At 36.4% G+C, this 127,530-nt stretch overlaps 2 protein-coding genes across 10 annotated transcripts; one reads left to right on the top strand and one right to left on the bottom strand.

Annotated features, from left to right (window-relative positions):
• Positions 1-6,014: 6,014 nt before the first annotated feature.
• On the bottom strand, positions 6,015-75,971 carry SCAF11 (SR-related CTD associated factor 11). 9 transcript variants are annotated; one of them, XM_082422535.1, is made up of 17 exons: positions 75,752-75,970; positions 53,828-53,881; positions 53,147-53,183; positions 49,267-49,348; positions 46,976-47,133; positions 37,369-37,446; positions 34,061-34,161; positions 32,079-32,140; positions 16,594-16,652; positions 16,232-16,341; positions 15,152-15,253; positions 13,271-13,377; positions 9,916-12,618; positions 8,814-9,160; positions 7,571-7,789; positions 7,088-7,207; positions 6,015-6,802 (listed from the first exon to the last, which is right to left on the bottom strand). In XM_082422535.1, exons 4-17 carry the CDS (start codon positions 49,325-49,327, stop codon positions 6,656-6,658), a joined length of 4,374 nt encoding a protein of 1,457 aa, XP_082278661.1. In that variant the 5' UTR covers positions 49,328-49,348; positions 53,147-53,183; positions 53,828-53,881; positions 75,752-75,970; the 3' UTR covers positions 6,015-6,655. The 9 variants fall into 9 exon arrangements, with proteins under 9 accessions (XP_082278661.1, XP_082278662.1, XP_082278660.1 ...); XM_082422536.1 differs by lacking the exon at positions 53,147-53,183 and having other exon boundaries at positions 7,619-7,789; positions 75,752-75,971; XM_082422534.1 differs by lacking the exon at positions 53,147-53,183.
• Positions 75,753-92,265, top strand: LOC309641917 (uncharacterized protein). The gene is made up of 2 exons (XM_082422670.1): positions 75,753-76,487; positions 91,109-92,265. The coding sequence occupies exon 1, from the start codon at positions 75,841-75,843 to the stop codon at positions 76,405-76,407; it is 567 nt and encodes a 188-aa protein (XP_082278796.1). The 5' UTR covers positions 75,753-75,840; the 3' UTR covers positions 76,408-76,487; positions 91,109-92,265.
• The last annotated feature ends 35,265 nt before the right edge of the window (positions 92,266-127,530 follow it).

Here is a 127,530-nt window from a genome sequence, read left to right as displayed (position 1 = left end):
ATATAATGAAATAACATGGACTTGCTGGGTAATGGAATTAAGGTGCTCTTGCACAATTAGTTCTGCATAACCCTCATTCATGAAAAGGTGCTCCTTGCTAGACAGAAACTTGCTGATTTCCAGTATTGTTATTTTTGTCTAAAGTTCTGTAAATACATGCTTTAATGTTATCTTTGAGAAATCTATGTAAATAATATAGTCTACAACATAGAGACTGTAAATTCTGTGTTATATATGTGCCTAGTGCTCTGTTGGCACCCAATAAATTTTAAGTAACAAAATTGATAATCATATAACCAAGGCATATTTTTCTTCCAAGCTCAAGACAGGATGTGACTATATACTAATGAGACTCAGTAATAGAAGCCACACATGAAAACTCGTCTCATTACTTTATAGTCATGCCATGTATGTTTTTTTAACCATAAAATGACAATAAAAATGATTTTGAAAATGAGAATGTTTTGGATAAGTGACTTCTGTCCTGACCTTAATCACTGTGATTAAAGCATTAAACAACAGAGAAGCACAATGTTCTTTATCACCAAAACGAGCTGCTAAGAAGCAGGAGCACAGCTACAGGATTAACCACGTGGGTCATTTTGACCAAATAGTAATAAAGAAGAAAAGGTAGGACAAGGGCCATAAGAAAATTAGAAAGTGTTTTGGGAGTTCCATCATTTGACAGGCTTCATTGGATTGATGGGTGGGGGAAGGCAAAGTGGGAAGGGCTCTGTGGAGAAAAAATGTCTTTTAATTAGAGACTTTAAGGGGCTGTAGATATTTGACAGACTGTATAGTGGTAAGGAAGAGAGAGATTATAGATTAACTAGTGCAGGGCTTAAATAACTAGTAAGAGATCAAAGTTATAAACACTTTTCACACAAACAAAATGCGTAGAATAAAACTGTTGAAGAATTCCAGGGAGGAGCAAAGTGAGTTAGATGTTGCTAAGCAGAGAAATGGTTTGGCCACCAGGAGAACCTAATGGGCTCTACAAAGTGTAGTCTGGAATTAAAACACAAGGCTGAACCACATTTGGTTGAGAGGGTTCCAGAATCCCTTGACTATACGTTATAGCTTCCCTAAACTCATGAGGAAAATGTTTAGCCTTTGCTTTAGAGAGAATTATCAGATATTATGCCCTGTTTACAGCTAAACCGTGTGAAAGATAATGCTAGCCTAATTTTCAGGTTGACCCTTTAAACAGATCCACGCTTGCAGAGCAGTTGCCTGGGAACCGGCAACTTTTGAGTTAGTTATACTTTGGAAATTGGCATGATTTGTTTAAAAAAATAACTTCTTAGTGAAAAAAGGGAGCTGAGGGCTTCCCTGGTGGCACAGTGGTTGAGAATCCGCATGCCAACGCAGGGAACACGGGTTCGAGCCCTGGTCTGGGAAGATCCCACAAGCCGCGGACCAACTGAGCCCGTGCGCCACAACTGCTGAGCCTGCGCTCTAGGGGCTGCGAGCCACAACTACTGAGCCCGCGAGCTGCAACTACTGAAGCCTGCACACCTAGAGCCTGTGCTCCACAACAACAGAAACCGCAATGAGAAGCCCTCGGACAACTACGAAGAGTAGCCCCTGCTCGCCGCAACTAGAGAAAGCCCGCATGCAGCAACAAAGACCCAATGTAACCAAAAATAAAAAATAATAAGCAGAAGGAAAAATATTCAACCTCACTAATAAGCAAAAGCATAACATTTATTTGGGGAAAGGTCAGAGTCCACAAAAATGCTCATCATTGAAAAAGAAAAAGCTGAAAGCTGCCACCATCTAATAAATATAGAAAGCACACTTTTAAGTGTTGCACACAACTTCACTCTCCTGCACATTTCTTACAGAAGCATATTTTATGTGATGCATAATTATTCTTTCAGTGGGGAATTATTTTTTCCTCCCCAAATTCATGGATTTCTTTTTCCCACTGAGACTAGATTGAAAGAAGGGAAGGGATGAAGAATGGTAGATTTGTCTACCAAAAATCTAAACAATGGCTTTGAGTTAATTGCTGGCCTCTGGATTTTTTTTACAAATTTTTTTACTGTGAAATATAACACCACATATAACAAAGTGCATAAAGAGTAGAGTTTATTATGTAACAACTGCCCAGGTCAAGAAGTAGACCTTGGTAGTCCCCCTCCTTCCCAGGCCTTTGTCCCATCTCAGTCACAACCTCCTCCCTCCCCCATATCAGTGACCACTATCCTGATTTTAAAGGCAATCAATCACTCCCTTTAAAGGTTTTTTGGTTTTATCAATCAATCAATCAATCACCCTTCCTCGCACCTTATTCCCCCAAGCAAAGTCAGTTCTGTGCTCCCACTATACTTTTTTATTTCAGCCATTACTCCCACATGTGATATGTTGGTTGGTTTACATCTGTGAGCTCAACTTAACACCCCAAGTCAAGCAGACGTCGGCGTCTACCGATCCTAGGTCTGAATCCTGGCTCTATCACTAAGTAGCTGTATAACTAGGTAACTCAGTTAAAGCTTTATGCATCTCAATTTTCTCATCAGTAGAACAAAGATAATACTAGAATTAGTTTTATAGATAAAATAAGGTAAATATGTCTGAGAGAATGCCTATAACATAGTACAAGCTTAATATGCTATTATTGTACCATTCTTTTAGAAAACTGTGGTATGACTAAACCCGGTAATATGTGAAGAATCCAAGAATTCCGGACACACAGTAGGTGTGCACTGTTTGATAAAATGAATGTTCATTAAGACCCTAAAAACAAGAGCAATCTTACATGCTGTCACAATATCACAGTTGGAACTAAGTAAACTATAAGCTCAGACACTGTGGAGGGACTATAAATTAGGACACTTAGAGCAACTTGGCAACATCTATCCAAATGAAAAATGTGTATATCCTGAAATTCAATGTAACCTTGTACACAAAGATTCGCAGAGGTAAGTCACGCAGGGTGTTCGTTAAAACATTGTTTCTAGTAACCAAAACTTGTACATAACTTAAAATGTCCATCAACAGAGGAACACGATATAGCCCCTACAAAATAGAACATGGACATGACTATATCTTCAAGTTATTAAGGGGACTAGAAATGCACAAGTTTACAGGATATAATTCATGTGCTGGGGGAAAAGATCTGTGAAAACTATTTTCCGGGAGCCTTAAAAATCATCTTATAAATGCATTGAAGAGTTTGGAAAAAATAACTTTCTGATGGTACTCTTTGCAGAGACAAATCAGCTTAGGAAAACAATGGAGTTTTAAACTAAATATATTGTTTTAAACTGAATTTTAAAAATTACACTTCAAGTGTAAATGTATGTATATAATTACATCTTAAAAAATTTTAGGGGGAAATAAAAACTGATCAAGATATTCTACTTACAGGAATCAATTCCCAGAAAATAATCTGAAATGGGTACAATTTATGTATAAAGATGTTTACATCAGTCATTTATATTAGTACAATTTATATTTTGCTCATTTTATTATTTATATTAGTAAAAATAGCTTAATATCCAATAGTGGAGGATTGTTTTAAGTAATGGTATATCCGTGTAATAGAATTCTATTACAGCTATTACAAGTCGTCATGCTGCAGAATAATTTTTATTAAAATGGGAACTTCTCAATACATTAAGTGAAAAAGATGTTATTACAACATAGTTACGTGCAGTTTGATCTGTTAATAGTTGTTACCTTTAAGTGGTAGGATTACAGGCTATTTTTCTCCTTTTGTTTTTAGGTTTCTTCCCTCTTTACAGATTTTTAAATTTACTAAATAAGCTTTTCTAATTTCCTACAATGATATGTAATTAGGAAAAAATGCTATTAAAATACATGCTTATAGCTAACTCTGCTTGCTTTACAACTTGGACATTTACATGTTAACTATGATGCTAAGCCTAACTACTTTGGTACAAATCCAAGAAATACTGCAACACATGTTTGGAAAGAGTTTATGTGGTGAAAGTCACCACTTCCCAGGAATCTTAATAATAAAATGTTAAAGACACTACTTTGTTTATCAAAAGAATTTATTAGAAAATATTACATACTACATATCTGTTTAATAAGAGTATTGTTTCAGTAGACAGCACTCCATCCTCATACTACAAACAATGTCTCATGGACCATGGAGCAAGCACTGTGCTTGTGAAGCTACATCTTTTGGATGGAACATTCAAGCAGTACACACTGTGGCCATTTAAAGGAAAATAATGGAAAAAATGTAATTACCAGAGGAGAAAAATAAAAAATTTTGGAATGTTAAAATAACAACTAATTTTAGTCTCAAAATTCTAGGCGTCACTATAGCCTAAAACATCAGTCAATGTGACTAGAAAGTTAAAGAGACCAACGTTTCAAAGGTTAATACTGAATCTTCATAAATAACAAGAGGAATCTGTAACCTCACAAAATGTTTTTGATTAAGTTTGTGCACATGCAAAATTAATGTAAATTTCTGATAAAAGAATGGGAAATGTTAAAAAGCAATGTATTTTTTTTAACATAAAGCATGCACTTTCTAATACATTCTTAAATATTTCAAAGTTGATTCTAGTCCAGTAATATTCTTCATTAGCTATTTCAATTGCAGGCCAACCAGTACCCCAACCAGATACAGAGTACACTCTTGTTATTCAAGAAAGGTGGAATTAATTCTTGGCACTGCTACCAAAGATGCAAGACTTTTAACTCTTGACCACACCACCTATTTTTTCTTCAAAACTTTTAAACATGTTTGCACAAGCTAAACGGTATAAAGCAAATTTTAAACTGTCATCCAACTCCCAAATGTCACTGAAAGAAAATGTCGGAAAAGTATGTTGTGTGATTAATCAATTTAGGCAATTTGCTACAAAATTTTCTACATGTGAACCAGCTTTAACCCAAAACAGATTAAAAATTCACACAATTGTTTCTAGAGTTCAAAACTGAAACAAATGAGGTGTGCATTGATATTTAAAACACTGCCTTAATATTTTATTCAAGAAATATACTTCCAAAACTCTTTCCCCATCATAATCTAAACACAAACCTTAATTAAAAATATATATAAATCAGTAGAATACCATATTACAAATGCCCAGAAATGCAGAATAAAGATCAGAAACTGCTTGGAAATATTTCTACCACTTTTGGGATTATACTCATAATCTAATAAAGATTATGAACTAGCACAATCATTACTGGGGCCAATATTTCAAAATTCGCCTATCAAAGCTAGCACCAGGAAAGTATTATACACATAAAATTGAGAAACAGATAATCTTTACTTCAGAAAAGCACAGTCCTAAAGAGTATTGCTTTCACTATTTAGCTAGTACAAGGGTCAGTCTGTCTCACTGAGGCACAGATCCATCTTTGTGCCATTAACATCTTATCTGAAGTGCTTTCCAGTTATTTGGTATCTATTGAAAACTGTTACTGGAATGAAACAGTTTATCATGGAAATAATCCATTTTTTCTTCCAAGATGCCAAATAAAATAATAAGGCTAGAACATTTTAAACTTACCTTTAATAAAAATAGTACTAAAAAAAAACCAATCTCTAGTCCCTGAAAGCCTAACCAAGACTCCATTACTTAATTCCTCTCCTTTTTCCAAAACACCGGTTTTAATGTCTAGAATTTCGCAACATGATTAATGGCCACCATATGGTCACCAAATTAACACTTTATTCACTGTAAAGCATTTGGAGATTTCCCAAATGTGAAAAGAATTTCATTAGTGATTAGTCAGATGAGCAACAACCGGAAAGTCACTGAAGCAAGCAAGTGTCATGATTCTACCGTAGCCACAGGGAAGGGAGGGTCACTACTTAAAAGCAATTCTCCAATTGGCACAAACAATTTACCATCTCTGATAAGTAGAAGATATTATGGAAGAACATAATTTTTACAAAGTCAACACTTTCTCCAAACAGGTCTTCTAAATTCAACAGAGCTTAGACTGCCGAAGTTGTAAATCTAGCAAATCAAATTGCTTCATCTCAACTGGGGGAAAAAAAGGCACAAAAGAAAAACAAGCAGCATAACCTTTATTTGGTGATACAATAGGTGAACAGTGTTCTAAAGTTTTGAACACTGAATTTTACTCGTGTGATAATTTGTTTTCTATCTAAGCAATTTACTCAGATGTGTGCTTTAAAAATACACAGTAGGAACCCTGCAATTGGTATGTTATTAGAAATATTTTTCATGGTAATACATTATTTATCTTTGTATAATTAGAGAGAAAAATCATAAAGATCATACTTTATTTTTAGCCTGACAGAATAAATGTATTATATATATCTCTTCCAAAACCAGTGCACTCAGAAGTTCATTTATGCACTCCATTGCTCAAATCAAAAAGCTGTACATCTTCCAGTATCCACAATATAACACAGTCCTAGTAAAAATGCACATTCCTTTAACCCCTTTACTTTCCCTTGAATTTGTTTTTATTTTGGGGGGGAGGGGGGTAGAAGGGAGGAAAAGATATAGAAGTTGCGGTGCAGAACTATATTTATTTAGAGCAAAACATTATATCCTACATTAAAAAAAATAATTTTATCAAAACCAAATTTCAATCACAGTTATGTATGATTTTCCATTAAAGGTACATGTGGAAATTGCACTTTGCAGGTATCTTGATAGTGTCCTTTATAGTGCTCCCCACTTCAGCCTATGTTTTTATCAGTAGACACAGGTTCTTCCAGAGTTTTCTTTTGGCTTCCCTTCCGTGAATATTTGTATTTGTCTACATAGGCTTTAACCAGATTTGCCACTTTAGTAGAATTTACTTCTCCACTCTTACTATGACAAACCTATAAAAAAAAAGAAGGGGGAATATTTTTTTCATACCTTAAACAGATTAAAGGAAAATGGAAAGCTTTATGAAAAACAAATATGCCAAAGAGATAACCAGACATTTTTTAATGTTTCATTATCTCCTGTCGGGTACATGTTTAGTTATCTCAAAAGGTAAAAAAACAGACAAGAATGATAGAAGCTACCTCTTACTATTTTAATTAATTTAATTAAGCATTCCTTTATTAAAACAGGCATGTTCAGAATAATATGTACATAACTCCACTAAAGCTATAACTTACTTTATCTACTGCTTTCCGCACAATCTCTTTATATTCTTCCTTGGTGATATCTTTATTTTGATAAAATGGCTTAATGGCCAATTTTACCTCCTGTGCTGCTTTTTCTTGAATTTGCAATTTCTGATGAGAGGAAAATATATAATTATTATTTGCCCAATCACATACTTTCAAAAAAAATTCTTTAAAAATATAAAATTGAAAACACTGTACATTTACATTATTGCAAGGAACTATTCAAATATTAGTGTTATAAATACAAAATAGTTATTTACTAACACATACCAAACATTTCTAAAAATAAATATGAAATACTACCAGTAATTCAATTGGCACCAACATATTTAGACAGAACCCTTTAAATAATGTTGGAATTTAAGGCTATCAACAATAAATTCCCTTCACCACTTATACAACAGAAAGCTGTTATTTTTTCATCTTTATCATATACAGAATTATGTAGGTTGCTCTCAACTTTGAACTTGCCTTGTCTGTCTTCGAGCTATCTGCGCTGGCTTCCACTGTAACACTTACTTTGCTTTCTGCCAATTTTACAGCAGCATTAGAAGCTCTGCTGTGACTTGATGACGAAGTATTACCAGAACTTGGTCCCTGAACTGTTCCCATATTTCCTGGGGCTGCTGTCGGAGCAGGCAAGACTGGTGTACTCATGTTATTACTTACATGAGAAGCACTAGGAATACCCTGTTTTAAAGAGTTATCATCAGTTAATGAATTACTTGTACTCAATAAAAGTCTTTTAGTCACCTATTAGAAATAACATCAAAAAAAAAAAATCAAAGCAATCCAATACTTAAATACTTAAGGGAAATGCATATTTCAGGTCATTTATATCTAAAGGACTGAAGAAAAATGAGTAACATTCTTAAACAGAGCCCCATTTAAATATTTCATGATGACTTTAAAAAAATATATATGTATTGTAATGTTCTGACAGCAATACTAAAACCAACAAGAAGCAGAGCAGCATTAATAACAGTATCTTTCCTACAAGGCTCTTTAGAGTAGGTGCCCCCCCTTCAAAGATGGAGGAAAGTGAGACAGTGAAGTCAAATGACTTGCAGTGAGTTGACAGCAGAAAAAGATACAAGATCCCAAATTCCCACTCCCCTTGCTCTTCCAACTCTTGCTGTCAGGATTCTAGAATTTCTGAGATGTAGACATGAAACTATGATCAACACAGTGTTTACAGATTATTATTATTGAAATTTTTCTATATTTAAGAAGTGCCTCAGAGGCACTTTTTTCAGCATGGTAAATTCATGAAAATGAAACACAGACAGTAATGGACGATGAACAGCTTTATCTGGTGTTTGAACAAAACAGTACACGGTTTATCACAGTACCCAATCACAACAAGTTCCCACCCCCTAAAAGTCCAATAAATCAGGGAAAGTGTCCACCACTTGATTCTAGTTTGGCTCATAATTTGGTCTTTTTAATCTAACCAAAAAACCTGTTTGGGTATCAGCAATAGCCTATATGTAGCTCAGATTTGACACTATGCATTCAGTTCATTTGCTCATTGGGAGTGGGAGGTTTGGGAAAGGACGGTGAAAAAGGGGTTGGGAAGGTTTACCACAAACCCAACCAAATGCGTCACTGTGTATGGGTATCCAGCCAGGAAGCCCTTTCTTGAACATCTGTCCCTAACAGCTAAATGTGTACAATGGCTATGTTGATTAAACTTGAGTTGCTGAAAACATACCTGCAATTGCTTTCCATCTGGCTGTGAAGCAATGTAGCTGACTTGCTGGGATGGAGGGGGAGGGGGTGGTGGTGGTGGTAGTCCCTGAGATACACTGGTAGGAGCAGCTACCTGCATGAGAGGCACTCCTGTGTGCAGATGCAAGGGCAGCTGAGGATGAATGTTAAATGGACTGCGCTGGAGATTCATCAGAGGAGCGTGAACACCCACTGGATATGGGAAGATATTCATAGGCTGGTGTTGTGCATTCATTTGTTGCTGCATTACATTCATTTGTGGTTGCATCATATTTATAGGTAGCTGAGAACCATCACCTTGTTGGTTTGTTTGGTCTTTTAGGTTAGAATCTATCAAAAGAAAAAAGGCTTATGAAAAAAAAATCATGTTACAAATTTCTTTAGCCAGAGAAACAAAGAACCACTGGTTACAATTAAATAGCAATTAACAGAACACCTAAACCAATACCCAATTATTCAGTTTAATCCTGTCATTCCTAAATAATGTGGGCTGATTTTCTAACTGAAAGAAAACATTCAACTAAAATTATTTTAAAGCATAACTTCACACAATAACATTGGTCAGCACTCACAAAGAATCAGTAGCTCAAGAAACTTCCTAGTTAAAGAAATAATCACATAAAATTTAATTAGATTACTAAATTAGAAGGTTAATCACTTTTTAAAAATCTGCAACAGAGTTTTTCTTGCAATGTTCCCAAGAGAAGTCAAGAAAAGGTAAACCTTTTTTAGAAGAGTGACTTATTTATAGGAAAACAATGATCAAAAAAATTCAAGTGCACACATCTGATATAAATGAAACAGAATTTAAATCCTGCATAGTACTATCTCAAATTCTTCTACTGTAGCAAATTATACTTAAAATATTTATGTCTTTGGCAAGGTTTGGGGCAGGCATGGGGTGAAAAAAGAAAATAAATACTGAAGTGTATATCTATTATACAATACAAAGTGACTTGTAAATAACTGGGATTCATTTTAACATAAAACTATAAATAGGGATTATTTCAATTCATATAAATAAGGTATTAAATTTTTAATCTCTTTCTTCAAATAAAAGTGTTGATAAATAAACATAATGTTACCCTGTTCAGTTGTTTCCTCCTCTTGTCTCATCCATCCAGACTGTGGACCTGAAGAATTCCTCCCTCGTCGTGAATAATAGTTTTGTACATCTGCTGGCAGAGTCTTTCTCACAGCCCAACTTGATGCAGATGTCCACCCCGACCTATCTGCCGGTGTATCAAATGAGAACTCTTGCTCACTTTTCCGTTTATAGGGTTGCTGTTCCACAAACTTGAACGTCTCATTCCCTGAACTATTTGAATTCCCTGAGAGGGGTTTTCGGTTTTGCCACCTATTTTCATTTTGATCTGTGTAGGCAAAACCACCTCTGTAAGCGCCTCTGCCACGGTTACCTCTACCACGGTTAGACATCCAACCTGAACCAAAGTTTTTATTCCAAGAATTCCCTGAATTTTCATTTCTATTTTCTTCCCAATGAGAATCTTTTAACTTTTCTGGATTTCTGGTCCTCGGATCAGGCCCAGAATTTATTTTTTCTGTTACCCAACTGGGACAGTCATTTCTATGTTTGTCAGCAGAATTTGAATCATCAGCATCTGGACTGATGTCATTTTTTTCTTTTCTTGTATTTTCATTCTGTTTCTCTGAGTCATTCTTTCTGTATCGATCATTTCCTCGTGGACATCTCCAACCATCATTTGCCCATCTTTCCTTCCATCGAGGAGAATAACTGACTCTGTCATTTCTACCAAATGATGAACTCTTACTTTTTGTTCTAGATCTTGATGGTGACCTAGAACGAGATCTGGACCGAGACCACCTTCTGGTTCTCCTTTCTCTATCTCGATCTCTCTTTGGCCCATCTCTATCACTTTCTCTTTCTCTGCTCCGGGACCTGGATTTTTCTCTTGGGGAGGAATCTTTCAGTCTTGACTGAGATCTTCTGTTCTCTCTAGAAGTGTCTCTTTTTGGGGAGAGTGATTCAGATCTTTTGCCTTCCCTAGTGCTATCTCTTTTTGGAGATCGAGACTGAGATTTCCTCCTTTCTCGTGGGTCCTTTTTTGGGGACTGAGAACGAGATTTTCTCCGTCCTCTTGCAGATTCTTTCTTGGGAGATGGTGATCGAGACTTCCTGCTTTCTTTTCCAGTTTCTCTTTTGGGAGATGGAGACTGAGACCGCTTCTTTTCTCGTGCAGTGTCTTTGTTGGGAGACCAAGTTGTAGATGGAGAATGAAATCTAGATCTTCGAGTACGAGGCTTTTTGGCTTTATCTATCGTATCTATTGGGATTTCAGATGGTTGAGATACAGTTTCAACCTTTTCATTTGAAGGACCAGAAGATGACATATTCTTTTGGGAACTGTGCTCCACAGAATTTTCATTCAATTGTTTAGCATCAGCATTTACAGATGGTTCGAGTTCAGATTCATTCTGGTCACTGCAAAATGAATCACATTCCATAGGTATCATTTCATTATTGTCCTCACTAAAATGCTTCTGAATCAGTGCAACATGTGTTTTAGGCAATTCTGTAGATCTGGGATGTTCAACCAGAGATTCAGTCTTTTCTTCGAAAGATTTGTCCAATTTGGTGTTAAGATTTTTTTTTAATAAATTGTTTTCAGAGTCTTGAATACTATTGAAATTTTCATTCCCTGAAGTATCACATGTTGCAATTATTTCTGCATCTTCATTTTCAACATGCCCAAGCAAATGAACCTCTGAGCTCTCAATAGATTTTTTGTCCACTGTTTGTATAATTCCACCCTCAGAAGATTCTAATTTGGGGCTGTCAATAAGATGTTCTGTTTTTACTGTAGAATCTTTATGGTCAATAATTTTTACTATAGGACTCTCCATAACTTTTTCTTCATTAACCGCTGACTCTGCGTTCTCAGGGATCTCACCTAGGCTTGATATAGGTTGGTGTACTTCAATTTCAGATCCTGAACATGTAAGAAAATCATTTGGAAGATGATCTGTACATCCATCTGCTTTTACTTCTGATTCTGAAGGTAAAGCTATTTGGTCTTGATTTTCCAATGGGTCACCTCCTTTTTCAGAAGTATTCTTAGAAATCTCACTTTCCAGACATAAAATATTAGCCTCTATACCTGTATTCTCAACTTTTTGAATTTCCTCCTCCTCTCCAACTAGCACAGGAGGATCTTGGGTACCAGACTCAGAATACAAAGATTCTACTCTTTCCTCTGTATCATGGGTCTCACTATGTTCCTCACTTTCTTCTACTGGCTCACTGCAACTTCTCAAGCCATTAGCAGACTCATTTTCTACATTTATCTGCACAGTGTTACTACTTTCTACATCTGATTGATGTTCTTTCTCTAACACAGGTGGTATGTCAGATTCTACTATTTCTTCATCTACTGAATCACTGGAAGATGATTTTTCAGGGGGAGGTAAAGAGCTCCGAAGTTTCTTTTTCAGTAAAGGTAGTTTTCTTCCTCTTCTTACAGACTTCCGTTTTGGAGCCTGCCTTGTTTGCTTTTCTGACTCACCTGAAGAGGAAACACTTACAGATGGATTATTACTATCTGGGGCATCACACCCAGAATTATTTGATACTGGGGACCTCTGAGACTGACTGACTGGTTCAGCTCTCGTGTTACGTGTAGATCTCCTTGTAGGAGTTGTTGCTGCTGGTTTTCGTCTTGATCCTCTGGTGCTTGACGTACCAGAAGTTTGCTTCTTCTCTTCTCCTTCTTGAGTATGTGCTAATGCATATCCTTTGCAAGAAGTACCTAATAATACATGTTTTTTAAAAAAGTAAAAAGTAAGTGTATGTTTCAAAAATGATAATAGTTTGGCTTAAGCTTATTTTAGCATAAAATAGACATCTATAACAGAGTGAAACAAAATATACTTGCGAATCAAATTATAAATAAATGCATAGCTACTAACACCTGAGTAATACCAATTTTTTAATGCTACTGAAATGAGTTATCCCAAGATTTGAATCCATGTGGGCAATTTTATAGGGAAAAAAACAAAAGAAAATATGTTTCGTCTGATAACTGCCATTTGCTTACTGAATCACTAGGCAAAAGCAACAGACAACAGCTATCCACAAATAGTAAAGACTCAAATTATTTGTTCATAATTAATAGGAGATATTACTTTAAAGATCATGGTTTGAACATTGAAGCCCTAAATAGAAAGGAGACTTCTAATCAGTTCCTCAAAGACATGAAGTTGTAATTTCTTAAAAGGGATTTTCTAGTTGGGACAATTTTAAAGTCAAGTCACTGTACAAATATTTATAGAAATATCTAGGACTTACTATTATCTATACCTTATTTACACTTTTTCTAAGTCATCAACACTCATACTTTTTATGAGACTGAAAGAGGCTAATAACTTTTTTTAAACTAGAAAGAATTTCAAAAACTTTACCAAAATTTTCTAAAGATATGGTACTTGTTGGAAAAATAGTTCTTGGCAACACAGAGGAGATGAGAGGAAGGACTTCTGTTTCAATATTCCAGGGTATAAAACTAATTCTGAAAATTCAAAACAAAATAAAGACATTTTTGTTTAAATGGTTTAAAAATTAAACCAGCAATTTAAAGGTACTAATTTTCCAAATCAGGTTAGCAACATTAAAATACAGGGTGCTTAAATTATTTTTTGCCAAATAGCTAAAAATGTAAGCTCAAGGTTACTCATTGTTCAAAGATGGCTACCAACTGGCTGCAAAAAACAAAAACAAAACAAAAAACCTTTTAAAAGCATGTTTTTCGCTAAATTAATAGCAAAGGGAGATCAAAGGCAACTTAATACATAACAGTTGTTTCTTGTTTAAATAAATTAATGCAATACTTTGTCAAAAAATTTTTTAGCCTTTTTTCCCCACCACTCTAAAAAATAATACATTTGGATAATAAAATGCAGATAAATAAAATACACAAATGAAATGCACAGATTTTTAAGTGCACAGTGTGATGACTTTTGACCAATGTATATACCTGTATAACCTCCACACCAAACAAGAAATAGAACATTTCCGCCATCCCATAAAGCTCCTTCATGCCCCTTGCACCAGCCCCCCTCCACTTCCAGGCAACCAAAGAGATAATTTAGTCGAGTTAATCAAATCAGGTTTTAAAGAAATTATCAAGGTCAAAGGGGAATCAGTCCATAAATTTAAAAAAAGTAACAAAAACTGAAAGTAAAACTACATCACTTGAATTTTGAATGTGATAACCATCATGGATGTTTATCACATTTTTTATTAGACTTCTTTATGTTTTTACAGCATATATCAAGGCCAAAAACATCAAAATAAATACATTTTTAAAAAGGAAAAAAACACCTGATTTCTATTGCTATGTTATATTCTAAAATTCCTCAATCTGAGGATGATGGCTCTTCAAGGTTCCCAGGGTCTCTATGGACCTGCTAAGACCCCAAAGTTTCTTCATTTATAACCAATCCACCCTCAGCTTCTTCCTACTCTGATTCATATTTTGTTCAGTCAGGTCTCCTAACAAAAGACTATCTCACCCAGTCTAAGGTGAGATTCTGGAGTAGGAGGAAAGAAGCTTGAAAAACAATGTGCAACTTGCACATGTACAAAAAAAACAGCTCTAAGAAAAGGTTTCATATTATACATATCTGGACTAATTTTACTTATGTTCCATTGTTATTCCTAGAGGGTGAAGGCCCTTTGCAGAACTGTATTACAGTGATATATAAAAGTTACAGTATGTTACAGGAATGAATATAAAACTCTGGCAAGGAACTTGGTCTTTACATAGGAGCCTGATTTAAGTATACATCGTGTACCTACCGATGTGTTAATAGCTTCAGAATAAACTAAGAAAGAAAGGGCTAGATTATAGAAAGTCATGAATGCCAGGGCAAAGTAGGGACTTGATCAAGTAGTTACTTAGAATAACACTGTGGAGATGGTAAGTGTCATGGTAAAATCAGTGCTTTAGCTAATAGCACACAGGGAAGACTGGAAGGGAGGAAAGATAGAAGAAGGATGGAAGACCTGAATGCTATTACTAATAATGAATCTTATCATTTGGGTGCTCTCCCTGTTAAAGTAATCAAATATCTACATTTATTAAACAAATAAATAAAATATTCTTTACTTTTCAAGGAGTTCTTTAAAGAAGGGCTTTTCATTAGGCATCTGAAACACCAAAGTTGAATTAAACAAAACTTTCTTAGAAACATACCTATTGAATAAGATACCTCTATGCCTTATTAATGATATCTTATGCACATGTTACCATGTAGGCACTTTAGTAAACAATTTTTTTTTACCTTCCAATTCCAGGTAATGTATCAGGAAACCATGACAATTCCAGTTCCTGTCTCTTCTGCCTAATCAATGCACTGATTTCATTGACTTCTATAAATTCTGTACTAAAAGATAAATTTTAGACCCTCATCAGAATTCCAAATATTTAAGTTCAGAATAACAACTGGGTTATACCATAAATAGCAGAAGTTTTTATACCTAGCATTATAAATCACATTTTTTAAAAAAAGAACCTTTTTCTATTTAAACACTTTCAAAATGAACTCATTCCTAAACTAAAATTTTTATATTATAAATCTAAATTGTACTAATCTGATTCATAAAAATAACACTTGAATTTCTATCTTAAGTGACAGAATTAAAAAGTCAATTCAGACTAATATCCTTATTATTGAGAGAAAAGAGCAACACTACTTCTATCCCATGAACCAAAGTTGCAGCAAGCAGTTCCAGCCAAAATTCTAGGTGCAATAGTTTGCCATCTGAAACTAAGCGTAAGACAAAAGAAGAAAATAAAGGAAGGCATGGTTATTTTTGTAACCAAAAATGGGTACACTTCAGTTTTTCAAAAGGCTACTCGGATGTAATTGTTTTCTTTGGTACCTTGCCAGCCTCTAAAATTAAATCACAATCTTAATCTGTCTTGTTCATTCAACCAACTCCATGTGATTTTAAAACCCCAACTTAATCTTCAAATTCCACAAATATCTACTCAGTATCTATAATGCCAGTTACTAAGGATTCAAAGATGACTGAGTCTACTCTGAAAGTGTTCTGCTTTATTAGTTACTTCCCTCATCGTTTAACAACTAGCCTACTTCTCTATCACATAAAAACCTTGTGTAGAACAACTTAATTTATTATTAATGAAAAGGAAGACCACTAGCATAGGCAGTCACTGCATAATAGAGGGTCACAAAGTAACAGGTTTCCCTTTGTTTATTTGCCAAAAGAAACAAAAACATAAAACAAGGTGCTTTCATAATGTTTGTTGAGCCAAGTTTAAATTTCTACCAAAAGTTAACTATAATAATTAAAATATCAAATATAAAAAGCATAAATTAAAAGCAAAAAATACTAACCGGTAAGCTGTACAGGTAAAAGAAGATTCTCCAGTGTGACTACTAGAAGAGAAGATACTGGAGAAAAAATTTCTGAAGCACTGATTTGTACATGGATTTGATCTTTGAGGCTAGAAAAGTAAAGAGAGGTTGGTGTTACAGCAAACAAAATCTTTCCATAATAGGTAGGTAATATTGGGTTAGCCAAAAAGTTCATTTAGGTTTTTCTGTTAAGTCTTAACTGAAAAACTCGAACGAACTTCTTGGCCCACCCAATAGTTATATTTAAATATTTTGATATACCTGAGGCACTAGAGTTATGTACCAAAACAATAATAAACTATTATTATCTAAGAAAAATAGTTTTCTTTATTTCAACAAACCTTATTTGTCTTTATTATTGCATTTTCTTTTCCTCCCATTTCACTGTATTTAGAGTTTCCTGTACAAAGACACAAAAAGATCTTCCCTTAATTTTCATTTTAAAAGGTTTTAAACAAGTATTAATACTGGCATATTGACAAGAGAAGGTTGAAATGTGTAGAAAAGTTGTTGTATTCAAAATAACAGTACTTGCATTTATATAATTTTTTAAAATGCTAATTTTATCTTGTTAAGCCACAGACAAAAGGAAAATATAAGAGGCCACAATACAGAAAACCAGTGAAGCACGTAAAATTGCTATGCTCGGAGCATTAAGTATTAAAATTCTAGTCAATATTTTCCAGCACCATGTGCAAACTTAAACCATCTTATAATAAAAAGCATATAAAAGAAGTCAAATTATTTAATATAAATAATGAACTTAATATGTCCTTTCAAGTTATGACCTAAACAAGAGGTACTGTTAACTCACCTCAAGTAGAAGCTGACCAGGGGAACTGGGGCCATCAGCCCTTGTCAACCATAAATTACCATTTGGCCACAGTCACCAACTTCAATTAAGTACCCTCCCCCTTCCTCCTCAAACTTTATAGAATTAGGAAAAGTAGAAGTGTTGATTAAAACAGCTTTCTGCTATAGCAACGTTTTTGGTTGTACTGCTTACGACTTATTTTTTGGTTTTACCTGTCCCATCTGAAAATTTATTTCTATGGATACATACTTCCAGGTTAAGGAAGATAAAGGACGAATAGTTTCTGCTAACCACAAAAATTGTGTTAACATCTTTATAGATTACTGCTCTTGGTTTTTCTTTATCATCAAGCCTATGTTATTAGTCATCTCTGCCTATCAATACACTTTTCTGCAATAAACTGCTGCTGGTACTGCCACTGCTCTCTCCTCAGAACTCTGGGAAAAGTTTACAGTACAATCAACAACTGGTCTTTCAATCGCCAGCCAAGCTTGTCTCACAAAGGCCCTACTAACTTTGTTCAAAATAAATCAACCTGACTAACTGGGAGGCCTGTTTCCTGCCACTGCAAGATTGTAAGTATTTTGGGTTTCTTCTGTCAGTCCAGTTGGTAACAGCCTACTTTCTACATAATAACATACTAACTTCCTTTTAAGTTACTGTACAACAGCTGTATGGTTTCATGCTATTATCCATCCTCCACACATGTCCCACCCAGAACTGTTGTAACAAATGAAATTTCATGCTGGGGAGAGGGGTGCTGGCTGAGTTCCAGGAACTTATTTTCCTACCCTTTGATGTATATTTAAAAGATGATACTGATTTTTTCAAGTGGTTAAAGAAGCCAGGAATAAAAATGTGATAGGTACCCAGACACAGTCTTAGAAATAACAATTTCCTTCAACTAGACCGAGAATTGCTGTGTTGTAGCTACACAGTATTTTTTATGCCCAAAGGATGCTAAGTTTTTCTCATTCAGGTTTCATTCACTCAATACCGAATAAGTACGTACTGTTTACACAGCATTCCTTCACTTGGAAGCCTATGTCAAGAAGCCACCACAGATGAAATGCTCTCTGTGGGAAGAACTGTTAGTTATCTGGCCAATGCTAAGTATGAAAATCTTATCCAAAAGCTATTTCACATATTTCTGGGTAATTCTCAGGTGATTATGAGCAGCTCCAATGGTGGATTTGTCTAAACTGTGGTTTCCTAGAGACCATTTCACAAGTTCATTCTACTAATCTATCCTTTGGGCAGCAGTGATACATCTTTTTATTTAATTTTTATCAAAGTAATGCACGTACATACTTTAAGAAGTCAAACAGCATTTCTAGACTTATTTAAAAAAAAAAAAAAAACTACAGCAATCCCCACTCCTGATTTCAGCTCCACCAAAGCACTCATCAAATCCTTTAGCTGTTTCCTCTCATATTTACGTCTTTATTTCTAAATAATATGCTTATACTACTCTACCTTGATTTTTTTGGTTTCAGATATTTTCCAATTTTTTTTTCTATAGAAGATAAAGACTTTTGCTCCTCTACCTTAATGTTCTTTTGATATATCAACATTTGACATAAGCAATATTACATAATTATAACTATATAGACGTTCTCAGCTGAACCATGTACTGAATTATGATTACTTTTCTTGCACAACTTCTTGCTTCTCCTAGGGATAATGACTGCTTTGTTTTCTTTTTTCTTTAACATATTATCTATCATTAACTTGGCTAACTCTACAACAAAAGTATAAATCTCCTCTTAATACACTCAAATACATCAATTCATCCATCAAGTTTGCTCCCCACTCTCCTGGAAATAATCTTCTTTTGTCTTGCTCCAATCTGAACTGATTAACTCTCTAAAAGCTGCTGTTCAACCGTCATTCTGAGACTGTCCTCTATCATCGTCACGATCCCCTTTTTTCCTGGGTCGAAACTCATTTTCGTATTTTTTTTCTCCTGTTTCTTTTAGGAACTCATTTTCTGAATCTCACATTGCTCCTTTGTTTACTTTCTCATTAAGTGACACATACATATTCTCCAGTATAATTATGAGACAGGATGTGTGAGAATGAATTTTTGAGCTCTTATGTATTAGAGAATGTCTTTATTTTGCCCTAACACTTGACTGATGGTTTGGTAGTGTACAGAATTTTCTAGGTTAGTAATTGTTTTCCCCAGAATTTTCAAGGCAGTGCTCCACTGCTCCATCTATTGTTGTTGACAACATTCTTTTACACATTGTCTATTTTCTCTCTCTAGAAGCTCTTCAAATATTGTTATATGCAGAGTTCTAGGATTTTATAAAGCACTTAAGTGTAGTTCTTTCGTCATTTACTAGGTATTAGGTTAATTATCTGGATACTCATACGCTACTATTCTGGGAAAGTTTCTTTTGTTGTATTTTTCTTGATAAATTTCTCCCTTTTATTTTTCCTTTCTGGAATTTTAGTACTCAGTACTGAAACCTCATGAACTAATAATACCCTATCACCTCTTTGACTTTTGTCCCACTTTCTGAGGTTTCTAAGCTCACCTTCCACTTCTGTTCAATATTTTAACTTCTACTATAATATTCTTAATTTCCAAAAGTTTTCTTTTTTTAGTCTTTTTTTTTTAAGATTTTTAGAAATTTCATGTTACGTCTGAAACATTTATATTAACATATTTCCATACAAATAACCCAATGAAAGTTTAGTATTAGTTGTTTTTTTTTATACTGCAGGTTCTTGTTAGTCATCAATTTTATACACATCTGTGTATACATGTCAATCCCAATCGCCCAATTCAGCACACCACCATCCCCACCCCACCGCAGTTTTCCCCCCTTGGTGTCCATATGTCTCTCCTCTACATCTGTGTCTCAACTTCTGCCCTGCAAACTGGATCATCTGTACCATTTTTCTGGGTTCCACATACACGCGTTAATATACGATACTTATCTCTTTCTGAATTACTTCACTCTGGATGACAGTCTCTAGATCTATCCAAGTCTCAGCAAATGACTCAATTTCGTTCCTTTTTATGGCTGACTAATATTCCATTGTATATATGTACCACATCTTCTTTATCCATTCATCTGTCGATGGGCATTTAGGTTGCTTCCATGACCTGGCTATTGTAAATAGTGCTGCAATGAACATTCAGGTGCATGTATCTTTTTGAATTATGGTTTTCTCTGGGTATATGCCCAGTAGTGGGATTGCTGGATCATATGGTAAATCTATTTTTAGTTTTTTAAGGAACCTCCATACTGTTCTCCATAGTGGCTGTATCAATTTACATTCCCACCAACAGTGCAAGAGGGTTTCCTTTTCTCCACACCCTCTCCAGCATTTGTTGTTTGTAGATTTTCTGATGATGCCCATTCTAACTGGTGTGAGGTGATACCTCATTGTAGTTTTGATTTGCATTTCTCTAATAATTAGTGATGTTGAGCAGCTTTTCATGTGCTTCTGGGCCATCTGTATGTCTTCCTTGGAGAACTGTCTATTTAGGTCTAGTGCCCATTTTTGGATTGGGTTGTTTGTTTCTTTAATATTGAGCTGAATGAGCTGTTTATATATTTTGGAGATTAATCCTTTGTCCGCTGATTCATTTGCAAATATTTTCTCCCATTCTGAGGGTTGTCTTTTCGTCTTGTTTATGGTTTCCTTTGCTGTGCAAAAGCTTTGAAGTTTCATTAGGTCCCATTTGTTTGTTTTTCTTTTTATTTCCATTACTCTAGGAGGTAGATCAAAAAAGATCTTGCTGTGATTGATGTCAAAGAGTGTACTTCCTATGTTTTCCACTAAGAGTTTTACAGTGTCCGGTCTTACATTTAGGTCTCAAATCCATTTTGAGTTTATTTTTGTGTATGGTGTTAGGGAGTATTCTAATTTCATTGATTTACATGTAGCTGTCCAGTTTTCCCAGCACCACTTATTGAAGAGACTGTCGTTTCTCCATTGTATATCTTTGCCTCCTTTGTCATAGATTAGTTGACCATAGGTGCATGGGTTTATCTCTGGGCTTTCTATCTTGTTCCATTATGTATGTTTCTGTTTTTGTGCCAGTACCATATTGTCTTGTTTACTGTAGCTTTGTAGTATAGTCTGAAGTCAGGGAGTCTGATTCCTCCAGCTCCGTTTTTTCCCCTCAAGACTGCTTTGGCTATTCGGGGTCTTTTGTGTCTCCATACAAATTTTAAGATGATTTGTTTTAGCTCCGTAAAAAATGCCATTGGTAATTTGATAGGGATTGCATTGTATCTGTAGATTGCTTTGGGTAGTATAGTCATTTTCACAATGTTGATTCTTCCAATCCAAGAACATGGTATATCTCTCCATCTGTTGGTATCATCTTTAATTTCTTTCATCAGTGTCTTATAGTTTTCTGCATACAGGTCTTTTGTCTCCCTAGGTAGGTTTATTCCTAGGTATTTTATTCTTTTTGTTGCAATGGTAAATGGGAGTGTTTCCATAATTTCTCTTTCAGATTTTTCATCATTAGTGTCTAGGAATGCAAGAGATTTCTGTGCATTAATTTTGTATCCTGCAACTTTACCATATTCATTAATTAGCTCTAGCAGTTTTCTGGTGGCAGTTTTAGGATTCTCTATGTATAGTATCATGTCATCTTCAAACAGTGACAGTTTTACTTCTTCTTTTCCAATTGGTATTCCTTTTCTTTTTCTTCTCTGATTGCCGTGGCTAGGACTTCCAGAACTATGTTGAATAATAGTGGTGAGAGTGAACATCCTTGTCTCGTTCCTGATCTTAGAGGAAATGCTTTCAGTTTTTCACCATTGAGAATGATGTTTGCTATGGGTTTGTCGTATATGGCCTTTATTATGTTGAGGAAAGTTCCCTCTATGCCCACTTTCTGGAGAGTTTTTATCATAAATGGGTGTTGAATTTTGTCAAAAGCTTTTTCTGCATCTATTGAGATGATCATATGGTTTTCATTCTTCAATTTGTTAATATGGTGTATCACAATTGATTGATTTGCGTATATTGAAGAATCCTTGCATCCCTGGAATAAATCCCACTTGATCGTGGTCTATGATCCTTTTAATGTGTTGTTGGATTCTGTTTGCTAGTATTTTGTTGAGGATTTTTGCATCTATATTCATCAGTGATATTGGTCTGTAATTTTCTTTTTTTGTAGTGTCTTTGTCTGGTTTTGGTATCAGGGTGATGGTGGCCTCATAGAATGAGTTTGGGAGTGTTCCTTCCTCTGCAATTTTTTGGAAGAGTTTGAGAAGGATAGGTGTTAGCTCTTCTCTAAATGTTTGATAGAATTCACCTGTGAAGCCATCTGGTCCTGGACTTTTGTTTGTTGGAAGATTTTTAATCACAGTTTCAATTTCATTACTTGTGATTGGTCTGTTCATATTTTCTGTTTCTTCCTGGTTCAGTCTTGGAAGGTTATACCTTTCTAAAAATTTGTCCATTTCTTCCAAGTTGTCCATTTTATTGGCATAAAGTTGCTTGTAGTAGTCTCTTAGGATGCTTTGTATTTCTGCGGTGTCTGTTGTAACTTCTTTTTCATTTCTGATTTTATTGATTTGAGTCCTCTCCCTCTTTTTCTTGATGAGTCTGGCTAATGGCTTATCAAATTTGTTTATCTTCTCAAAGAACCAGCTTTTAGTTTTATTGATCTTTGCTATTGTTTTCTTTGTTTCTATTTCATTTATTTCTGCTCTGATCTTTATGATTTCTTTCCTTTTAATAACTTTGGGTTTTGTTTGTTCTTCTTTCTCTAGTTTCTTTAGTTGTAAGGTTGGATTGTTTACTTGAGATTTTTCTTGTTTCTTTAGGTAGGCTTGTATAGCTATAAACTTCCCTCTTAGAACTGCTTTTGCTGCATCCCATAGGTTTTGGGTCGTCGTGTTTTCATTGTCATTTGTCTCTAGGTATTTTTTGATTTCCTCTTTGATTTCTTCAGTGATCTCTTGGTTATTTAGTAACGTATTGTTCAGCCTCCATGTGTTTGTGTTTTTTACGTTTTTTTCCCTGTAATTCACTTCTAATCTCATAGCGTTGTGGTCAGAAAAGATGCTTGATATGATTTCAATTTTCTTAAATTTACTGAGGCTTGATTTGTGACCCAAGATGTGATCTATCCTGCAGAATGTTCCGTGCGCACTTGAGAAGAAAGTGTCATCTGCTGTTTTTGGATGGAATGTCCTATATATATCAATTAAATCTATCTGGTCTATTGTGTCATTTAAAGCTTCTGTTTCCTTATTTATTTTCATTTTGGATGATCTGTCCATTGGTGTAAGTGAGGTGTTAAAGTCCCCCACTATTATTGTGTTACTGTCGATTTCCTCTTTTATAGCTCTTAGCAGTTGCCTTATGTATTGAGGTGCTCCTATGTTGGGTGCATATATATTTATAATTGTTATATCTTCTTGGATTGATCCCTTGATCATTATGAAGTGTCCTTCCTTGTCTCTTGTAACATTCTTTATTTTAAAGTCTATTTTATCTGATATGAGTATAGCTACTCCAGCTTTCTTTTGATTTCCATTTGCATGGAATATCTTTTTCCATCCCCTCACTTTCAGTCTGTATGTGTCTCTAGGTCTAAAGTGGGTCTCTTGTAGACAGCACATATATGGGTCTTGTTTTTGTATCCATTCAGCCAGTCTATGTCTTTTGGTTGGGGCATTTAATCCATTCACGTTTAAGGTAATTACCGATATGTATGTTCCTATGACCATTTTCTTAATTGTTTTGGGTTTGTTTTTGTAGGTCCTTTTCTTCTCTTGTGTTTCCCACTTAGAGAAGTTCCTTTAGCATTTGTTGTAGAGCTGGTTTGGTGGTGCTGAATTCTCTTAGCTTTTGCTTGTCTGTAAAGCTTTTGATTTCTCCATCAAATCTAAATGAGATCCTTGCTGGGTAGAGTAATCTTGGTTGTAGGTTCTTCCCTTTCATCACTTTAAGTATATCATGCCACTCCCTTCTGGCTTGCAGAGTTTCTGCTGAGAAATCAGCTGTTAACCTTATGGGAGTTCCCTTGTATGTTATTTGTCGTTTTTCCCTTGCTGCTTCAATAATTTTTCTTTGTCTTTAATTTTTGCCACTTTGATTACTATGTGTCTCGGCGTGTTTCTCCTTGGGTTTATCCTGTATGGGACTCTCTGCGCTTCCTGGACTTGGGTGGCTACTTCCTTTCCCATGTTAGGGAAGTTTTCGACTATAATCTCTTCAAATATTTTCTCTGGTCCTTTCTCTCTCTATTCTCCTTCTGGGACCCCTATAATGTGAATGTTGTTGCGTTTAATGTTGTCCCAGAGGTCTCTTAGGCTGTCTTCATTTCTTTTCATTCTTTTTTCTTTAGTGTGTTCCGCAGCAGTGAATGCCACCATTCTGTCTTCCAGGTCACTTATCCGTTCTTCTGCCTCAGTTATTCTGCTATTGATTCCTTCTAGTGTAGTTTTCATTTCAGTTATTGTACTGGTCATCTCTGTTTGTTTGTTCTTTAATTCTTCTAGGTCTTTGTTAATCATTTCTTGCATCTTCTCAATCTTTGCCTCCATTCTTATTCCGAGGTCCTAGATCATCTTCACTATCATTATTCTGAATTCTTTTTCTGGAAGGTTGCCTATCTCCACTTCATTTAGGTGTTTTTCTGGGGTTTCTTCTTGTTCCTTCATCTGGTACATAGCCCTCTGCCTTTTCATCTTGTCTATCTTTCTGTAACTGTGGGTTTTGGTCCACAGGCTGCAGGATTGTAGTTTTTCTTGCTTCTGCTGTCTGCCCTCTGGTGGTTGAGGCTATCTAAGAGGCTTGATGGGAGGCTCTGGTGGTGGGTAGAGCTCTTGAGACTTTTTGTTACAATCCTAGCACTGCTTTGAATGTTTCCTTGCCTTCTGTTAAGAAAAAAATACTCTAGGCACATCTTATTTATTTACTATCTCAAACCTGGAAACAGTCATTTATTTCAAGGAGGCCTGGTTCTTTTATTAGGAAATGTTATTTGGAGAACACAGTCTCTGCATCAGAGTTGGGTCACAGTGATTTCTTATCCCTTAGAAATTTTATTTCGGAATTACTGAAAGAGCTGTTTTTGACCTTGTAGTCGGCTGAAGGTGTCACCCGAGACCCCCTACCCCAAAATTCATGTCCACTTGGAACCTCAGATTATGACATTTAGAAATACGGTCATGGCATACGCAATTAAAAGTAAGATTGACATGAGATCATACTGGATTAGAGTAGGGACTAAATCCAATGAGTGTGTCCTTATCAGAGACAAACCATGATACAGAGGGAGACACAATAGTAGAGACCATATGAAGACAGAAGCAGAGATTCCAGTGATGCAGCTACAAGCCAAAGAATGCCAAGGATTGCCAGGAACCACCAGAAATTAGGGAAAAGGCAAGGAAAGAATCTTCCCTAGACCCTATGGAGGGAGCATGGGTCTGCCCACAGCTTGACTTCAGACTTCTAACCTCTAGAAGAGTGAGGAAATAAGTTTCTGTTGTTTTAAGCCACCAAGTTGTAATGAAGTTTTTACAGCAGCCCTAGGAAACTAATATAGACCTAGGTACAGTTTTTAATTGACTAATAAAAGTGAATATATAGGCATAATAAATTGGTTAAGGCATTCATAAAACTTCTTTACATGCAAAATCCAACTTTTTCTAATTACTTTTCAACTCAAGTTTTTTGATGACCATTTTTCACACGATATCATCCTCTATGCTATCAAGAACAGTGGTGATTTGTGGAGAATACAGTCAATAAATTATGTAATATCTTTGTATGGTGACAGATGGTAAATGGATTTATCATGGTGATCATTTTGAAATGTATAGAAATATCAAATCATTATGTGTGTACCAGGAACTAACACAGTGTTGTAGGTCAATTATACTTCAAAAACAAACAAACAAACTCATAGAAAAAGAGCTCAGACTTGTCGTTACCAGAGATGAAGGGTGAGAGGAGGGGGAATTGATGAAGGTAGTCAAAAGGTGCAGACTTCCAATTATAGGATAAATAAGTACTAGGGATGTAACATACAACATTATAAATATAATTAACACCACTGTATGTTATACATCAAAGTTGTTAAGAGAGTAAATCCTAAGAGTTCTCATTACAAGGAAACAAATTTTTTTCTATTTCTTTAATGTATCTATATGAGATGATGTTCACTAAACTTACTGTGATAATCATTTCATGATGTATGTAACTCAAAACATTATGCTGTATATCTTAAACTTACACAGTGCTGTATATATCAATTATTATCTCAATAAAACTGGAAGAAAAAAAAAGAACAGTGGTGATTCCTCAGGAAATCCATACAAGAACTAAATCATTGGTGCTGGCCTCTTATATTGGCCTTGCAATTAAGTATGTATTTAATAGAATTAGCCAACTTATGACTTTCTTGGGAATGTTGGTGCATGTGTCTGATGAATTTCCCCCAATTCTCTCTCAGTTAGAGGTCTAGGGGTTAAGAAAATTCCAGGATTATCTATGGATCTTCTCCCAAATTTCTGCTATCTATTCTCCAGATTTAATGACAGCACTTTGTATGTTCATACAGTCAAAGGCAGTGACAACTATGCAGCTGCTTGGTCAACAGTGATCATACGGGACAAATGATAAGATAGAATCCCACTTCAGAGATGCTAGAATGGAGGGAAAAAAAAAAGGGTTCTCAGAATTGATCAAGTAAGGCGTATACTAAATGAGTCATAAAGACAAAAAGAAATACAACCTGAGAAAAAAGAGACAGCTCTAGGATTTTTCTAACAGGTATTTAGCTTCCTATCTTTTTGGAATAACTTTTACCAAGTTTTCCTAAAATGGTTTCACCACATTGTAATCCAGTGAAAAAAAACCTTTAATGGTATCTTTTTCCATAACATTACTCCTTATAAGATAATATGCAGAAATTTTAGCTTTATTGCTCAACTCTCTATGACAGCCTCAACCTTCCTTTCCAGTATTATTTCTGATCATGGTCTTTATTAACATTTTTGCCCAAACTCGAGAGTGGGGAAAGAAATGATAACTGGAAGAAACCATCAATTTGACTTAAGCGCCAAACACTAATTCACATATCAACATGAACCAATTACCACTAAAACAATCTAAAGATGAAAAAATCTTTTGCATATGACATGCAAACATCCATATTTTTTCAGCGTATCTCTACTTGGTTGTAGAGTATGCATCTTACATGTCCAAAAGAGAAATCTTTATTATACCATCCCAAACATTCTATTAGCCTTCCCCATCTCAGTAATTGGCATCTCCATTTTAACAGTTGTTCAGGCCAGGACTTTAGTCTCACCCTTGACTTCTTTACCTCACATCCAATTCATCAGCAAATCCTTTTAATTTCACCTCTGAAATACAACATTTACAGAATTGAGCCACTTCTCACCACTTCCACTAATATCTTCCTGGCCCAACCCACCACCATCTGTGGCCTGGAATAAAGCCACCAAACTAGTCTCTCAGTCCTCCTATGAGGACCTTGCCCTCCTATGAACTATTCTCTCCTTAACAGCCAGAGATCCTTTAATAATATGTCAGTCCATACTATCCCTGAAAATGCCTGCCATTTAGGAGGCCCTAAATGACCTCCCAGCCAATGGCTTAACTCTTCCTCCTCCATCTACGTAACTCAATTGTTCTAGTCATACTGACCTCCGTGCTATTCTCTGAACATACCATGATTGCTCCTGTCTCAAGGCTTTTGCACTTGCTCCTCCCTCTCCTGCAACACTCTAGATACATTTGTGGCTTGATCCCTTCCTTATTCTAGATTGCTGTTCAAATATAATCTAATCCAAGAGGCTTTCCCTGATGCCTTATATAATCACCTCCAGAATGTCATCATCATCCTTTGTCCCTTTACCCTACTTTATTCTTCTCTGAAGCACGTATAACACCTGTCACATTATACATTTATCTCTTTATTGTCCACAAAAGATACTGTTAGCAAGCACTTTGTCTCTTTTGTGCATTACTACAACCCTAAGAGTCCAGAGCTGCTTCAGAGTCTGTTGAATGAATGAGTTCATCTCAATTCCCTTTTGCTCTCCTAGTATGAACTTCTCATACTGAGTATGTGCTGAGTATGGATTTAGAATTTACACCTGAATAATCTTCATTAAATACGATAACTAAATGTAAGCTAACTATTTCATCAGGTACATAATCTATCTCAATGCTGGAATAAAAACTGGCTAAGTAAGATGTATTAAACTCCACAAGTAAAAAGCAACATCACGGAAAAAATCTAAATGGGTAATCAGTAAGTACCCAATACCCTTCAACTCAATCCAGACTTGTTCAGTTAAGACATCTGCTCATAATTACATGATAGGTATTAGTACTCTTGTTCTACCCACTCATAAAGTATAAGGAATATTCTGCCTATCCTAAACCAAACAAATGACTTCAGGCATCTTAACATAAGCAGACATGGCATTAAGTTACAGGCCTTGGATAATGTTAACCTTCTGGCAGGAAATATGTTTTTTAAGAACTATAATTTAAAATTACCTATTCAAAATTTTAAAACTCCCAACAAACAAAAGTCCAGGACCAGACGGCTTCTCAGGTGAATTCTACCAAACACTGAGAGAAGAGTTAACATCTACCCCTCTCAAACTATTCCAAAAAACTGCAGAGGAAGTAACGTTTCCAAGGCCAGCAACCCTAATACCAAACCAGACAAAGATATCACAAAAAAAGATAATTAAAGGCCAATATCACTGGTGAACATACACCCAAAAATACTCAACAAAATAATGGCAAACCAAATTCAACAGTATAGTAAAACAATCATATATGCCATGATCAAGTGGGATTTATCTCAGGGATGAAAGAATGGTTCAATATCCACAAAACAATCAATGTGATACTCATTAACAAATTGAAGAATAAAAACCATATAATAATCTCAATAGCTGCAGAAAAGCTTTCAAAAAAAGTTCAACATCCCTTTATGATAAAAACTCAATAAAGTGGGTATAGAGGGACCACACCTCAACATAATAAAGGCCATATATGACAAACCCACAGCGAACATCACACTCAGTGGTGAAATGCTGAAAGCATTTTCCTCTAAGATCAGGAACAAGACAAAGATGCCCACTCTCGCTACTATTATTCAACGTAATTTTGGAAGTCCTACCCACAGCAACCAGACAAGAAAAAGAAACAAAAGGCATCCAAATTGGAAAGAAAGAAGGAAAACTGTCACTGTTTGCAGATGACATGATATTATATGTAGAAAATCCTAAAGGCGCCACCAAAAATCTACTGGAACTCATCAATGAATTTGGTAAAGTTGCAGGATATAAAATTAATATGCAGAAATCTGTTGCACTTCTCTACCCTAACAACAAACTATCAGAAAAACAAATTAAGAAAACAATCCCATTCAAAATCCCATCAAAAAGAATAAAATACCTAGGAATAAATCTAACTAAGGAGGTAAAAGATCTGTACTTGGAAACCTGTAAGACGCTGATGAAAGAAACTGAAGACAACACAGATGGAAAGATATATCATGTTCATGGACTGGAAGAATTAATATTGTTAAAATGACCACACTACCCAAGGCAATCTACAGATTCAATGCAATCTCTATCAAAATACCAATGGCATTTTTCACAGAAGCAGAACAAATAATTCCAAAATTTGTATGGAAACACAGAAGACACTGAATAGCCAAAACAATCTTGAGAAAGAAGATTAAAGCTAGAGGCATCATATGATCCACCAATTCCATCCCTGGGTATTTATCCGAAGAAAATGAAAACAGTCATTCAAAAAGATATATGCACCTCCATGTTTACTGTAGCATTATTTAAAATAACCAAGATATGGAAGCAACCTAAGTGCCCATCAATAGATGAATGGATAAAGAAGATGTGAGATACACACACACGCACACACATATTCCACACAATGGAATATTACTCCGCCATGAAAAAGAATAAAGCCCTGACATTTGCAACAACATGCAAGGACCTACAGGGAATTATGCTAAGTGAAACAAGTCAGACAGAGAAAGACAAATACTGTATGATATCACTTATACAAACAAAATCATAGAAAAAAAGATCAGATTTGTGGTTACCAGAGGCAGGTGGTGGGGGAAGGAGGAACTGGATAAAGGAAGTAAAAAGGTACAAACTTCAAGTTATAAGATAAATAAGTACTAGGGATATAATGTACAACATGATAAATATAATTAACACTGCTGTATGTTATACATTAAAGTTGTTAAGAGAGTAAATCCTAAGAGTTTTCATCACAAGGAAAAAAAAATTTTTTTCTATTTCTTTAATGTTGTATCTATATGAGATGATGAATGTTCACTAAACTTACCATGGTCATCATTTTATGATGTATGTAAGTCAAATCATTATGCTGTACACTTTAAACTTAGTGCTGTATATGTCATACATAATTTATATATGTAATATACATAAGTTATGCACATAATTTATATACATAATTTATATATATTTATATGCATAATTTATATATGTATATTTATTTATATAATTTATATACATAAATTGGAAGGAAAAAAATTAGCTATTCAACTGGCTTACGATATCCACTGAAAACTTGTTTAGTATTTCATATTCTGAATAGTAAAACAAATTCTCAAATCCAAATGAATCAAAGATTCTTATAAATGGCCTTCACTATATTGAAGCACTATAGATTTAAGATTTGCCTATGTTTTTCTCTCTAAAAATAAGTCCAGGCAGGAGATACATACTTAAAGGAAATTACAGTAGTCTTAAAACTAAGATTATCATAGGGAGAGTACGCCAGATTATCTAGAGAAAATCTATAACATCATTTACTCTTCCTTAGCAGTAAATTTTATATCAGATCCTAGAATTACCAAACAAAGGCTATTCATTAAAAAGGATGCTATTCTACAGCAAGGACACAAAAAAACAAAGAAGTTTTGATACCTAAAGTTCTTTAACAAAAGAAAAATGCTTATCTAACCATAAAGTCCTTTTAGTGAAATTCCACTTTAATAGTAAATTATCAAAGACAGACATTCATTAATCTGTAAATCTGGGGTTATCTATAACCCTGAGATCATGTTAATTCAAATAAAAAAGCCAATAACAACAACAACCAAACCTGGTATTCAAACGTATAAAAAATGAACTTGATTATCATTTAGTTTTAAGAACAATGAATTCATTAATTCTTTCTATCTATAAATAGAAATTAATTATAACCTGGCCTGGAAAATAAATGCTCACTTCTCCCTGCTTACAATTAGCCTATAGTAAGTTGTTCTTTGTAACAAGAATAAACCGCTTGAGCTCCAAAGAGGAGTCACAAAGCACTATAGTGTCATTTTTATCAGGCCCTGCTGCAAAGCTTTCCTGTATTAGAGAACCATACACTAGACAACAACAAGAGACAGGCATATTTAACTGCTCATTTAGATAAATATGTAAGAAATGCTTTACTTCCAAATAAAGTTTCAAAAAAAACTTTAAAAGTGTGGCTCAAAGCCAAACCACCACTTCCTCTGGGAACCATGAATTAACTTCTCACTGTCACAGGCTTCTCTTGTTACTGCTTACAGTTATTGGCCCACAAGGTATTTCATCTCAGTTCCCATAAGGACTTCTGCACTAATGAGTGGAGTAGGACCACAATGTAGGTTGCTAACCAAGTAGTTGGAAAACATCCTTTTCTCCTTTTCCTTCCCAACATACATGCACACACACACACACACACACACACACACACACTCATTCACTCTCCCCTTCCCTCCTTACAGCTGAGCATGAAAACAAAAAGGGCAGGAAACAGTATAAATGACTCCATGAAAGCAATTTATGTAGGACTGAATACAGTGTACAGAGTTCAGTAGAGTTCTGTGCATGACTATTTTCCAAGCCAAAATATTACTTACAAGAACTTTGGCACAAGCATTAAAGTAAGAAACAAAAAAAGGTAGAACACACAAGTAAAAAAGTCACTTACTGTATATCATCTTCAAGTCATAAAGTTTTGCACTTAATAGATCTTCTCTTTTGACTTTTTTTCTGTAAACACCAATAAAGAGATGAAATAAGAGAAAACTGTTACTTTGCTCATTTATTTTCAATCCACTGCCCACCAAATTGAAAGTATTATGCACTGAGTTTTAAATTTTAGCAAAGAAAGCATGATTAGTTGGACTCCCCACTTAGTTGCCACTCCAATGACTGCAATGGAGATTCACTAACAAGAAACAAAACACTCTTGCAATCCCTTTCCCTGGAACTGGGAGAAAGTATCAGAAAGAGGAGTTTTACAGCTTTAGAAGGGAGAGGCAACACTGAATGGCATATTTTCTAAGTGCAGGAAATGAGGCATATCCCTTATAAACATAAGATTGAATGAGAGGAATTCTAAAAACATCCGAAAGACTCCCAAAAAAATGTACGGTAAAAATCTAATAGCTGACAGATTTTCCACCTTGGAAGAAATCATTAAGGGTATGACTTGGGGAGCAAAAGCAAATTATTATTTTGCATTATTATTTTGCATTACATCCCTATACCATCCCTCTACCGCAAGTCCTTGAGAAAAAAGTTAAGCATGTGGACTACCTCAGCTCTGTTAGACCCACTGTATGACCCTATCACAGGTCATACAATGATGAGCACTGCACTCTCAGCACGAGCCAAGAGAATTGGGTAATTCTGAAAAAATGTCTATCTATGACATTGTCACAGCCAAGAATAGGAGGTGAATCAATAATGAAGCTAGGACAAGGTATTTCTTCACTATGCCTGGGGAAAATGTGCTATTTACTATATAACCATAAATGGAAGACTCAAAGCTGACTCAGATATAATTAAAAGAAACTATAAATAAAATTTGCTCTACTGCAGTTATTAACTGGCTTTATGGGTGGGCTCTTGAACTGAGTGTTCCAAGAATCCCTTAAAATCTAAAAACTTCTGTCTCTAAGTCTGTTTTCGGATAGTAGTTGTCTATAGTTTTCTTCAGATTACCAAAGAAGTCTATAACTTCCCAAAAGTCTATAACTTCTAAAGAGCTACAGGGTTCTAAATTAGTGGCATGATTCAATAAATCTCAAGGAATATTGTTAACTGTTTTGGTAACTAATATATTTACTCTCTTAAGATATTAGTATTCTGATGAAATGTACTAATGAATCATAGATTTAATTATGACTTTGACAACTTCTGGACAGCTCTAAATATACTTCAGATCAAAAAGGGCTTCAATTTTAAATGTACTGTAACAAGTTATTTTAAGTATTAATAATAAATGAATTTCCAGTACACTACTAATTCAATTTAATTCAAAAATATGTTAATACCTGTTAAACCTGCATACTAAGTATTTCTAGGCAATTATGTTTTAACAATAGCAGTTAAAGAAACAAATCCAAACATGTTTAAAAATTTTTTTAAACAATAAACATTTGTTATAGTAGTAGCAAGTGTCTGCTATAACACAGAGAAACAAAATGAGAAAGATAATAAGTAGTTTCAATTACAACTGTCTCATGAAAAATGTTGTACTATATCTTTAGTTACTTTCTGTCCATAAATACTAGAGCAGTTACTCAAAATGTGGGCTGTGCACCAATGCTTATCCATATTGGTTTGTGATATGTACAAAAATGCATAAGCATTCAGAAAATTTTACAGAAATTTTACACTGTTGTAACTTTTATTGTACAAAAATATCGATCTAAAACAAATTAGGAAAAAACTAAAAAAAACTAATTCATCAAAGATAGAGGTCAAATAAATTATATTCTCAGATTTCAGCTGGTCCTTCCTTAACTTATCAAGGGTGTACTTTAAAAGAAGTAATTAAATACATTTAAACCTCACCTCAAATTAAATACAAAAAACCTCATTTTTTTAAGTACTTTTTTTTTTTTTACTAGCTATCTTCTGGTTCTACACAGTTGGATTCCACTTCTGAAGTTCATCACTAACCTCATACAGCTTTTAGAATTTTCCTGACAGGACAGCTGTTTCTTAAAAGAGCTTTCATTTTTCTTGTCATTTGTTTCTCTCAACTGTCTTTTTATGTGAACCTGTGAGAAAAAGCAAAATCACCTATTCAGACTGATAATCTGGCATTACAAATGATAACCCACAGATTTCCCTTGAAAGGACAAAAAATTAAAGAAACAAAATTGTCTGAATGAACGTGCAGCCCAAATACATATGCTTATTAATTCAAGCATGCTAAACTATAAACTTAGTATGTGTGCTAAGCTCTGGGGAAACATAACAGTAAGAGAGGGGCATGGAAATAGATTAAGTGCTCATAACAAATATAAACACAGATCTTTGTATACATGTAGAACTGACTTTGAGGATATCAGAGAAGACTTTAATGAGTAGATGATTTATGAGTCGGTCTTCAAGAATGAGTAGGAATCTGTATAAGGAAAAAAATATTCTAAATGGAGGGAACACAGTTATAAGAAACAGTGAGAAGCCAATGCAGATGGGGAAGAAAAAATTAGCAGGATATGAAGCTGATACAATGTATTAGGACCAGATTGTAAAGGGCCCTGAATAAGAAAATAATTCTATGGGAATCAGAAGATAGAGTTTTAAAAGCATGTGAATGAGATGATCAAATTTGTTTTCTTTGGCAGTGATATGGAGAATGAACCAGTTAAGGAGAAACTATAAAAGCCAGGAAACTGGAAACAAGTTCTTATAACAGTGTAGATCTATACTGTATGAGACAATGGTCACTAGCCACATACTATTAAGCATGTGAAATGTGGCTGGTTTAAATTGAGATGTACTTGTAAGTGTAAAATATACACCGGATTTCAATGAAAACAACAACAAAAGATAAAATCCTTCAATAAGAATTCTTCTAAAATATTACATGTTGAAATAATACACTAGATATGTTGGATTAAATAAAATACAAAAATTCAATTTAACTGTTTCCTTTTGGTCTTCTAATGTGGCTACTAAAAATTTTATATTATAGCGTGGTTTGTAGTATATTTCTATTGGCAGAACAGGTCTAGATGACAGCATGAGGGCCTACAAAGAGGTAATGAAGCGGGAACAAATTTAAGACATTGTGCAGAAGGAACAGGCAAAACTAAGACAAAGAGAAAAAAATGGAAAACTCCCAGATGTTTTTGATCTGGGTGACTGGGATTATGGTACCATACAACTGGGGTTGGGGGACGGGGCAGGGAATGAGATGAGTTTGGGGTCTGTTAATATTTTGATTCCTTTGGTATTCTAGATGGAGATGTCCAACAAGTGGTTGAAAATATAAGCAACTATATATGACCCATTCGAGTTTAATTGTAAAGGGAAAAGGATAATAAAGATTCAAAAGAAGTAAAAGGGCAAAGGAAGATATTAAGAATATATGGATAATAACACACACAGAATTACCATATGACCCAGCAATCCCACTACTGGGCATATACCCAGAGAAAACCATAATTCAAAAAGACACATGCACTCCAATGTTCACTGCAGCACTATTTACAACAGCCAGGTCATGGAAGCAACCTAAATGCCCATCGACAGACAAATGGATAAAGAAGATGTGGTACATATATACAATGGAATATTACTCAGCCATAAAAAGGAACGAAACTGGGTCATTTGTAGAGACGTGGATGCATCTAGAGACTGTCATACAGAGTGAAGTAAGTCAGAAAGAGAAAAACAAATATTGTGTATTAACGCATACATGTGGAACCTAGAAAAATGGTACAGATGTACTGGTTTGCAGCACAGAAACTGAGACACAGATGCAGAGAACAAACGTATGGACACCAAGCGGGGAAAGCGGTGGGGGTGGGGTGGTTGGGAGGTGGGGTGTGGTGTGGTGTGATGAATTGGGAGACTGGGATTGACAGGTATACACTGATGTGTATAAAATGGATGACTAACAAGAAGCTGCTGTATAAAAAAATAAAATAAAATTCAAAAATTCAAAAAAAAAGAATATATGGATAATATCACACATGATAAGAAATACCTTTTAAGTTTGACAAAATTAGATTAACACTCCCCCAAACTTTTAATTTAAGTAACACTCAAACCCTATTAAATAAAACATAAATTTTATTCCAAGCAACACAACAAAATTCACATGAAGCAACAGAACAAAATTTTACAGAAGAATATCTTTGGAAGCTAGTTCACACTAAAGAATCTTTAGCAACGTACAGTCTGGAAAAACAGAACATGTCTTTCAGAGAAGTGTTGCTTTAATTTTGATTATACTATCATACACATATATAATGTTTTATCTTTTCTCCAAGATATACACTAATTTGCATAGATGTCCAGAGTTACACAATTACAACATGCAGTATCTTTTACATACGTCATTTTATTTGAATTGCAATCTCATTTGTACCTTATGTCACTGAGACTTATCTGGAAAAAATATATCAAAACAAATTATAAACACCTACACTGAGAACATCTAATGCTTAAATAGTTTTATGTTGCTTACATGCCCCTTCCTATTCACAAAGATAGCAACCAAAGTGTTGGTGCTACTTGGGAAGTTTGTTTTTCCCATCAATGGCATCATATATGTATATATTGAGTTTTCTCATTTTTAACTGTATACCATTCCTGACTTACTAATGAGAACCTCAAGAAATCTTTCTTACACATTTCACTTTACGTAAATTACTACTTACTCTCTTTTCCTCTTTTCACTTTTTATTCATTAACTCAGGAATATGTTCCTATTTCTTTCTTCTTCTATTTGTAAGCCAAAAATAAATGTGAATACAAATCATAATCATGGTTCATAATCATAAGTAACATCAGCATGGTATGTGAATCTCAAGAATGTGATTAGGATTAAGCATTACAATAAAATTGTACATAACAAAAGAAGTCATCTGCCCATGACAACCCTGAAACCATGAGAAGTCCCTCTCAAGATCTTCACAAACCCCCTTATTCTTCTCCAATTAAACTCAGTTTCCTTCAAACACCAGAATTTAAGAACAAAGACACTCTTTTATATTTAATTTTATTTGTTTAATCTTCTCAACATTATATGTTTTTCATGAAAACATAATTTTCAGGTACTCTGGACTTAAGTTTTTGTGGGGGTTTGTCTTTGAATCTAATATTCCATTCAAACATTTTTTCAATGGAAATTAAACACATTAAACTTAAAGTTGAATAATTCACAAATATACTCAAACTGGAAATTTAAAGCAAAATCATCTCAATTAAGTTTAAACAGTTTGTTTTACAAAATAAAATCTAAACCTTACCTTAACACAACTTTCCAATGCACTGAATTTAAACACCGCCTGAAAAGGTTTCCGGTCAATAGGACATGAAGCCAGTGTCTGAAAAATGATGAATGAATTATAACTTTACGAATGTCTCTTTAAAACAGATCAAAATTAAACTATAACAAATGCATTTATGGTAAGTTTTTCACCAGAAGAGGAAATAATAGAAAAATAATTTTTTCTTCTTTCAAAGATAAAGATGAAATACTTTCCACCTGTATCACTCCACAAAGTAATAAATACCATAATTTTTAAAATTCATTCAAACGTTTACTGAGCACCTACTGTATGCTAAATAAGTGGAATACAACGATGAACAGAGAGATAAGATCTTTGTTATCAAGATAATACCTATTAAGACTTGCTGCACAGTTGAGTACTACAGCTATAATGAAAGGAAAGTTGGGCTGAAATCATTAGCTCTCTGATCCAAAGCACTTGAGTAACTCTAAATAAGCTGTAAAAGGAATGGCTTGGACAGGTCCCTTATAGATTTTAATATTCTATGACAATATTTTCCCCCAAAATAATTCGGAATAGGCAGTTGTACCAGCAATTAAAAAAAAATTGTAGATATGAAGAAAAGGAAGGATTCCTCCGCTGCTCCCTCAGCCATGTAGATGCCCTCTCCAGAAGTAGTTTCTTATGTATCCTTTTGGACATACCCAATGTTTATGCATAACGTGTATCTTTTAAATATAAAATATAATTCAGATGCTGAACTGAATCTTGTTTTTCTCTTAATTATGTATTTTAAATTGGTTCATATTACTACTTCAGAGCTGTCCCATTCTTAACAGCATGGTATGTCATATAGTTTTAATTTACATTTCCTTTTATATGAGTAAGGTTGAAAATATTTCGATGTTTAAGGGCTCTTCAAAGTTCCTTTTCTTTAAACTGTCTATTCATGCCTTTTGACTAACTTTTTTTATTAGGTTGCTGGTCTTTTTCAAACTGAATTGTAGGCTTTCTTTATAAATTAAGAAAAATTGTCCTTTGTTCACTCTGTAATTCTAAATCATCTTTATCTTGACATAAATATATTTCCTGTACTTTCAAAATTAACATGCATCAACTATAATTGAGTTTCTCTGATAATACTATTAAATGTTTATATAGGAATAGGCTTATATTATTTAAATAATTTAAGATAAAGTATGTTGTCTTCTAGGGTAAAAGGGAAGATTTTGTAGCCTAAGAAGAAATACTGAAAGGCGATATTTTAATACCTATGGTTATAAAAGTAAAACAGGATTCTAGCAATTTAATAGCAATAGTCTAATAGATAAGATAGTAATGAAGTTTTGATAAATTATCCTATATTCCCTAGTGGAAAAATGTGATATTTGCTTTTCTGGACTTTGGCACATATCAAGATATGCTTTACACAAGCACAAGTACAACAGACTGTGTGTGGCCCTCGATCATATAATACATTTTCACAAAGCTTGTGAGTCACGTTGGAAGCAGCCAAAATATAAATCGAGTTACTTTTTACTACTCTGCTAAAAAGTGATTTTTCTTTTCTTAAGTAGGTAGGGCTTGATAAAATGCTTTACACCATATCTGAATTAGGAAATTTGACTTTCCTGACTATATTAAACCAATTCAGACTGGTAGAACCCAGCTCAGCTTACTTCCAAGTACTATGCATTTAGGATGCTAGTACTTTCCCTACAGAAAATTTGACCTTAAAAAGCTTTGCTACAAGTAGCAACAAAGCTGTCCACAGCTTTTTAATAATGCATTACAAATAGCAATTCTAGTTCAAAGAACTCAACATCATAACTATGTGACTGTTGTTTATATTACCATTTACTGCATGAAATTTCTTAGACTAGAGGTTATATTAACACATTTATAATTCAAAAGAATACTTTAAAGTGGAAACTTTCAAGTATTTATTTTTACTAAAGTTTCAAAATATATTTGTATTTCTATTTTAAAGGTAAATTTAGATAAAATTCATTAAAAAGATAAAACAGGGACTTCCCTGGCAGTCCAGTGGTTAAGACTTCGCCTTCCAATACAGGGGGTGCAGGTTTGATCCCTGGTCAGGGAGCTAAGATCCCATATGCCTCGGCCATAAAACCAAAACAGAAGCAATATTGTAACAAATTCAATAAAGACTTTAAAAATGGACCACATAAAAAAAAAATCTTAAAAAAAAAAAGATAAAACAATAATAAAATTTGTTTCCTTCAATGTTTTTTAAAAAAACTATTAAGACATGTGTAAGGGCTCTGGATTTACTGTCTATTTTTATATCTTGTCCTGTGTATAACCTTGAGCAAATTACATAGCCTTTCTTTGTCTCATTTGTGAAAATGGGGATAATAATAATCTGAGGTTTTCACAGTAATTAATGGCATACACTAAGTACTGTGTAAAGTCTTCTAAACATTAACTAGCTTTACAGCACTAACAGTAAAAAAGCTTGGTTCACTAACAAAAAGATAACTCACAATATGATGTACATATACATGTGAGAGACTGAATTCTTAGTGATTTTTTTTGTTGGAATTTTCAAAGTTCATGACATATATGGAAATTAAAGTATTCCATTTTTTAATATCTATTTCAAGTTGTAACACGAAGATCCAAAGAAAGCCACTGTGTTAAAGAAATTTATTCTATATCAGATGCATTGAATCTTTCAAAAACTCTGAAATTACACAATCCCATTTTCTTCTTTATTAAATTTCCTCTGTTGACATCAGCTAAATGGCACTCTTCCCTTTACCATGTTCAAACTGACAAGAATTTTAACCTGAGCCATTCCATTTTCATCTGTTATAGGTATTAGGTTTCTGAGTAAGATTTTGGTTTTGTTCTTTTTTCCTTAACTGTAATTGTCATGGATTTGTCTAAGGTTTCATGTGGAGAAAGGGTTACACTGCTATTTCAAAAACAAAAAGAAAGAAAACAGAAATAAAAAATAGTAGTCGGAAAACTACTGCTATCTATTATGATAATCTGTATATACTTACATTTCCTAAAAATAATCTAGTTAACACTAGAAAATAAGTTAATAGATTTTCTTTGGCTCAGGTTTACTGTCAGAAAACTTTCTTAAAAGCAGGTTATCCTCCTCAGATTAAAAAAAAAGCATAGGTCAGAAAATAAGCTACCTATAGTAGACAAAATATCTTTGCTATGGCTACTGAGAAATGATGACATCCATTTCTGACCTTAAAACAGTTTAGCAAAGCATTTCAAAGGGGAAACAGAAAAGAAATTCAGTCATCCTGAGTTAAGTCTTCACAGCATACCTCAATAAAGAGTGACTAAAGAAGAACTTAATGAAAAAGAAATCAAAACAGATTTAAAAACTAAGTGGATCTTTAATTTTTTGCTAATGTATAATGTAAGAAAAATATAAGGCTACTTTACATTAGCATATTAGCCAAAGTTCAAAGACACCGTCATTAATAGGTACTAAAGCATAAAATTATACATCACATGACGATCAAACAGCTTTAATAGGAAAGTTTAAAAAAAAAGGTTTTAAAAAATGGTTTGCATTGGCCTAATTTTAAAGCATTCCTAAGGAATCTTCATCCTTATAATCCAGCAGATATCCATTCAGAAAATCTCAAAAATATTTTAATCTTAGTTTCCAGAGTTTGTGTCACTAAAATAACTAGTTTTTAAGTTGTGTGGTTTAAAAAATTCACATTTAAAACTAATGTTTAAAAATTTTAGCTAATATACTTAATTCTTCTTTAAAATATATTTTTAGTTTTAAAGAAAATTATCCCAAATTTTATTTTCCTTGTATACAACAAAAATAAATACCCCTTGGTTATTCACCACTTTGAGTTCTTATATACAACAAAAATACCCTTCAATTATTCACCTATTTAAATTGACAATGACTTTTATTTCAATAATTTTTCAAGTATCTAATTTAATTAGTTTCATAGTCAAAGTAATCCAATATCATCATTCAACTTTGTGATACAGCTACAAAATTAACAGAATTTGATCACTACTTTACAATGTAATGTGTATTAAAAAACAGAGCATTCATTTTACTGTGAATGCTCTGTACTGAGGTTATATCAGTTAAGGAGGCAATTTCGATAGAAAAAAATAATCTTCCTAATGATTTCAGTAAAACATACCCTAGTATTCTGAAGCGTTGTAAATTCCCAGCTCAGACAAACCCATATTTAAATGTAAGAACAGGAAACCTTCCTTATTTGGGAATTCAGGATTCTTGATTTCTAATATTTCTTGCTTCCTGCTGGCTGCTCTATCCTCAATCACAAAGGCTGCCTACCGATAGCCCCTCCTAGAGAGAGAGAAGCAAGTGTTAAAGGTAAGTGCTTAAAGACTAAATCTCAGTACGTATGTTTTAGGTAGGTTTGTCTGTTCATGGGAATCTCTAGAACATTTATCTCTCTTACTAATAAATAGAGCACATTATATAAAACTGCAGTTTAAAATCAAATAAAGATGATTTAGGAATGCATACCATTAGAGGTTACTGCTTATTTTAAAGCCATTCACTAGGACCTATCCTTTCTTCTTGATGGTCCCAAGATACCTACTCTGCACCTCTAAAGAAGTGCTCACCTGTAGTCGGCCTACATGTACACTATCACATTTAACCAGTTCTTTCAAGACAGTCCTATCACATTTAACCAGTTCTTTCAAGACAGCTTTCAGGAATGTATCCCTACAGGGCAAACGGCTTTCAGTAATAAAATTAACAGCAAGAAAACTTTTTATCCAACTACTCAAAAGGAACTCTTTCATATTCTTAAAAATATATTACAACAGTTGGGTAGAATTACTTTTAACCTTTCTTTTCTTTTGACATTTAATAGTTAAGACTTTCGTTTTCTAGCATAAAAACAGAAAATCCCATAAACTATCTGTATAAATCACTTTACAAATTCTGACATTTAAAATTAGACTATACAGAAATACACATTAATTTACCCAACTGGTAAAAACAGAATATTAAATGAGAACATATTACATATATGTTTTAGGTAATGAGCATTCGCAATATAAAAATATCCTTTGCTCTACCAAAGGTTTTACCAAAGGATTAATACAGAGTGAAAACAACTAGGAATTTGGAATAATTAATCACAAATTCAAGTTCTGGAGGAGTCAGAACTAGCAACCTCTCTAATCTACTTTAGGATGAAGATAGACAGCTCTGAATCGCCTATCGCACAAGTTGTAATAATTAAATGAATTAATGGATTTGACAATGCTTTATAGATTATAAAGGTAAGGACTAACAGTAGTGCTCCAAAGATATGCTTACATTATCATTCACAGAGAAGTACGTAACACAGAGGTTTGGTTCAGTTCAGGAATAAAGAAAAAATTAACATCTTAGAAAAAACTGTTGGGCAAATCCAGGCAATAAAACTTTGCTGAATTATGTTACCAAACAATAATCTAACCACTAGAATGATGTATAAATGTCCACTCACTGCGTAAGGGAACACCTGTACATAAAACACATCAGTAGTCAAGACATAAGTCAACGAGTTACACTTGATTTTGGGCGTGTGCACTATTAATCCAAAACACACTCCTCACCTGTCTGCATTGAGCACTGCTGTCTGCCTTCTTCGAGAACTGTACACCACCACAGTAAGACTCTCTTCATTTCTAGTCTCATGAGAGAAAACATGCCTTTGCCAACTGTGCAATTTTGATTTCATTAACCTTACTTTCTCAAACTGAAGCTGTCAGCATTTGGTATAAAATGGAGGACTGGGAGAAATAAGTTGAGGGAGGATAATTTGCTTATAGTAGGAAAGTTAATCACATTAAAAAAATTACTTAAAAAATAAGGGAAATATTTACATTACTTAAAAGAGAAAAGAATCCCAGTGAATATCAAAAACCTCCTAATCACATATATTGCATGTTCCTTTAAACAGAGTAAAAACTCTTAACCAGTTCAAACATGAAATGTTTCCAAGTCCTCAAACTTTAACCCTTTTAAGGGTCGAAACTGTAACCACTTCTTGGCAACCTGCCAAATCATAAATCTTATTTTCTTAAGGGTGTGTGTGTGTGTGTGTGTGTGTGTGTGTGTGTGTGTAGGTTACCCTATTGTCTATTGAGGATCATAATTATGATTGGCTGTCAATGCTATGGCCATGTGTCAAACTTCCCTAGCCTTCACCTTTCTAATTATCTACTTTAAAATGTGCAAACTCAGACAATCAAGATTAAACTTACATGTAAACTAAATGCCCTCAATATGTTTAGACTGTATTTTTGCTCACAGTACGGATAAAATATTAACTTTCTAAGTGGCTGATAAACTTTAGTGTATTGGTTCTATACATATTTCATCAGGTTAAAGGCCTTCTTTAGTTCCAGATTCTCAGTCCTAATACTGATGCTTTAAATTAACAAGAACTTCAACTTTCCTAAGTGTCAATTACTGTGTCTTTGTTTAGATCGATATTTTATTTCTACATCATCATTTTTATTTTATAAACCAACAGGCTTACCATCTGTGAGTTTCTTGAAACTAAACACAGAATGGACATGTTTAATTTCAATTTGTTCTAGTGTTCCTAATGGGAGGCAATTAGGCTATGGGCCATGAAGACCACCAGCTTCCATTATTCTGAATCTTTCTACTCTAGGTAAGTAGAGTCTATGAAATATCTAGAGACTAAATTCAGTTACTTAATTAGTCCTTACATGGCTTTTGTTTTAAATAACCAAAGAATCAAAATTTTAGAACTTGAGGAGACTGAAACTGATTGTGACTCTGGATATAGATATTTTAAGAACATGAGAAATTTCAGGAATGTGTCCAAAATAAATATACTAGACTATTATGTACTTTAACTTTACTTGTTTCTTATGGAGAATTTCTTCAATGCCTAAAATATTAAGGTGAAAGTAAATAAATGATCCTTCTTCTTGGTTCTTGATACCTATTCTGAATCAAATTTTAATAAACCTTGAGAATAAATCTCAGATAGCTCAGCAGAATTTCTGAAAGACACATAAGACTAGGAAGGTGATTCTGAATACATTTTGTACTTTTTTCTTATTATGTAGATTTCCAACCACTGTAAATTTCACTTTTGATTTCTAACTCCTTACTAAAAGTGAACATTAGTAAAATTTAAAACTATGGATCAATTTTTAAAAATTATTTTAATTTCAGGCTCTTGAAGTATTTAGAAACAAATTAAGAGTTCAGGATGGTTGCCTTGAATTTCAAATAAACATTAACATAGTAATTTAAATGAAAGAATATAAAAGAAAGCCTTAGCACAAGGCCCGGGGAGTTAGCAGAGTCTGAATACAGACGCTTATTCCTAATCCTGAAATCCAAAGTAAACTACATGCCTCTTTTTCAAGACAGAAGGAGGTTGAGGGAAATGAGAAGAGAGATCTTAATAACTAATGGCCATGAGTAAAAAAACACCAGTGAATGTGAAATCTGCTTCTATTTGTCAAAGCACTTATATACTTCAAAACATATCTAATTTTTATCATACCAATAAAAGATTCAAACTGAAAATTTAGTTCAAAGCCTAAGTGATTTTGTTAACCAGTAATCATTTATTATTTATAATGAACATTTTATTAGTAGATTGTGCCCTTGTTACTGCTCAACTTAATGGTTTATTTAACTGAGGTCTGCTATCCCCACTAGGGACAATGAAATAATTCAGAATATTCTGTTTATTCTCTGCTTTCAAGGTTAACTAGTTTTGTTTAAACAATACCTCAACTCCCCCACTGCCCATCACAATTTATGGTAGTACAGCCAATAAGTATTTTCTTTTAGAAGCAATTTGGCTTCAACAAAATGTTTATATCCAAAGGAGTAACACAAAAGAAGAAAAATATTACATGCAAGAAAAGTGTTGACTGCAATACTATGTATGTTATCAAGTATTTTTAACTTAAAAATATTCAACAATAGTTAAAAACATAGACAAGTTTACCACTATCTAGTGGAGTTGAATATGTACATAGTCTACAATCACTTCTAGATACTTACCCTAGAGAAACCTGAACTTGTACACCATGATAAAGCTAATGGTTGTCTCAAAGATGCATGTAGTGTAATGAAGGATGACGAATCAAGCCTATTTTACACATTCTAATCCTCAGAGAAAAACACATACTCAAATCACAGTTGTTGAACCTCCCAATTACATGGTCACTGAATGCAATCTCACAAAAAGCACTGAATTGAAGCCTTCTAGCCATCCAGTGATTCTCTATTGGAAGCAAAATCTCCTCTATTTTTAAGATATCTAATCACAAAGCAAACCACAGTGCACTAAATTCAACACAGATGAAATCATTAGTTGGGTGGCAGAGAAAAATATGCATTCTTATTTCATTAGTCAATGCTCCTGCAAACACACAGAGATTTACAATTATATTAAATAATTAAATTAAACTCAAAATATTTTTTCCCAGAATACATTTTCACCTATCCTTAGTCCTTTCTTGCCAAAAACCAGTTTAGACTTTATCTAATTAGAACTGTTTCCAAGTATACTATTATGAACTCAATTGGTATAACAAATCTTTTTCTTCCTCCTCCCAGAACTTGGCCATAGAGTCAGTATACAGTTCTGTTCTCTTTTTCACACTATTAATGAAATATAAGTAAGACATGGAACTTTGAAAACCCCAGTTATGTAACAGACAATTAATTCCAACGTGCATAAGGACAACAAAGAATTTGAATGCAGCTAATGTTAAAAACATTTTTAAGATTTATCTCCTTTACTAATTTTTACACACTGACAAATTACTAACTCAGAAAATATAGCATGATCAGTATGATAAATTTTTATTTCACAATTTCTAACAATGGGGCTTATAATGAATATTCAATATACAGTATACCATGACCCACTTGGCCCAAACTGAATCAACATAATACATTAAAAGTCCCAAATTTTCCTGTTTCTTAATCATTAACTACCTATGAAGAACCTCAATAATATCTCTAACTTTGAAATTAGTTCAAAATAAATGAAACACAGGAACTAGAAAATGCAGTTGTAAATTTATTTCTGTCTCTTAAGCTATGAGACCTTGGCCAAGTTATAGAACACAAAATCCAAGTTTCCACATCTGTAAAATCGAAAGACACTGTTATATCTGTTCTGGTTATCCCACAGGCTGATATAAGGAAGAAATTTAATAATCTATGTAAAAATTCTCTGAAAAATATAAAACACAAAGCAGAGAGAAGGTGTTATTATTAGTAGTAAATAGATATAATCACAAGAGGGTCAAGTACACTGAAGATGAATTACTGCATTTCTACCAGAAAAAAGTACTTAATCTGTTATTCCCATGGTTTTTTTTTTTAACGGTATGCATTTAAAATTTTTTAATCATAAAAGAACAAAAAGCTGAATATAAAAAATTTAGAAGGGAATATACTAACAAAATTTGAGCAATACAGAGATGTTTGTCCTAAGTGGAGGAAAACACATTACTGTGAAATAATTTATGAAAGGCAGTATCAAGTCTTTAGACTAGGTGGAATGAAATCATGCTAGGGAACTAAAATACAATAACATTTAATACTTAGACTCACCTCTGCCCATTTAAGAATACAGGTCAAGCAGAAGACATGATTACAGCTTTCTGGAAAACCAATTTCCTTCTCTAACAGGCAACTGAGACATATTGGACATCTATCAGCTTCACTGTACAACAGACCAGTGGTAGCAGTATTATCTTTGTTTTCTTCACCTATAAAGTAAAGCAACGATATACGCTTTCAATTTTTCCAGACCAAATGACTTATGTTTGTGGTAGTACGATGGACTAGATACTCTAAAAGGCCCTCCTTCTACAAAGTAATTAGATCTTAGATACACTATAAGAAACAAACTCCTTGAGCACAATACCCCCAACATTTACTGATTTATAATTTAAGGGAGAAGTGAAAAGAATTTTTCATGAATTAATTTTAAAATAGATAATAACCACATAGTTCAAATATTTAAAAGTAAAACAAGGTTATAGTGACAAATCTCCCAAGCAAATCTACTCCCATCTACCCAGTTCCACCCAATGCAACAAGTAACAACTGTTGTTTGTTTTGTGTTCTTCCAGAGACAAGACAGAATGCACAGACAAGCAAATCCTAATATATATTCTTTCAAACCTCCTTCTTCACACAAATGCTAGAACACTATACACAGCAGTCTGTGTTTTTTGTTGTTTCAACCTATGGGTGGGACATTCACTTGTTTTCAACCTTGGGCTATTACAAACAATGCTGCAATGAAAAACTTTTCATTTCCCATTTTTAATAGTGTACCTACAGGATAAATTCTTAAAAATGGAATTGTTAGACCAAGGTGTACGTACATTTGTATTCTGAATAGATACTGCCAAATTATACCCCTTAGGGTTTGTACTAATTTAAACACCTACCAGCAATGTAACCAACACACAAGAAGTAAGCAGTGCTGGCTCAAAAGTAAAAGAAACTCCAAGATTCAACATAAAACAACACAAAAATACAGAAATGGTCAGCTGAAATGTGACCAGTATATGCCAAGCAAATGGAAAAGCTGGCATCGCCCTGGAAACACATGTCCATAGCAGAGATCTGGAGACTAACCCTTAGAACCAATCCAGGTAGGGAAACTGATCCTAGGAGATTCCAGTTTTAAGCCAAGACCCTCAAATGGGGCTAAAGTGGTCCCAGCATGGGTTCAGAAAAAAGCAAATACATACAAATCCTCTGAAGGAAAGCATCCCTAATTTAGGCCCTCATGATTCCACAGATTAAACGGATCAAATATGAGCTCAAAATCAAACTTTACCAAACAGAAGAAAATATGTTGCCTTGAGTAAGAATCAGCAGAAACAAGAATGTGTTTACATTTATTTTTATATTTATATTTATGTATTATATTTATTTATTATAAATTTATTTAGACGTCCACTTGGCTTCAAATATCAGACCTTTCAAATACTACATAGAATAACTGAACAGCAGATTAGACCCAGAAGAAAAGAATATTTGTGAACTGGAAGAATTGAAGAAACTACCTAGACTGTAAGAGACAGACAAGGAGATATAAAAACAGAGGTTGGGTAATGAGGTCAGAACAAAGTATAACATATTAATTGAAGTTCAGAAGAAGAGACTAAAGGGCAGGCAATAGTTAAAGCAGTAATGGCTGGGAAATGATAAAACAAACAAAAACATGATCCAACAGATAAAGGACACACAAGGTATACTAAACAGGAGTAATGAAAATAATCCATGTTAAGAAACAAAGTAGCAAAACTGTACAACATCAAAGATGAAAACAAGATCTTCAAAGCAAAAAGAGGGAAAAGACAGATCATCTACAAGGGAATGACAATTAGGTTGAAAAAACATTCCTTGACAGCTAGTAAGAAAACCAGAAAATAGCTAAATAATATCTTCAAAGTGCTAAGAGACAAAAAAAAATTATCAATCCAGAATTGTATATCTTTCAATAGTCTTGAAGAGGATAAAATAAATACAAAAACTTACGTTTACCACCAACAGACTTTCACTAAAGGAACTTGAGATTTTTTCAGGAAGAAGGGAATGGAGAAAAAACCAAGGACATTAACAATAAAAACAAACAGAAAAATGTCATTCCTAAATCAGTAGGGAGCAAAACTTAAGAAAAAGAAAAGAGCTCAATGAACTAAAAACTGACTGATCGAAAATAACACATGAGAAGAGGAAAAAGGTGTGCAATTCTTATTTAGGCAGCTTATTTCAGAGTTTAAGAACAAAAATATGTAAATACAAAAAACTCCTTGTTAACAAACAGTTTGGAAACACTAACTTTTGCTTTCAACACACAAGCTTTATAAAAATTAAGTTACCTTCCATATCTTCATAGTCCTGATCTCCCACATTTAGGGTATATAGAGTTTTCTTCTTCATTTCTCCTTGAAAAAGGGTTTCCTATAGGATGAATTATAAAAGAGAATTTTTATGTTTGCCTTGTCCCAATAATATATATATTTTTTTAAAAAACCCCAAACTTAAGAAATTATTTTACATATAAAAGAACACAATACAAACCAAGCCAGTAAATTTTTTGGATAATCCAGTACACTTTTATACTCCTTGCCACCAAGCACAGTCTTACTGAAAGGAGAAGCCTTATATAAGTATTAAGCAACAAAGACTAATGATAAATTTTTTGGTACAGACATAAATAAAATCGGAGCTTAGAGAAAAGAGATCCATTTGGACTGAAGTTTTCATTGAAGTTGATAGGTTATATATGTTAAGGAGCTTAACACATTTAAGGAGCAAAACAGTATGAAGGAATAAAAAGGCATTTAGCTAGGCCAATATGACAAATAAGAGTCAGTGGGTGTAACAACCGACACTACAGAAATACAAAGGATCATAAGAGGATGTAGCACATATATACAATGGAATATTACTCAGCCATAAAAAGAAACGAAATTGAGTTATTTGTAGTGAGGTGGATGGACATAGAGTCTGTCATACAGAGTGAAGTAAGTCAGAAAGAGAAAAACAAATACCACATGCTAACACATACATATGGAATGTAAAAAACAAACAAAAAAATGGTCATGAAGAACCTAGGGGCAAGACAGGAATAAAGACGCAGACCTACTAGAGAATGGACTTGAGGATACGGGGAGGGGGAGGGCGAAGGGTAAGCTGGGACAAAGTGAGAGAGTGGCATGGACATATATACACTACCAAATGTAAAACAGATAGCTAGTGGGAAGCAGCCGCATAGCACAGGGCACAGGGAGAACAGCTCGGTGCTTTGTGACCACCTAGAGGGGTGGGAGGGAGGGAGATGCAAGAGGGAAGAGATATGGGGATATATGTATATGTATAACTGATTCACTTTGTTATAAAGCAGAAACTAACACATCACTGTAAAGCAATTATACTCCAATAAAGATGTTAAAAAAAAAAAAGGCAGTGGGTGAAAGAGCAACTATGTGTATATACTGAGAAGGAATGGGCATGTAAGCCAAGAAGTTCATCTGAAAGATTACAGTGAGGGTAACAAGAGTAATAAGCAAAGCAATATAAATCAAGTAGGGCTAGATTATAGACAGATCTCTAATGATTGAGAGGTTTAGATTCAATCCTGTAGATTCTTCTGAGGAAGACTGACATGATATAAGCAATGTAAATGAATCTTTTAAAAGAATGATCTGCCTGCAAAACACAGAATGGATTATAGAGGGGAGAGATTGGAAGCAGAGATGTTTGCATAGCTAGAGTAATTGGCTATGAAGTGAATAAAAAAGAAAGAAATTTTAAAGAGCTGAAGAATTTCTGACATTTGGTGACTAAATAAATACAAAGGAAGAAGTAGAAGATCATTTTGGCCTAGGGGACTAGGAAAATGGTGATTACAAGACACAAAATGAGAAACAGAGAAAGGAAATTAATTTGTTAGTCAAGGGGAACAAATTTATGAGGTAAAATTATTTTTTAAATCAACTCTTAGAATTCTTTCTTGAATTGATGCAAGACAAGTGATTGCAATGAAGTATTCAAATATATTTTGTAATATCTAGGCACAAGAAATCCCCAATTTCATCAGTTATGATTCTTCGATGTGTATATGAAGTAGTTTTTCTATTAGTCTGTTAAATAACGTACACATGCGAGTTTCTACATTAAAGGTATGTACTGCCTAGGAAAATTCTGTATTAGATTAAATAAGGAGAAATGCAAAGGCCCATACTTTGATTCAAAACCCAAGCAGAAAATAAGGAACTAACACATACAAGAATAACTTAAAGGTTTTAGTAGGTTAAAAATTGGAAATTTGAGTCAGGATTAGAGTTACTTTTAAAAGGTTAACTCAATCACAGTCTACCTTAATAAAAGTAGAATGTCAAGAACAAAAGGAAAACTTCCCACTCAGCCTACATTAACATTTGTTTTAGTTCTGGTGCTATTCTTCAGGTATCAGGTAACAGCTTATAGGCTAAGGTAAATACATTGGCTTCCTTGAGTGTGATAAGCCAGTAAGGGGTTTAAGGCAGAGGAGGCAGCAAAGGGAAAAAAGCAGAGGCCAGCAAACAGACTACTGCAATAATCTTAGAGGGGGAGATGACAGTGGCTTGTACTAAAGTAGTAGCAAGGTTGATGAAAAGTGCTCAGATTCCAGCAGTTTTCAAAATACAGCCTTCAGCATTTGCTGACAGACTAAAATGCGGCATATGTGTTAGAGCAAGATTCCAGGATTATTCCACAGTATTTTGATTTGAGTAACTAGAATGATATAATTGCTGAGATAGAAGAATACTTTTAAAATATTCCGATAGTCACAGGTTACTATTCCACTTGATATTTACTCAGGACAGTATCACTATCTCTTGGGAACTTGCTACAAAGATACCTCAGGCACCACCCTAGACTAGTGAATAAGAATCTGCACTTTATCAAGATCTGTGCAAGATTCATATGTACAGTAAAGCCAACTTCCAAACTTAGCTGATTTTAGAATCATATTATGCCCCTGTATGATCTATAATTGAGTGTAAGTCTTCATTTGGGGAAATTCATACCATACCATCTTACCCCATTTTCCTAACTACCTGAGAATTAAAAAAAAAAAAAAAATTGTAATTTTTGTCATAAGCAAACCTGTGCTTATGACACTGTCTAGCAATAAAAAGCATTCAAATGTTAACCATTACTATTAATGCACATCTTCCATCCCAATCCCAGTCTTAAAACCATTAAGTGCCTGCCAATTAACTACTCAAAAATTTGATACTCCAAGAATGTTATTTTTATTTTCCCTTGAAGAAACCATAAGCAAGGCTATTTGTTAGAGATGTCGGGGCGGCGGTGGGGGTGGGGGGTGGAATTCGATCCATTATTATAGGCCAGCGGTCAAAAAACTGGCTGTTTCTGTAAATAAAGTTTTGTTGAAGAACAGCCATGCTCATTTCTTTATATACTGCCTATGGCTGCTTTTGCACTACAATGGCAAAGCTGAATAATTACTGCAGAAACCGTATACTTGGCAAAGCCTAAAATAATTACGATCTGGCCCTTTTCAGAAAACGTTTGCCAACCCTATTAAAGACTATAGAAGGCTGCCTAATTTGGAGATGTGGCTCAGTCTTTCATTGCAGAGGACCCCTCAAGCTTTCCTAAGTATGGGCATCTATTTACATTTGTATTCAACCTGTACTCTGGCACAACAGCTTCTTATTACACATCTGAGTCAATGGTTCTGCAACGGCGTTCTTGAGTTTCTTTAAAAATTCCCTGAAGCCTATGTGATTTTGTTGATTTATCTACATTTATTTTATCAATCTAGCTTAAACTATCATGGATATTTGCCCTAGTGCTTTCAACTTGTTCGCTTCAGAGTAAGGTTAAGGCAATTAACTCCTTCAGCTTAACAGTTATTTCCTTTCCAGCTTCTTTGCTACATAATCAACTGCCTCCTGCTTCTAATATGTCACTGTTAATTTTTAAATCCCTTGCAGAATGGTCCCTCCAATTTTTTTTCCTACCTGATTTCCACCATATAACACTCTTACCACACTTTGCAAGTAGACTTGTTTGCTTCAAGTGGGCTATTCTGACAAGTTTTTGTTTAGAATATCCTTCGCCTGCAAGTTTGGTGCTGGAGCTTTAATACCAGCACTCTTCAGTATCGATAGGAATGTCCCTTTAGCACTGGTTTTAGAAAAAAACTGCCTGGGTTCAAACATTGACTAGTCTGACACTTACTAGTAGTGTGACAACTTCTTTAAGCCTGTTTCCTCATCTATAAAATGGAGATATAATAGTAACCATTTCAGTCATTATGAAAATCAAATTGCATAATCTCATAATCCATTTAAAGTGTTCAGACTAGCACAAAGTACTCAACAACTAGCACACATGCACAAACACATGAATACCTCCCCACGCCAAACGGATTTTATGTATATCGCAGGATTAAAACTGATAAATCTGTATGACTCTCAGATTTTCATTATTAACAAGTGAACAAATTTTAAAAACTCCTGTAACTCAAAGAATATCCACATATAGAAAGAATATGAGTAAAATGTTTACAAAATTTAAGTTGTCAAATAGTTCTTCAAACGGAACTTACACAAAGATAAATAAGTTCTTTATTCTACATTAATAGTATTTATCAAGATTCCTGTTTATCTGGAAATAAAAATGTTGAAGCAAGACATAAGATCTAGGACTCACAAAGTAAATAGCCCTAGGATTTTTGTATCCTATTTTCTACTTTATATAGATATAGGAGATAAAACACTATATGCCGTAACATATGGCAACTCCAGCAAAAAAGAAGAGGTCATGTTTAAGTGAAGCTACAACCACAATTTCCTAGGTGGTACCTAAGAGTGTCATTTTGTTTTTAATAAGTATACAAATATTTACAAGGCTTCTTACCCTTAAGATTCTTCAGGTCGAGCAGTCAGGTAATCGGTTTTCCATCAAACTTTTCTGGAGAGGGAATTATGAAAATTAGTCCTATTTCATTTCATTTTCACCTAGTTGCTCCCTTATTTAACTTGGGTACAGAAGAAAGGAGACTAGGAAAGTATAAAGAAGTACTTATTACAGAGGGCCCCAGATGTGAGTATAATTTATCTAGAACATAAAACATTTCGACAGAGTGACTATATACCTGCAGATATGAAGACACACATATGTACTGGAAGCAAACAATAATGAAAACATTTTGTTCAGGGAAGGAGAAGCACAAGAAAACACATTTCAGCATATAGGAGAAAACCGACTGAAAACAGAGTAATGGAGAATTAGAAGAAAATCTACCCCAACAAATACACTTAGGCTTACCACCTAAGAAAGCAATTTAGAAAAAGATATACAAAAAGATATTTAAAGAGCCCAGAAATTCAACTACTAGTATTTAAATTACTTCCTGAACTCCAGATTTTAGGTACCCTTAGCCAGTAATCACTTTTCTCTTTTTTTCCTCTTCTTTTTCAACCGGCCCCACACCGGACTCCCCACATTTCTACAGCCTGCCTCTTTACTTCTCTTTCTCTCTCCCTCCCTCCCTCCCTCCCTCCCTCTCTCTCTGTATTTATTAAATATTTAGTCAGTGCTCCATATTTTCTAGGTACCACTAGGCCTTAAGCACTGACACACCTGATAAAAACAAGAACAAAAATCAGTAACAATAGAGTATAACAGATGCTGTAATGGCGATAAGCACAGGATATTATAGAAGCACACAATGAGCACCGATGTATCCTTGCAACATATACCTTTGTAAAAAAGGCTTCCCAATGAAGACCAAACGGATTTAAAATGTATTTTTCTACCCCCACCCAACTATTCTGTACCATTATAGCATTTCCATCTTTAAAGGACTCAAAAATGGAATTGTCAATTTAAACATGATAGTGAGGATTTTAATTTTTAAAACAAACGAAGGATATATGCAAACAGGTAAGGTGATTTTCTGACTAATTTACACTTCCTCTATGGGAGTGACCATTAGGCAAACATGAAACACACGCTGTACCTGATCCCACACAATAAAGTTTTATCCCCAGAAAAAGCTTTTCAGACTAATGTTTAGACATATAGGTAGAGAAAAGTATCTTTTCTCTTTCTTCAAATTTTATAACATAGTACATTTTCATACAATGATCTGAGTATGTTAATATCTAACTGAATGTAATGAATTAAAAAAAATAATTTACAGGTCTTTAATAAACAAAGTGTTTGCCCTTCAACACACCAATTTCCCTCTATTCATGATCACAAGTTACGTATTTTTTCAACATGACTTTTTAGCTAAAAATAAAACTCTTAGGGCTTCCCCGGTGGTGCAGTGGTTGAGAATCTGCCTGCCAATGCAGGGGACACGGGTTCGTGCCCTGGTCTGGGAAGACCCCACATGCCGCGGAGCAACTGGGCCCGTGAGCCACAACTACTGAGCCTGCGCGTCCGGAGCCTGTGCTCCGCAACAAGAGAGGCCACGATAGTGAGGCCTGCGCACCGCGGTGAAGAGTGGCCCCTGCTTGCCGCAACTAGAGAAAGCCCTCACACAGAAACGAAGACCCAACATAGCAAGCAATCAATCAATCAATAAATCTTTAAAAAAAAAATAACTCTTAATCAGAAAATAATTCAATGGAGAACCAACAAATTAAGATATCTATTTACAAAAACAGGAACAAAATTTTCATTCCTGCCAATACTTTGTATTTCACCCCACCTTTATAAATATCAACCAACAGTAAAACTGAAATGGATATAAAACTCAATCAATTTTTGTTTTATTGGATTCATTTACATGCTGCTATGGTCTTAATGTTTATATCCTCCCAAAATTCATGGTGAAATCCTTATCCCTAAAGGTGATGGTATTATTAATATGGGGGGCCTTTGGGATGTGCTTAAGAGGGTGGAACCCTCATGAAAGGGATTAGTGCCTTATAAGAGAGGCTCCAAAAAGATCCCTAATCCCTTCCACCATGTGAGGATTCAAGGGAAAGTCTGAGACCTGGAAGAGGGCCCTCACCCAACCATGCTAGCACCCTGATCCTGAACTTTTAGCCTCTAGAAATAATTTCATTCTTTTTTTTTTTAAATTTACTTATTTTTGGCTGTGTTGGGTCTTCGTTGCTGTGCGCAGGCTTTCTCTAGTTGCAGTGAGCGGGGGCTACTCTTTGTTGCAGTGCACATGCTTCTCATTGCGGTGGCTTCTCTTGTTGTGGAGCATGGGCTCTAGGCACACGGGCTTCAGTAGTTGTGGCACGCGGGCTCAGTAGTTGTGGCTCACAGGCTCTAGAGTGCAGGCTCAGTAGTTGTGGCACACAGGCTTAGTTGCTCCGTGGCATGTGGGATCTTCCTGGAACAGGGCTTGAACCCGTGTCCCCTGCATTGGCAGGTGGATTCTTAACCACTGAGCCACCAGGGAAGTCCCAATTTCGTTCTTTACAAGCCACGCAGTCTTGGTATTTTGTTATAGCAACCCAAACAGACTAAGACACATACTCTGCTTTCAGTTACTATTGCATATCAGGCCCTGGAAATACTTTCTATCTAGTTCAGTTTTTCACAGGGTTATCAGTGACTTGGTTGCTTGTCAGCAGTTGATGAACAGTAGCAATTTTGAGGAATCTTTCCATATTCAACTCCTTCATTCTGGACCTATATCCAAAAAAAGGCTTGTTTTCTCAGCACCATTCACTGATGAACAGATAATCCTATGTCTTGTGGTTTACTAGGTAAACTGAAAATAAAGAACCTGAAGTCATCCACATTTATAGGTTTTATAATAAAAGCAGCTTCATATATCGATCCAGGAAGTAAAGATATGCCTTCAGAATGTCTCTAACATTCTTACAGTGTCTGCAACAGGAAGTGAGTGCCAAAAGACTCCACTAATATGAAGGATGTCACCTCATACTATGCTCTATGATGACCAATAACCTAATTATTGAAACGAATCATTTTTAAAAGGTTAAAATGAATAAAAACTAAAACATTTCCAAAGTGAAAGGCAAGCCAGAAATCCTCAGGCAGAAAACATAGATTAAATTGAAAATAGGAAAACAGTTTTTCAAATGTAATATAATTTTGGTAAGAGTTCATGAAATCTATGCTATTACTCTAAAAGAAAAATTAATGCTCCCATTTCCTTCTACACTTAATGTAGCATCATCTCCTTGACAAACCTTGCACTGTTATACATGGCAGGATCACATATATGTTGAAAAAAATAAGATATAATTGACAAACCATATTTAACTACAAAATAAGGAGATTCAAGTTGCCATGACATTCTAAAACAGATAATAAGTGAGACTGGGAAGTTTCCATTCTGTGTAAAATGGAATAAGCACATTCTACCTTGTTAATCTCACTGAATGAAACTATAAAACCTAGACAGAATAAATGGAGCAGCTAACTGAAAATTAAAAGGTAAGCAATAACAGGTAGATTGGGGAAGAGCCCAAAATCTGATATATTATCAAACTGGTAGTGCGTTTATAACTTCTTCCCCATCCAATTTTCCCTCCAGCCTAGGCTTCATGAAGCCTGAAACCTATAAAGTGACCACTAGTAAGAGAGAGAGGGAGAGAGAGAGAGAGCGCGCACGCGGGCTAGCACTCTAAGAAAAGGCCTCTAGCTCTGCCCAAGGAGTAGGAAAGGGGCCTCCCAATACTCAAGAGTGAAGGAAATCTTTTTTTTTCTTTCTGTTCTTCATTCCCCGTGCCCCAGTTCCCAAGCAATTCTGTGGTGGCAATGGCTCCAACAGTAACAGCAGCAGGGTCAGCAGAAGCCTAAAACTCTAAGGGAAAGGTACCATACTCTCTGACTGAAGAAACTCTGGGCTAATCTCATTGATTTTTCTCCTGTCTTCCTGTTATTTGGCTCCAGATGCAACTGTGGAAAGTATACACCACAGTGGAGTAAACAAAGACTGAGCTTTCTAGCCAGAAGACAGAAAAGTGTGTGTGGGGTGGGGGTGGGGGGGATGTTCCAGGGATCTAGAAAATACCATGGATATAACAGACAGGAAAGAGCTTGAGACAGTAACCTGTAAGTTGTTCAAAATGTCCAAAATTACTTGGCATACAGAGAACCAGGAAAATCTCAAACACTCATGGGAAAAGACAACCCACAGAAACCAACACCACGAAGACACAGATATATTGGGTGAATTGTCTGACAAAGATTTAAAGCAGGTAATAAAAATGTTCCAACAAGTAAAATCAAATACTCTTGAAACAAATGGAAAGCTAGAAAATCACAGCAAAGAAATAAAGTGCCACCAAATGAAAATTTTAGAACTGAAAGATGCAATAACTGAAATAGAAAATACACTGCACAGACTCAATAGCAGAATGGAAAGTCAGTGAACTTGGAAGACAGAGCAACAGAAATTACCCAATCTAAACAACAGAGAGAAAAACAGGGAAAAAAAAAAAATCATTAGTGCCTCAGGAAACTGTGGAACAATGCCAAAACCCTAACATTCTTGTCAAGAGCTCAAGAAGGGGAGGAAAATGACTGTGGGTGTGGGGCGGGGCTGGGGGTGGGGGGGAGGAAAGGAGAGTAATAATAAGAAATAATAGCTGGAAACTCCCCAAATTTGTTGAAAGACATAAACCTCTACATGCAAGGAGCTCATAAACCTCACACAGGATAGTTCCAATGAAATTCATTCCTGGACACATCACAGACAAACTGCTGAAAATTACAAAGGAAAAAAATCTTACAAGCAGATTGAAATAACAATACATTACTTATGTGGGGAAGATAGGTTAATGATTTGAGTAACTACTGATTTCTCATCAGAAACGACACAGGCCAAAAGGAAGTGAAACAACATTCTTAGCTTAAAATGGAAAATAACTTTAAAAACCTAAAATCTTCAAGCTAGTGAAATTATCCTTAAAGAACAAATGTGAAATCAATGAAACTGAAAACAGAAAAACAGAAAAAAAAATCAATAAAACCAAAAGCTCATTCTTTGAAAAGATCAATAAAACTGAAACCTCTAGCAAGACTAATTAAATAGAATAGCACTGAATAGCCCCAGTACTATTTAAAGAAACTGAATTTGTAGTTAAAAGTCTTACAAAAAAGAAACCTCCGGCCCCAGACAATTTCCCTGGTGAATTTTACTAAACATTTCAATAACACAATCTCTTCCAGAGTTTGGAAGATAAATACTTCCCAATTCATTTTATGAATCCAGCATTACCCTGATACCAAAACCAGACAAAAACAGTACAAGAAAAGAACAAATTGATATACTAGATCTCATCAAAATGAACAATCTATGATACATTCATCCATACAGTGGAATACTACTCAGGCACGACAAGAAATGAACTGGTGTTTCACTCAACAACTTACATGAATCTTAAAGGCAATATACTGAGTGAAAGAAGCCAGTCTCAAAAGATTACCTACTACTGATACATAATTGCATTTATAGTACATTCTCAAAAAGTCAAAACTGTAGTAATGAAGAACCATTATCAGTGGCTGCCTGGGTCAGGGGAAGGTTAGACTACAAAGATAGCACAAGGGAGTTTTCTGGGGGTGATGGAACCATTCTGAATCCTGACTCTGGTGGTAGTAATAAAAATCTATACATGTATTAAAGTTCACAGAACTACATACCCCAAAAAGGTCAATTTTACTATATGTTAATAAATGTTAAAATGTTTTTAAAAGTAAAGACTAACATGACAGAGCAATCATGGGCAAGAATATAAATCAACTTTTTCAACAAAGGTACTTTTTCACTGACGACTGCACTCATACTCTCAGTCTTTATCGCCAACACAGAGACCACCCAAATTACATCACCACATTTGAGCTTGAGAGGAGGTATCTGAGGGTTCCTGTATTTCTGTAGCACTGAAAGGTCTCACAGACAACACATACCTATTGCTTGGGGAGACACAGAGATTAAAAGCAACAGACACAACTTCACAACCCCACTAAATTCTAAGACAGAACTATAAAAAGAGATCCGCTCTAAGACCCTAGTGATGGTATAGAGCTAGCAGGTTTTTCATTGTATGGCGGAAGACAGGCACTATAGATGGCTCCCAGTTGGGTTACTCTTATGTGACAGTTGTCCACTCTTGAGAAGATTATTCCTACAATGCAGTACTTTAATTAAAAAAGAAAAATGAATGCCTTCTACATGCTTGGATAGTTTAACCCTAAAGAGTTTGATAAAGATACCATAATAATATGACAGGCTTCCGCTATTTCTCCAAATGAGAAACAAGTATAGAACAGCAGCATGTTATATGTACTCTAATAATTTCAATATATATTTATGCAGTTCTTCTCTAATAAATCCCACCCCTGCCTAAGGTATGGAGGAGAGAATAGAAGAAGGAAGTGATTATGTAATCTTCATTTGTCCTTGAGATTCTCACCTCCATTCTCTCAACCCCATTTACTAAAGCACTAATTTAAATGATAAAGGCAAACCTAAAGCTCTTACATTTTTGTTTCTTTCCATCACCCATTCCTCAACATTTATTACAGGTCTGCTGAAGGCAAGAGTTACAAGTCTGGAAAAGTAGAGTTTACATTTAGAAGATTAAACCTTATGCCTACTAGAGACAAAAAAGCAAAAAGAACAATGAGGTGTTAGAGACTCACCTCACAACAAACCTCCCAAGAGGCCTACAGGAGCCCTTGGGATCAAGAGCAATGTACTCTCATATCTGGGCAGAATAACCAAGAGGAAAGGGGATCCTGGAAGGAAGCAAGGAAGTAGAGAAAGAACTGGAGTCTTTTTATACTTTTCTTCTAACCCCAAACAGAAAAACTATAGACCATTTCTTTCATTTAACCTTTAATCTACCTTAGAGAGACTCCTGAATTTAAATGGTAATCCCTGTCTACCTACCTCCCAAAAAAGGAGATGGGAAAATTATGTAAGGCACAGGAAACATTCGCAAATAAACAAATCCTAAGAATTATAGGAGAGGAAACACAATAAAATACCACACACAAATGCTTGTTACAGAGGAATGGAAATGAATTTCATCTACAGCAGTGGGGGTAAAAGGACAAGGTTCAAAAACATTGCTTCTGAAATATTGCTCTGTTCTGTTTAAACAAGATTATAAAAACCTCACATTATAGAATTTCAACTCTAGAAATCAGTCTCTTTTTTGCACAGATGTTAAATGTCATTCTTTGGTTCCTCAAGAAACGTCACTTCCTTTGTACTAATCCCTTCCAAATTGGTACAAGTTGCTATAGTGAAACTAATACGGGGGGAGGGGGGAGCAACTGTTATGTATAGTACACAGGACATCCACTCTCTCTTTACTCTAGCTATGCCTATTATCAGAATTTCTTAAACTCAACCTAGGTAGCCATCTCAGAGATAAACACAATTTTATTATGTTATGTAAGCATATGATGAATGTGTTCTCAAATGAATTTTTCACACATAATTTAAAGAGGCATTTCACAATCCTACTCCTATGATACACTACTATTCTAACCTAGAAATGTTATTACATACCATGAAAACTTACTTTTAAAAAAAGCGAAAAAAAAAAAACACAACACTTTTCCATGCTAGCATCAGGCATGGGCAGATACTGGGATTCTCTCCGAAATTTAATCTTATTTTGGGGGCTTCAAATGCCCCAAGAACTGGACTTTTGGCTGTGATTTTCACACTGTTTCTAGCCATTACTTTCTCTTTTTTTTTAAACACCTTTATTGCAGTATTAATTGCTTTACAATGTTAGTTTCTGCTGTATAACAAAGTGAATCAGCTATATGTATATATATGTCCCCATATCCCCTCCCTCTTGCGTCTCCCTCCCACCCTCCCTACCCCTCCCCTCTAGGTGGTTACAAAGCACCTCGCTTATCTCCCTGTGCTAGTCAGCTGCTTACAACTAACTATCTACATTTGGTAGTGTATATAGGTCCATGCCACTCTCTCACTTTGTCCCAGCTTACCCTTCCCCCTCCCTGTGTCCTCAAGTCCATTCTCTACGTCTGAGTCTTTATTCCTGTCCTGCCCCTAGGTTCATCAGAACCACTTTTTTTCTTTTTTAGATTCCATATATATGTGTTAGCATACGGTATCTGTTTTTCTCTTTCTGACTTACTTCACTCTGTATGACAGACTCTAGGTCCAGCCACCTCACTACAAATATTTCAATTTTGTTTCGTTTTATGGCTAATATTCCATTTATATATGTGCCACATCTTCTTTATCCATTCACCTGTCAATGGACACTCAGGTTGCTTCCATGTCCTGGCTACTGTAAACAGTGCTGCAATGAACATTGCAGTACATGTCTCTTTTTGAATTATGGTTTTCTCAGGGTATATGCCCAGTAGTGGGATTGCTGGGTCATATGGTAGTTCTGTTTTTAGTTTTTTAAGGAACCTCCATACTGTTCTCCATAGTGGCTGTATCACTTTACATTCCCACCAACAGTGCAGGAGGTTCCCTTTTCTCCACACCCTCTCCAGCATTTATTGTTTGTAGATTTTTTGATGATTGCCATTCTGACCGGTGTGAGGTGATACCTCATTGCGGTTTTGATTTGCATTTCTCTAATGATTAGTGATGTGGAACATCCTTTCATGTGTTTGTTTGCAATCTATATATCTTCTTTGGAGAAATGTCTATTTAGGTCTTCTGCCCATTTTTGGATTGGGTTGTTTGTTTTTTTGATATTGAGCTGCATGAGCTGCTTTGTATATTTTGGAGATTAATCCTTTGTCAGTTGCTTCATTTGCAAATATCTTCTCCCATTCTGAGGGCTCTCTTTTCGTCTTATTTATGGTTTCCTTTACTGTGCAAAAGCTTTTAAGTTTTATTAGGTCCCACTTGCTTATTTTTGTTTTTATTTCCCTTACTCTAGGAGGTGAGTCAAAAAGGATCTCGCTGTGATTTATGTCATGGAGTGTTCTGCCTATGTTTTCCTCTAAGAGTTTTACAGTGTCTGGCCTTACATTTAGCTTTTTAATCCGTTTTGAGTTTATTTTTGTGTATGGTGTTAGGGAGTGTTCTACTTTCATTCTTTTACATGTAGCTGTCCAGTTTTCCCAGCACCACTTACTGAAGAGACTGTCTTTTCTCCATTGTATATTCTTGCCTCCTTTATCAAAGATAAGGTGACCATATGTGCGTGGATGTATCACTGGGCTTTCTATCCTGTTCCACTGATCTATATTTCTATTTTTGTGCCAGTACCATACTGTCTTGATTACTGTAGCTTTGTAGTATAGTCTGAAGTCAGGGAGCCTGATTCCTCCAGCTTCGTTTTTCTTTCTTAAGACTGCTTTGGCTATTCGGGATCTTTTGTGTTTCCATACAAATTGTGAAATTTTTTGTTCTATTTCTGTGAAAAATGCCATAGGTAATTTGATAGGGATTGCACTGAATCTGTAGATTGCTTTAGGTAGTACAGTCATTTTCACAATGTTGATTCTTCCAATCCCAGAACATGGTATATCTCTCCATCTGTTTGTATCACCTTTAATTTCTTTCATCAGTGTCTTATAGTTTTCTGCATACAGGTCTTTTGTCTCCTTAGGTAGGTTTATTCCTAGGTATTTGATACTTTTTGTTGCAACGGTAAATGGGAGTTTCCTTAATTTCTCTTTCAGATTTTTCATCGTTAGTGTACAAGGATGCAAGAGATTTCTGTGCATTAATTTTGTATCTTGCTACTTTACCAAATTCATTGATTAGCTCTAGTAGTTTTCTGGTAGCATCTTTAGGATTCTCTATGTATAGCATCATGTCATCTACAAACAGTTGACAGTTTTACTTCTTCTTTTCCAATATGGATTCCTTTTATTTCTTTTTCTCTGATTGCTGTGGCTAAAACTTCCAAAACTATGTTGAATAATAGCAGTAAGAGTGGGCAACCTTGTCTTGTTCCTGATCTTAGAGGAAATGGTTTCAGTTTTTCACCATTGAGAACGATGTTGGCTGTGGGTTTGTCATATATGGCCTTCATCATGTTGAAGTAGGTTCCCTCTATGCCTACTTTTTGGAGGTTTTTTTTCATAAATGGGTGGTGAATTTTGTCAAAACCTTTTTCTGCATCTGAGATTATCATACGGTTTTTATCCTTCAATTTGTTAAAATGGTGTATCACACTGAATGATTTGCATATACTGAAGAACCCTTGCATTCCTGGGATAAACCCCACTTGATCATGGTGTATGATCCTTTTAATGTACTGTTGGATTCTGTTTGCTAGTATTTTATTAAGAATTTTTGCCTCTATGTTCATCAGTGATATTGGCCTGTAGTTTTTTTGTGTGACATCTTTGTCTGGTTTTGGTATCAAGGTGATGGTGGCCTCGTAGAATGAGTTTGGGAGTGTTCCTCCCTCTGCAATATTTTGGAAGAGTCTGAGAAGAATAGGTGTTAGCTCTTCTCTAAATGTTTGATAGAATTTGCCTGTGAAGCCATCTGGTCCTGGTGTAGCCATTACTTTCTGATATATCATAAGTTATCTCATTTAACTATTACAGTATTTTTTGAAGAAGGTATCTCCATTTTACATACAGTGAAATTAAGTAACTTGTCCAAGGTCTCAAAGCCAGTGGTAAGTAGTAGGATTGGAACTCACTAGCCTTTTGCCAGAAAATAAAACAAATATTAATCCAAGTCACTAAATATTAAAAATATTCAAACAATGAGAAGCAGTAACACCCTTAATGACTCAAATGACTATAAAATTATTAAGCTGTTATCTGCCTTATTCACTATATAACCCAGGATCCAGCACCATGCCTTCAAATGAGTGCCCAATAAACAGCTTTGAATGAATGATTTATTAATATGTATAATAACCTTAGATAATATTTACTCAACACATTTGTCAGGCATGATTTTAAACTAAATATATAAATAAGTTATGCTCCATGGGGAAAAAAGTAACACTTTAGAAATGAATAGCAAGACAGAGGTTCAGCAGATAAATAGTAACTATATTAAAAAAAAAAAAAAGAAACAAATGGAAATTTCAGAAGTGAAAACTACAATGTCTGAAATAAGATCTCAACAACAGGATGGAAATGCAAAGGAATGAGTCAGTGAATGTGAAGATACAATAGAAGTGATCTAATTTGAAGAACAGAGAAATAAAAGACTGAAAGAAAATGAAGAGTCTCAGGGTCCTATGGACAACATCCAAAGTTCTAATCATGTCCAGAAAAAGGAGAAAGAGATTGGAACAGGAAAAAATATTTCAAGAAATAACGTCCAAAAAACCTCCCTAACTTGGTGAAAGGCACAAATTTAAAAACTGACAAAGTTTTGTGTACATCAAATAAGACTAACTCAAAAGAAAAACAAAATGAAAATGGAAAAGACATTTCAGTGAAGAAAAACTAAGAAAATTTATCACCAGCAGGGCTACTTTAAAAGACAGGCTAAAGGAAGTGCTTCAGGCTGAAGAGAAATAACACGAGAGAAAACAGAAGTTTCATTAACAAAGAACAACAACAAAATAGTAAATATTTAGCAATATTTAAGAAACTACTTTTTCTCTTTTAAAGGCCTTTAAAAAAGTATATGATTATTGAAAGCAAAAATTGCATAATTGTCTAATGGGGTTTTCATTGCATGTGTACGCGTAATACATACAACAACATAAGATAAATGTCACTGGGGAATTACAGGGCTTCTGCATTTAGTTCAACCGGTAAATATGACTTCTAAGTAAATCTTCTGGCATATATATTATGATCCCTAGAGCAGTATTGTCCAACAGAAATATAATGTGAGCTGCATATATAATTTTAAATTTTCTAGTAGCCATATTTTAAAAGTTAAAACAGATAAAATCAATTTCATAAATTTTACTAATCCTATTATGTCCAAATATTAATACTGCAACATATAATCAATAAAAAATGTATTAAATGAGACATTTTATATTATTTTGTGGTAGTAAGTCTTTTAAATCTAGTGTGTATTATATATTTACTGCACACTTCAATTCAAACTAGGCACATTTCAAGTTGTCACGAGAAGATCTCAAGCAACCACTAAAAAATAATGCAAAGAGATGCAGCCCAAAAAAAGGGCCAAAGATAAATTTAAAGTAGAATACTAAAATATGTTCACCTAGTCCAAAAAAGGCAGTAAATGGGGAACAAAGGAACATATCATATCAATAATTACATTAAGTGTAAATAATCTATACCAATTAAGAGATTGTCAGATTGGATTGTTAAAAAGACTGACTTACTTGGATCCACCTTCTAGAGTAATGAACATAAAAACAAAAATAAACAAATGGGACCCAATTAAACTTAAAAGCTTTTGCACAGCAAAGGAAACCATAAACAAAACAAAAAGACAACACACAGAATGGGAGAAAATACTTGCAAAAGATGCAACCAGCAAGGGATTAATCTACAAAATATACAAACAGCTCTCGCAGCTCAATATCAAGAAAACAACCCAATCAAAAAATGGGCAGAAAATCTAAATAGACATTTCTCCAAAGACATACAGATGGCCAATTGGCACATGAAAAGATGCTCAACATCGCTAAGCATTAGAAAAATGCAAATTAAAACTACAACAACCTCACACTGGTCAGAATGCCCATCATCAAAAAGTCTACAAACAGGACAGGGTGTGGAGAAAAGGGAACCCTCCAATACTGTTGGTAGGAATGTAAATTGGTATAGCCACTATGGAGAACAGTATGAAGATTCCTTAAGAAACTAAAAATAGAGCTGCCATATAATCCAGCAATCGCACCCCTGGGCATATATCCAGAGAAAACCATAATTCAAAAAGATACATGGACCCCAATGTTCACTGCAGCACTATTTACAATAACCAAGACATAGAAGCACCTAATGTCCATTGACAGAGGAATGGATAAAGAAGATGTGGTACATGTATACAATGGAATATTACTCAGCCATTAAAAAAGAATGAAATAATGCCATTTGCAGCAACATGGATGGACCTAGAGATTATCATACTAAGTGAAGTAAGTCAGACAGAGAAAGACATATATGATATCACTTATATGTGGAATCTTTAAAAATGACACAAATGAACTTATTTACAAAACAGAAACAGACTCACAGACTCAGAAAACAAACTTATGGTTACCAAAGGGGAAGGGTTGGGGGTGGGGAAAGCACAAATTAGGAAGTTGGGGTTAACATGTACAGACTACTGTATATAAAACAGATAATCAACAAAGACCTACTGTATAGCACAAGGAACTCTACTCAATACTCTGTAATAACCTATATGGGAAAAGACTCTGAAAAAGAATAGATATATGTATATGTTTAAAAAAAAAAAAAAAAGCCCTAGGATGAGAACGAAAAAAAGGCAGTAAATGGGGAACAAAGGAGCATACCATATCAATAATTACATTAAATGCAAATAATCTAAATATATCAATTAAGAGATTGTCAGATTGGATTGTTAAAAAGACTGACATGCTGTCTGCAAGAAACTCACTTTATTTTCTTTTTCCAGGAAAGTAAATTTTATTGAGCTCCATGGCTGCCTTTAGGAACAGCCAGGAAGGAAGCGTGACATCATGGGGGTGGGGGGGGTGGGGGGGAGAGAAACTCACTTTAAACATAAGGATATAGTAAATAAAAGTACAGAAATAAAAGTATGGGAAAAAATTACATCATGCAAGTAATAATCAAAGAAAGTTGAAATGGCTATATTAATATGAAACATACTATAAACTTTTTTTAAGGGCTTGATTGAATTTGTTTCTCCTTCATGTTCTGTTTCAGTTTTATCTAACTCTGTAGCAGTTTTGAAACAATAAAGATATTTTGTTTCATGCATCTTCCTCATATTACTCATGTTTATGTCCAAGTAACTGGACATGTACAACAAACAGTTCCTAAAGAAATATGGCCTAAATCATTAAAGCTGTCCTATCTGAAGCCTTTTTTCCCCCTAATAAATTCATTCATTTATGTATTTTTGGCTGCATTGGGTCTTCGTGGCTGCGCGCGGGCTTTCTCTAGTTGTAGTGAGCGGGGGCTACTCTTCGTTGCAGTGTGTGGGCTTCTCACTGTGGTGGCTTCTCTTGTTGCGGAGCACAGGCTTTAGGTGCGCGGGCTTCAGTAGTTGTGATGCGTGGGCTTCAGTAGTTGTGGCTCGCGGGCTCTAGAGCGCAGGCTCAGGAGTTGTGGTGCATGGGCTTAGGTGCTCCGCGGCATGTGGGATCTTCCCAGACCAGGGCTCAAATCCGTGTCCCCTACATTGGCAGGCGGATTCTTAACCACTGCACCACCAGGGAAGCCCCTGAAGAAGGTTTTTCTATGATAAGGTTTTCAGGTGAATGATAGCTTACAAAATTTTAAGTTATTAATATTTTATTCCCAGTTAGAACAGTAGTTTAAAGAAACAATTTTCTTGACAGGCCATCCAGGCATACAAAATATTTATGTTAACAAATCATGTATCATTTGTAAGCTGTTTCACTGATCCTAGAGAATTTTCAAAGCAATGTTGCTGTGGCTGCTCTTTTTAATGTTTATATTTCTGTTTTTGTTTACTTCAAGCTGCTAAACTACTACTATGGTTAGGGTATTGGGCCTGGCATTGGACTACAAAGATAGATTAAGATACAATATCCTTTCAAAAAGTGGAAGTGCAAAAATAGGATACAAAAGATGAACAACAAAATAGCATATGCTAAGTGCCAAATGTGAGGTACAGGTCGCTTTTCAGGACTAATTTAGTCAGAAAGAATTCATTTAGAACACTAATAGAAGATAAGGGCAAAGACACAATTATGGGCCAGAATGTAAAGGGACTTTAAGTCCAAGGTAGGACTTAAATTGTGTTTTGTAAAAAGTAGAGACTCACTAAGGAAAAGTCCACCTCTCTCTCACTTATCTATTTTGAGAGTAGTTTCTGAGATGTTTAAATCGGGAGTTTCGAAAATAATCCAGCAGCAGAAAGTGGGGAAAGCGAGGAAGCTATGGAAAACTAGTTAGGAAAAAATACAAACAACACTGGGGAGCAATAAAGAAGGCCTGATTAGGACTAAGCTCCCCAAGAGCAAAGGCCATGTTTCATCCCCAGACCTAATAGACACATAGATATCAACAAACCTGGAGCACAGAACTAAAGGTAGAGAGAATGCCTACTTTTTATCAGGAAATGAACTGAATACTCTGGCACACCTTTGCACATTTAACCCTCAAAACACATACCACAGTACATTCTAAATTAAACCACCACCAAGATTCAATACTAGAACACTGCTAAAAAGGCTTGAAAATCACTCACTAAACAGAGCTAACTTAAGGGGATGAAAGATAGAGATGGAGTTAGTTGCTATTACCACTGGACTCAGGTAAATGTTACTTAAAATTAAAATAGGTGAGGAAACTGGGACATTGATTAAGTCACCTAGGAAAGGTGACAATCAGTAGTATATGGGACAATCAGCATTCAAAGCCAGGTCTGATTGACTCCAAAACCTACATACAAAAGAACTCAACTAATTTTTACCTTACTGCTAAAATTACATTAAGAAGACTCTCTCAAAAGTACATCTGAGAACTCTAAGGTAAAAGGAAAAATAAGGAGGAAGATCAGTCTTATCACTAAGAGATGTGAGAATCTCAAGGGGGGTTAAATTAAAAGTTGAGAACATATCTGGTCATTAATTTTCACTATAACTTTTGGTGTAATAATCTTTTGTAAAAACAAGTAAGTATAATCCTTAAAAGAACATGTCTGTATGCTGCTATTCTTCCTGGATGTGTTGGAACCCAACTCTGTGACCAAGGTGTCCTCATGAGGGATGGTGAAAGAACCCAGAGTGAGGTACTAGAACTCAAGCAGAATGGCAAGATGCTCTGCATGAGGTATAAGAGAAGCCTGGAATGAGGAATGCATCCTGGCACCAGGTGTCAGAGCCAAAGTAGAGTGAAAACGTTATGCAAGACGGGGGAGAAAGCAGCAGTGGCATGGGAAACTGGCTACATACCGGGGATTGATGATGTAAGTAAAAACACTAAGGATGATAATGGGAGCTAGGCTATTCCTTTTAAGAGAAAGGAGTTATACATTTTGAGAAGGAGAAAACTAAAGCAAACACTGTGTATTGAAATTGGAGAAACTGGTACCAACTCATGGTTTTTTACATATAGATGGAGACATAAATACAGCACTCAAATCTTGGTTTCTAAACTCCTTTCTCCACTAAAAGAAACCACTCCTTGGAGAAATGGTTGATTCCAGGGCTGTGGCAAGGAAAGTTTAAGGTGAGCCTGGAACATTTTCTTGTGTCAAAAAGTAAGGAGGTGCTCAAAGCAAGTCAAAAGAACACAGAAACTAGCTTGAAGGGGCTTTCACTGGCCAAAGCTGGGACAATTTGAGAATCAACAAATAGCAAGTTTGATAAGGAATGGGCTTAATATAGTCTCAAAATACTACCCCACAAAGTACTTATTAATTACTAAGACAGGAAAAAAACTTGCCAGTGAAGAAGCTTGGGAGACTTCACCTTAATTAAGAGATCAAAGTGCACATCATCAGTAAGAGGACAAATAGACACTGTATTATGCCATCTGACAGGATGCCATGAGAAAACAGTATCATCACTGTGATACTCCTACCAAAAAATGCACAGTCTGAATCCAATCATGAAGAAATATCAGGCAAATCCAAATCGAGAGAAATTTTACAACAAAACTGACCTGTAATCTTTCCAAGTGTCAAGGTCATGAAAACCAATAAAAGGCTAAGGAATTGTTCTAGGTTGAAGGACATTACAATTCAATGACTGCAACACAAAATTCTGAACTGGATCATTTTGTTATAGAGGAAATTACCGTGAAAACTGGCAAAACTTGGATGAGGTTTGAGGGTTATATGGTAGTAATATAGCAAGGTTAATTTCCTAATTTTAATATTGTTTATGTAACAGAAAGAAAGTCCTTGTCCTTGTTTGGGGTGATGAGACTGCATCTGCAACTTACTCTCAAATAGCTTTGGGGGAAAAGTTCTTTGCATTGCACTTGCAACTTTTCTGACAGTTTGAGATTGTTTAAAAAAAAAAAGGAAAAGAAGATTACTTATATTCATTTACAGCATCTAAAACTAGAATATAAGCAAAACAGTACTCCTTTCAAATGAGGAATATGTGTTTCCATCTCTTCTTATAATAAGAAAAGACTCTGCTTTATTACTCATGGGATTCTTTTGATCTATATCTGCACTGTCCAACGCAGTACCACTATTCTGTTCCCCGACTGCACTGGCTATATTTCAAGTGTTCAACAGCCACTATCTACTACAGTTACTATCAGCTACTATATTGGGCAGCAGAGATACAGAACACTTCCATCATCACAGGAAGTTCTACTACTAGACAACACTGATGCAGAGTTTGGGAGGTCAACTGACATAGCAACTAACTAAAGGCCAAAGAGTCAGATGGACTTGGGTATAGATTCTTAGCAAGTGCTCTGACACTTAGCAAGTCATCTTACTTCTTAACTTCTCCAGAGCCTCAGACTCCTTTCTGTAAAATGGATTAAATACAACCAATACTGCAAGGCTGCTGAAAAGATCAAATGAAAATTCATGCAAAACGTCTAGAACAGAGTGTTTGGCACACAGTAAATATCTGATAAACATGAAGTCTCTTCTGTAATGTGAGTAGATAATTTCTTAATCTTTGATCCCAGTACTTTTAGACCTAATTACGCAATTACTGGAGCATCGGTTTAAAAATAAGCTTACTATCCTGCTTGTTCAAAAGCCCAATGGGGCTTCCCTGGTGGCGCAGTGGTTGAGAATCTGCCTGCCAATGCAGGGGACACGGGTTCGAGCCCTGGTCTGGGAAGATCCCACATGCCGCGGAGCAACTGGGCCCGTGAGCCACAATTACTGACCCTGCGCGTCTGGAGCCTGTGCTCCTCAACAAGAGAGGCCGCGATAGTGAGAGGCCCACGCACCGCGATGAAGAGTGGCCCCCGCTTGCCGCAACTAGAGAAAGCCCTCGCACAGAAACGAAGACCCAACACAGCCATAAATAAATAAATAAATAAATAAATAAAGCCCAATGAGCTCCATGTTGTTAAACGTAAACAAAAACCTTTTTTTTTTTGGCCGCACCACGCAGCTTGTGGGACTTTAGTTCCCAAGCCAGGGATCGAACCCGGGCCCTCAGCAGTGAGAGTGTGGCGGGCTAACCACTGGACCACCAGGGGATTCCCCAAAGAAAAATCTTTCAGCTCTCACCTTATTCAACTCTCATCATCACTTGACTCTACTCTCCCCTTGAAATACTCTCTTCCTTTGGTTTCTGTAATACCACACTCACCTCCTCTCTGACCTTCACAGTAGTCTTTGGGAGCTCACATTCCTCCAACAAACTTTTTTCTTTTTCTTTTTTTTTTTAATGTTAGAGGCCACTGTGATTCCATTTTAGCATCTCTTTTTTCCAAGTTATATCAGCAGTTTATGCAAAAGAATGAGACTTGCATAGTCTCAAGTTTCAAACCACACTTACTATTTTTAATGTTTTCTAGCTGAAAGCACGTTAATTCATTACGTATTTGTTAAGTATCTACTGTAAGTCAGACATTGTTCAGTGTTTGGGGACAAAACAGTGACCCAAACTGACAAACCCCATTCTCATAGAACTTGCATTTGAGTAAAGAAAAAAACATAATAAACTTAAGTTAGTAAATTCTACAGTATCTTGGAAAGTGTTAAGTGCTATGGAGAAAAATCTGGCTTAAAAAGGGCTAAGAAATGTGGGAGGAGGGCCTGTGTTTTACGGAGTAGTCAAAGAACATCTCAATAGTAGAATAGAAAGAGTGACGTAATGAAGTCAGAGAGGATGAAGAGACTCAAAAGGCTCAGAGCCTGGGAGACCATAATAAGGATTATGGATTTTACTATGACTGAGAAGGGAAGCCATTTGAGAAGAGAAGTGACATGATCTGATATATTTTATCAGGATCACTCTGGCTGTTGAGTGTCAAAGATTCTAGGTGAAGAAAGGTCATGGTGAAACCTTCTAGGACATTATTTTGTGAGCGATGACAATGCTGTTTTTACATTTTATATTGAACTTTTATGTGCTTAAGTACTAGGAATTACAAAGCCACAGCTTTAAATAAGAAAAGCGAGGACCACAACAATGCAAAGATGAGTCTTGGGAACAGCAATAAAATGATAAAGGGTATTTTAACTCTAGGCTCTAGTCAGTGTTACTAAAAGTTAGCACTCGGATGCAAGATAAGATGCAAAGCTATTAACTTACTCTTCAGGATAGAGGATACAATTAAGATTATTTCACTGGGTCTTCCCTGGTGGCGCAGTGGTTAAGAATCCGCCTGCCAATGCAGGGGATGTGGGTTTGAGCCCTGGTCTGGGAAGATCCCACATGCCGCGGAGCAACTAAGCCCGTGTGCCACAACTACTGAGCCCGCATGCCACAACTACTGAAGCCTGTGCACCTAGAGCCCGTGCTCCACAACAAGAGAAGCCACCACACTGAGAAGCCCGCGCACCGCAATGAAGAGTAGCCCCTGCTCGCCACAACTAGAGAAAGCCTGTGAGCAGCAATGAAAACCCAACTCAGCCAAAAATAAAATAAATTAATAAAAAAAAAATATTATTTCACTGGGCAAGGTAAGTCAAGATCCAATTTACATCACTAAAAGACAAGCGTAAATGATGGCAGAGCTTACTAAAAGGAAGTTACAATGAAAATTATTCTAGGGCTGACTATTACTTTTATGCCTGCCACTCTCCTGAGTAAGGTTTTACAGCTATTTCTCACTGATGAAAACTAAAAAAAATAAAAGTTCAGTATTAGATAGATGAGTAGGATAATTCTGCACTCTCTTATTACTAAAAGATGCTACTGATGAATCAACATCATGTAACAACACTGATTCATCCTATCTCTGATTAACAGCACAGCTTTTAAAGAAAACTGTTTAAAGTATTGGTTAGTGCCCAAAGGATTATGGGGAAGCCGAATGATCTCTGAAAAGTTTCAATCTTAACCCAAGGACCCCGTTACCACTGCCTAAAGGCATACAAAAAAATTTCCCTTAAAAATTTCTCCATGACATATGTTTCAGGCAGCATATTTAGGAACAATTTTCCATTTTCTTCCACAGTTCTTTTCCCCCTTAACATAGTGAAGAGTGTCTTTACAGCATGAATACACTTAGAGTAAGGAGACATCCAATACCCAGCCAAAAACTTAAGATGTACTCAAATTCTCAAGCAAAAAGGTCACTATCTGAATGTAAAAGGGAATGATTATTACTGTACTTGCAAGCACCAAAAAATAATACAGCGAAAAAATGCAGTTACAATAAGAATTGCTAATTTTTTAAAAAAACCTTCATATTGCATAAACAAAACACAAAGTAAATTCAGATTATCTTTGATAGGATAGTATAAGACAAAAGAAATCCAAAGACAGTTTCATTTCTTCTGCCCAGTAAGTTAAACAACAAAAACAAAAGTCCCACAAATTTTTTACTGAAGCTCTTAGCCAAGAGCAAAAAAAGTGAAATGATTAAGCCAACTGCCAAAGAAACAGGAAATAGAAAGCAACAGTCTGGAAAAAGACCTGATTACATATCAAAATTTTAATACCAATAAAATACAAAAACCACCAGTTATTTAAGAATGTACTTCAATATCTTGCTACTGAGGTAAGTGGTCATATATGTATGAGTTAGCTTCTCTTTTAAAACGAAAAAAATGCATCTATTAAACATGCTCTTTCCAATATTCAGTGAATTTCCAAAATTGGGAAAATTTTAGAACAGCATCTACTAGCCAAAGCATTACATTAAAAACGTTTTGGTCAGTTTTGCCTAAAAATCTCAGTTCACTAGTAGTATGACAAAGATGTCAAAATGCAATCCAAAATGAATGAAAAACGCTCACCTCGTAGACACTTTAGGTAATGCGGTACAGAAATTCTTTGAGGATATTTTAAAATTCCGCATTCGAGTCTGAATGTTTTAATCAACTACTCTAAATCAGGAGCTTACTTTTAGAACCATTTTTCAAAATGGGGAGCAGGGGGAGCAAGACGGCCAGCCATCTCTAAGATTTGATTTTAATAGTTCAAAATTCCTAGTATCTGAGGAGGGGCGACTGGTGCAGCTAAGTTTAGATCTCCCGGCCCTTTTGTTGTCAGTCCAGGAAATCGGTTTAAAAATCGGCGGTGGGAGAAGAGTTTGAAATTCAGGGCATGGGGTAACGCGAATGCTCAGAAGGGCCGGCACTTCCCTAGTCGCGCACTCCGAGAGGTCACGGCGCAGTAAAGTTTGGTTTCACAAGCGGGCTTGGACGCTATTGACAAAAGCAAAGTCTCCCAAGTCAAGCGGGCGCGGGGTTCAGGGAGCGCCCGGAAGCCCAGCAGGACACGTTTCCCCGGAGGGAGGGGGTGGACGTGTGGCGACCCTGTAGCTGAGCCTCTAGCCTCAACCCACTCCCCCAGGACCCCCGGGCGGGTACGGGCTGCGCCGGCGGGAGGCGGGTAGGCCACAAGGAGGAAATGGGACGGGATACCGACAGCGAGGCGGCGGCGGCCGAAACGGGGCCGCCCTCGTGGGGTGGCGAGAGGGAAGGGGGGCCCTCCCCGCCGCAGGTTTCCCCGCTTCGAGAAGCGGCTTCAACTTTCCTCCGTACGCAGAACGCCGCCTGGGCCGCGCGGATTCCGAAACTTTGTCCGCCCTCCCGTCGCCCCGGGCCCGCTCACCGGCTCTGAGCCGGCTCGTAACCCCCACCCCGCCCCGACAGCTGCCCGCGCCCGTCCACCCCCAGGGTCGGCCCGTGTTTACCTCAGACTGAGGTCGAGGCGCTGGCTCCGGCGGCGGCGGCCCCACTGCAGGTCCCTAGGTCCCCGTCACGCCGCCGCCAAGTTCCCAACATGGACTCCTTCGTCCGCTTTGAGGTGTTCCGGGGGCCGCTGGGGCGCCGGCTCTGCTGCCTGGGGCGGGTGGCGGCAGCGGACCCGGGCTGCGCGGCTCCGCGCGGCTTGCGCCACCGCTGCTCCCCCTCCCCCCGCCTCGTCTGGCCTCCTCCCTCCCCGCTCCGCGCGTCCTCTTCCCCCTCACCCCCAGCTCCGCTCCTATCCACTCAGCCGCGCCACCACAGGTCGGCGCGCTACGGTGACGCCAGCGGCGGCGGCGGCGGCGGCGGCGGCGGCGGGACCCTCCGCGCTTTCTCTACTCGCTCGCTCTGGCCCTGCGTGCACGGCTGCAGCGCTCAACCGGACCGCAAGGGGGCGCTGGCAAACCACCGTTTGCGACAGAGGAACGTGACGGGCGGAGTCACGTTACGCGGCCTGCGAGCAAGAGGGAGGACGGTAGCGAGTGGCCCGGGCTTCTGGGAAACATCCTCAGAGCCTCAGCTCTCCTCCCAAGCCTCGGGTCCTGCGCATGCGCCGTGCGTGGCACGCTGGAGTCCGCCCTGCTTTGGCGGCGGTACGGGGTAAACTGCTGAAGACAATGAAGAAGGGTCTTGGGGACCGGGACGTGAGGCGGTTTGCGCGGCATTTGCTATCCTATCTTTATGGTAATCTGATATTGAAAAGAGTGTTGATATGTTGTTTGGCGGTGTATTGAATTTTCACCCAGCAGCGTTGCCCTCCTGAATTACATCTTGCGAGGAGGCTGAAGTGGCCATAACTTGTAAGCCCACCTCTTTCTTCTCTCCGGGTGGGCATTTGTAAAAGGCCTTGGAGAGGTTTCCCACGTGACTCATCAAGCCTAGGCATATCCCCGTGTCTTAATTCCCACAACAAAAAAATTAAACTTGATCCGGATCCACTTGATGGTTAGATAGTGGCATGCGATGATTCATTCAAGAATATGTCGGAGCGTGCGATACTGAACGTTCGTGCCATTGTCAGTTCCTTCTCCGTTGGGTCGTCAAATCTTTTATTTTACCTCAAAAATACCTTTCACGCTGTTTTTAAAAGTCACTGACTCTTTAACCTTATAGTTTCTCTTCCGGACAATTTCTTCACGCTCCTGACTACTCTTCCTGCCGTCGGTGTCTACCCCTCTTCTACCAGCGGGTCTTTGCAGTCCCTACCCCCCCCCCACCCCGCCCACGTCGTTGTCCAGCCAGCAGCCCCGAGTGATGAAGCTCTGCCCCCGGGCCACCCCGCAGACTTGGCTCACCCAAGTCTCAGTCACATCCAACCTTGCCGCTCGCACCTTTTCGGGTCGTCTGCCCCTTCCTCCCTTTCCGTGCGCGTTGCGCTCTTCTAGCCACGCTGAACCCTGCCTGGGATGACTTTCCTCCCCACTTTCTCGGGACCCCGCCGACTGGGTACCTCCCTGCCGCACTCGCCCAGGCTAGGCTGGCTGCCGTGCCCCCTCCTCCTTTCTCTGACAACCCCATCCTGTTAAGCGTGTTTGGTCTGCTCAGTGTCTGCCTCACACAGTGAGCGCTGGGAACAATGCCGTAACACTTTCCGAACAACAGCTCCTGGCACAGCGCCTGTCCCTCAGTTAGGACTTGGTAAATAATTGCGGAAGGAGTATATAGGAATATATGAATGGCAGCCTTGTCTGTTTCTATTTCAAAGTCTTGGGAGTTTTACAATGTTTGGTTTTGGATATGAGCTTTGGGAATTTAGATGGGCTCTACTGTGTTTGGGATATTTGAAGGAACAATGATATAGAGGAGTTTATAACAGTACATTATAAAGAATGTGATAAAGGATGACTAAGACAATCACTGAAAACTTTGTTTCAAGAATTATGTGCTGTAACCAGATCAACAAGCACTGTTATGAGCCATCCGACTGAATGAGAGTGTAGCTTTGTTACATATATATGCACGTCCTCACCCAGGAGAATCCAACCTCTAGGAGTAAAAACTCCAGATAGAGACTTCTGGTACAACATTCTTTTATGTAAAAACTTATGTAAAAATCTCTTTACATATTTGTTTTGGTGGAAATGTTCTCTCATAAAAATTAATCAAAGGTCAAATGATAGCATTTGCCAAAGAGAAAATTATAATTTTTATTTTTTATTAAGAAAAAACTTTTCCACATCGTTATTGGAGTATAAATGCTTTACAAAGTTGTGTTAGTTTCTGCTGTATGACAAAGTGAATCAGCTATATGTGTACATATATCCCCATATCCCCTCCCTCTTGTGTCTCCCTCCCACCCTCCCTATCCCGTCCTTCTAGGTTGTCACAAAACATCGAGTTGATCTCCTTGTGCTATGCAGCAGCTTCCCACTAACTATTTTACATTTGGTAGTGTATATGTGTCAATGCTACTCTCTCACTTCATCCCAGCTTTCCCTTCCCTCTCCCCCTGCCCCCGTGCCCTCAAGTCTGTTCTCTGTGTCTCCGTCTTTATTCCTGCTCTGCCACTAGGTTCATCAGAACTGCTTTTTTAAATTCCTTATATATGTGTTAGCATATGGTATTTGTTTTTCTCTTTCTGACTTACTTCACTCTGTATGACAGATTCTAGGTCCATCCACCTCACTACAAATAACTCAATTTCATTCCTTTTTATGGCTAATAGTCCACTGTACATATTTGCCACATCTTCTTTATCCATTCATCTGTTGATGGACACTTAGGTTGTTTCCATGTCCTGGCTATTGTAAATAGAGCTGCAATGAACATTGTGGTACATGACACTTTTTGAATTATGGTTTTCTCAGGGTATATGCTCAGTAGTGGGAATGCTGAGTCATATGGTAGTTCTGTTTTTAGTTTTTTAAGGAACCTCCATATTGTTCTCCATAGTGGCTGTATCAATTTACATTCCCACCAACAGTGCAAGAGGGTTCCCTTTTCTACACACCCTCACCAGCATTTGTTGTTTGTAGATTTTCTGATGATGCCCATTCTAACTGGTGTGAGGTGATATCTCATTGTAGTTTTGATTTGCATTTCTCTAATAATTAGTGATGTTGAGCGTCTTTTCATGTGCTTCATGGTTGTCTGTATGTCTTCTTTGGAGAAATGTCTATTTAGGTCTTCTGCCCATTTTTGGATTGGGGTGTTTGTTTCTTTAATATTGAGCTGAATGAGCTGTTTATATATTTTGGAGATTAATCCTTTGTCCGTTGATTCATTTGCAAATATTTTCTCCCATTCTGAGGGTTGTCTTTTCGTCTTGTTTATGGTTTCCTTTGCTGTGCAAAAACTTTGAAGTTTCATTAGGTCCCATTTGTTTGTTTTTGTTTTTATTTCCATTACTCTAGGAGGTGGATCAAAAAAGATCTTGCTGTGATTTATGTCAAAGAGTGTTCTTCCTATGTTTTCCTCTAAGAGTTTTATAGTGTCCAGTCTTACATTTAGGTGTCTAATCCATTTTGAGTTTATTTTTGTGTATGGTGTTAGGGAGTATTCTAATTTCATTCTTTTACATGTAGCTGTCCAGTTTTCCCAGCACCACTTATTGAAGAGACTGTCTTTTCTCCATTGTATATCTTTGCCTCCTTTGTCATAGATTAGTTGACCATAGGTGCGTGGGTTTATCTCTGGGCTTCTATCTTGTTCCATTGATCTATGTTTCTGTTTTTCTGCCAGTACCATATTGTCTTGATTACTGTAGCTTTGTAGTATAGTCTGAAGTCAGGGAGTCTGATTCCTCCAGCTCCGTTTTTTTCCCTCAAGACTGCTTTGGCTATTCGGGGTCTTTTGTGTCTCCATACAAATTTTAAGATGATTTGTTCTAGCTCGGTAAAAAATGCCATTGGTAATTTGATAGGGATTGCATTGAATCTGTAGATTGCTTTGAGTAGTATAGTCATTTTCACAATGTTGATTCTTCTAATCCAAGAACATGGTATATCTCTCCATCTGTTGGTATCATCTTTAATTTCTTTCATCAGTGTCTTATAGTTTTCTGCATACAGGTCTTTTGTCTCCCTAGGTAGGTTTATTCCTAGATATTTTATTCTTTTTGTTGCAATGGTAAATGGGAGTGTTTCCATAATTTCTCTTTCAGACTTTTCATCATTAGTGTCTAGGAATGCAAGAGATTTCTGTGCATTAATTTTGTATCCTGCAACTTTACCATATTCATTAATTAGCTCTAGCAGTTTTCTGGTGGCAGTTTTAGGATTCTCTATGTATAGTATCATGTCATCTGCAAACAGTGACAGTTTTACTTCTTCTTTTCCAACTTGTATTCCTTTTATTTCTTTTTCTTCTCTGATTGCTGTGGCTAGGACTTCCAGAACTATGTTGAATAATAGTGGTGAGAGTGGACATCCTTGTCTCGTTCCTGATCTTAGAGGAAATGCTTTCAGTTTTTCACCATTGAGAATGATGTTTGCTGTGGGTTTGTCATATATGGCCTTTATTATGTTGAGGTAGGTTCCCTCTATGCCCACTTTCTGGAGAGTTTTTATCATAAATGGGTGTTGAATTTTGTCAAAAGCTTTTTCTGCATCTATTGAGATGATCATATAGTTTTTATTCTTCAATTTGTTAATGTGGTGTATCACATTGATTGTTTTGTGTATATTGAAGAATCCTTGCATCCCTGGGATAAATCCCACTTGATCATGGTGTATGATTTTTTTAATGTGTTGTTGGATTCTGTTTGCTAGTATTTTGTTGGGGATTTTTGCATCTATGTTCATCAGTGATATTGGTCTATAATTTTCTTTTTTTGTGATATCTTTGTCTGGTTTTGGTATCAGGGTGATGGTGGCCTCGTAGAACAAGTTTGGGAGTGTTCCTCCCTCCACAATTTTTAAATTGACAATAACAATATACCATTTCAGCAAAACTAAACAACACAAATCTTTTGATATATTTATTCACTGGCAGATAGTAAAATTTTCACTTTTTTACAGTTGGCCACCTAGTTATTATGAGAGCATGTTTTAAGAGAAAAACACTCTTGTGCTAATGTGCTAGTGGTTTTTACTTTCATGTGCAAATAGAAAAGAGGATGATGGTTTATGATAGGCCATCTCTTGCATCCCCAGGGAAAAGACCATGTGTATTTCTGTACATGCAGTATTCTCCTAATAATGTTTGCATGATGAAGATATATTATTCTCTCTATTGTTTCAGTATTTTTTATTTACAATATAATAAAGAGATACTGAGTTTTAAATAAATAAAAGATGAACTATAAAATGTAGGAGTAAAGATTGATATACCAACCACCACTATCAAAATTTTAGATTTTATTACAACCATAAAATACACAAATGATATGCATCATAAAACAAACTTCAACTGATTGTCCAATTGGAATGTTGCACTTTACCCAGCACTTAACATATCAAACCTGTCATGCAGCAACAGAAACCTATATTAGCATCTTTAGAAATGAAAGGTAATCAGTGTATCATTTTTGACAGAGTTTTATCAGAGATAACAGCTATCATTAATTTAACTCTTCTGAATTCAATACAAAATAAAAATCAAATCAAGAGGGCTAATTAATCATGGTATAAAGACACTTGGTTACATGGGGAACGTGGTTCTAATATAGACTGTCACTTAAGACCTTTGCAGTTTTGAACAAATTGTCTAATTTTTCTGGTCCTCAGTTTCCATATCTATTCCAATGGAAGTTTTTAGTTTAATGATCTCTGTGGCATTTTTATAGCAGAAGTGTATGAATTCAAAGGATGTACAGTTTAAGACTCTTACAAGCAAAACATGATGAAATATATAGTATCTTTGTAAGAAATGAAAAATGCATGCTAAGTTAGTTTACAGGAATTTTTTTTAAAAGCCAGTGGTTTATTCTTGTTTTCACAACTGTGAAGAATTTTAATCAGGATGATACTGATTATTGTCCAGTTGTCTTCTGTGTGGAATTAAATTTATTTCAGCAACAATCAATTGGGTCTCTACTATCTGGAGGGTGCTATGAGGTGGTTATAGATAAATGAACAGTGTGTCAGAGACAGTTTAGTGGGTACAGATAAGTACAAAAACTAAGGAAGAATATAAATGACCTAATAGGAATAAAAAGAAAGTGCTGGGTCGGGGCAGGGATTGTCAAATAAGGGAGAGAATACAATAAGGACCAAGGACATTTTCATGAAAGAGCAAATCTAAACAAAATATAGTCAGACATTATTCCAAATTTGAAGACTCCAGTTTCTGTCAGGTTAGTCTCCAATTCCCCACAGCACCTCCTCCACTCTTTTACCACTCCCTTCAGGTCTCAACCTACAATCACTCCCACTGAGCCCCTCAACCTTGTACCCAGCAGAAGATCTTATCACCGTCTTTATAGGAAATAACTTCCTCAACTTCTTTCCCTGTACCTACCAAGTCTGTCTGTAACTGTCTATATACACACACACTTGTTTTCCTCCATCACAGAGGAAGAACTATCTCTTCTCTCGATTAAGGCTTAGGTTTCTACTGGTGCTGTAGATCCATTTATTCCAGACTTTAAGATTTACAGGCCATTACCATTTCTAACAGTTCGGGAACTGACATAGGACTGCTAACTTTGTAATGCTGACAAATAACAGTCCTCCCGTCTCTTTAACATCATGATTTCCTAAAAGAAATGTATTTGCAACACCAAAAAACTAAATTTTTATGAACTACACTTTTTTTGCATTTTCCTGTGGAACAGTGAAGCCATCAGCCTTGGTACACTTGGGACTCTGCTCTGAAACAGATCCCCTGGGGGCCTACTCCACAGGTTACTCTGTCTTCACATTTTCAATCTCTTCTCTACTGTAGATTAATTTATCTCTTCTCTCTAAATCTAAAAATAGTGTACATTTTTTTAAATTTAATTTTTATTTATTTATTTACTTGGTTGCGTTGGGTCTTCGTTCCTGCACGCGGGCTTTCTCTAGTTGCATCGAGCGGGGACTACTCTTTGTTGCGGTGTGTGGTTTTCTCTTTGCAGTGGTTTCTCTTGTTGCGGAGCTTGGGCTTTAGGCACACGGGCTTCAGTAGTTGTGGCACGTGGGCTCAGTAGTTGTGGCTCGTGGGCTCTAGAGCGCAGGCTCAGTAGTTGTGGCGCATGGGCTTAGTTGCTCCGTGGTATGTGGGGTCTTCCCGTACCAGGGATCGAACCCGTGTCCCCTGTATTGGCAGGCAGATTCTTAACCACTGCACCACCAGGGAAGTCCCCGGTGTACATTTTAAGACACTTCCTCATTTTACTTTCCATTCACTTTTTTTTTTTTAATTAATTAATTTATTTATTTATTTATTTTTGGCTGTGTTGGGTCTTCATTTCTGTGCCAGGGCTTTCTCTAGTTGTGGCGAGCAGGGGCCACTCTTCATCGCGGTGCGCAGACCTCTCACTATCGCGGCCTCTCTTGTTGTGGAGCACAGGCTCCAGACGCGCAGGCTCAGTAATTGTGGCTCAGGGGCCCAGTTGCTTTGCGGCATGTGGGATCTTCCCAGACCAGGGCTCAAACCCATGTCCCCTGCATTGGCAGGTGGATTCTCAACCACTGCACCACCAGGGAAGCCCCCATTCACTTTTTTAAAGGTAATAAATATTCATTTCAATAATTCAAGCAACACGGAAGTATATAAAGTATACTCAGAAGTATATAAAGAAAAAGATGGTATAAAAAGAAAAAGATAGTCCGAGATAAAACCAATGTTAAAAGATTGATGTTTCTCTCCATACTTTTTCCAAGACACACATACATATAAATAGAGGTTTTGATTTTTATTTTTACAAGTAACGCATCATATCATATATATTTTTCTGCAACCTCCTTTTTTTACTCAACAGTTTACAATGGGTACTCTTATCTAGCTCATTTTTTTAACTAGCTGCACAATATTATGTAGTATTCATGTACTGTTTCTGAAGCCATTCCTTTATTGATAGATAATGCAGATTTATCCAGATTTTGTGCCATTATAAACAATGCTGGAGTAAGTATCCTTTGCATGTATCTTTTTTTTTTAACGTTTATTATTTATTTATTTATTTTATTTATTTTTGGTTGCATCGGGTCTTAGTTGCGGCGCACAGGATCTTCATTGCAGCGCGCGGGCTTCTCTCTAGTTGTGGCATGAGGGTTTTCTCTTCTCTAGTTGTGGCGTGCGGGTTCCAGAGCACATGGGCTCTGTAGTTTGCGGCACGCGGGCTCTAGTGAGGCACCCGAACTCAGTAGTTGTGGCGCGCAGGCTTAGTTGCCCCGCGGCATATGGGATCTTAGTTCCCTTACCAGGGATCGAACCCACATCCCTTGCATTGGAAGGCAGATTCTTAACCACTGGACCACCAGTGAAGTCCCAGAAGGATCCACTTCTAGGTTCACTCAGGTTGTTGTCAGAATTCAGCTCCTTGAAGCTGCAGGACTGAGGGCTCTCGTTTCTTCCTGGCTATTGAAGGGCCACTGTTTTCAGCTCCTAGAGCTGCCCAGTTCCTGGCTCTGTGGGACTCACCAACATGGCTGTTTTCAAGACTCACCTGTGGAAAGAGTAAAGGAAGCAGGATTGGGCAGAGGAAGAAGTTGAATTGTGATGCAGTGTAACAGAGGCCTCAGCCATTCCTACATGGAGCTCTGAAGACTATATTCTACCTCAATGACCAATCATTTTGACTAAAACCTGAAAGGCAAGGTGGCTCTCTTGAGCCAGGGGTAAGTTCTGGAGAAGGATTCAGTTGAAAGCTATCAGCCTCCAACAATTCCAACAGCTGGTAGAATGGCTTCTTCAGTCCTGTATTGGGAGATCTCTGCACCAGGATATTCATGACTGTCCACCCATTTACATATAATAAGCTCTAGGAACAACTCTTCAAAAATTCTGTTGGGTCTTTACTCCTGGAGAAACTTACTAGAAAAGAGTTGGTGGGATTAACAACAGCCCTTGAAGCTGCTCTTGGGGCCATAATTGAAGCTGATCATCTTCCGCTGCCACTCTTTGTAGATTCCTCTCACTCTCTGCTGGTCTAGGTAGCTTACTTAGTGCAGTGACCCAGACCCTCTTCACTAAGGGGCCTGACACCTTCATCACCAGGTCCTTTTCTAGTTGTGGCTGCTGTACCTGTCCATGTACCATGTAAATTAGGCAAGTGAAAACCAAGACACAGATGGATAACCTAAGTATCAAACATATTCTTTCTTATCCCTATTGCCTAACAGCTGCCTAATGAAGATCGAGGTCAATTATCCTTGCCTGCTGGTTTCTTGGAATGATGAGCCAGAAGTGACCAGGCAGCAGCTGGGGTTTAGTAGGACTCTTCCTGTGTCCCCTAGTGGAAGCATTTCCCCTCTGGAGGCCAAAACCTCTCGCCTCTGGGGAAAGAAGGTTAAAAATTCCCCAGATGGATCACTGGGAACCAGTATACAGAGGTACTCCCATTTCCACCCTTTAGCCAATGGATTCACGTACTCTCCCTACTGGGGACCCTGTACCATATGATGAATATCAATTTAGAGTGTACCTTGAGTCCTGGAGGGTGGTGCCTCTCCTCCCAAGGTATTCTTTGCAAGCTAACACCTCATCTGAATCTTCGACAGGTCATTCCAGTGCTCTCTCAGTCAGCAGTTTGTCTAGGTGGTGGTGTATGTGAAAGGATCAGTGGAGCCCATGGTCATGTGCCCACTGCTGCACCAACACCTAGGTCAGTAGATCAGACACTTTAAACCCTCAGTGGTACTTGCTAAGACCCTTCAGGCAGGAGGTCTAAGTCAGAATATGTTTAAATTCCAGTCAAAATAGATTGATACTACTTGCAGGAATGAGTAGGTCCAGTGTAGGGAATGGGTCCAACTTGCCACCAAGTAGCTGGTAGGTTTTCTAAAGGGATGGTACCATATTGGGAGCCAAGCATTGGTCTCTGTTGCTGGCAGGTTGGATACTTGACAGTGGCAGGAGGTAGATAAGCCTCGGTAAATGGGAGCCCATGCCATTGGGCCCATGTATAAACTCCATTCCTGCTCCCATTCTTATCACATGCCTGTTGGACCAACACTAGTGTAGCTAACAGCAGAGCCTGACTGATGTCATCTGGACAAGTCATTGTTTCTAGTGGTTGTTTAGTGCCTCTTCTGTGATGGATGCTCTCTGTTGGGCATTAACAAGTGAAACAAAGATCTTCACATTTCATACCCACTTTTATAGCCTCATCCACCTGTCTCTTTTCCCAGACCTCTTTATCCCCCTTCCCCATCCTTCTCCCTTATCTGTTTTTTTGTCTCATGAGTTAGGGGGGCAAGGGCTGGATCCCATCAAATACCTTCAGGTAGTCCAGGGCTGGGCCTCACACTTGGTCTTGAGTGGCAAAGTACTTCACACAGTTCTTCCAACAGAAGCAGGGAGGGGCCTGGAAGTGTTAAGGGCCCATATGTTGTAGGAACCTCAGGACAAGTTGGTGTTTATACATGTGTGGAAGAAGACCAGGTACTGCAACTTGCTTCTGTAGAAATTACCAGAAGTGTGGATGCCCTCACAGCATATGACCACCACTTTCCTGCCTGGGAGTAACTACTTAGCTACAATGATTGCCTGGAGACCAGGAGATGGCCTCAGCTATTCAAGTACCAGGACCTGCTCCTCCACTTCCTTTGGCAGCTGTCTGGGAAAAGCCAGAAACTATTCTACAAAAGGTATATAAATCTCCACTGCAAATGATGTGCTGTCACTTGAGAACCCTAGGGTTCTGTGTTGTTTTTCTCCCATTGGGGCTTACCATAAACTTAAATGTTTACACAGACAGGAAACATCAAATATACAAATTTATAAGCAAAAAAATCCTTACAAATCTCATTATTAGGGACAATTCCTGTCAAATCATCAACATCCTGATGAGCCTCTTTTTAGACCTTTCTATACGTATTCACATAAATAAAACATCCTATGTAATTGCTGTTTTACAATCTGCTTTTTGATTCAACAATTTGTTAATGAATCTAGATCTACATCATTCCTGTGTTTGGCTATATCGTAAATTATTTAACCAGTTAAATAATAGTTAACTAGGTGGTACTGCCCTCTAGAGTATGTTTTGTGTCTAGAGTGTTTACATATTGAAATATGTATTATTTTGTTACAAATTACTTTCCTTTTATTTCTTTTTTATATAATAATTAGGTATATTTTGTTGTAGGTATCTATGACTTTCATTTCAGGACTGTAAAGGGAGTATTATAAAATATTTATTCTAAGAAGAGGACTGAGTTGGCTAGGGTTGAGAAGCTTTGCTTATAGATGGACATCGAGCATTTCCAATTTTCAGTATTACGAAAGCTCTGATGAACATCTTTATGCCTTCATCCTTTGGAGTGGGTTTGCTGTATTAAAGGGTATGCATGTTTAAAATTTTGACACACTGCACCAATTTACCCACATACCAACAGGGCATGAGAGTGCCAGTTTCCTCATATACTCACCAACAGCAATGTAATCTTTTTTTTTTTTTAAAGACAATCAGATGTTTTTATTTATTTATTTATTTATGACTGTGTTGGGTCTTCGTTTCTGTGTGAGGGCTTTCTCTAGTTGTGGCAAGTGGGGTCCCCTCTTCATCGCAGTGCACGGGCCTCTCACTATCACGGCCTCTCACTATCACGGCCTCTCCCACTGTGGAGCACAGGCTCCAGACGCGCAGGCTCAGTAATTGTGGCTCACGGGCCCAGTTGCTCCGCGGCATGTGGGATCTTCCCAGACCAGGGCTCGAACCCATGTCCCCTGCATTGGCAGGCAGATTCTCAACCACTGCGCCACCAGGGAAGCCCAGCAATGTAATCTTAATGTCTATGGAGGTAGCTCTTCCCATAAGAGGTAGATAAAATTTTCTTAAAACTTGTATTTTATGTCCTGGGGTAAATCTAGAGTCCCCCAACCCCTTTTCTGAAAGTTCCAGGAATGTACTTTATTCCTAGTCACTTCTGGGTTTAATTTCTGACTTCAGTTGATTTCTCTTTCTCTTCTGTTTTTTTGGTTTTTTGTTTGTTTTTTAATTAAATCTATAGGGCTTCCCTGGTGGCACAGTGATTAAGAATCCGCCTGCCAATGCAGGGAACATGGGTTAGAGCCCTGGTCCGGGAAGGTCCCATATGCCACAGAGCAACTAAGCCTGTGCGCCACAACTACTGAGCCTGTGATCTAGAGCCCACAAACCACAAGTACTGAGCCTGCACGCTACAACTACTGAAGCCTGCACACCCAGAGCCCGTGCTCCAAAACAAGAGAAGCCACCGCAGTGAGAAGCCCATGCACAGCAACGAAGAGCAGCCCGCGCTTGCCGCAACTAGAGAAAGCCTGCGCGCAGCAACAAAGATCAAACGCAGCCAAAAACAAATAAATAAATAACTTTATGAAAAAAACATAACATCTATATTGAGATATACTTCACACACCATACAATTCACCCATTTAAAGTATGCAATACAGTGGTTTGTGGGTATATTCACAGAGTTATGCAACCATCACCACAGTCAATTTTAGAACATTGTTTTCAACACCCTCCTTCCCCAAATCCCATACCCGTTGGCGGTCATTCCCCATCTCCCACCCCAATCCTCCAGCCTTAGCAGCTACTAATCTACTTTCTGCCTCTATGAATTTGACTATTCTGGACATTTCACATAAATGGAATCATAAAATATGTGGGTTTTCGTGATTGGCTTCTTTCACTTAGCATAATGTTTTCAGAATTCATTCATGTTGTAGCATGGAGGAGTACTTAATTTTTTTTAAAAAAGTATTATTTATGTATTTTTATTGTTGAATAATATTTTGTTGTATGGATATAACACGTTTTATGTATCTCTTCATCAAGTGATAGCCCTTTTGGTTGTGTCCACTTTTTGGCTATTATGAATGATGTTGTTATGAATATTCATGTACAGGTTTTAGTGTGGCAAATGTTTTTATTTCCCTTGGATTTATACCTAGGAGTAAAATTGCTGGGTCATGTGGTAAGTATGTTTAACCTTTTGAGGAGCTGCCAAACTCTTTTCCAAAGCAGCTGCACCACTTTACATTCCCATCAGCAGTGTACAAGGGTTCCGATTTCTCCACACTCAACAACACTTGTAATTTTCTGTGTTTTTGATTATAGCCATTCTATTGAGTGTGAATTTGTATCTCATTGTGATTTTAATTTGCCATTCCCTGATAGCTAATGATGTTGAACATCTTTTCATGTGTTTGTTGGCCATCTGTGTATCTACTTTGGAGAAGTGTATATTCAGATCATTTGCCCATTTTTAGTTGGGCTATTTGTCTTTTAACTATTGAGTTCTAATAATTCTTTATATATTCTAGATGCAAGTCCCATGTCAGATATATGCTTTGCAAATATATTCTCCCATTCTGTGGATTGTCTTCACTTTCTTGACGGTGTCCTTTGAAGCGCAAATGTTTTTAATTTTGATAGTGTCCAAATTTATTTCTTTTTTCTGTTTTCCTTTTTTTTTTTTTTGGCCATGCCACACAGCTTGCAGGATCTTGGTTCCCTGACCAGGGATTGAACCCAGACCCTGTCAGTGAAAGCAGCGAGTCCTAACCACTGGACCGTCAGGGAATTCCCTCCATTTTTTTCTTTTGTTGTTTGTGCTTTAGTGTCTTATCAAAGAAACCGTTGCCTAATTCAAGGTCGCAAAGATTTATGCATATATTTTCCTCCAAGAGTTTAATAGTTTTAGTTCATACATTTAGGTCTTTGATCTGTTAATTTTTGTATGTATATATGTATAAATTTTGAGTTTATGCAGCTTCAGTCTTTTGCATGTGGATATCAATTTGTTCTAACATCACTTACTGAAAAGACTTCCTTTCCCCATTAGATTGTCAAGCATCTTTATTAAAAATCAATTGACTATAAATGTGAAGGTTTATTTTTAGACTCTCAATTCTATTCTGTTGATTTATATGTCTCCTCTTGTGCCAGCTGATCTTATGTCTTGATTACCATACCTTTGTAGTAAGTTTTGAAATTGGGAAGTATGGGTTCTTCAACTTTGGTCTTCTTTTTCAAGATTGTTTCAGCTAATCTGGGTCCCTTGAATTTTCTTATGAATTTTAGGATCAGCTTATCAATTTAGGTTAAAAAAAAAGGCAGCTGGAATCTTGATAATGATCAGGTTGAATCTATAGATCAATTTGGGAAGTATTGCCATCTTAACAACATTAAGACTTAACATTAATTCTTCTAATCTAACACATGGGATGCCTTTCCATTTATTTAAGTCTCCTTTCATTTCTTTCAACAGCGTTTTATAGTTTCCAGTGAATAGGTTTTGTGGGGCTTTGGTTAAGTTTATATTTTATTTTTTTTGATGCTATGGCAAGTGGAATTGTTTTCTTACTTTCATTTCAGATTGTTCATTGCAAGTGTATGTAAATACAGTCGACTTTTGTGTATTGATCTTACATCCTGCAACCTTGCTTAACACATTTATTAGTTCTCATAGTTTTTGAGCGGATTCCTTTGGATTTTCTATATGCAAGATTATGTCATCTGCAAATAGAAAGTTTTACTTCTCCCTTTACAATCTGGATGCCTTTTATTTCTTCTTCATGCCTAGTTGCCCTTGTACAATACTGAATAAAAGCAGTGAGAACAGACATCCTTTCTTGTTCTTAATCTCAGGGGTAAAGCGTTCAGTCTTTCATCATTAAGTATGATGTTAACTGTGGGTTTTCACTGAAGTCTTTCATCAGGTTGATGAAGTTCCTTTATATTCTTAGTTTGTTTAATGTTTTTATCATGAAGGGGTGTTGGATTTTGTCAAATGCTCTTTCTGCATCTGTTGAAACAATCATGCCATTTTTGTCCTTTGTTCTAGTGACTCTGGTGCATTACATTAATTGATTTTTCTCATATTAACCACTTCGCATTTCTGGGATGAATTCCACTTGGTTATGGTGTACAATTCTTTTTATATATAGGTGCATTCAATTTGTTAGTTCACCTCTGTCTTTTGCAATTGATTCTTCATCAATGCCCAGCTCTTAGCCCAAATATGGGGCATGGCTACTTCTCCTTGGTTTTCCTCCAAATACCGCTGTAGTGATCATTTCTCATTTACCTGGTACCTGAAGTCTGAACTTCTTGTGAGTGTTGGTAAGGAGAAAAATCCATTTCTCACTGCAGGAATTAAAGCAGTTCACTTCTGCAACCTCCTTTGGTTCTAGGACAGGGGCATACGATCAATCAGACACACATAGTTTGTATATAATTTGAGATCTAATGCCACTAAAAGTAAGGTAAAACTCTCTCTCTCTCTCCACAGTGATAAGTGTTTCCCTACCAGAACCAGGCTTCAGGCATGATTTGGGTGTTTTTTCCAGGCCTAGTTCTCTAGCCCTTCTAGTGCTTCAGTAAGCTGCCCCAAATTTTTTTAAATAAACCCTTTTTTGCTTAACTCAGCCAGAGTCCACTTTTATTAATGGCAACTAATACCCTTGTCAGATAAAGGCAAGACATTAATGTTACTTAACATATACTGCTAATTCAGGAGATGATGTCAGAGACTCATCAAAGAACCATAGAGCAAATAATTTAGAATTGAATATTTGGCTTCCCTTTTAAAAAAAAAGAACCTTGGCCATTTCTCCCAACACAAGCTCCAGCCTTCTGTAAAGAGCTTTACTCCATTCTCTTTATTTTTTCTTCTCCCTGCCCCATCCCCAAATCCCTGTTTATTTCTTAAGTAGGATGACTTATCTAATTCTCTTTACTTTGCCAATCCCAAATAATTTACCAAGATCTTTTCACAGTAAGTCTCCTACATAACGAACTTTAAAGTTGCAAATTTTCAAAGACGCGAACATGTGTTCTCATGTCCAATCACGTGTTCACGTGTCTGGCGTACATTGTCATGTGCATGCATCCTCTACGAGTGGTTGTGCTTTTGTGTACTTTACAGTATTGTATAGAGTACAGTAGCACAGTATCTTTATTTCAAGCCCAGGAGGTCCGGAAGCAAGTGTAAAAGCAGCAGTGATGTAGCTGGTACTGCTAAGAAGCGCCAGCTGTTATACTGTACTACTGTACTTTTCAAGGTACTGTACTGTAAGATTTAAAATGTTTTCTTTATTTTTTGTGTTTGTTTGTTTGTTTTTTAATTTATTTATTTATTTGGCTGTGTTGGGTCTTCGTTACTGTGAGAGGGCTTTCTCTAGTTGCGGCGAGCAGGGTCCACTCTTCATCGCGGTGCACGGGCCTCTCACTATCGCGGCCTCTCTTGTTGCGGAGCACAAGCTCCAGACGCGCAGGCTCAGTAGTTGTGGCTCACGGGGCCCAGTTGCTCCGTGGCATGTGGGATCTCCCCAGACCAGGGCTCGAACCCTTGTCCCCTGCATTGGCAGGCAGATTCTCAACCACTGTGCCACCAGGGAAGCCCTGTGTTTGCTTTTTAATGTATTATTTGTGTGAAAAATATTTTAAGCCTATATAGTCGATTGTGTTAGTTGGGTACCTATGCTAACTTTGTTGGACTTGCAAATGCACTCTCGGAATGGAACTCGTTCGTATGTAAGGGACTTACTGCAAAGGCAGCTCTTTCCCTAAAACAAACTAGTCACATATTTTTTTTTCATTCCACCATGCTAGATATTCCCTGTTGTTTTGTCATAACCAATCTGACAAGTAACAAAGATATCACACTTATAAAAGCTTGCATTTGTTGAGTCACTTCATTATTTTAAAAATTGGAGACTAACAGTTCTTTTGGAAATTACCTGTGATTTTACTCATTTTTCTTATTTGAATTTTTTTCTTGTTATTTTGTAAATTCTTTCAAGCTCTTTATATATAGGGAATATTAGTATATGATCATATATATTGCAAATAATTTCCCCAGGTGGTTGTTTGCCATTTGGCTTTTTTTTTTCTTTTTGGCCACACTGCACGGCAAGTGGGATCCTAGTTCCCCAGCTAGGGATCTAACCCATGCCCCCTGCAGTGGTAGCACAGAGTCCTAACCACTGGAGCACCAGGGAATTCCCCATTTGGCATTGTTTATAATGAAGTTTTGTTTGTTTTACCAAGCAGAAATTTTGGTTTTGGTTTTTAGAAAATAAAACCTTTCACACTTTTCCTTTATGTTGTCCAGATTTGTGCCATGCTTAGAAAAGCTTCTCCCACTGACTCTGGCCCCAAGATCATATACATGTTTACCTGTCTTTTTTCCTTCTCCATCTGTAATTCATTAAAAATTAAGAAACCGATGTCCAGATTGATAAAATGACTTGCCCATGTTTATACAAGTAATTAAAGATAGAAATAGACTACAGAAAAGATGGCAGTTCTACTCAAAGCAGTCCTAAATAGTGGTACTTTAATTTAAAATTTTTATTTAATGTTAAGTGAGATTTTTTACTCTTTAAAGATTCTGGCTATTTTCTAGAAGCTCTCTTAGGAAATAGGAAGAAAATACTCTCTCAAACACTGACAGTCCAAAAGACACAATGGGATTTATTAGACAAATATATACTCACCCTTGAGAAATTCCTTTATTAAAACATAGGGGAAAATTTGCATCAGTTTAATAAACCAGCCACTTAAGTCACATTACCCTAGAGCTACCCTATAATAGTTAGAGCCAACAGAAAACAGGGTATTCAAAAAAGCTACCATATTCTTTCTTAAAATGATATTTGGCATATAAAAATTTATATACTCATATTCAGCTAACAACAATACTTTGCCAGCTACATATATTATTATTAATTTTTTACTATTTATCAGAATATGTAAGGAATTCTTATGTCTTATTATTATTTTTTTTAATTAATTAATTTATTTATGGCTGTGTTAGGTCTTTGTTTCTGTGCAAGGGCTCTCTCCAGTTGTGGCAAGTGGAGGCCACTCCTCATCGCGGTGCGCGGGCTTCTCACTATCGCGGCCTCTCTCGTTGTGGAGCACAGGCTCCAGACGCGCAGGTTCAGCAATTGTGGCTCACAGGCCCAGCCGCTCCGCGGCATGTGGGATCTTCCCAGACCAGGGCTCGAACCCGTGACCCCTGCATTGGCAGGCAGATTCTCAACCACTGTGCCACCAGGGAAGCCCCTGTCTTATTATATATTTTTTTTTATCTTTTTTTTTTATTTTATTTTTTTCACACACACACACTGTATTTTATTTTTACAAGAGATAAATAGACTGACACCAAGCATTGTAAATGGATGACCACAACAAAAGCAACAATGATTGCAATTACCAAACATGAAACACACTCATACTATGTCATAATATTGACATTCAGTCCAGTAATCCTCCACTGTAACAGCTCCTTTACTTTGCAGTGAAAATTGATTTGTATATTCTTTGCCTCTCAGTCCTTGTGGGATTTTTTTTTTTAATTCAAACAGAAAGTCACAAAAATTATACTCATCCTCATCAGTTCACTCAGTCCCATGTAATTAATTTTTTTTTCATCTTGATCTTTTGTTAGCACTTTTATGAGTTCATCAGTTTTTCATTAGAGTTCTGAAAATGCTTATTCGTTCAGTTCAGCAGTACAGTCAGTTACCAGAAACCTGTACTTGTCAGAGTCTTTTCCATGAATTTCTTGATGATGAAACCCTTTTATAGGAACATATTTGCAAAAGCATCAGAGTACACCCAGAACTGTCTGTAAATGACAAAAGACTTAAAAATGACCACGGTTAAAGATTTGATGAAAGTTCATAATAATGCAGTTGACAAGGAAATTAGTTATTTCTGAAATATACATTTTAAAGTAATAACTAGGATGATGACTTATAACATTATACCAGAACATATAAGATTTTTAGAAATTTCATGTAATGTCTGAAACATTTATATTAACATATTTCCATACAAATAACCCAATGAAGTTTAGTATTAGTTGTTTTGTTTGTTTTTTTATACTGCAGGTTCTTATTAGTCATCAGTTTTATACACAGCAGTGTATACATGTCAATCCCAATCGCCCAATTCAGCACACCACCATCCCCACACCACCGCAGTTTTCCCCCCTTGGTGTCCATATGTCTGTTCTCTACATCTGTGTCTCAACTTCTGCCCTGCAAACCGGCTCATCTGTACCATTTTTCTAGGTTCCACATACATGCATTAATATACGATATTTGTTTTTCTCTTTCTGACTTACTTCACTCTGTATGACAGTCTAGATCCATCCACGTCTCAACAAATGACTCAATTTCGTTCGTTTTTATGGCTGAGTAATATTCCATTGTACATAGGTACCACAACTTCTTTATCCATTTGTCTGTTGATGGGTATTTAGGTTGCTTCCATGACCTGGCTATTGTAAATAGTGCTGCAATGAACATTCGGGTGCATGTGTCTTTTTGAATTACGGTTTTCTCTGGGTATATGCCCAGTAGTGGGATTGCTGGGTCATATGGTAATTCTATTTTTAGTTTTTTAAGGAACCTCCATACTGTTCTCCATAGTGGCTGTATCAATTTACATTCCCACCAACAGTGCAAGAGGGTTCCCTTTTCTCCACACCCTCTCCAGCATTTGTTGTTTGTAGATTTTCTGATGATGCCCATTTAAACTGGTGTGAGGTGATACCTCATTGTAGTTTTGATTTGCATTTCTCTAATAATTAGTGATGTTGAGCAGCTTTTCATGTGGTTCATGGCCGTCTGTATGTCTTCTTTGGAGAAATGTCTATTTAGGTCTTCTGCCCATTTTTGGATTGGGGTGTTTGTTTCTTTAATATTGAGCTGTTTATATATTTTGGAGATTAATCCTTTGTCCGTTGATTCGTTTGCAAATATTTTCTCCCATTCTGAGGGTTGTCTTTTCGTCTTGTTTATGGTTTCCTTTGCTGTGCAAAAGCTTTGAAGTTTCATTAGGTCCCATTTGTTTAGTTTTGTTTTTATTTCCATTACTCTAGGAGGTGGATCAAAAAAGATCTTGCTGTGATTTATGTCAAAGAGTGTTCTTCCTATGTTTCCCTCTAAGAGTTTTATGGTGTCCAGTCTTACATTTAGGTCTCTAATCCATTTTGAGTTTATTTTTGTGTATGGTGTTAGGGAGTATTCTAATTTCATTCTTTTACATGTATCTGTCCAGTTTTCCCAGCACCACTTATTGAAGAGACTGTCTTTTCTCCATTGTATATCTTTGCCTCCTTTGTCATAGATTAGTTGACCATAGGTGCATGGGTTTATCTCTGGGCTTTCTATCTTGTTCCATTGATCTATGTTTCTGTTTTTGTGCCAGTACCATATTGTCTTGATTACTGTAGCTTTGTAGTATAGTCTGAAGTCAGGGAGTCTGATTCCTCCAGCTCCGTTTTTTTCCCTCAAGACTGCTTTGGCTATTCGGGGTCTTTTGTGTCTCCATACAAATTTTAAGATGATTTGTTCTAGCTCGGTAAAATATGCCATTGGTAATTTGATAGGGATTGCATTGAATCTGTAGATTCCTATGGGTAGTATACTCATTTTCACAATGTTGATTCTTCCAATCCAAGAACATGGTATATCTCTCCATCTGTTGGTATCATCTTTAATTTCTTTCATCAGTGTCTTATAGTTTTCTGCATACAGGTCTTTTGTCTCCCTAGGTAGGTTTATTCCTAGGTATTTTATTCTTTTCGTTGCAATGGTAAATGGGAGTGTTTCCATAATTTCTCTTTCAGATTTTTCATCATTAGTGTCTAGGAATGCAAGAGATTTCTGTGCATTAATTTTGTATCCTGCAACTTTACCATATTCATTAATTAGCTCTAGCAGTTTTCTGGTGGCAGTTTTAGGATTCTCTATGTATAGTATCATGTCATCTGCAAACAGTGACAGTTTTACTTCTTCTTTTCCAATTGGTATTCCTTTTATTTCTTTTTCTTCTCTGATTGCCGTGGCTAGGACTTCCAGTACTATGTTGAATAATAATGGTGAGTGGACATCCTTGTCTTCTTCCTGATCTTAGAGGAAATGCTTTCAGTTTTTCACCATTGAGAATGATGTTTGCTGTGGGTTTCTCGTATATGGCCTTTATTATGTTGAGGTAGCTTCCCTCTATGCCCACTTTCTGGAGAGTTTTTATCATAAATGGGTGTTGAATTTTGTCAAAAGCTTTTTCTGCATCTATTGAGACGATCAAATGGTTTTTATTCTTCAATTTGTTAGTATGGTGTATCACATTGATTGTTTTGTGTATATTGAAGAATCCTTGCATCCCTGGGATAAACCCCACTTGATCGTGGTGTATGATCCTTTTAATGTGTTGTTGGATTCTGTTTGCTAGTATTTTGTTGAGGATTTTTGCATCTATATTCATCAGTGATATTGGTCTGTAATTTTCTTTTTTTGTAGTGTCTTTGTCTGGTTTTGGTATCAGGGTGATGGTGGCCTCACAGAATGAGTTTGGGAGTGTTCCTTCCTCTGCAATTTTTTGGAAGAGTTTGAGAAGGATAGGTGTTAGCTCTTCTCTAAATGTTTGATAGAATTCACCTGTGAAGCCATCTGGTCCTGGACTTTTGTTTATTGGAAGATTTTTAATCCCAGTTTCAATTTCATTACTTGTGATTGGTCTGTTCATATTTTCTGTTTCTTCCTGGTTCAGACTTGGAAGGTTATACCTTTCTAAGAATTTGTCCATTTCTTCCAGGTTGTCCATTTTATTGGCATAAAGTTGCTTGTAGTAGTCTCTTAGGATGCTTTGTATTTCTGCGGTGTCTGTTGTAACTTCTCCTTTTTCATTTCTGATTTTATTGATTTGAGTCCTCTCCCTCTTTTTCTTGATGAGTCTGGCTAGTGGCTTATCAATTTTGTTTATCTTCTCAAAGAACCAGCTTTTAGTTTTATTGATCTTTGCTATTGTTTTCTTTGTTTCTATTTCATTTATTTCTGCTCTGATCTTTATGATTTCTTTCCTTTTAATAACTTTGGGTTTTGTTTGTTCTTCTTTCTCTAGTTTCTTTAGGTGTAAGGTTACATTGTTTACTTGAGATTTTTCTTGTTTCCTTAGGTAGGCTTGTATAGCTACAAACTTCCCTCTTAGAACTGCTTTTGCTGCATCCCATAGGTTTTGGATCATCGTGTTTTCATTGTCATTTGTCTCTAGGTATTTTTTGATTTCCTCTTTGATTTCTTCAGTGATCTCTTGGTTATTTAGTAACGTATTGTTTACCCTCCATGTGTTTGTGTTTTTTACGTTTTTTTCCCTGTAATTCATTTCTAATCTCATAGCGTTGTGGTCAGAAAAGATGCTTGATATGATTTCAATTTTCTTAAATTTACTGAGGCTTGATTTGTGACCTAAGATGTGATCTATCCTGGAGAATGTTCCGTGTGCACTTGAGAAGAACGTGTAATCTGCTGTTTTTGGATGGAATGTCCTATAAATATCAATTAAATCTATCTGGTCTATTGTGTCATTTAAAGCTTCTGTTTCCTTATTTATTTTCATTTTTGATGATCTGTCCATTGGTGTAAGTGAGGTGTTAAAGTCCCCCACTATTATTGTGTTACTGTCAATTTCCTCTTTTATAGCTGTTAGCAGTTGCCTTATGTATTGCGGTGCTTCTATGTTGGGTGCATATATATTTATAATTGTTATATCTTCTTGGATTGATCCCTTAATCATTATGTAGTGTCCTTCCTTGTCTCTTGTAACATTCTTTATTTTAAAGTCTATTTTATCTGATATGAGTATAGCTACTCCAGCTTTCTTTTGATTTCCATTTGCATTGAATATCTTTTTCCATCCCCTCACTTTCAGTCTGTATGTGTCCCTAGGTCTAAAGTGGGTCTCTTGTAGACAGCATATATATGGGTCTTGTTTTTGTATCCATTCAGCAAGCCTGTGTCTTTTGGTTGGAGCATTTAATCCATTCACGTTTAAGGTAATTATCGATATGTATGTTCCTATGACCATTTTCTTAATTGTTTTGGGTTTGTTTTTGTAGGTCCTTTTCTTCTCTTGTGTTTCCCACTTAGAGACGTTCCTTTAGCATTTGTTGTAGAGCTGGTTTGGTGGTGCTGAATTCTCTTAGCTTTTGCTTGTCTGTAAAGCTTTTGATTTCTCCATCAAATCTAAATGAGATCCTTGCTGGGTAGAGTAATCTTGGTTGTAGATTCTTCCCTTTCATCACCTTAAGTATATCATGCCACTCCCTTCTGGCTTGTAGAGTTTCTGCTGAGAAATCAGCTGTTAACTTTATGGGAGTTCCCTTGTATGTTATTTGTCGTTTTTCCCTTGCTGCTTTCAATAATTTTCCTTTGTCTTTAATTTTTGCCACTTTGATTACTATGTGTCTCGGCGTGTTTCTCCTTGGGTTTATCCTGTATGGGACTCTCTGCGCTTCCTGGACTTGGGTGGCTATTTCCTTTCGCATGTTAGGGAAGTTTTCGGCTATAATCTCTTCACATATTTTCTCTGGTCCTTTCTCTCTCTCTTCTCCTTCTGGGACCCCTATAATGCAAATGTTGTTGCGTTTAATGTTGTCCCAGAGGTCTCTTAGGCTTTCTTCATTTATTTTCATTCTTTTTTCTTTAGTCTGTTCTGCAGCAGTGAATTCCACCATTCTGTCTTCCAGGTCACTTATCCGTTCTTCTGCCTCAGTTATTCTGCTATTGATTCCTTCTAGTGTAGTTTTCATTTCAGTTATTGTATTGGTCATCTCTGTTTGTTTGTTCTTTAATTCTTCTAGGTCTTTGATAATCATTTCTTGCATCTTCTCAATCTTTGCCTCCATTCTTATTCCGAGGTCCTGGATCATCTTCACTATCATTAGTCTGAATTCTTTTTCTGGAAGGTTGCCTATCTCCACTTCATTTAGTTGTTTTTCAGGGTTTTTTTCTTTTTCCTTCATCTGGTATATAGCCCTCTGCCTTTTCATCTTGTCTACCTTTCTGTAAATGTGGTTTTTGTTCCACAGACTGCAGGATTGTAGTTTTTCTTGCTTCTGCTGTCTGCCCTCTGGTGGTTGAGGCTATCTAAGAGGCTTGATGGGAGGCTCTGGTGATGGGTAGAGCTGACTGTTGCTGTGTCGGTCAGAGCTCCATAAAACTTTAATCCACTTGACTGTTGATGGGTGGGGCTGGGTTCCCTCCCTGTTGGTTGTTTTGCCTGAGGCAACCCAACACTGGAGCCTACCTGGGCTCTTTGGTGGGGCTAATGGCAGACTCTGGGAGGGCTCACGCCAAGTAGTACTTCCCAGAACCTCCGCTGCCAGTGTCCTTGTCCCCATGGTGAACCAGAGCCTGCCCCCGCCTCTGCAGGAGACCCTCCAACACTAGCAGGTAGGTCTGATTCAGTCTCCCCCAGGGTCACTGCTCCTTCCCCCGGGTCCCGATGTGCACACTATTCCATGTGCGCCCTCCAAGAGTGGGGTCTCTGTTTCCCCCAGTCCTGTCGAAGTCCTGCAATCAATTCCCACTAGGCTCCAGAGTCTGATTCTCTGTGAATTCCTCCTCCCGTTGCCGGACCCCCAGGTTGGGAAGCCTGACGTGGGGCTCAGAACCTTCACTCCAGTGGGTGGACTTCTGTGGTATAAGTGTTCGCCAGTCTGTGAGACACCCACCCAGCAGTTATGGGATTTAATTTTACTCTAATTGCGCCCCTCGTACCGTCTCACTGTGGCTTCTCCTCTGTCCTTGGACGTGGGGTATCCTCCTTGGTGAAGTTCAGTGTCTTCCTGTCGATGATTGTCCAGCAGCCAGTTGTGATTCTGGTGCTCTCGCAAGAGGGAGTGAGAGCACATCCTTCTACTCCGCCATCTTGGTTAATCCCTCGTGTCTGTCTTATTATTTTTAACAAGTATATTTGCACACCTCTCAAACCAGCAGAATATTAACATTCAATAGATATATAGGTCTGCATTTCTTCTGAATTCAGAAATGAGTTTCACTGATTTCTGTGTTCTGTTATAGATTCATTTTTAAATAATATACAAACATCTTTGAGTTGAAGTTATTCTCAGAAAGATCTATTTTAGTATGCAGACAAGCAATAATTGGTTATTTTACAAATTGAATTCTTAGTTGGATTTGGTTTCAAACTAATTTAGTCTCGGTGCTTTCTATAACAACAAAAAACTTTTAAACACAGTCTTTACTTTGATTAAGCTCTAACATCCGGGAAATATCTTCAGAACCTGCCTCTTTACACCTGCTTTTTACAATAAATAAAAGTGAATTTGTTCTTAATTTTTCCCTTCCAATAATTATGATGAACATTGAACAACAGTAAAACAACTCTAGAATACAGAGCAGGAGAAATTAGCAATCATCATCCCACTCGATAATATGTTTTTCATTTATGCATTGTTTTTCAATATTTCTTCATATAGTACACATAGCACATAGTTACAATTCAAGTGTTTATACATTTTATGTTTTTATTTTTCTGTTATTATGGCTAAAACTTTTGCTATTGTCATTTGATTGACATGAATTGAGTTACTGCAATATTCCTATGAGGATGTTTCACAATTTAATTAATTGTTGTTTTTCTTTCTAGCTACTAGAATATTTCAGTTATGTCTTTGTTTATATTTCACAGACTTGAAAAACGATTTGAGGCTGTATAAAAACAAAACAAAGATTATTGAAATAGAAATAAAGCTTTGTAAAGTGTTTAATAAATAAAGAAGCTAAGAAACAGTGTTAATTTAATTAAATAGCTCTAAGTTTCCACAATATTCCTTCATACAGCTGTGTCTAATAATAAGACAATCTAGGTCTTACTAGAAAAGTGTGAGCCTGCAGGTTCATAGATGTGAGTTTATATATATTTGGGGATGAATATTTGTTTACAGAAGTATTTATTTCCAGCCCCTTTAACATAAAAGCTTCATCTATTTTATTTAATACTGTCTGTCAGATTTTGTGTTAGGGAATGCTGGCCTCATGAAATGAGTTAAGAAGTGTTCCCTTATTCTCTAATTTCTGGAAGGTTTGTGTAACATTAGTAGTATTTCTTCCTTAAATATTTTACAGAATTCACCAGTGAATCCACATGAACCTGACATTTTCTTTCTTTTGTTTTCTTTGAAAATTGAGTACATTTTCAACCATTATTTTTCCAAAAATTTTTTCTGACTCATTCTCTTTTATTTTCCTTCTGTGACTTCAATTTCAAATATCTTGGGACTTTGGTATTTTCACACAGGTTTGTTAATGTCTCTTCATTTTCTTTCATTCACTCTTTCTCTGTTCTTCAGGTTGGATAATTTCTATTGATATATCTTCAAGTTTACTGATTCTTTCCTTTGTTATCATTATTCTGCTGTTAAAACCAGTGAATTTTTGTTTCAGATATTGTGTTTTTCAGTTCTAGGGTTTCCATTTGATCCTTTTTCATAATTTTTATTCCTCTTGTGAGTTTCTTTTCAATTTATTAGAGTACATTTTTCTTTACCTCATTAAGTCTGGTCGTAATAGCTAAATTAAGTTCTTGTCTGCTGACTTAGGTCTGCTAATACCAACATCTGAGTCATCTTTAGATTGGCCTCCATTCATTGTCTTTTCTCTGGAGAGTAAATCACGTTTTCGTGATCCTTCATATGCCACATAATTTTGGATTGTATCTTGAATATTATGAATTTTACGTTGTGGAGATTTTGGATTCTGTTATAAAGACTGCTGATCTCTTTGGATGAGCTTACAGTTAACTCAGTTATTAAACAGCAGACTCTTTCAGTGACAGGCCAAATCTCAGTTTAGTTCTTTTATACCTGAGCTATTTGCAGTGTGCTCATGCTTCAGGGATCAGTTAGAAACTTGGTTATATTTTAGATACAGAATTTAGGCATCCCTCTTTGGTTCTCTCTTTTCTAGGATTCCACTCACACCTTCTAAGGACTCAGGTTGCCCTGAACTCTGTATTTTCATTTTGTAGGCCAGATAGACTACAGATTATTTGAGTCCTGAACATTGTCAAAACTGTGGCCTGACCTCAGGCTAAACCATCTTATACCCCAAAATGTGAAATGCCTTGTGCCACCCCATCTCTCAATTTTTAAATTTTCCTCCAAGAACTGCCTGTTGTTTCTTACTGTACTTACTCTCCAGAATCTTCAAGTAATTGTTGTATTTTGTCCGAAGTTTATACTTGTTATCTGTAGAAGAATCAGTGTTTTAGGAACTAACTCAGTCATCTAAATAATTTCCTGTTCAATTTTTTTCTTTTGAAAAGCTGTTTAATAAATTCTCACAAGTGCCCTCTGCAAATTGCAAAGGAATATGGACATATTCAAAGAAAACAATTGCTCCTTTTCTCCTCTCTTTGTCAACTCCCACCCACTAGAGGTATCTACTATTAACAATGTAGACTGTCTCCCTCCTTACCAGATCTCCAGACTTATATGCTGTTATGTTAAAATAGAAAGGATTTTTCTTTTAAAACAATGGAAACAAACTATACCCATTGCTATGCAGCTTTCTTTCCTGAATGTGTCTTGGACAAATTTCTAGGTTAACATATACACATCTACCAAATTTTTAATGATTTCAAAATCTAGATTTTTGACTAACCATATAACATATGGGAAGATAACGTCTTGAAGATAGAAGTGATATTTCCCATCAGTTCTTGCCACCTCAGACCCCAGCCCTAGTCTGGATTAGCAAAGAGAAAGAAACAGCAGCCTCAATACTGGTTTTAGGATCGTCCTAGATTAAAAGAAGACTAGAATCTTTTGCTACAGAGGATTAGAGCCACTACTATTGGAAATTGTTTAGTGTCTTCCTCATACAAAGAGAGTTTCCTAGGAGCATTATAAATAATCAGAGAAGAACACAGAAGAGAATTTTCCATTATTAAAACAACTAATGAAACATTTTTTATGACAACACTCTAAAATTTTGTGTAACTGATCTCTTTTCCTTGTATGGTGGGTCATTAGAGTCAACTGGGAGTAGTTCCATGATAAAATAGAAAACAGAATAACAGGACTGGATTTTTTTAAATGCAGCTGACTTTACGACCATTTTTGGAATATTTAGCTGGAAATTATAAGTTTATCTTATCCAATGCCTATTTAATCATGTTGTCACTTGCATAGCTGGAAGAATAAATTTTCCTAGATGTAACATCAGTTGAGATCTTTATAACTGATTTAATCTGTCTTTTCCCTTTTGATCATATAAAACTTTAGCCCTTTTTCACAGATATGAGACTTTTGCCTGACAGATCTCTATGTGTCTGGCTGTTTAAACACAATGCCAGAACATTCATTATATATGTGTGTGCATAACTACAGAGATATCCAGATTGACATTTAGATAGAATTGATTGAATTTATTATGATGTTAATATAATTTAAACCTTAGTAGTGTTTCATCAAGATTTCTTTATACTCTGGCATGGGCTAATATAAAGGATCAAGGATTTTGATTGCAGATATCAGAATCTAGTCTAGCAAGTTTAAGCAAGAGGGATTTATTAGAGGTTAACAGGTAGTTTGTAAAAACTGTGAGAGGACCGGAGAACGAGATGTGGGTTGCTGCAAAGCCAACAGCAATAGCAGCCAGAAGAAGCATCCAACCACACCACTGGTCTGTCCTAGCAAAATACCCACTGCCACTACCTCACCCTGATTGTCACCTATTATTCTAGGACCAGACATCAGCACCTCCTCCAGAACTTCTCCAGAAAAAACAGTAACTTTGCCATCATGTTTGCAAGAAGGATCAATTTCCTCATGTGTGACTTATCTCACATTGCTCACTTCTTCCTATTAAGTCTTGTGCAGCTCTGTCTGCCTGGAAGGACCCAGGCCACTTCTGGAGCCCTAGGTGTAAGGGACACCAGGAAATGTAGTTTCAGTTCCCCAGCCTCTACAGTTCACGTAGGCACACCTGAGAGGGGTTGTGATGCGTGCTTACCACTACTCCACTATAGTATGTTTGGTGGAGATGATATGTTGTGAGAGTACTGAGATATACTCTGTTTTTATGAAAAAGAAATATTTTCCAATACAGGGGAAGCTTAAATGCTTTGGTTTTATTTGAGTTAAATGTCACAAAAAGGAAGCCAAACAAGACAGGTGCTGGATTGAGTTGACTCAGGCTGGGTAGTTTGTACTTATTCTCCCAAAATGCGTTTTGGCTACAAAATATTATGCCCAAAGGAGCAGCCCTGTGCAAAGGAGTCTCCTCGCCATACTCAACTGTAGCTGAAAGTGGACTTGGATGGTAGTTAAGGTGTCCTCTGCATCATTAGGATGTGATTACTGAGTAGAGGAGAGTCATCCAAAAAGTGGGTATGAACATCTGTAATCAGAAACTTAGACTACAAAATATAACTTTATTTTTATATAATTGAATTTACTTTTGTCTCAAGGCCCCTTTCTAACTGATTCAGAAAACCTAATCTCGTCACTTCGAGATCAACTCAGTCAAAGCAGTGCTTTGCTGCCATTTCATGTTTAAATTTAATTTAAACCTGGTTAATTCAGTTTCTACCTCCCTCTTCTAGGGAAGTTTCTGGGTTTTGGGAGAACTTAGGAGTCAAACCATGGTAGACAAAAGGGTATCTCATTCGTGATCTCTTATCTCCACAGATTCATCATGGGAAGGTGTACCTTGTTCCTAGTAGGTCCTTGGGCATGAGCCTCTGTTTGTGATGCATCTGCTCATATCTGTGGCCCTTCTTACTTGTCAGGGGAACACAATGGCATACACTCAGCATGATCTAGAGCCTCTCACCAACCACTGGTCTCTGTAAGCCACTTTGTGCCCTCCTCAGGGTCTTGGAAAATTTTCATATGCTCTCCCTTGATCATTTGGGGGTCCTCATAGAGTTTGAGGGAGGGATTTCTGGCCCTCCTAGCTTAGACATGCTAGGACTAACCTCACTAATCTGTATGGAGGATTTCTCTATCAGGCTTGCTGCCTCAAGACCCATTTACCCCCCAAAGCCTCAAAGCTTCTTTGGGGTTTCTCTGGCTACCAATCCAGAATTTTTCCCGGGGTGAGTATGCAGGTTCCCTTCTCAAAGACTCACATCTGTGCCTATTTCTCTCTTCTTTTTCTCTTTTCTCCTTCTCCCGTTAAGGTTGATAAACCTTAATCTAGTTTTGGATTGTAGAAACTTAACATCGTCCCCAATTTGCCCAATTGTGTTGTTTATGGCATAAGGGCTCACAGCTTTTGAGAACTTAAAACAATCCTTCCCCCCTTTTTGAGCAAAGTTTAGCTCTTGCAATTACTGAAATCCTTGAATCTTATCAATAAAAACCTTAACATCCAAGAATTTTGACCCTCTTAAGAATTTCAAAAGCCCACTTGGGGATATTTGACTCTTTAAGCAATACGCCTCAGTCTTATCATCTCTCTAGATCTATATCTAGATAGATAGATATAAAATTTGTAAAATTTATTATTTAGAGAAGTTCTAAGTTCACAGTAAAATTGAGTGGAAGGTACAGAAATTTCCCATATACCTCCTACCCCTACACATGCATAGCCTCCCCTATTATCAGCATCCCTCGCTAGAGTGGTGTATGTGTTACAGTTGATGTATCTACAATGACACATCATTTTCACTAAAAGTGTATAGTTTACATTAGGGTTCACTTTTGGTGTTGTACATTCTATGGGTTTTGACAAATGTATAATGACATATATCTACCAATATAGAATCATACAGAATAGTTTCATTGCTGTAAAAATCTTCTGTGTTCTGCCTATTCATCATCCCCTCCCCCACAAAACCGTGGTAACCACTAATCTTTTTACTGTGTGCCTAGTTGTGTCTTTCCCACAATGTCTTATAGTTGGACTCATACAGTTTGTAGCCTTTTTAGATTGGCTTCTTTCACTTAGTAATATGCCTTTAAAGTTACTCCATATCTTTTCATGGCTTAATAGCTCATTTCTTTTTAGCACTGAATAATATTCCATTGTCTGGATATGCCACAGTTTATTTATCCATTCACCTATTAAATAATGGACATCTTGGTAGCTTCAAAGTTTTGGCAATTACGAATAAAGCTGCTGTAAGCATCCACATTCAGTTTTTGTATGTACATAAATTTTCAGCTCCTTTGGGTAAATAGGAAGAGTGTGATTGCTGAATTGTATGGTAAGCATATGCTTAGTTTTTAAGAAATCACTGAACTGTCTTCCAAAGTGACTGCACTATTTTGCATTTCACCAGCAATAATGAGAATTCCTATTACTCTACATCCTTGCCAGCGTTTGGTATTGTTACTGTTTTGGACTTTGGCCATTCTAATAAGTATATAATGGTATCTCATTGTTTTTTTTTTTTAATTATTTATTTATTTATTTATTTATTTTTGGCTGTGTCGGGTCTTCGTTTCTGTGCGAGGGCTTTCTCTAGTTGCGGCGAGCGGGGGCCACTCTTCATCGTGGTGCGCGGGCCTCTCACTATCGCGGCCTCTCTTGTTGCAGAGCACAGGTTCCAGATGTGCAGGCTCAGTAATTGTGGCTCACGGGCCTGGTTGCTCTGCGGCATGTGGGATCCTCCCAGACCAGGGCTTGAACCCGTGTCCCCTGCATTGGCAGGCAGATTCTCAACCACTGTGCCACCAGGGAAGCCCAGGTATCTTATTGTTTTAATTAGCATTTCTCTAACGACATACAATGGCATTATACTTAATATGCATAGACTTATTTGTCATTTGCATATCTTTGGTAAAGTGTCTGTTAAGATCTTTTAGTTTGCCCACTTTTTATTTGGGTTGTTTGTTTTCTTACTCTTGACTTTTAAGAGCTCTTTCTATATTTTTTATAACAGTACTTTATCAGATGTGTCTTTTGAAAATATTTTCCTTCAGTCTGTGGCTTGTCTTTTTTTTCTTCCAGTTTTATTGAGCTATAATTGGCATACAGCACTGTATAAGTTTAAGGTGTACAACCTAATGATTTGACTTACATACATCCTGAAATGATTATCACAATAAGTTTTGTGAATATCATTATCTCATATAGATACAACATTAAAAATATAGGAATTGTTTTTTGTGTGTGATAACTCTTATGATTTACTCTCTTAACTTTCATACATAATACACAGCAGTATTAATTATATTTATTATGTTGTACATGATAGTACTTATTTACTTTATATTTTTTTTATTTATTTATTTGGTTGTGCCAGGCCTTAGTTTTGGCAGGTGGGCTCCTTAGTTGCGGCTCACAGGCTCCTTAGTTGCTGCTTGCCTGCTCCTTAGTTGCGGCACGTGTACTCCTTCGTTGCAGCCGGCAGGCTCCTTAGTTGTGGCATGTGAACTCTTAGTTGCAGCATGCATGTGGGATCTAGTTCCCTGACCAGGGACTGAACTTGGGACCCCTGCATTGGGAGCGTGGAGTCTTAACCACTCTACCACCAGGGAAGTCCCTACTTATTTATTTTATAACTACATCCCTGGTACGTATTAATCTTATAACTACAAGTTTGTGGTACATTTTGACTGCCCTTATCCAATTCCCCCTCCCCCCAATCTAGCAATTGGGGTGGAATTGTTAGATCATATGGTAGTTCCATTTTAAATTTTTTGAGGAATCTCCATACTGTTTTCCACAGTGGCTGCACCAATTTACATTCCCACCAACAGTGCATGAGGGTTCCATTTTCTCCACATCCTTACCAACACCTGTTATCTGTTGTCTTTTTGATAATAGCCATTCTGACATGTGTGAGGTGGTTATCTCATTGTGGTTTTGATTTGCATTTCCCTGATGATTAGTGATATTGAGCATCTTTTCATGTGCCTGTTGGCCATCTATATGTTGTTTTTAGAAAAATGTCAGTTCAGACCCTCTGCCCATGTTTTAATTGGGTGGTTTGTTTTTCTGATGTTGAGTTCTATGAGCTGTTGATTGTATGAGCTGTTTGAATATTAACCCATTATCAGATATATCACTTGCAAATATCTGCTCCCATTTAGTAGGTGGCTTTTCTTATTGATAGTTTTCTTCACTGTGCAAAAGCTTTTTAGTTTGATATAGTCCAATTTGATTATTTTTACTTTTGTTTCCCTTGCCTGAGGAGACATATCCAATAAAACATTACTCTGACCAATGTCAAAGAGAGAACTGACTATTTTCTTTTAGAAGCTTTATGGTTTCAGATCTTATAATTAAGTATGTAATCCATTTTGAATTTATTTTTGTGCATGGTGTGAGAGAGTAGTCCAATTTGATTCTTTTGCATGTAGCTTTCCAGTTTTCCCAACACCATTTATTAAACAAGCTGTATTTTCCCCATTGTATATTCTTGCATCCTTTGTTGTAAATTAACTGCCCATATAAGTGTGGGTTCATTTCTGGGCTCTCTATCCTGTTCCATTGATCTATGTGTCTGTTTTTGTGCCAGTCCCATGCCATTTTGATAACTGTAGCTTTGCAGTATAGTTTGAAATCAGGGAGCATGATACCTCCAGCTTTGTTCTTCTTTATGTGTCTTTTCTTTTCATTCTTGTGGCAATGTGTTTTACAGACCACAAATTTTCAATTTTAATTGAATTCAGCTTACCAATTATTTCCTTAATGGATAGTGTTTTCAGTGTTGTATCTAAAAAGTCATCATCATACTCAAGGTCATCTACCTTTTTCTCTTTTTATATTATCTTCTAGGAGTTTTAGAGTTTTGCATTTTATATTTAGGTCTGTGATCCATTTTGAGTCAATCTTTGTGAAGGGTGTAAGGTCTATGTCTATAGTCTTTCTTTTTCTTCTTCTTTTTTTTTGCATCAGTTGTTCTAGCACCATTTATTAAAGAGACTCATCTATGCTTCACTGTATTGACTTTGCTCCTTTGTCAGAGATCTGTTGGCTATATTTATGTGGGTCTATTTCTGCACTCTCTATTCTGTTCAATTGATCAATTTGTATATTCTTTCACCAATACTACATTGTCCTGGTTACTGTAGCTTTATAGTAATTTTTAAAGTCAAGTAGTGTTGATTCTCTAACTTTGTTCTCCTCTTTCCATATTGGGTTGGCTCTTCTAGGTCTTTTGCCTCTCCATATACACTTTAGAATCAGTTTGTTGATATCTGCAAAAGAACTTGCAGATATTTTGATTGGAGTTGCATTGATTATATAGATCAAGTTGTGAGGAACTGACATCTTGACAATACTGAGTTTTCATGGAATATCTCTCCTTTTATTTAGTTCTTCTTCAATTTTGTTCATCAGGGTTTTGTAGTTTTCCTCACATACATCTTGTATGTACTTTGTTAGATTTATATGCAACTATTTCATTTTGGGGAGTGTTAATGTAAATGGAATTGTGTTTATAATTTAAAATTTCAGGGACCTCCCTTGTGGTCTAGTGGTTAAGAATCCACCTTCCAATGCAGAGGAGGTGAGTTAAGTCCCTGGTCTGGGAACTAAGATCCCACATGCCACGGGGCAACTAAGCCCATGTGCCACAACGACTGAGCCTGTGCACTGCAACGAAGAGCCCGCGCACCACAACAAAAGATCCTGAGTGCCGCAACTAAGACCCAACGTAGCCATAAATAAATAAATATTTTAAAAAAATAAAATAACATAAAATTTCACTTATTCGTTGCTGGTATTTGGAAAGCTGCATTCAATGCTATAATGAATTTAGTTCCCTCTGATCACTGCTTTTGGTGCATCTCACAAACTTTGATAAGTTGTGTTTTTATTTTCATTTAGTTCAAAATAGTTTTTAATTTCTCTTGAGATTTCTTCTTTGACCTCATGTATTATACAGAAGCATGTTGTTTAATCTCCTCATATTTTGGGATTTTCCAGTTATCTTTCTGTTATTTATTTCTACTTTAATTCCACTATGATCTGAGAGCAGACATTGTATGATTTCTAGTCTTTTAAATTTGTTAAAGTGTGTTGTATGACCCATAATGTAGTATCTTGGTGAATATTCCATGTGAGCTTGAGAAGACTATATCTGATTATAGTTGGATGAAGTAATCAATAGATGTTAGTTAGATCCAGTTGATTGATGGTGCTGTTGTATTCAACTATCTTCTTACTGATTTTTCTACCTGCTGTATCTGTCCATTTCTGATAGAGAGTGGTTGAAACCTGCAACAACTGGATTCAAGTGGATTCATCTGTTTCTCCTTGCAGTTCTATAAGTTTTTGCCTCACATGTTTTGGTGTTTTGTCATTAGGCACATACACATTAAAGATTGCAATGTCTTCTTGGAGAATTGAATGCTTTATCATTATGTATGCCCATCTTTATCCCTGATAACTTTCCTTGAAGTCTGCTGTGTCTAAAATAAATACAGCGATTCCTGCTTACTTTTGATTAATTTTAGCATGGTATATCTTTCTCTACCCCTTTACTTTTACTCTATATATGTCTTTACATTTAAAGTGGGTTTTGGTGGAGGAGGATCAAGATGGAGGAGTAGGAGGATGTGGAGCTCACCTCCCCCCACAAACACATCAAAATACATCTACATGTGGAACAGCTGTCATGGAAACTGACAGAAGAACTTCTGTACAAACAAAGCTGCAAGAAAGATCTGCACACAACTGGGTAGGAAGGGAAAAAAGGCATCTGGTTGGGACCTGAGCTCCTTGGAGCCCTCTTAAAGGAAAAGAAGGTCCACAGAGGTGGATCCTCATCCTGGGGAGCAAGCAGGGTGAGCCACAATCTGGGCATCCCAGTCCTGGGGTCCTGCGTGTAGAAGACAAGCCCACTTGGCTGCTAGAAGAACCACTGGGACAGACAGAAGGGCTGGAGAAGCCTAGACTCTACTTGCAAGGAGTGTGTGTATACTGACTTGCCAACAATCAGGGTAGAAAGAATCTTGCACTGGTGGCTACTGCCTCACCACTCTCCCCAATCCAAACAGGGTGAACACTCCAGCCCTGCATACTCCACATCATAGCCTGGCATGAGATCTGGGCCAATAAGGCCCTGGAAAAATACTCAGTCTAGGTATACAGAGACAGACCAGCATGGGAGAGACCTAGGTTGTGATTTGGGTGGGGCAGCAATAGCCATTGTCAACACAAGCATGGAACAGTGCCACAAGAATGTGCAGCGGCTTAGCACTGAAACTCAGGCAGACAGGCCCTGGGAGAGGACTCGATCTAGCTATGTAGAGACAGCCTGGGGGGCTTGGGGTGTGGTCTGGGTGGGGCAGCAGTGGCAATGCATACATGGGGCACCACAGGAACACACAGTGGTTCTTCTCCCAGCAAGAGTGGCCTGATCCCACTCCACACCCGACCTTAGTGTTGGATATGAGGCAGACAGGCCCTGGGAGAAGACTGCCACAGAGGCAACCCAGATCTCTGACAGCAGTACAGCTTCCTCAGTTCCTGCAGCCACAATGCCCTGACCCCCAACCCGAGGCTAGGCTTGCACTAGATCTGGGGTGAAAGCAAAACAACAAGGAAAGGAATGAGGCCTTGGGATGCTTCTGAGCAGAGCCACAGATACCTACACAGTCAGTGCATACGTCCTCTGTGACCACACCTCACTTGCTTCAGCATTCACCTTTTTTGAGGCAGGGCATGCACTCAAGGGCAATGGAGCCTGATTGAATCTGACCCTCAGAGCTTCTACTCCAACAACTGGGGAGGAGGTCCCCACCCCTGACAGGGCAGCGACAGCCATGCAACAGAAAGGAACTCCTACCTCACACCCTGCACAGGTTTTAGATCTTCCAATCACCAACCACATCCCTTATCAAGGGGATAACAGTCAGCACACCCTGAGGAAAGACTTGATTGGCATCATTCATATCAAAACCAGTTGTTGCACCAAAGACACTGGACACACACAGTCTACACACGGATACTCACATAAAAACACCCTTTCAAGACCACAGTAGATAACTTTTTCTCCTAAATTCATACAGAAAGAAAAGTAAAATGAATGGGCAGAGGAACTACTCCCAGTTAAAGAGCAAGAGAAATCACCTGAAAGAACAAATGATAAAACAGAGCTCACCCGTCTACCAGATCCCAAGTTCAAAAAGGTGGTCATAAATATGTTAACTGAATTAAGAAAGAGTATCAACAGAAATGCAGATCACTGTAACAACAGCTAGAAACTATAAAGATGAACCAATCAAAAATAGGTAACTCATCACTGAGATAAAAAGCAATCTAGAAGCAATGAATACCTGACTAAATGACACAGAAGAATGAATAAGTGAACGGGAAGATAGAATAATGGAAACCACCCAATCAGAACAACAGATTGAAAGACAAATGAAAAAAAACAAAAACAAAAGCAACATACGAGACCTATGGGATAATATAAAACATGCCAACCTACCCATAATAGGGATCTCAGAAGGAGAAGAGAGAAAGGGATCGAAAATGTATCTGAAGAAATTGTGGCTGAAAACTTTCCAAACCTAAAGAAGGAAACAGATAACCAGGTACAGAAAGCACAGAGGGTCCCAAACAAGATGAAACCAAACAGACACTCACCAAGACATATCATAATTAAAGTGGCAAAAGATAAAGATAAAGAGAGGTTTCTACACAAAAAATAAGAAGAGAAAGAGAGAGAGAGTAGAGGTTTCTAAAGGCAGTAAGAGAAAAACTAAGAGTCAGTTACAAGGGAACCCTCATTAGGCTATCAGCTGATTTCTCTACAAAAACTTTGCAGGCCAGAAGGGAGTGCCATGATATATTCAAAGTCCTGAAAAGGAAAACCCTGCAAACTAGGACACTCTACCCAGCAAGATTATCATTTAGAATATAGAAGGAGAAGTAAAGAATTTTTCAGACAAACAAAAACTAAAAGAATTCAGCAATACTAAACCTACCCTAAAAGAAATATTGAAGGGTCTTCACTAAATAGAAAAGAGGCAAGCATCTATAGGAAAGGGAAAATCACAATGGGAAAGAAAAATATATAGTAAGAATTGAAGACCACTTAAATAAGCCAGTACATAGATTTAAAAACAATCACAAAAATTGTAAAAGCAATAATAACTACAATAAATAGTAAAAGAATAAGCATGGAGATGTAAAATAGGACATCAAAATCACAAAATGTGGGGAAGGAGAGTATAAAAATGTAGGTCATTTAGAAAGTGTTTGAATTTGAATAACTATCAGTTTGAAGCAAGTAGATATAGTTATGCATCCACATACTTGAACTACATGGTAACCAAAAATCAAAAATATACAATAGATTCGCAAAAACCAAAAAGAAAGGCATTCAAGCATACTCTAAAAGAAAATCATCAAGCCACAAAAAGAGGAAGAAATGAATAAATTAGAACTATAAAAACAACTGGAAAACAAGAATTAAAATGGCAATTAGTACAGATCTGTCAATAATTATTTTAAATGTCAATGAACTAAATGATAAGAAGACATAGAGTGGAAGATTGGATAAAAAAAACAAGAACCTGCAATATGCTGCCTACAAGAGACTCACTTCAGGGCAAAAGACACACAGTCTGAAAAGGAGGGGATGGAAAAATATAAGTGGGGGCAAAAACGACAAAATATACTTTAAAACAAAGGCCATAAAGAAAGACAAAGAAGGACATTATATGATTTACAAGGGATCAGTACAAGATGAGTATATTACACACATTAACATATACACATCCAATATAGGAGCACCTAAATATATAAAACAAATAGAAACAGAAATAAAGGGCATAATAGACAATAATAAAATAATAGTAGGAGACTTTAACACCCCACTGACATCAATGAACAGATAACCCAGACAGAAAAATCAATAAGGCAACATAAGTCCTAAATGACACAATAGACCAGTTGGACTTAATTGATATCTACAGGACACTTCATCCAAAAAAACAAAAAACAACAGAATACATATTCTTTTCAACTGTCCATAGAACATTCTCTAGGGCAGACCACATACTAGGCCACAAAGCAAGCTCAACAAGTTTAAGAGGATAGAAATCATTTCAAGTGTCCTTTCTAACCACAATGGTTTGAAATTAGAGATCAACTAGAGAAAAAAAAAACAAAAGAACAAACACGTGGAGACTAAACAACATGCTACTAAAAAACCAATGGGTCAATGATGAAATTAAAGAGGAAATCAGAAAATACCTTGAGACAAATAAAAATGAAAACAGAACTTTACAAATCTATGGGATGCAGCAAAATCACTTCTAAGAAGGAAGTTCATAGTGATACAGGCCTTCCTCAAGATACAAGAAAAATCTCAAATAAACAACTTAGCCCACCAAAAATGAACAAACAAAACCCAAAGTCAGCAGAAAAAGGAAGTAATAAATGTCAAAGAGGAAATAAATAAAATAGAGATCAAATCAACAATAGAAAAGATCAACAAAACTAAGAGCTAGTTTTTTGAAAAGATAAACAAAATCAACAAACCTCTAGCCAGGCTTACCAAGAGAGGACCCAGATAAAGTAAGTGAAAGAGGAGAAATAACAGCTGATACTACAGAAATACAAAAAAATCATAAGAAAATACTATGAACAGTTATGTGACAACAAATTTGACAATTTAGAAGAAATGGATGAGTTTCTAGAAACACACAGCCTGCCAAGACTGAGTCAAGAAGAAACATAATTTGAACAGACCAGTCACTAGAAGTGAAATAAAATCTGTAATAAAAAAAAAAAAAAATTCCCTGCAAACAAAAGTCCAGGACTGGATAGCTTCCCTGGGGAATCCTACCAAACATACCAAGAAGAACTTATACCTATCCTTCTTAAATGATTCCAAAAACTTGAAGTAGAGGGAGCACTCCCAAATTTATATAATAAGGCCACTATCACCCTGATACCAAAAGCAGACAAGACCTTAGGAAAAAAAAAAAATTAGAGGCCAATATCTTTGATGAGTATAGATGCAAAAATTCTCAACAAAATAGCAATCCCAATCCAACAATACATAAAAAGAATCATACACCATGACCAAGCTGGATTCATTCCAGGGACACAAGGATGCTTCAACATACCCAGATCAATAAATGTGATACACCACATTAACAAAAGGAAAGACAAAAACCACATGATCCTCTCAATAGACACAGAAAAAGCATTTGACAAAATTTAACATCTGTTCATGATAAAAAGTCTCATCAAAGTGGGCATAGAGGGTACATATCTCAATATATTAAAGGCCTTTTATGACAAACCCACAGCCAACGTAATAATCAATGGTGAAAAGTGAAAGCCTTCCTGCTAAATTCAGGAACAAGACAAGGATGCCCACTCTGACCACTTCTAGTCAACATAGTATTAGAAGTCCCAGCCACAGCAATCAGACAAGCAAAAGAAACAAGAGTTATTCAAATTGGAAGGGAAGTAGTGAAATTATCACTATTTGCAGATGACAAGATATTCTACATAGAGAACCCTAAAGTCTCCACACAAAAATTATTAGAACCAATAAATGAATTCAGAAAGGTAGCAGGATACAAGATTAATATACAGAAATCTGTTGTGTTTCTTTATGCTAACAATGAAATATCAGAAAGAGGAGGTAAAAAATAATCTCATTCAAAATCGTGTCCAAAAAATTACCTAGGAATAAACTTAACCAAGGAGGTAAAAGACCTATATACTGAAAACTATAAAATATTGATAAAGGAAATTGAAGCTGATTCAAAGAAATGAAAACGTATCTAGTGTTCTTGGATGGAAAAATCAATATTGTTAAAATGGCCATACTATCCAATGCAATCTACAGATTTAATGCAATCCCTATCAAAATACCCAGGATGGTTTTCACAGAACTAGAACAAAAAATCCTAAACTTTATATGGAACCACAAAAGGCCCAGAACTGCCAAAGCAATCCTGAAGAAAAAGAACAAAGCTAGAGGCATAAGCCTTCCAGACTTCATACTATCCTACAAAGCTACAGTAATTGAAACAGCATGGTTCTGGCACAAAAACAGACATATAGATTGGGACAGAATAGTGGGTCCAGAAATAAATCCATGCACCTACGGTCAATTAATCTATGACAAAGAAGGCAAGAATATACAATGGAGAAAAGACAGTCTCTTCAACAAGTGGTGTAGGGAAAGCTGGACAGCTATATGTAAATCATTGAAATTAGAACATTCTCTCACACCAAAAACAAAAATAAACTCAAAATGGATTAACAACCTAGATGACATCATAAAACTCCTAGATGAGAACATAGGTAAAACATTCTCTGACGTAAATCATAGCAATGTTTTCTTAGATTATTTTCCTAAGGCAAAAGAAATAAAAGCAAAAATAAACAAATGGGACCTAATCAAACTTAAAAGCTTTTGTAAAACAAAGGAAACTATCAACAAAATGAAAAGGTAACCTATGGAATGGGAAAAAAATATTTGCAAACAATGAGACCAACAAGGAGTTGATACCCAAAATATACAAACAGTTCATACAACTCAGTATTGAAAAAATAACCCAATCAAAACATGGGCAGAAGACCTAACCAGACATTTTCCCAAAGAAGACATACAAGTGGCCAACAGGCATGTGAAAAGGTGCTCAACATCACTAATCATCAGAGAAATGCAAATCAAAACCACAGTGAGATATCACTTCACACCAGTCAGAATGGCTATCATCATAATGTCTACAAATGACAAATGCTGGAGAGGGTGTGGAGAAAGAGAACACTCCTATACTGTTGGTGGGAATGTAAATTGGTGCAAGCACTATGGAAAACAGTATGGAATTTCCTTTAAAAAACTAGAAATAGAGCTATCATATGATCCAGCATTCCCACTGCTGGGTATACAGCTGGAAAACATGAAAACTCTAATTTGAAAAGCTATATGTACCCCAGTGTTCATAGCAGCACTATTTACAATAGCCAAGACATGGAAAGAACCCAAGTGCCCATCAACAGACACTTGGCTTAAGAGGATGTGGTATGTATATTACTCAGCCATAAAAAAGGAATAAAATATTGCCATTTTCAGCAACATGGATGTACCTGCAGATGGACGTTATGCTTAGTGAAATAAGTCAGAGAAACACAGATACTATATGATATCACTTATATGTGGATAAGTGATATACGATTTTCTATAATCTAAAAAATAATACAAATGAATCTATATACAAAACAAACAGACTCACAGGCATAGAAAATAATCTTATAGTTACCAAAGGGTAGAGGGAAAGAGGAGGGACAAATTAGGAGTATGGGATTAACAGATACAAACTACTATCTATAAAATAGATAATCAACAAGGATTTTACCAGGAATTATACCGAATATCTTGTAATAACCTATAACAAAATATAACCTGCAAAAAACCCCACAACTGAATCACTATGCTGTACACCTGAAGCTAATGCAATATTGTAAATCAACTATACTTCAATTTTTTAAAAAGTGAGTTTCATGTAGATGACAGGTTTTTATCCACTCTGTCAGTCTGTCTTTTGATTGATTATTTAGATCATTGATGTTTAAAGTGATTATTGATATAGTTGGATTAATATCTACCACATTTGTTACTGTTTCTTATTTGCTGCTCTTGTTCTTTGTTTCTATTTTTACCTTCTACTCTTTTTCTACCTTTTATGGTTTTGATTGAGCATTTAACATAATTTCATTTTCTCTCCTTTATTAGCATGTTAGTTTCACTTTTTTTGTTAACTTACTGGTAGCCCTAGAATTTGCAATATATTTTACAACTAATCCTAGTCCACACTCACCACTATACTGCTTCATAGGTAGTATGGGTACCTTATATGATAAAATAATTCTAATTCCTCCTTCCCATCCCTTGTATCATATATTATTGCTGTTACTCATTTCACTTATATAGATAAATGTATATGATTACATTGTTGCCATTATTCTTGTGCATTAAAAAATTTTTTTAATATATTTTCCAGCTTTATTTAGATACAATTGACATATAACATTGTGTAAGGTTAAGGTGTGCAAAGTAGTGATCTTATGTATGTATATGTTGCAATATGATTACCACAATAAGTCTAGTTAACACATCCATCACCTCCCACAGTTACAATTGGGGGTGGGAGGTGAGAACTTTAAAAATCTCCTCTCTAAGCAACTTTCAAATATACAATACAGTATTGTTAACTATATTCACCATGCTGTACATTATATCCCCAGAACTTATTCATCCTATTGCCAGAAGTTTGTGATTTTTGACCATCTTCACCCATTTCTCCCACCCCATCCCTCATGATCACCAATGTGTTGTTTCTATTGTTTTGTGTGTGTGTGTGTTTAGATTCCACATATAAGTGAGATCATACACTATGTGTGTTTCTCTCACTTAATTTACTTAGCGTAATGCTCTCAAGGTTCATCCATGATGTCATAAATGGCAGAATTTCCTTTTTAATGACTGAATAATATTCCATTGTGCGTGTGGTGTGTATCACATTTTCTTTGTTCATCCATCAATGAACACTTAGGATGTTTTCATGTTTTGGCTACTGTAAATAATGCTGCAATGAATATAGAGGTGCAGAAATCTCTTTGAAATAGTGATTTCATTTCCTTCAGAGACATACTCTGGAGTGGAATTGATGAATCCTATGGCAGTTCTATTTTTAATTTTTGAGGAATTTCCATACTGTTTTCCATGGTGGCTGAGCCAATTTACATTCCCAACAGCAGTGTACAAGGATTCCCTTTTCTCCACGTCCTTACCAGCACTTTTCTTTGATTTTTGACAGTTTTATTATAATATATTTTGGAGACTGTCTCTTTGAGTTTGTTTGGGGACCTATGGGCTTCATGAACTTGGATGTCCAAATCTCTTCCTGGCATTATTTCTTTAAATAAGTATTCTACCCCTTTCCCCTTTTCTTCTTTTTCTAGGACTCAATAATTTGCAGATTTTTTTTTCTGGTGGTATCCCAGTCTCCAGGCCCTCTCCCTTTCCCAGAAGATAGGGCTGGTGTAGAAAGTTCCAACTTCTAATCATGACTTGTGTTTCTTGTGACCAGCTCCCATCCTGAAATTATCCAGGAGTCCACCAAGAGTTGCTTCATTAGAACAAAAGACACTCTTATCACTCAGGAATTCCAAGGGATTTAGGAGCTCAGTGTCAGTGACAGGGGTCAAAAACCAAATATTAGAAGAAAAAATGCTTTTAATATTCTTATCACTTAGGAAATTACAAAGGTTTTGGGAGCTTGGTGCCAGGAACTAAGGCAGAGACACACACAGACACACACATATATATATATATATATATTTTTTCTATTATTCACATCACAGTTGGCCCTTGAATAACACAGGTTTGAACCGTATTGAATCTACTCATATGACTTTTTTTTTTCGATAAATGCATGCTAAAATACTACACCATTCACAGTTGGTTGAATCCATGGATAAGGAGAGCCAGCTGTAAAGTTATATGCAGATTTTTGACTGCACAAGGGATCAGCACCCCTAATCGCTGTGTTGTTCAAAAATCAGCTGTAGTTGTCCCACAGTTCTTGGTATTCTATTCTGTTTTTTACTGTTCTTTTTTTCTTTTTGCTTTTCAGTTTTGGAAGTTTCTATTGCAATATACTCAAGCTCAGCTTTTCTTTCCTCAGTTGTGTCTTCATTTCTATTACCGTGTTTTTGACCTCTAGCATTTCTTTTTGATTCTTTCCTGGAATTTCCATCTCTCTGTTTACATTGCCCATCTGTTCTTGCATGCTGTCTACTTTGTAATAGAGCCTTTGTCATATTAATCATAGTTGTTTTAAATTCCTGGACAGATAATTCTAATATCCTTGCTGCATCTGAGTCTGGTTCTCTGTTGCTTGCTCTGTCTTTTCAAACTGTCCTTTGCCCTTTAGAATGACTTCTAATTTTTTTTTCTTGATTCAGTCTGTGCTATATGTTTGTGTCCCTCCAAATTCAAAATTTTCCCACAAAATGTTGAAACCAATGTGACGGTATTTGGAGGTAGAGCCTTTGATTAGATCATAAGGGTGGAGCCCTTACAAATGGGACTAGTGCCCTTATAAAAGAGGCACCAGAGAGCTCCCTTGCCCATTTTGCCATGTGAGGACACAGCCAGAAGTTGGTTGCCTGTGAACCAGGAAGTGGGCTCTCACCAGATACTGAATCTGCTGGCACCTTGATCTTGGACTTTCCAGCCTCCAGAACTCTGAGAAATATATTTCTGTTTTTTATAAGCCAGCCAGTCCATGGTATTTTCATAATAGTGGCCCAAATGGACTAAGATATACTGGGTTAAAGTAACTGCTTTAAATAGACTTTTAATATTATAATATGGTGGTAAGTTTTGGGGAGAAGGGAAGCCTTCTGTAGTCCAAATGATTAGGTCTCAGTCTTTAGTGCACCTATGCCTCTGAACTGTGAACTTCACAAGTTCTTCTTAGCCCTCTCACTTCTTCCTAAATGGGACAGTATGACTGAGTGTGCTGGAGGTGGATATTTCCCTTCCCCAGGTGAGTTAGACTCTCAACTCCAATAGTTTATGCTCTGAGGGTAGGTTATTTCTCTTGAGGGTAGGCTCTGTTAAGAACAGGATGCTCTGGCATATTTCAGAATTGTTCCTTTCCTTCTCCCCCTGCTGGAAGCATAAAGGTATTTTCCCTCCATAGTCCTTATAAGAAACTGGTAGGGCTCCAAGTTAATACTCATCAAAGTATCGGGACCCCTTCTGTGACCACGTCTTCCTGGAGTTTTTAACAATCAGAATTGTCCACGCTGAGCTTCCAGAAATCCATCAGTGACAGTTTTGGTTTTCCTACCCTGGCCATGGTTCCCATTGAGATTTCTGCTTGTGGGTTTCTGCTTCGGTAAGTTGTGATTCTTTGTATTTGTCTGTATGTCTCTCTAATTTGGGGAAGAGTGGTTTGCCCTGTGACCTCACTTCTCTGACAGATCTATAAAGAGTTTTTGATTTTTCGTTTTGTTCAGCTTTTTACTTGTTGTTGGGATGGAGTAGCAACTTCCAACCTCCTTATATGTTGGATTGGAAACCAGAAGTTCTGTGATGTCATTTTAATGATGAAAAGACTGAGGAGTAACAAAGAATTGTTGAATAAAAGATACAATAGTTTAAAATTCAAATCTTATCCTTCTGTACACTTCAAATATTATCAGTATTCAATTTAAATATTATTCCTCTGTATATTTAGTAAGAAAAAACATTTTATCAATGCTTTCCTCTAACTGAACATAGAGGTTCTCAGCTTGAGATATGGCCATATTTTCTGCTGGCGGAATAGGGTTCTGAGTATAGCTCAGTGATTATTATTCAGTCTACCTTGGGTCTAGCTCTTTGGACAAATTTCTGGGTCCCAGGAAGAGAAAACTAAATGGCTTTAAGTAAAAACAGAAAGAACTCTTTTACTAAAATCTTTAACCCACTGGGTCCCAAACGTCTTTGGCACTGCACTCAGAGTAGTTTAGAAATCTGAGGGAGCCATCTGCCCATTCCTGCTCTGGACAACAATGCAGCTTGGGCACCATGAGAGCTAAGTGTGGTTGTCTCTGGAAAACTGCTGCGCCTGGCAAAGCTGTAGGAGGGACAATGAAATGCAGAGGAACAGCATGTGATGGTATTAAGTTCCCACAAGTGCTCAATAGGGCAGCAGTAGTCATCAGCAAAGAATTACTTTGTTAGATAGAACAGTGGGAGAGTGTTTTTGTTTCTTTGTACTCTAATAGAATAAATATGGTGGGAGTTAAGGACAAGCAAGACATCTGAGGACTACTTAGGGGGTACTTTGCAAGGGATCAGAGACTCTACATCATCACTATGCAGTAACTAGGCAGTAAAATTTGGGCCTTAGTAAAAATGTGACACAATTTGTGATATCAAGTAAAACTTGGCTACATTATATTAATATCTACTCAATATCTTGACATGTAAGCCCTTTTTACCCTTGTTACTATTAGTAAAAAGCAGCAGATTTTTTTTCTTAGCCTAAAGTTGTTATCAATGAGTGACTGAGACAAATAAGTAAAAGAACCCCTGCCAAAATGACATATACTCAACTGATAAAGGGATAAAGTAAAACTTGTGTTGGCTTATAATTGTGTCAAAAGGGGTAAAGCAAGCCAGTATTAATTACCCATAAGTCACAATATGCCACTTTCAAAATGAGTTTTTTATTAGCCATATTAAAAAAAGGACTCATCCTAATTTCTTTTAAGGAAATTGAAAAATGACTCACCTCACTCCCAAACACAGCTGAAAATAAAGGCAATGCTAATGTAGAGAACACCAACATTAACACCATTCCTTCCAAATTACAACACACAAAGGAAATTTTAATAGCATCCAACAGAAAAAGTTCTCATTATAGAACCTATAAGAAAGAGTTCCTGTGTTTTGGAGGAACAAGGAAATGAGATGTTAGATAATTGACTATAAAATGCTACTTTGCTATATTGTCTCCTAAGGAAGATATTAAATAGATGCTTTCCCTTAAGTAGAGATCAAGTTATTTGAAGTGGAATCACCACTGATTATTTTAATATCATTTTATTTTAGTTCTAACTCTTAACATTTCCTGAAGATTCTGAAACACTAAGTACTAAGGAGAAGACACTAAAATTTATATTACTCAAAGGAAGAGATGAGCATTGTTTCTTTCTAGACGGTGATAAAAGTAAAATTCCCTGAGCTTTCTTGCTTGTTTGAAAAATCCATCATTCTGAGTACTTTGATGAATTTAGAAGGAGGAACATTAATTATGTGACAACTTTGCATTGCCCCTTAAGCTGAAGAAGCTCTTATAGTCCTTTGGAAGAATCTTCTGTCATAATGATTCTTTTTCTCAGATTTACTAAATTTTTCTGGAGACATCAGGAATAAGTATAGGCACTTGTTCATCTTAGCAACAAATTCATTTTAAAATTTTATCATTGGAAAAACTAGTATAGAATGTGACACACTATCTCTTAGGTGATTTTTGTCATAGACCTTGTTTTTTATCAAAATTCCAACATTTTTAGTTATTCTATTTTTAAAGGATAGGCTTACTTGTGTATATTGACTCTAGTAAAATTGTATCTTTGTCAGTCATAACGTTATAAGAGGTTTTGGATATAGTGAATAGGTTCACAATTTCAAACATTGACCTAAAAAAATCTTTTGCCTGGTAATCACGTATGAAATGTAGGGATCTAGGATGGCAGTGTTAATAACTCCACATTTTCCACAGTGGTTTAGAGTAGTAAACCTTGTAAATTTTCTGCCCTTCCTCGTGTTTTTTCAACACATTTTCCTGTGCTTTTTATGATTGCCTAGCAAGGGACCCTTGGAACACCTTTATTCCTCTTTCTCAAACACATTTACCTAATATTACATACTTTAAAGTTCACCATGCTTGGCAATTGTTCTGGTATGGTGTGTTTGAAAAAGATAATTAAAGTAAAAAATACAGATCTGAACATAGAATAGCCAAGACGAAACTGAAAAAGAAGAGTAAAATTGGAGAACTCACGCTACCCTGTTTCAAAGCTATAAGCTATTAAGCTACTGTAATCAAGTAGCATAGTACTGGAAAAATAATAGACACATAGATTAATGAAACAGGATAGAGAACCCAGAAATAGAGTGACAGAGATATAGTCAACTGATTTTTGCAAAGGTATAAAGGCAGTTCAATGGAGAAAGAACAGTCTTTTCAACAAATATTGCTGGAACAATTGGACATCCATATGCAAAAAAATGAATGCAGACACAGTCCTTATACCTGCACAAAAATTAACTCATAGTGGATCATAAACCTAAGTATAAAATGCAAAACTGTAAAGTTTATAGAAGTAAACATATGAGAAAATATACATGATTTTGAGTTTGGTGATGAGCTTTTCGATATAACACCAAAAGCATGATCCATGAAAGAAAAAAATGGATTTTAGACTTTATTTAAATTCAAATATTTTGCTCTGCAAATGATACTGTTAAAAGAATGAAAAGACAAGTCATTTTCTGGGAGAAAATGTTTGCATATCAAATAGAGGACTTGTATTCAAAATATACAAAGAACTCATAAAACTCAACAATAAGAAAAAAAAATTTTTAATGGGCAAAAGAGAGCTATCAGTGAAATGGCAGAGTAGAGAACTCCAAAAGTCTATCCCTCAACAAAAGCAATGAATAAGCTGGCAAAAACTGTCAGAATAAACTTCTGGAGGAATATGGAATCTAAACAAAAGCTCACAACATGCAGAGCAACTATTAATATAGAAAAAAAAAAACCTTAAGTTTAGTGAAAAGATAAGTAAAGTCATCAGGGTGAGGCCCTGATCTGATAGAGATGCCACAGATTGCTCTTACGGCATGCATGCACAGAATAAAGGCCATCCAAGGGTATAGCAAGAAGATGCCATCTGCAAGTTGAGGAGGGAGGCCTCACCAGAAACCAACCCTGCCTGACACTTCAACCTTGGACTTCCAGCCTCCAGAACTGTGAGAAAAATTAATTTCTGTTGTTCAAGCCACTTAGTCTGTGTATTTTGTTATGGTAGCCCTAGCAGTCTAAAATGACCAATAATTCTATATCCAGCAAAACTATCATTCAGGGATGAAGAAATTAAGACACTCCCAGATAAACACAGATAGCTAATAGACCTGCTCTATAAGAATGCTAAAGGGAGTCCTTCTGGCCGAAATGAAAGGACACTAAACAGAACTTCAAGTTCACTTGAAGAAATAAAGAACATTTGTAAAGATAACCACATAAATATGAAGTTAGTATTAATATATTTTGGGTTTGTAACACCTCTTTTTTCTACATGATCTAAAAGACAAATGCATAAAACAATAATTATAAGTATATATTAATGGACACACAATGTATAAAGATGTAATTTGTGACAATAACATTATAAAGGGGATGGAGCCATATAGAAGCTATATTTTTGTAGACTACTGAAACTAACCTGGATTTGAACTAAGTTCTTATAAATTAAGATGTTAATTGTAATCACCAGGTAATAATTAAGAAAACAACTAAAAAATATATAATTAAAGAAATGAGAAAGAAATCAAGGTGGTACACCAGAAAATATCTATGAAATACAAAAATGTAATAGAGGAATTGAGGGAAAAAAAGATATGACATATAGAAAAATGGTATAAGTAATTCCTTTCTCATCAGTAATTACATTAAATGTTAATGGATTAAACTCTCCAATTAGAAGACAGAGATGGTAGAGTGAATTTTTAAAAAGATGCAACCATATGCTGTCTATAAAAGACTCACTTTAGATTTAAAAACACAAATACACTGAAAATGAAAGGATGGAGAAGATTATGCCATACAAATAATAAACAAAAGAGAGTTGGGATGGCTATAATTATATCAGACCAAATTGACTTTAACCCAAAAATTGCTTCTAAAGACAAAAGACATTATATATTGATAAAATATATATGACTTCACTGTCACCCTGAGTGAAGTAAGTCAGAAAGAGAAAAACAAATACCGTATGCTAACACATATATATGGAATCTTTAAAAAAAAATGGTTATGAAGAACCTAGGGGCAGGACAGGAATAAAGATGCAGATGTAGAGAATGGACTTGAGGACATGGGGAGGGGAAAGAGTATGCTGGGATGAAGTGAGAGAGTGGCATGGACTAATATATACTACCAAATGTAAAATAGATAGCTAGTGGGAAGCACTCGCATAGCACAGGGAGATCAGCTCGGTGCTTTGTGACCACCTAGAGGGGTGGGATAGGGAGGGTGGGAGGGAGACGCAAGAGGGAGGATATATGGGAATATATGTATATGTATAGCTGATTCACTTTGTTATAAAGCAGAAACTAACACACCATTGTAAAGCAATTATACTCCAATTAAGATGTTAAAAAAAAAAGGGTGACTCTATTGAGAAGATGTAATAATTATAAACATATATGCACCTAACAACAGAGCCCCCAAATATATGAAGCAAAATGGACAGAACTGAAGGGAGAAATAGGCAATTCAATAAGAGTAGTTGGAGACTTCACCACCCCACTTTCAATAATGGATAGAACAACTAGACAGAATATCGAGAAGTAAATAGAAGACATGAAAAACACTATAAAATAACTAGACCTAACAGACATACAGAACACTCTGTTCAACAACAGAAGAATACATGTTCCTATCAAGTGCACATGGGACATTCTACAGGTTAGATCACATGTTATGCCACAAAACAAGTCTCAATAAATTGAAAGTAATAGAAATCAGAGTATCTTCTCCAATCATGATGGAATGAAAGTAGACATAAATAACAGAAGGAAGTCTGGATAATTCACATACATGTGGAAAATAAATAACACAGTCTTAACCAATGGTCTAAGAAGAAATCACACGGGGAATTAGAAAACATCTTGAAACAAATTAAAATAAAAACAAAATGAAGCAAATTAAAATTAAATATCTTGAAACAAACAAAAATGAAAACACAACACTTACCAGAGGCTGGAGGTGGGAGAAATGGGGACATGTTAGTCCAAGTGTACAAACTTCCAGTTGTAAAATGAATAAGTTCTGGGGATTTGATATACAACATGGTGATTATAGTTAATAATACTGTATTATATACTTGAAAATTACCAAGAGAGTAAATCCTAAATGTTTTCACCACAAAAAAGAAATAGTAATTATATGATGTGATGGAGGTGTTAGCTAATACTATGTTGGTAATGATTTTTCAATATATAAGTGTATCAAGTCTTAAACTTGTCTTAAACTTACACAACGTTATACCTCAATTATACCTCAATAAATTTGGGGGAAAAAAGAAATCACAACATACCCAAATTTATGGGATGCAGCAAAGACAGTGCTAAGGGGAACATTAATAGCTGCAAACAACTATA

The sequence above is a fragment of the Balaenoptera physalus genome (genome assembly GCF_965194825.1).
Source record: "Balaenoptera physalus genome assembly, chromosome: 13".
NCBI classification, from domain to species: Eukaryota; Metazoa; Chordata; class Mammalia; order Artiodactyla; family Balaenopteridae; genus Balaenoptera; species Balaenoptera physalus.
This window is presented reverse-complemented; position numbering and strand designations above follow the sequence as displayed.

Bases quoted from the DNA above. Each gene is read 5' to 3' on its own strand.
- SCAF11 (XM_082422535.1), bottom strand. From the start codon at position 49,327: ATGAAGAAGAAAACTCTATATACCCTAAATGTGGGAGATCAGGACTAT. The intron at 16,653-32,078 runs GTAAGTGACTTT...GTCTTTGTACAG, and splicing joins TGACTTGAAGATGATATACA to GAAACTCTAAATACAGTGAA. The intron at 13,378-15,151 runs GTAAAAAAAAAT...TTGAATTTTCAG, and splicing joins ACATTACCTGGAATTGGAAG to AATTAGTTTTATACCCTGGA.
- LOC309641917 (XM_082422670.1), top strand. From the start codon at position 75,841: ATGGACTCCTTCGTCCGCTTTGAGGTGTTCCGGGGGCCGCTGGGGCGC.